Raw genomic sequence first — 144179 nt, 5'->3', positions numbered from 1 at the left:
ACATACCTCCCATCATGATCTTTGTCCTCATCATAAGAGTATCATCAGAAGGTCTCCCATTATCATCAGGGTTTTTACCCAACTAAATACTTATGCAAGAGATGACAAAAATGATGACATTATTCTACCTACACTAGCAACCATCAGAGAACTACTCAGTGTGTATATCTACTTGTGGCTATCATTCTCCACATCAATAACTATATTCCCTTCAATAAAGATAAAATGATAATTTGGAGTTTCCTGTCCTGGCTAAGCAGAAATGAATCTGACTAGTATCCATGAGGATTCAGGTTTGATCCCTGGCCTCGCTCAGTAGGTTAAGGATCCAGCATTGCCGTGAGCTGTGGTGTAGGTTGCAGACGTGGCTTGGATCTGGTGTTGCTGTGGCTGTGGTGTAGGCCAGCAGCTGCAGCTCCAATTCGACCCCTAGCCTAGCAACCTCCATATGCTGTGGGTGCGGCCCTAAAAAGACAAAAAAAAAAAAAAAAAAAAAAAAAAAAAAAAGACAATTCACACATACAAAACAAATAAGCTTGCTATCATTACCAATCACAACATCCACACTATCACTACCTTTAACACCCATTCTCTCAGTGCTGGACTAGGAACTTAGGTTCTTTTAGACCAAGAGCTTTCAAAACCCTAAGCAAGTACAATATACTTGATTCCTGAAAATAAATGTTATGAAACACTTTAAAATGAGTTTCTACCCCAGGAAAATTTGGTTAACAGGTAAATACTCTAGTCCACTGGCTTCAATCTAATTCTCTCACCTTCCAGAAAAAAGAAAAATCTGGAAAAGCATCTGGAAAAATGAAGCTGCTTCTTTGAATTGGCAGTTCAGTTTGTGGATTCATCACAGGGTTCAACAAAAAGAGGGCTCAATCTTTCTTTTGATTTGTAGTCTAATGCTTGCTCAGCCATTTTACCTGTGTTCATAAATTGCTGTCTTCAACAAATCACAAATGTATTCTCACTTTACTCTGAGCTGGAACAGCAGGCAACACCTTAAGTGTTCTGCTATCTCAACCTGGAGCCTGCTTGGAGATGACCAAATCTATAATGTAGTCATGACAGCCCCTGCATTTCTAATATTCTTTATAGCTGTGCTGTTATGATTGGAGGGTTTGCAAACTGTCTTATCCCACGAATACCTGGGGTACCTGCTGTAGCATTTTGCCAAATACATAATATAAACTTTTGACTACTTCCCCCTCATTCTTCCTCCTGCTTGTATCGTCAATGGTAGAGCTGGTTCTGGTACCTGATGAAGCATACATCCACATCTAGCCGGCAATCTGGCATATGCAAAAGCCTCTGTTGACCTAACAATTTCCCCCTTACTTTTAGCAGGTGTTTCCTCAAATCTTGGTGCTATTACTTTCACAACTACAATGTTTAAAACCACCAGCCATTATTTCAATACCAAACACCATTATTTGTTTGATCTGCCCCAATTACAGCCATATTACTGTAATTATCACTTCTGGGTCCTAGCAGCCAGAATCATCATATTGTCAACAGATTAAAATCTAAACACTACTTTCTTTGACCATGCGGAGGAGACCCAATTCTATACCAACACATATTTTGATTCTTTGGTCACCCTGAAGTCTGTATTCATAGCCTACCAGGGTTTGGAATAGTCTTACATATCATTACACACTATTTAGGACAAAAAGAGCCTTTCAGATACATGGGAATGGTATGAATCATGTCCATTTGCTTTTTAGGATTTATCTTATGGGTCTATCATATATTGACCATAGGGATAGACGTCAACCCATGAGCTTACTTTACATTAGCTGCCATAATTATCACTATTCCTATAGGAGTAAAGATATTCAGCTGATTAGTAACTCTTCACAGAGGTAGTAGAACGTGATCTCCCACTGCATTGTGAGCTTTAGGCTATAGTTTGCTTTTCACAACAGATGGTTTGACAGGACTCATCTTAGCCAGTTCATCCTGGGACATTGTCCCCCCATGGTACCTATGAGGTAGTACCACTCTTCCATTAGGTAATGTCAATGGGAGCAGTCTTCACTGTTATAGAAGGCTTCATTTGCTGATTTTTGCTATTCTCAGGTTTATGCTTAGCCAAACGTGAGTGAAATTTCTCAACTTTATTTGCAGTAGTAAATATGCCTTCCCCCCCCACAGCACTTTCTTGGCCTTTTAGGGATGTCATTACTTTATTCCAACAGCCCTGATGTGCACACAATGTGAAATCCTCCATCCACAGGCTCATTCACTCAGTAACAACAGCAATGCTAATTATCTTCATAATGTGAGAAGCATTTGTATCCAAACAAGGAGTTTCAGCAGTGGAAACTGCTATTACAAACCTAGAATGGTTACACAGATGCTCTCCACCCTATCCTAGTTTTGAAGAGCCTACCTACATACATTTAAAATAAAGAAGGAAGAGGGAGTTCCTCTGTGGCTCAGTGGGTTAAGAACCCAGCCTTGTCACTGCTGTGGTGCAGATTTGACCCCTGTTCCAGGAATTTCCCCATGCTTCAGAGGTGGCCAAAAAAATAAGGAAGGAAGGAATTGAATTCCTGTCAATGGTGTCAAGCCAATACCATAACCATTATGTCTTTCTCAATAAGTGTGATATACAGGTAAAAATCCTGTATATCACAAGGCATATCCATTTCAGGTAGGATCTCAAGAGGCAACATCATATATCATGGAGGAATTTTTACATTTTCATGATCACACACTAATAATCATTTTGGGAAGTTCTCGCATGGCCAAGGAACTTCCACATGCCAGGGGTGTGGGCAAAAGATAATTATTTTTGGATATATTCTCTGGTCTTCTATTTTGTTTCACTAACATTGAAAACTTAACTGATTTACACACATACATTAGATGCACAAGTAGAACAATTTGAACCATTTACCAGCAGCCACCATTCTCACCTTTTTATTTTTATTTTTTTAGTTGTCCTGTGGCATATGCAATTCCCGGGTAGGAATCAAATCTGAGCCACAGTTGCAACGTACACCATAGCTGTGGCAACACTGGATCCTTTAATCCCTGTACTGGGCAGGGGATCGAACCTATGGTATAGAGATGCCACCAATCCTGTTGCACTGCGGAGGGAATTCCCACAGTTCTAATCTTAATTGGCCCTAGTATCATTGAGAGTCCTGTACAAGATACATGAAATCAATAACCCTTCCCTAAACATAAAAACTACAAGTCATCAGTGATACTGAATCTATGAACACACAGGTTGTAAAGATTTAAATTTTGACTTCTCTGTAACCCCCACATCAGACCTAAAACCAGAAGAATTATGGCTAATGGAAGTCAACAATCGAATAGTATAGTCACCAAATATTAATTTTCTCTGAAAATGTTTTACACTCATAAACTGTTCCCTCTTTAGGCCTGAAAACAGCTGCTATACCAGGAGGCCTATACTAAAATACTCTTGATATCGACAAGACCAGGCCTATGTTGTGGACAATGATCAGTAGAAGTCATTTTCCTGTGTTCAAGATGGGACAGAGGTGGGAGTTCCCTTCATGGCTCAGCGGTTAACAAACTCAACTAGGATCCATGAGGATGTGGGTTTGATCCCTGGCCTTGCTCGGTGGGTTGGGGATCCGGCGTTGCCATGAGCTGTGGTGGAGGTCACAGATGTGGCTCAGATCTGGTGTTGCTGTGGTTGTGGTGTAGGCTGACAGCTGTAGCTCTGATTCAATCCCTAGCCTGGGAACTTCCATATACCATGGGTGTGCATCCCCCCCCCCCAAAAAAAAAGATGGGACAGAGGGAGACAGTGAGATGTGGGGTGAATCCAGGGCCTATGGTGAACATGCATTCTGAACTCCAGGGCGGGAAAGGGACCCTGGGGTCTCAGGCCGCCCACCATGCCCTCCTCAGTTGGGTCATGGGAACATTCCATGTAGAAAAAGGGTCATGTGTCTCATGTGAACTCCATGCTCTTGGGATCATACCCCATACTCTGAGAGTACCCCCTGCAGGGTCCTTCTGCCTCAGGACAGAGACCACCTGGCAGGCTGTTGACCTGTCAGCAAACACCACAGATTCCATTCAAATGGGGGCTCTGGAGGTGACAGGTCATGGAAGGAAGCAGACTGTGGTGCCAGGGCTGCCAGAGGGTGTGGAGAATGAGACTTTCATGGTTGTGGGACCTTTGGTTTTATGAGATGAAAAATTCTGTGAATAGTGTGAGGGCTCCGCAGCAAGGTGAATGTATCTGATGCCTCGGAAACATGAACTCAAAATGGTGATGATGGTAAAGGGTGTGTGATGTATTATAGTTCACTTAAAATAAATTATAAAACTGATGTCTTACTGAGATTCCAATTTGACTACCCTAACAAATGTGAGAGGCTGAAGCTCTGTCCCCACCAAGGAGGCCATCATGGTACTTTCACATGGCACATGGGGACAATTCTCAGGGGGCTAGTCTGTGCTACCTGAGCTCTGTCTAGGGGAACCCAGACAGTGGTGACCACATGGGTGAGGTATATGATATACCATGATGTTAATACGATGACACCAAGGGTTGTCAGTCAGCAGAACACGGAGCAGTGACCACTTAAATGTGCCTGTCCTCCTAGGAACATGACCAGATAAAAAGAAAGGAGACCACAGGTTAAACAGGGTAACACCCTCATTTCAGATGTTTGAAACTTCAGAGAAGACAAGACATACTGGAGGCCAAGGGCAGACATGGAGTCTCCCCTGCACAGAGCCTGACCCACACAATCCCCAGAGCCTGCACTGGGGGCTCGAGTCTACACTCACCAGGGTGACCCCATCTCTCTAGACCCTGCACCTGGGGTCACACCTAGGGCTGTGCTGGCCGGGCCCCCAATGTGGGAATAAGCCAGGTCCCTGGGACCTGCTAGGGCTGTAGAAAGAAGTGTAGGGTCCTCTAACACTTGTCCCAGAGAAGTCTGTCCTTACCTGTTTTCACTTTAGTTCTGGGTTATTTTATTTTTGCTTTTTAGGGCCGCACCCGAGGCATATGGAGCTTCCCAAGCTAGGGGTGCAAACAGAGCTGTAGCAGCAGGCTTACACCACAGCCACATCAGATCTCATGGCTCCTAGTCAGATTTGTTTCTTCTGCGTGCCACAGTGGGAACTCCTGGTTCTGGGTTATTTTAATTGTTTTTAACCTTTTATGCTAAAGTTGTACACACCACTTTTGGTTCTGGCAGGCTCAGCCTTTTCCTGGCTTGCTGAAGTGTTGTGAAAACTCATGGGAAGGCAGGGCTGAAAGAGGAGGTGCAGGTCTGGACTCTGCTGAGTAAGATCGGCAACTGCAAGGAGAACCCAGAGGCAAATTTTGCCACTGCTGATGGGCCTTACACCCAGACCCACCTGCCAGCAATCAGTTCACCAGGCAAACCTACTTCCCTCTTCATCCTGTGCATCCTGGTGAATTAGTTTATTTTTATTTATTTCTTTTAATGGCCACACCCACAGCATTTGGAAGTTATTGGGCCAGGGATTGAATATGAGCTGCAGCAGCACAACTCACTGTGCCAGGCCAGGGATTGAACCTGCACCTCTGAAGCAACCAGAGCCGCTGCGGATTTTTTTTTTAAGGGCTGCAGGTGCAGCATGTGGAAGTTCTCAGGCTAGGGGCCAAATCCAAGCTACAGCTGCTGGCCTACACAACAGTTTGTGACCACAGCTTGTGGGAACACCAGATCCTTAACCCACTGGGCGGGGCCAGAGATTGAACCCACATCCTCATAGTACTAAGTGGGGTTTGTTTCTGCTGAACCACAATGGGAACTCCCTGCAATCAGGTTCTTAACCCACTGCACCACAGCAAGAACTCCCTGGTGAATTGGTTTAATTATGAGGTAGCTCACCTGAAGAGCCTCCACCATCCCCAGGGGTAAGGACTAAGGCCCCTCCCACAGCCATGACCCCTGGGAGGGCAGAAAACCAACCTCAGATCAGAGGCTATGACTAGACAAGCATACCTCAGCTCCATACCTGACATCTAAGCATAGCATCTGGACAGAGGCTCAGAGCTTCCCAGGTCTAAGGCCAGTCTGCATCTCTACCCAGGACCCCATGTTCCTCCCACCCACCAAAGCTCTCAGGACTGAGGCTGGGTCTCTACCCAGGTCTCCACATCCTAGCATGGGTGGAATCTGGCTAGGTCTAAACATATGCAGTGTAGACAGGGCATGGAAAGGTCTAAATCTACCACATAGAACTCACTCAGATTTAAACTAATTTAGGGCTGCTCTCCTGGGAGGCACAGATCATACACATGGGGTCTCTCACCTCTGGACAGGGGCTCACCCTTGGCGAGAAGTAGGATGTTCATTTCTTGGAGAATAAATCGTCAACCTCCACAGTTCACCTACATTGGGAAACTGCACAAAATGTTTGTCATTAAACATTTCATCAGGCAAAGCAAAAATGTCACCAATTTCTCTGGTCACGTGATGGTCAGAACCCAGAATTAGCCCAGAGTTTGTCGTGCAGCCCAGCCTCCCACAAGGACAGATCAGAAGTGGCCCAATTCCACCGTCCCAGGTCCCCGCTAGAGCATCCATCCTGTTGACAACTAAAACGACTCATATGCGTACACTAGATGCACAAGTAGGACAACCTGAACCATTCATTAGCCACCATTATAACCTTATTTGTCATATCATCATTGCAAATTCTTTACATGATATATAAAGTTAATATTCTTTCCTTAAGCATAAAACCACGGGTCATCAACGATACTGGAGCCACAAATACACAGATTATGAAGATTTAAATTCTGACTCCTCTATAATCCCCACATCAGATCCAAAATCAGGAGAACTATGACTGAAGTCAACAACCAAGCAGTAGAGTCATCGAATATTAGTGTCCTTGGAAAATGTCTTTGCACTCATGAGCTGTTCCCCCTTTACTCCTAAAAACGGCTGCTATCTGAGGATGCCTAAATTAAGGGATCCTGATATCGACAGGCCCAGGCATATATTGTGGACAATGATGAGTAGAAAGTGCACCCACTACCCACTCAGGGTGATTACCTGCTCCTGGTAGATCCCACATCCCACCTCTGAGGGGACTGGCTCACAGAGCCTCCTTTTAGGAAGATTCACTGTGCAAACCTTCTCTTTGGTGGGATTTGTGTTACAAATCCTTCCTTTGATGGGAGCTCTCCTGGATCACACTCACCACCTGCTCGTCCATTCCCAGCTCAAACCCAGAAAGAAGACTTCCTTGGTCCTCAACCCCACAGCTCTTCCTGGGCACCCACTTCCCTTTCTCCCACGTCCCCCGCAGGGTCCCCAGGAGCTCCCACCAGCCTAGGGCAGGATGTCCACTCTGTCCTAGGAAAGCTTCTATGTTGTCAGGTGGAAGAAGAGGTACTCATGGGGCCTCCCTCAAGCGGCACAGTGGCCATCACCTACCCACCGACCTTGGCACGCTAGATCTTCTGGTTCTCACCTCATTCCAACAATACCCACAGGGGAATCATCCTAAGCAACTCTGTGCTAGCTGCAAAGAGAGAATGCTTGTTCATATACCCCTCCCGGTGCTCGGGGCTCATGTGGGCGGGCCCTTCCCAGGATATGGAGCTCACCTGAGCAGGTACCCTGACAGGGCTCAGCATACAGGAACCATGCACAGAGCTCCACCCCCAGCCCCGCTTATCAGAGCTGACACTGAGCACCTCAGAGCAGGACCTGAACTAACAGCAGCTTCTGGAGAGGTCTGTGCCCCTGGGCTTGACTCTGTGCAGCCTCCCTCCTCTGGGTTTTCTAGAGGCTTCCACTGTGCCCAGAGTATCTGGCCTCTGTCTCCACCCACCTCCCCTCCTATCCCTAATTCCAGGATTTCTCTCATGAGGAGAGGGTCTTTTTGATATTGTCTCCCAGTCATGGGCCAGTTAAAATGTTTAGAAAACAAGCTAGAGCTGCAGCCCCATGTCCGCCCTGACGCTAAGAACCCCCACTTGTTCCTTGGACTTGGCCCATGCAGCAAGGCCCATTTTCTGCAACCATGAACCCCTGATGGGTGAGGACTGCCTGACCTAGGCAGCCTGAGCCATTCAGCCAGCCCTTCCCAGGTGTGCTGGGTTGAGATCTGTATAAATAGCCCTTCTAGGCAACACAAGTACCTGCAGCTGTATCTGAGCTCATGCTTTCTACCTCATCAGCAGTCATGAAGCTGGGCTAGTTAAAGGTAATGAGGAATCACAGCCTTGCAGGTGGCCCAGTCTGAGTGGGCCTCTGCTGGACCTGACACAGGAGTTGCTAGGCCAACATTTGCTTAGAAAGAGATGTGTCACCCGTATCTGCCACTGGAAGTTCTCCCCTGGCAGAGGTGAGAAAGCAAGAAAAAGGCAGAGAGGGTTCAGAGAGGAGGAATAATTTAGGCAAAGTGAAGGCTTCCGGAAAAGCCCTTAGGCCAAAACCATCCTGCATGGCCTGCAGATGCCAATTCAGCAAGCATGCTGTCATGGGCATGGTGCCACACCCTTTCTTCCAGCTTTGAAAGTCTATGCACATATTCAGGTAGTTTACCTGGGAAGGGTGGATGAGGCTCAGGAGCAGCATTTACCAACATTTACCTAGAGACCCCTCCACACGGTCCATCAGCTTTCCAGTGAAGATGCTTCATATGCGGGGCTGCTGTCTGCATAGGAGAAAATTTCCCACCCCTGAGCAACTTCACAATTGTTCATCAGTGTAGTAAGTGTCCTAATTGGGTTTTTATCTGTGTAACTGATGGGTTCTTAATTAGTAGTGTGAACAGCTATATCAAAGGTCCTCAATTGGGGTTAAAATTCCCCATGTGTACAGGGGAAAGAAGCTGGGGAGGCTGTGTGCAGCCAGCACGCTTAGGGAAGGGCTTCAGACTTGACCAACATTCTAGTGTCCTGCCACTGCTTTTGGGATTTCTGGGGGCCCAGTGCTGACTCTGAGGTCTCTGTAATCTGGCCTTTATTGGCCTTTAGAGACACTCACGCTTCCAGGATCCTATAGAGCAGGGTCTGTGACTCTTCTGTGGCCTCTCTAAAAAATGACCACAAGCTGGGTGGTTTCAAACAAGAGGAATCCATCCTCCCCCAGTCCTAGAGACCAGACATCTGAGATCAAGGTGTTTCAGGGCTGAGGTCCCTCCAGAGGCTCCAGGGGAGGGTTCTTCCTGCCTCTTCCAGCTTCTGGGGGGGGGGAGGGGGTCCCAGGGTCTCCAGGCTTGTGCCTGCCTCCCTCCCATCTCTGCCTCATCTTCACATGGCTTCTCCTCTGTTTCTGTGTCTCCTCTTTTGACTCTTATCAGGACTCTGTCATTGAAATTAGGGCCACTCTAACCAAGATTACCTCATCTCAACCACATTTGGAAAGACAGTTTTCCCAGGTGTGGTCCTATTCCCATGTTCTGGGAAACACAGCTTTTGGGAAAAAAAAAAAAAAAAGCCACCATTCAACCCATTCTCTGTGTATAAAATAACTGTCATTTTAGGAGATGGCCAAGGTCCATATAGATGGGTGCAAACAGCAGCCATGTAACTGGGGGTCTGGGGAGAATGAGGACCCTGGAAGCACCTGGAAAGGATCGAGGCCTGGCTTCATCAGGAGGTGAGCTCTTCCACCACAGGCCATGACAAGAGCCCCTCCACCCTGTCCATGGAGAGGGACCTAGTGCCAAGTCCAGAAGTCGTTACTTTGCAAAGCTGGCTCCTCTGGGAGTTTATCATCAATAGCATCAGGCAACCAATAACGAATGACAGCGTTGGAGGAATCACTTTCTGGCAGGTGATGACTACAGCAGGAAGGTTTGAAGGAGAAGAGTTTGGGAGATTGCAAAGCTTCACTGTCAAGGAAACTTCTCCTTTAAGCCGAATAGAGCTTGGGGAGCTGAACTCCAGGGATTGTTTAAAGAGGCTGCCCTGAAGCACCATGTCCTGAATTTGGTCTCAGCACAGGCTGTGGCTTGAGAAAAGTGTGATGAAATTGTATTACTTTTTCTTACAGGTGGGGAGGGTTTTGTAAAGCACTTTAGCTTTTAGGGCAAAGGTCTATTATTGGAGCAAAGTGTTCCCCCACAATGGTCTGTCCCCTTCATGGGAGAGTCCAGGATGGGTGGGTGTCAGGGCCCAGCCTCTGTCCCCCTTGTTTATCCTCCCTGCTTCCCGGTGGAGGACTCCAGCCAGGAGGGGATGGGGTGGCCACCTGGGCACCATGCCCTTTGTCCTAGGATGCAGGCTGGCCAAGACCCTCACCACCCCACCACTTCCCTTGCCAATAAGAGACACTGTGTCTCAGCTGCAGGGGCCGGGCAGGCTGGGAGATTCAGAGCAGCTGTGAGCAGGAAAAGGATAATGGGTTCTGTTGGGAGCTGGGTGGCTCTGCTGCAGCAGGGTCACCAGGATTCTAGCACACAGTCTCCGGGTCCTGTCTGGAAACACTTGCCCTTCATTCTTCATTGGACTAACACTTAACTAGGCTTCTTGGAAGGCAAAGATACCAAAGCCTCTCAGCCCTCTGAGTTTGTCTCAGTTTCTCACACAGAATCAAAGGAAGAGCATGCCAAGCTGCTGAAAATAATGACTCTAGACATCACGAGCAGGGATTAACTCCCTTCAAGGAAGAACACTCCTAGGAAAACTGTTCTGGTAGCTTGGTTCAGAGGGCTTCTGGTTAGTCTTGGAAAGTTTTCCTGGTATTCAGATAAAACAGGCATTGTCTTTTTTTCTCTTTTCTTTTTAGGGCTGCACCCAAGGCATAAGGAGGTTCCCAAGCTAGGGGTCGAATTGGAGCTATAGCTATACCACAGCCACAGCAACGCGGGATCCAAGCCTGTCTGTGACCTACACACAGCTCATGGCAAAGCTGGATCCTTAACCCACTGAGAGAGGCCAGGGATCGAACCTGCATCTTATGGATACTAGTTTGTTTGTTAACCAATGAGCCATGATGGGAACTCCCCAGGCATAGCTTCTTTAGTGTAGAAGTGTTCCCTTTTCTCCACAGACTCTCTAGCATTTATTTTTGTAGGCTTTTTGATGATGTACATTCTGACTTGTGAAGTGATTTGCTGTTGAGGCTTGCATTTTTCCAAGAGCTTGTAATATTGAGCATCTTTTCATGTGTTTTTTGGCCATCTTTATGTCTTCTTTGAAAAAATGTCTGTTCAGATCTTCTGCCCATTCTTTTTTTTTTTTTTTTTTTTTGTCTTTTCTAGGGCCGTATCCTAGGCATATGGAGGTTCCCAGGCTAGGGGTCGAATCGGAGCTGTAGCCACTGGCCTATGCCAGAGCCACAGCAACGCGGGATCTGAGCCGCATCTGCAACCTACACCACAGCCCATGGCAACGCTGGATCCTTAACCCACTGAGTGAGGTCGGGGATTGAACCTGCAACCTCATGGTTCCTAGTGGGTCATTAACCACTGAGCCATGACAGGAACTTTTTTTTTTTGATGATCTTTATGAAATGTTTGTATATTTTGGAGATTAATCCTTTGTTGTTTGCTTCATTTGCAAAGATTTTCTCCCATGCTATGGTGTTGCCTTTTCTTTTTTTGTGGTTTCCTTTGTTGTTCAAGGAATTAGATCCCATTGGTTTACTTTTGTTTTTATTGCCATTGTTCTGAGTTGTATCAAACAAGATATTGCTGCATTTATATCAAAATGTGTTTTGCTTATCTTTTCTTCTTGGAGATTTATAGCACCTAGCCTTACTTTAAGGGTCTTTTATCTATTTTGAGTTTATTTTTGCGTATGCTATTAGAGAATGTTCTAATTTCATTCTGTTACATGTAGATTCCTGCTTACCCAGCACCACTTATTGAAGAGACTGTCTTTCCTCCACTGTATATTCTTACCTCCTTTGTAACAGACTAATTGACCATAGGTGCTTGGGTTTACTTCTGAGTTTTCTATCCTTGTCCACTGATCTATACGTCTTTTCTTCGGTGCCATTACCATACGTCTCAATCTGTGCCTTCATTCTTTTTCTGATATTTTGGATCATCTTTTTTTCAGGTAGATTGCCTATCTCTTCTTCATTTAGTTGTTTTTTGTGTTTTTATCTTGTTCTGAAAGCTAATTCTTTGCTATCTCACAGTATCTAACATTTCTATGTTTGTAGTCCGCTTGACTGCATGTATGTAGATGCAGCAGTTGGTGCCAGGTTCTGGAGTTCTCAGGGTTGGTGGTGGCTCACACTTATCCAGAGCATGTGATGGGGACACTACCTCTCCTGGAGCCTGGTGGCTGCTAGGAATGAGGTATGTGAGGTCTGTGGTTCATGGGACTGCTCTTGGAGTAGGTGGTTTGGCAGCAGCTCCCACAGCCCCACCCATTACCAGGCAGCTCTCAGGAATGTACCCACTAGCTGGCAATGTCAGCAGCTGCTTCTGTGGTCCTTCCCTTTGCTGGGTTGCTTGTAAGAGTGGGCTTTGTAGCCCCAAGGGTGGGGGCTGCTCCCATGGCCCCTTCCTTTGCCAGGAAGCTGGTGAGATCTCTCTCTGCAGCTGTGATGAGGGGGATGGCTTCTCCTCCCATTGCTAGACAGAAGCTGCTTCTGCTATGGTTCGTGGAGCTGGAGAAGTTGGTGTCCTGAAGCCTGAGAGTGTGCACAGGGAACACAGTTGTAGTGGTGGATCCTTCCTCTCCCCTCCAACACCACCAAACAATGGTGCCTGGCCTCCAAGCCATGCAGATTTCCTCAGCTTATACCCTCGAATGTGATCACCCTAGACTCTAGTTCCTCCAGGCTCTTTCTGTGCAGCCAACCCAAGTTTTTCCCCACTCAGCCAGACTCAGCTCTCTCTCTGAGTCTGGTATCCAAAGTCAGAGTTTATTTCCCAACCCCTGCCTGGTTGGGAAGTGTAGGGCAGTAGCACTGATCATTCGTGGAGGACTATTTCTGTTTTAATTGCTTCATACTGATTGCTGTGTTCTCCTCCAAGACTAAATTTCTTCCTCTATCCTGGCTGATCTCCTTGATGGAGAGAGGACCTCCCAGGATGCAGGAGCTTTTCTTCTTTTCTACCTCCCTCTTAGGGATGCAGGTCCCATCCCACTTCCTTTCTCATTTTCTGTCTCTTTTTCTTTTTCTTTTGTCCTACCCAGTTCTGTGAAGATTTTCTTGCTCTATCAGAATCCTGAGGTCTTTTGTCAGTGTTCAGCAATTTTTCTGTGCAAATTGCTCCACATGTAGATGTATTTTCAGTACATTTGTGGGAGTAGGTGATCCTCATGTCCTACTACTCTGCCATCTTTTCCTTTGTCCCTGGGTAACTCTTTTGGGAACAGGACTCAAAGAACTTGGCAAGTAGTCTCAGGGAGCTACCTTTTTAAAGGAAGGTCTCAATGGAGCTTATAGAAATATCAGTGGTATAAGCCTGTGAAATAAAAGTTTCTTTGCTTCAGGTCCTTCCTTGCAGTGGGGAAAAAAAAAAAAAAACCTCTCTGAAAAATCATTTCTTCTGACCTGTCTGAAACACATGCATTGAGTTAACGGCAGGAAAACCTTTCCATGCTCTCTGACAGGCTTTAGTCCCGTTTTGGGGCCTTTGCACACAAAGCTTCAAAGTGCTCCGAAACCCTACACTCTAGGCCAGTTATATTTGTGGTTCTCTCAAAGTGAGTGGTATCTTCTCAAAGCCCTAGGTCCAGGCTCCATTTGCCAAGTGTACCATCTGTACCAAACTTGGCTCATCTATCTTATCAAAACGCCTATATTTCAGCTGCAGGAAACCTACCTCTGTCCATGGTGTGAATGGACATCATTCAGCCTGGCCTTATAAGACAGACTTCATAACAGCCCAGTTATTTTGAAAAGAGTATGTCATCCACTTTGTGAATTAACACTGTGCCTGGTATTTCTTTCCTATTATAGAGACTATCAGATTCCACTAAATTCCTCTCTGGAGTCATGTGAACTCTGCCATCTGAATGGTATGCATGGCCTATGGCACTGAACACTGAATGTAAACCAGCACTGTGAAAGAGCCACAAGTGATACGCTAACAGGTTTCAGGCACAAGGCTCTAGGTGTAGCTTGCACTAGGCTGAACTTCCAGTACTGGAAAGAACACGATTAGAAAGCCTCGGTGCTGGCAGTTTGGTAAAGAGTCTCCCAGTTTCTTGGGGTAATTCTTCTTACCTGCGGGATATCATGCTAAGTGAAATAAATCAAAGAAAGACAAATACTGTATGTTATCTCTTATATGTGGAATATAAAATGAATTAATAATAAAGAAATAGGTTCACAGATATCAAGAATAAACTTGGTTACAAGGTTTAAAAGGCCTTGGCATGTAGTCTCAGGGTGATACTGTTTAGAAGAAGGCCTCAATGTCTGCAAATAATAAATGCTTGAGAGTGTGTGGAGAAAAATAACTTTCTCTAACTTTGGTTTGGAATGTATACTGGTGCAGCCCTTGGCAGATTTCTTTAGAAACAGAATAGAGTTACTATATGTTCCTGCAATCCCACTTCTGGGCACCAGTTCAGAGAAACCTATAATTTGAAAAGCTACATGTACGTCTATTATCATTGCAGCACTATTTATAATAACCGTGATATGGATATAGCCTAAATGCCCATTGACAGATGAATGGATATTCCATATATACAGTGGAATACTACTGAGCCATAAAAAGAATGAAATCATGTTATTTGCCACAACACGGATGGGCCTAGAGATTATCATACAAAGCAAAGTAAGTCAGAAGAGAAAAACAAATACCATATTATATCATGTATATGTGGAATAAAAAAATATTGATACAAATGAATTTATTTACAAAATGGACATAGACCCACAGACATAGACTACAAACTTATCATTCCCAAAGAGGGAAGGGGAGGAGGGATAAATTAGGAGGCTGGGATTAACAGATAGATACACACCACTATAAGTGAAAGAGATAACTAAAAAGGACCTACTGGATAGTGCGGGGAATGAATTGTCTAGTAGATACTCTAGTAATGTAATGTAGGCCTCTTTATACAGTTCAGTACATACATGACTCACTGAGGATAGCTTTTAGGTAAGGACACTGTGTTCATACCGCTTGTAAGAAATATCTATTTGTTTGATGTAAAATTAAGCTTATACCTTCACTTCTGAAGGCAAGGCAGTTGCATTTTTTTTCTGTTCAATGCTAGACTTTAGGCAGCTCTATGTAGCTTTTGAAACAGTGAAACAACAGGTCCTTTTTATAATTCACTACATGCCTATTTAAAAGAACTATCTTTCTCCTACTGTATAGCACAGGGAAATATATCCAATCACTTGTGATAGAACATGATGGAAGATAATATGAGAAATAGAATGTATAAATGTATGACTTTGCTGTACAGTGGAAATTGACACAACATTGTATATCAGCTATAATTTAAAAAATTAAAAATTCTTGATAAAATAAAATAATTGTCTTACACCAAAGAACCATTGTGCCTAAAAGTTCTTACATGTAGCTTGTAAGTGATGTCTATTTATTTCATTTAAATGCAAGCCTCTACAAAGAAATGGTAAGAAATAGATAATTTTCCCTTAAAGCTAGTATTTTCACAGTTTCAATGTAGCCTTAGAAAGAGTAGTGTTGGCATTCCCATTGCAGCTCAGCAGGTTAAGAACCCAACATAGTGTCTGTGAGGATGTGGGTTCAATCTCTGACCTCGCTCAGTGGGTTAAGGATCCAGCGTTGCTGCAAGCTGTGGCGTAGTTTGCAGATGTGGCTCGGATCCGGTGTGGCTGTAGCTGTGGCGTTGGCTGGCAGCTGCAGCTCTGATTCAACCCCTAGCCAGCAACATCCATATGCCGTAAGTGCACCCTAAAAAGAAAAAGAAGGAAAGAAAAATAAACTCAATGCAAACTTAACTGGAAGCAAGTCTTTTCATGCAGACTGACAAGAGGAAACATTTGTTCACTGTTTGAAAGTTGCGCTTTTGGTAGTTTCAAAGCAGTTTTAGAAGAACTAGTGCTACAGGCTCATACAATTCATTGCATGCATGATTCAGAGTATAAATCGCCATAAGAATACTGTGTTTAAATTTTCTTTCACGTAGGTTTTTGTAAACATCTATTTACATAATGTGGTATCCTGTGTTTATATGTGGATGGGAGAAAGTAGATTAACTTCCTCATTTGAATGCTTGGATTTTCCCAGATATATATCTAACATATGAACACTTAGAATATGGAGTTCCCGTTGTGGCGCAGTGGTTAACGAATCCGACTGGGAACCATGAGGTTGCGAGTTTGATCCCTGCCCTTGCTCAGTGGGTTAACGATCTGGTGGCATTGCCGTGAGCTGTGGTGTAGGTCGCAGAAGTGGTTGCTGTGGCTCTGGCATAGGCTGGTAGCTACAGCTCCGATTAGACTCCTAGCCTGGGAACCTCCATATGCAGCGGGGGAGTGGCCCAAGAAATGGCAAAAATATATATATTTGTCTTTTTAGGGCCGCACCCATGGCATATGGAAGTTCCCAAGCTAGGAGTTAAATTGTAGCTACAGCGGCTGGCCTACACCACAGCCACAGCAAGGCATGATCTGAGCTGTGTCTGTGACCTACAGCACAGTTCATGGCAACACCGTATCCTTAACCCACTGAGTGAGGCCACTGGAATAAACTCAGTCCTCATGGATACTGGTGGAGTTTGTTACCCCTGAGCCATGACAGGAACTCCTGAACACTTTTTAACCTGCAGAAGAAAAGGAAGATACAGGTTTTCCTGGCTAAAAAGCAGGCTTTCACAGCTTCAGTGTAGCCTTAGAAATACTAGGTCTGCATGTCTGAGATAAAAAGTCTTTACTTGCAGATGGAAAGGAATGTACATCCTTTCTTATTTTGAAAACTGTTTCTAAGGTTACTCTGAAGCAGCAAAAAACCTGGCTTTCAACAGGGAAATCATATACCTACTTCCCAGTGTATGTAGTCTTGTTCCCACTTTAGATTTATTGAGGTGTTTTTTATAAGCCAAATGAAAGGAAAAGAAATGGGAGTTCCCGTGGTGGCGCAGTGGTTAACGAATCCGACTAGGAACCATGAGGTTGCGGGTTCGGTCCCTGCCCTTGCTCAGTGGGTTGAGGATCCGGCGTTGCCGTGAGCTGTGGTGTATGTTGTAGATGCGGCTCAGATCCCGCGTTGCTGTGGCTCTGGCGTAGGCCGGCAGCTACAGCTCCGATTCGACCCCTAGCCTGGGAACCTCCATATGCCGCAGGAGCGACCCAAGAAATAGCAAAAAGGACAAAAAAAAAAAAAAAAAAGAAATGTTAGGCATAGTGTTCATTCACTTAAAGAAAGTTATATTTAATGAGGAATACACATAGCTAATTGTTTAACAGACTGTAGCATCAGTGTTTGTGAGTGTATGTTGAGCTGAGAAAAGCCTAGCATTTTATTTTATTTTGCTTTTTAGGGCCACACCTGCAGCATATGGCAGTTCCCAGGCTAGGGGTTGAATTGGAGCTGTAGCTGCCGGCCTACATCACAGCCACAGCAATGCGGGATCCCAGAGACGTCTGTGCCCTATACCACCCCTCACGGTAATGCTGGATCCTTCCACCAAGCAGGGCCAGGGATCAAACCCTCATCCTTATGGATACTAGTTGGTTTCTTTTCCACTGTGCCACAAGGGGAATTCCCAAGTCTAGCATTTTAGCAATGAATATATGTAAAGATCTTACCTTTTGCCTTTAAGTCGTTTTCTGATATTAGATATACATAGAACTTTATTACAAGCTATATGAAAGAATTTATAAGCCCAGCCCAACTATATTTCAGTGAAAAACTTATATGTGAGTCATGCGTCTTGGATTGTATAGCAGAGTTTTTCCAACACTAGAGTTATATAGATGCCTCTTACAGCTACATGAAGGAAATTTTGGCACATTCATCAATGAAAAAGTTATATACAGTGAGAAATGCATGTGGTGAATTATTTAACAGACCTATAACTTCAAAGTTTCCATGCATGCACTGTAGTTATGAAAAGAATAGTTTTCTAATAAGGAATACATATAAAAATCTTCTGTTTGCAGATGAAGCTATATTTTCAGATATGATAGATTGTCATTACAAGCCATATGAAAGAAATTTTAGGCACAGTGTTCTTTCAGTGAAAGGAAATTATATTCTGTGTCATGCATGTAGTAGACTTTATAATTTTGTAATAACCTGTAGCTCTAATGTTTATAAGGCTACTTTGACTCTGCATGAAGTCCAGTGTTCTAACAGCAAATAGATGTGAACACCTTTTGAGTCTGTGTAATAATGTACTAAATTTGATATATATTGATGTTTGTTACAAGCTATGTGAAAAAATTTTGGACAGTGTTCTTTCAGCTAATGGAGGTGTCCTGCAGCGAGTCTTATTTAACAAATTTGTAACACTTGTAGTAGGATTGCTTAGAAGCTACAGTATGTTCAGTGTTCTAATAGAAAATGGATGTGGAAGTCTTTCCCATTGTATATAAAGATTTGTCACACACACACACATACATGTATATAAAAATTATATATAGTGTTATATGCATACATATAGTGTATATATATGTGTATGTGTGTATATATATATGTTATATTATTACAAGCTAATGAAAGAAATTTTTGGTATTGTGTTTCCTCAGTAAAAGAAGTTATACCCATATTTGACCCATGTATTGAACTGTTTAATAGACCTATATCACTACTTAGTTTCTAAGGCTACGTAGAAGCTGTGCTAAGCCCTGCGTTCTAACAGTGTAGGAAATTGAAATCCTTTCCCTTTATCTGTAAAGGCTTGTTCGCATGTTAATATACATATTTGTCATGAAATTAATTTTTGGCAAAGTGTTTTTTCAGTGAAAGGAGGTTGTACACAGTGATCCATGTCAGTGAACAGTTTAACAGTTATAGAACACTTGTGTTTCTAAAGCCTTCTTTAAATTTTTTCTTTTTACGGCCACACCTGCAGCACATGAAGTTCTCAGGCTAGGGTCTAATCAGAGCTATTCCTGCCAGCCTACGCCAGAGCCACAGCAGAGCAGCATCCAAGCTGCATCTGCAACCTACACTACAGCTCACGGCAACACCATATCCTTAACCCACTGAATGAGGCCAGGGATGAACCCACAACCTCACGGTTCCTAGTCGGATTCGTTTCCACTGCACCACGATGGAAACTCCTCTAAAGCCTTTTAATTCAAAGAGGAACGTGAGAGTTTCTACTTCATTTAAATTAGCAAAGGGACAAAACCCCACAACTCCTGGGCTATGCTGTAAATTAAAACGGGATTTTACTAAAATAACATTCAAATCTATCATGTGCTATTTACAATAATAAATAATAGTCTTTCAAAATAGGTAAAGGAGTCTTGGGAATGAGGCATCAGGGAGATGGTGCCAGCTCACATCAAGTCCCTATGCTGCCTCTCTGCCACAGTGAATGTCGCATTGCCACTGGACACACATTTGCCCCTGATTTTGATGAGTGCCAATTCTTCTTGGCCTTGAGTTTTCTGTTGCCCAGATAGGACTTGGCCTCCAGCTAGCAGGACAAGAGGTAGGTATAGGAGAGAGTGGTACCTGTGAGTTACCAGGAGCCACAATTCAGGTGTCACTCACAGTGTCTGCCCAGCAGCTGGAATTCCAGTGATGGCCATGCAACAAGGTCTGGGGATGACCAAGAAGATGTGAACTTGGGTTCTCTAAATTGGCTGGTAGGGAGAGTCCACTCCACCTCTCCCTTCTGCTCAGCCTCACCTCCCATTCTCACTGAACCACTCCATGTCTCAGAATCAGACATCAAATTGCTCCTCAGGCTCTCTATCTGTAGCCACCCAGAGCAGCATGATCTCTGCCATTACTGTGCATTCCTGGGACCAGAGGGAAGGAGATGATGGAGGGGTGAGGAGAGAGGCAGGGCATTGGTCCTGGGTCTTTGCACACACGAGACTCCACCTTCCCTCCATTTGCATCAAGGTCCTACCTGTTCTCAGAAATGGAATAAATTTCCTGCAGGAAATTTTCCTTGGTGCCATTCCTCATCCCACCCACCAGTTGGATAGTTCTCCCACTCCTCTGTTATTAAACTCTCCCTGTAAATGTAAGGCACAGGGGATGGAGACCTGGAGTTTTCTGCCCAGGGGTACTTCTGATTTCTGTTCCCTTCCCCTCTTCCATAGGAGTGCCAAGCTCTTGCCTTATTCTTTTTCTGGTGGTTGATCTCATTCTCCTCTAAGGTAGACAGACACCTGAAAGTGTCCCCTAGTCGTTACTAGCACCCTATGCCCACCCTTTTCATGTGGCACTACCATCAGGCCTCACAAAGGGGCTGGGCTTGCCTAGAAAACGGATGTAAACCTTGGTCAGGTCGTGGCCCCCAAGAGCGTGGGACATGGAGGCCGAGGCTCAGGGATCTTGTAGCACAACCCTCAGTGACGACACTCAGAACCTGAGGCTTTAGGCTCCCTCTCTTCTTTGTTGCTGGACTTGTGGGTCCCCCATATCACTCTCACCCCATGGACACCACCTGAAGGAGAGGCTAAGTCCAGCTTTGTGGTCAGGCAGATCTACTGCTCTGCCAGCCTTGAAAACTGGGACCAGTGTGTATTCTGTGGAGCCTCCTTTCACTCATCTTTAAAATGGACATGATGTCCCAGCTCACAGGGGTGGTGGGGAGCCTCTCCTCAGAGGTTTCCTGAGTGCTGACCATTGAGGGCTCAGCTACAGGTCTCTCTCTTCCCAAACCTCAATTCTGATCCCCCTGGCCTAGCCCACAGTCCCCCTTACCTGGCCCAGATAATTCTCCCTCACCGGGCCCAGCATGACCTGATTAATGAAGATTGTGCTAAGGAAGGGGACAGACACCTGTGTCATCAGGGAGGGGGGTGGGATGAGCCTCTACTCCCAGATTTGCCTGGGTCCCTCTCTTGAAAACTCCTCACCCTCAGCTTCTGGCCTTGCCCCAGGTTTTCCTCAAGGAGCAGCCTAGGAGGAGCCTTAATAATCTCCTTTCAATTTCCCTCCCCCAACTCTCCAAGAATATAAGACTCCTGTGCAGACCTTCTGTAGCATCTTCTGGGCTTAATGGAGGTTCACCATCAAGGGGCGAACATGGAGGGCTGCTCCTGTCAGGGCCGAGGACAGGGTCATTGAGGCCATACTACCCCCACCAACCTCCCATTTTTGTCCAGTACCTGAGACCTCAGACCCTGACATCTGATCCATGTTAGCTGATACTCCATTCTCCAGCATGCTCTGATTCTAGACTAATCCCACCTCCAAAACTCACTCAGTGTGTGCTTTTGGCCCTGCAGCCTGCCCCTGCTCCCCATGAGCCTGTTTCTTCATCTGAAAAGTGTAGGAATCCCAGCTACCACAAGGGTCTCCTGAAGACTCCACCCTTCGCACTGTGATGCTGTCATCATTGTTCTTGTATCAGCCTGCAGCTGGATCGGGACAGAAAGAACCTCACATTCCTGTCTTCCCTTTTACCTCATCGCTACCCTGTGAGGCCCGCACCAGAGGCTTATTATCCCTCCGCTTTCCAGATGAGGAGGCAGAGGCCAAAGAGATGCAGTGAGGCTTAGGGGTCCACAGAGGACAGGCTGCACCTCCTGTTAGCCAGAGGCCCTGTTCCAGCTTCCCTCATCCACCCCAGTCCCACCTGGAATGAGATGTCCTGTCCACTTGACTCTCAAGTTTGTCCAGGCCCCTATCTGAGTGGAGCTGTGGATGGAGAGGGATGGGGTGGTTGGAAGTCTGGTTTTAGTTCCCTGCCTGCCCCAGATCCGCTGGAGCCTCTGCCACTCAGGCTGGACCCAAAGCCATGCTGATGCCTTCCCTGCCCCAGGATCAGCTTATAACATTCCCCTGGATAGCAGTTTCTTTTCATCTACTCAGTAACATAACCCCTGAGGTACCGCCTCTGACTGATGGGGTAGGAGGTGACAGAAACTTTGCTTGCTCCTTTACGTGAAGCTTCTAAAGTCCTTTCAGGAAAGGTCCACTAAGAATCCATAAGATGCTCAGACACTTCTCATCAGCCACCTGGGGCATGTGTCACAGTTAACTAGGCACCCAGGTGAGAATCCCGACTGTGACTGACTAGCAGCAACTGTGTGCGGGGCACAGTGGGGAGTCACAGACGGCATGTATATCTTGTCTCTATTCCAGCCATTTGTACCCAAGGCTGGGCAGTGCATCATACACCTGGCCCATGGGCTTCCCCTGCAGTACCCATCCTTGGGGCAAGAAGGATGCACTACCCTTGGAGGTGTGGTGAGTACAGAGGAGCTGCAGGAACCTGGGTTCCTGAGAACAGACTGGGTTGGTTTAGGGAAGAAAGTTGCCTCCTCCCACCCATCCATTCAACAGCCTAGAAAAAGCTAAGTGCCAGCAGGATGGACCAGCATGGAAGCCAAAGATCTGCTAATTTTGTTATCTCAGCATCCCCTCCTAGAATAGCCCAGCCATCACTTTACCTCATTACTAAGATCTCCTGCCCTTCAACCTGACTTTGGACAAAACTCTCCTTCTTCCTCTTAAGCCAGAAAATACTGGAATTTTTCAAAGAATCTTTAGGCAAGACATTAAAAAAAAAACCCAAAAAACAAAAAACAAAAAATACCCTGCCTAGTCCCCTTCCCTTCTCACTCCTTTCATCCCAGACCTCCAGCCTCCACTTAAATCTAATGAGAAGTTCTCTGTTCAGTCAGTTGTCTTTGCAAAATAGCTTTTTAGATTTTTGAGAGCTCTTCCTGAACAGAGAGGAAAGAAGGTGAGGAATAAAAAACATGTGAGACACATTAAAGTACAAATCTCTTTTATTTGAGAAACTTAAAAAAAAAATCAAACTGTCTAAATGAGGATTTTCATTGGGTTCCTCTGAGCACCGTTTTTTTTTTTTTTTCTTTTTGGGCTGTACCTGGGCATATGGAAGTTCCCAGGCTAGGGGTCAAATAAGAGCTATAGCAATGCTGGATCCGAGCTGTATCTTCGACTTATACCACAGCTCTCAGCAACACAGGACCCTTAACCCACTGAGCAAGGCCAGGGATTGAACCTGCAACCTCATAGTTACTAGTCGGATTCATTTCCACTGTGTCACAACGGGAACTCCTGAGCACCCATCATTCTGTGGAACACTGAGGATGGAGTACTCAGACTGGTTACCAGGGGCCTCAATATCTATTTCTATTGAGAAGCTCTGTTCTGACTGGTTTGAAATTCAACTAGTCATAGAGTTCTGTGGCTATAAAGGAATCACTGAAAATCTCTAATTTAGCTCACCCCATTATCTGATATTTAAAGAATCTGATTCCAAAAGCAGAAGGAATGGTGTCCTATTACCCAGGAAGTCTTATAGGCTCAGGCTTCAAGTCCAGTCCCTGTCCTTATACATTGCTGCCTCCCAGGAGGTCCCACCTTATATGACAGACATATTAGATATCCACCCTGGACCTCCTATGGTGGGAAGCACACCCACCTGGAAACCTTTTCCTTTGTTGCTTTCAGAATTGGAGGTGCTGTGCAATGCAGAGAAGATGGAATGCATGGAGGAGGAGTTCCCGGCTCAGCACCTCAGGGAAGGGAGGAGAACGAGGTGGGAGGTGGGAAGCTGCTGTCCTGTTTTCTCTGGCTCCATATCCCTCTTCTGTCTTCTTGTGTCCTAGTGAGACAGCTGCCCAGGGAGCGCAAGGAGGGCAGAGATGGGACCCAATGGGTAAGACAGGATGATTTTCATTTTTATTTATTTTTTATTACTTAATGAATTTTATTACATTTATAGGTGTACAACAATCATCAGGACTGGATGTTTCTAAAATTTTAAATTATTATTTTGCTTTTTAGTGCTGCACCTGCAGCATATGGAAGTTCCCAGGCGAGGGGTTAAATCTGAGCTGCAGCTGTCAGCCTATGCCACAGCCACAGTACTAAGCCACGTCTGTGATCTATACTGCAGCTCATGGCAATGCTGGATCATTAACCCACTGAGAAAGGCCAGGGATTGAACCCGCATCCTCATAGATACCAGTCGGGTTTGTTACTGCCAAGCCACAACAGGAACTCCCAGGATGATTTTTTTTTTTTAAATCTACAGGAAGGATGATTCTAGCTCAACCTCAAAATGAGCCAGTTAGCTCATTTTGCAAACCACTACTGGGACATGTGGGTCAAGGTTAGCATGCCCTTGGCAGGAAGAGCCTAGGAGCTGTGCAATGATTTAGACCACAAACTTTGATCCTGGAGCTGATGAAGGAGAGTTTCCTAAGTTTCTGGAGATGAAATATGCTGGGGGTGGCTTCCAGAGCAAACCCTGGCCACCTTGATTCAGTGCGTCCCACCCGGACCCTGTCCTGGACCATCTTTCTTGGATCACTGAGACAAGTGGTCATGACACAGGTGGCCACCTTGCTGAACTGGATGATGGTGGCAGGCACAGTGGGTGCCATGTATTCATGGTAAGGCTGGACCCTCTGGGATAGGCAGGAGCCCAGGCACTGACAGAACCACCTTCTTGAACAGCTCTGGGGGAAAAGGGAGTGTGTCACCTGGACCTTTGACACCCATTTTTGCATTCCAGGCAATGGTCATCAGTTAGAGCTGGATCCCAGGAATCCGTGAACATGGCCTGAAACTCACTGAGTCCCTGGGCTTTGTTCTCTGTCCACCCAGATGCAATCCTGATGAGGAAATGAGGGGGACATTTTCACCCAGTTTATCCTCACTAACTCCAAGCTCATGAAGGCTCATGAATTGCATTCAACTCAAGGTACATCTCCACTCATTCTGGTCACCCCTTGGGACCAACTCCCCATTCAAAGGTACATTCCCTTGTGGTAGCTACAACCGTAGGCTTTGTTTGTCTTGTAGTTGTGTAGACTTCAGGCCCCTAATAAGTGCAGAGGCTGCTGAGCCTCCTGGGCAGATGACTGGACGACCGATGGACCTGGCTGTCCTCCCCTAAACAATAAGACGGGCCCAGCTTCCCATCTGCCCCACATTATTTAATCTTCACAGTCACTCTGTGCAGCAAGTCATGTTATCTAACGTGGACAGTAAAGTCATGTGGTTTATGAAAGTTGCCTAGTCACAAGGTTGACAAGTGTTGCATCTCGGATATGCACATATTTCATAGAAGTTTGAATCAGGGAAAGGCAGATCTGAGGCAGCTGATGGCAGAGCGAGGAAGCCCTGGCCCAGCCCTCACTGCATACCTCAGAGTCAACTGGTCTGCCACCAACCTTGGAGGGAAAGCCCTGATGTCAGACTTTTCCTCACTTAGCCGGTTCTTCCTAAGTTTATCCTCACTAACTCCAAGCTTACATGCCACAGGCAGGAAGAGTCTGGGGCTGGAGTTGGCTCTGTTTCAGTTTGGGGAGCTGGAGGTGGAATTCCCACTAGACACATATATATATAGTCTTTTTCTCACATTATCATACTCCATCACAAGTGACCAGACATAGTTCCCAGTGCTATACAGCAGGATCTCATTGCTTATCCATTCCAAAGACAATAGTTTGCATCTATAAACCCTCAATTCCCAGTCTATCCCACTCCCTCCCCCTCCCCCTTTGCAACCACAGTCTGTTCTCCAAGTCCATGAGTTTCTTTTCTGTGGAAAAGTTTATTTGTATATTAGATTCCATATATGTGATATCATATGGTATTTGTCTTTCTCTTTCTGACTTACTTCTCAGTATGAGAGTCTCTAGTTCCATCCATATTGCTGCAAATGGCATTATTTTGTTCTTTTTGATGGCTGAGTAGTATTCCATTGTGTATACATACCACATCTTCTTAATCGATTCATCTGTCAATGGACATTTAGGTTGTTTCCATGTCTTGGCTACTGTGAATAGTGCTGCAATGAACATACGGGTGCATGTGTCTTTTTCAAGGAAAATTTTGTCTAGATATATGCCTAAAGAGTGGGATTGCTTAGTCATATGGTAGTTCTATGCATAGTTTTCTGAAGTACCTCCATACTGTTTTAAATAGCTATTGTACCAATTTACTTTCCCACCAACAGTGAAGGAGGATTCCCTTTTCTCCACACCCTCTCCAACATTTTTATTTGTAGTCTTATTAATGATGGCCATTCTGGCTGGTGTGAGATGGTACCTCATAGTAGTTTTGGTTTGCATTTCTCTAATAATCAGTGATGTTGAGCATTTTTTCATGTGCTTGTTGGCACATTTGGCTTTCGAGCAGCTGGAATGCTGCAGCTGAAGGTGGCTCTTTGGAGCCAAGGAGGCACGTGGCTGGTAAGAGAAGTATTTTTACAAGGAAGCCTATGAAGTTTACACTTCAAGACTCCTTTCTTGCATGAGTCTCTCCTAAATAGGTATTGATTTTCAAATTTAATACTGGATAAATAATCTTACATCTTCTGTTTAGAGGGTGCCTCCCCCCCACAATTGTTTAAATCCTACATCCAGCCAGCTAGCAGAGGAGCCCCAGGGAGTGCCTAGCCTAATGTAAAGGGCAGCAAGGTCTAACATTCAATTTTGCTTTGTTTTATTCATTGGTCAGGAATTTTGGTGTTTCTGGCTAGAGGACACTTGGGGTTGCAGTCACATGGTTGGATGAGCAAGAAATGAATATAGTTGAGTGGTCAGGGAGCCCTCTGGCTTCTTGCTCTCTCAGGGCTTTGTGTGGGGTCTGACCATGTCAGTGAACTTGGATTCCTCACAGCATGGTAGTCTCTGCAAAGTCAGACTGCCTACATGGCAGCTGAAGGAGTCAGGAGTGAGTGTTCCAGAGAGTGACGCAGAAGTGCATGGCACTTTTTCTAACATCTTTAAACTTGCCCTTTCAGCATGATAAATGCCTTTAGATCATACGGTTTGTTGCCCATTAAATACCAGTGTCAGTTTGGAGAATGGAAGGGCCACCTCAGGTCCACAGAGGGACAAGGCAGAAGACACCAGAAGTATACTGCAGAAGCCTGCAGCAATATAAAGAGGGCTTATAAGACTGACTTGGGGAAGGTGAAATCTTTCCCATAAGGCCCAACAGAGCACAGAACCACCTCTAGCTCAGGGAGACTGGGATAGGAGTCCTATGATTGGCTGAAGCCAATTGTGATTCTTTGCCCTTGCCGGGCTAGTAAGCATGGAGCAAAGAATGATCTTGACTTGGCCACTCTGTGTCAGCCATAAACTCTATGGGCAAAGCTTCCTGTCTTCCAGGCAGCCCTCAGAGCATGAGGTCCAGGAGGCCCTACACTGAAGACACTCAGTGGGTGACTCCTGACTCTTCACCAAATCTGACAAATTCTGTCAGATTCCATTGAGGCAGGGGCAGCTTCATGGGCATGTGACCCATGCAGGCATAAATGGCTCCAGGCTCAGGAAAGTCCATACTTGGATCAATGCTCTGCTGTTACCATCTCAAAATTCTTAATAGTTTTCCTTCCTTCCTTCCTTCCTTCCTCTTTCTTCCTTCCTCCCTTTCTTTCTTCTTTCTTTCTTTCTTTCTTTCTTTCTTTCTTTCTTTCTTTCTTTCTTTCTTTCTTTCTTTCTTTCTTTCCTTCTTTCCTTCTTTCTTTTAATAAGGGACCCTGCAATTTCATTTTGCTCTGGGCTCCACAGCTTATGCAAATGGTCCTGTTCAGGTAGGAGATATGGTTACAAGGGCAGAGCTGGACCAGAGCCAGGAGTGTGGAGCTGGGGAGGACAGAGACCTGACCTTTCCCACCTCCTCATTTTATGGGTGAGGGGTGAAGAAACAGAGGTCCTCAGGGGAAGAGACCTGAAGGAGTTTGGTTAGGGGCAAAGCAAGGCTCTTCCTTTCCACCCCAGATTCCTCATGCTGAAGCAGGTCCTCAGAATATCTTGGAGGCAGACTTGGGGTTCACTCCCCTCAGAGGCAGCCTGGAATATGGGGCAGCCCAGGGGTGGCATCAGATGAGCTGGAATCAGACTCCTAGCTTAGAGAGCTTGGCCCAGGCTTTCAGTTGTCCTGTGTCTTCATGGGGAAGATGGGAGTTTTCCTCCTTCCATATGCATGGCTGATATGAAGATTTCAGGGATCATGGAAGGGACCAATCACACCCTATAAACCATCATCTGTGTTAGTTCACTTTGCTCATTCCTCCCCCTGGGGACAAGCTACAGCATCTAGATCCTGAGTGGTGGCTGCACCCAGAACATACAGTGGGATTAGGGCTCTCAGGCTCCGGGCTTCCTGCACTAGAAGGTCTATTTGCTTGTTCATCCTTCCCATTGGTACCTCAAGTCCAACAACTGGGGCAGCTGCAATGAGCAGGCATCATGGTGCAGGGCTCTGGAGACTCCTTATCTATCTGGGCTCAGTGGGCAGCACATGGCACTGTCAGCAAAGGCTTGAATGAGCAAAGTGAATAATGCTTGGAAAGAGGGGAAAAAATTGCCTAAAGTGCCTTCAGGCTGTGATTCTATTTGGGTCTGTACTTACAATGCCAAGCAGAAGTTTCCTTGAAGCCCCTGTGTAGAGCAGGGAGTAGCTGGAGGGGGCAGAAACCAGAAACCTTTGTCCTGCACTGTGGGTGTTGTCTGATTCTCAGATATGTCATAGCCTTTGGAGCTCAGGAAAGCACCACCTTATTACTCCTGTCCTCTTTGCCCCTTGCAACAGGGCATTTCATCTCCAGACTTCCATGGTTTCTTCCCTCTAGGTGGTGGCTATGGGACAAGACAGAAAGAGGGGCTAGAGTATAGAGCAGCAATTCTCAAGCCAGAGTGTGCCTGGGAATCACCAGGGAGGGCTGCTAATGCCCAGATCTCTGGGCTCCACCCCAGAGTGATCTGGGACTAGTGGGCACACGCCTTTATGTTTAGGGATATGAAAATCTCCAGGGTGGAACGGAACAGGAATATTTAGAAACCACATTCAAATTATAATAACTCACGTTTGGAAGAGGAGGGAAACTCTACCTCATTGCAACACAGCTTGCAAAAGTAAAGCCTGACACAAAACATTGGTGAGGCTGAGAGGAGCTTTGAGGGAGGGAGAACACACTTCTGAGGCAGGGACGCGGGATCAAGGGTTTCAGCGAAGCTGGCAGGTCGAGGCTTCCGCGCGTCCTCTAGAGGCCAAGTGTCCAAAGTACAGCGCGAGCCTGGTCAAAGTGCCTCCAGCCCAGCGGGGAGGAATGATTTACACGGAAGAAAAAGCACTGGGCGCCCAAGGCAGTGGTCCAGCCACATGTACATCTGCCTCATCTTGCGACACCTCCAATCCACTAAGGTAGGAAATGAGGTAGTAACTTGCTGACTAAAGGTACTGCGTCTCTTCTGGTTTAAAAGAGACTTTTGCAAATATTAAGGTCTCTTCAGATTTAAGACTTCCTCATCAGAACTTCCCTCTAAAGGTGTCTCCCTTCCCAAGAGGTCAGATGCCATGGAGTGGTCTATGGCCTGAGGCTGTATGCCAGTCACCACTGAGTCCCTTATTGATGTGTGGTGGCTTCAGGAGTTCAGGACCTGCTTATGCCTTGTCCCAGAAACCCAGCGGTCCCTGTGCCCCACGCTTGCTTACTTTTACCTCGTGCTTGCTGGACCTGCCATCCTTGAGGCATGGTTTGCAGCTCACTTTCAAGCTCTGGCTTAAAAGTCCTGCCTGCATCCCTCTTCCTTAAACTTACTCTGTATTTTGAGGAGGAAGTTAGCACCTGGGTTATTGACTGTGACTTTGGGCAGCTCTGGATCCTGGAGCTGCCCCAGGCCTAGCCCTCAACACTGGCACACTGTACTTCTTGTGGGAGTCCCTAGACCCTCCTAAGATCCAGCTGGGAAGCAGACGGGCCTGGCTTGTTTGCTCTCCCCTATCCCCAACCATGGGAGTATTTTGCTCTTATGGGACACTGCTTTCTTCATATTCAGCCAGAGCAGGGAGGGCAGAAGAGAAGAACCTCTTGGCTCAGCTCCCTCCTCTGCTGGCTCTCTTCTCCTCATCCCTCCTAAACTGCAAGGGCTTTTCTTTGTCTCCTGGAGTGAAAACACCCAGATCACATTCTGCATCCTCTTTATACTGTAGTTTCTTAACAGTCTCCTCTCTCAGCTCCCCAAGCTTTTGCTAAGTAATGGGAAGATTCTGGAATCAGAAAAACTTTTTTCCCTCTCTCTCGCTCTCTGTGAAGTCAAGTTTTTGAGACTGCTGTCTTTCTAGGATTAAAAAAAAAAAAAAAAGAATTGTTTTGAAAGATGAGCAATAACACATTCAAAATACATTTCTTTTCCAGGTGTATGACTTCAGAAATGACAGCAGAGGAGTTCCTGTCATGTCGCAGCAGAAACGAATCTGACTAGGAACCATGAGGTTGTGGTTCGATCCCTGGCGTCACTCAGTGTGTTAAGGGTCCAGCATTGCCGTGAGCTGGAATGTAGGTCACAGATGCGGCTTGGATCTGGCGTTGCTGCAGCTGTGGCGTAGACCAGCAGCTACAGCGCAGGTTAGACCCCCTAGCCTGAGAACCTCCACATGCCATGGGTTCGACCTTAAAAAGACAAAAGACAAAAAAACAAACAAACAACAGCCACCAACCAAACAAACAAAAAAACCCATGGCAGCAGAAATTATTATTATTTTGCCTAATTTTAAGTATCCAGTGTTTGTGTTCTGATATAATTCTATATTAAAAGGAATCAAGACTCCATAAGAGAGTAACTGATTCTATGTCTAAGGAGTAGAAAAAGATTGGGATGGGCTTGAAGTATCCTGCTGCTGGCCTCAAACAATGAAAAGTTTCAGAGTCGTGGGATGCACTAATAGAACAAAGGACTTCTTGGCCAAACTGTAAAAATTGGCAACAATGCATCACAATTTGAATGTCAAAACTGAATAATAATTGTATTTTGTTAAGAACAACTTTAGCCTAAAAAGACACGAGACTATAAAATGATACCTGGAAAGGGAAAACTTTATGTAAACTATACAAAAGGATAGCTTTTTTTTTTTGGCTGCACCCATGGCATGCAGAAACTCCCAGGCCTGAGATCTAACTTGAGCCACCACAGTGACAATGCCTAGTCCCTAACCACTAGACTACCAGGGAACTCCAAAATTTTAGTATTTTATATAATCTCAGTAGTAAAGACAGTGTTGATAATATATGGATCTCTTCTTGAGGCTCAGTCTGTTTATAAAACTGTGTCCAACATGGGAGTTCCCTTCATAACTCAGTGGTTAACAAACTGGACTAGGATCCACGACGAGGATGCGGGTTTGATCCCTGGCCTCCCTTGGTGGATTAAGGATCTGGCATTGCTGTGAGCTGTGGTGTAGGTTGCATTCGGGGCTCAGATCTGGCGTTGCTGTGACTGTGGCATAGGCTGGCGGCTACATCTCCTATTAGAACCCCAGCCTGGGAACCTCCATATGCTGCTGGTGCAGCCCTTAAAAAGCAAACAAACAAACAAAAAACTGTGTCCAACATGTTCTCTCTGTTTGCAAGTGAGTACAGGCAGCATGGGCAAGTGGGGGTGACCAGGGAGAGTAGCAAGGACCTAGCAGCACTGATGGTCACAAAAAGTCTCAAAGAAAGAGCCCTGGGAGTGTGTTGCAAGGTAGTGGATTAAGCAAGACTCTAAAAGAAGAGAACTCTCTAGATCATATTCCTTGAATTCTAGGAGATAAAACCTTGAGTTGTCCTAGTTAATTAAAATGAGTCCCCATAAAGCAAGCATGTTCCCTCCTCTTGCTCATTCCCCTCCTTCTTCCTTCTCTGCCTTCTCTCCATTTCCTCCTCCTCCCTTTTCAGGTCGTTTTGCTGTATTCCTAAAAGGTATCACAATAAACCCCACCATAAGCCCACAAAGGTAAAAGAACAACTGTAAAGGTGATGATTATAAGATGAATCCCATGGTGTCAATATTCTGAAGTATGTTTCAATGTAAATGTAGTAATTGGTTTTGTAGTCATTGTGGATATTTTCTTTCAGTCTAAATTTTTTTTCTTTTGTTTTTCGTTTTTTCTTTTTAGGGCCGCACCTAAGGCATATGGAGGTTCCCAGGCTAGGGTTCTAATAGGAGCTGTAGCTGCTGGCCTATGCCACAGCCACAGCAACAGCAACACCAGATCCGAGCTGCATCTGCCACCTACACCACAGCTCATGGCAATGCCAGATCCTTAACCCACTGAGGGAGGCCAGGGATTGAACCTACAACCTCCTGGTTCCTAGTTGGATTGTTTCCGATGCACCACGACGGGAACGCCTAGATTTTTTCTTAAAGGGCCAGATAGTAAATATTTCAGGCTTTGCAGGCTATATAGTCTCTGCCACAGCTCCTCAACTCTGCAATTATAGTACAAAAGCAGCCACAGATACCCTCTGAATGAAGGACATGGCTGTGGGCTAATAAAACTTTAGTTATACAACAGTGAGTCAGGAGTTCCCATCATGGCTCAGCGGTTAACGAACCTGACTAGCACCCATGAGACACGGGTTCGTTGCCTGGCTTCGCTCAGTGGATTAAGAATCTGGTGTTGCCATGAACTATGGTCTAAGTCGAAGTTGCTGTGGCTCTGGTGTAGGCCGGCAGGTACAGCTCCGATTGGACCCCTAAACTGGGAACCTCCATGTGCCTTGCGTGCAGCCCTAGAAATATTAGAGTATTCGAAGCTTCAAATAATCAGTCATGATAATGCTCTAATTTTAGTTTAAATTGTTCAGAAAATTTATTGAACTACGTCTGTCATCAGTGTGCAAATGTTTATGAACAATTATTCTCTGAATGTCGTTTATTAAAATTGTGTGGAATTCCCTGGTGGCTCAGCAGGATAAGGATCTAGCATTGTCACTGCTGTGGCTCAGGTTCGATCCCTGACCGGGGAACTTCTACATGCCACAGGCACTGTCAAACAGAAAAATGGCTGTGTTTAATAAAGACTGCATTCTTTCCCATACAAGTGATGAGAAGTGCTCCTCTCTAATCATAAAAACCCTTCTGATATTAAAATAGTCTGGCCATGTAAAGGACAAAGCTGAATCTAAACTCCTTTATCTTTCAATTGGTAACAGAATGAAATCCCATTAACTCATGTGTGGCAGAGACTGACTGGCTACCAAGCAAATCCATTTCCTCTTCTCTCTGGGCACACACAGCCAGACATTTCCTGGCCTCCCTCAGAGTAAGTGTGCCATATGACAGAATTCTACCCAATGGAATATTGGCACAAATGAAGCTTGTCCATCACAGCCCTGGCCAATTAAAACCTCCAGTCTTTCCCAGTCCACAGGCTAAATATGGACCCCAAGGCTATAGGGGAAGGCAGAGTCAGGACCCTGGAAGAGGCCATTCACATAGTGGGAAATCTGTTTGGAGCTTTCTCTGAGTGAGGAATTAAATTCTATTGTATTGAGCCATTGAGATTTTTGACTTAACTATTATGGCAGAAAACATTGTAATTACAGTAATGGAGGATTGCAATGAAGGTTTATTAATATAATTTATTGTGAAATATCTTTGAAGGGGTAGGGTAGAGTAAAGCAAGAAGTAAGTGGAATTTTGACATCCAGCCATGCAGCCATTTAACAAATATTTATTGAGGATTGATGTGGCTAAGCCCTGAGGATACAGAGATGAAGAAGACACATCTCCTGCCTTCAAGGACCTCACCAGGAGGGAGCAGGTAATTGTTCTTAGGTGGGGAATCAGACATGGCTTGCTAGGCCCCACCAAACTCTAATCAGACTTACAGTCTAGAAGGCTCATCCCTCCCCAGCAATGAGCTGTCTTGGAGACCAGTTAAATTTGAACAGTCATTTGTCATGGGATGTTCCTTTACAATTTCCCTCTACTCTTTACCCCAAACCATTATCCACATTCCTAAGGAGTTTGCCTTCCCCAACCCTTGAATATTGACTGTGCTAAAAATAGAAACTACCCCTTGTCCTTTGTAACTAACTTCTCCCTAGGCAGTGGGGAGCCTGAGTTCTCTCTCAGTGCTCCTGGCCAGGCTGTTGGTCAATACAACTCACTTGAAGTTTTGGCACTCTGGCCTCCTGCCTCTTTGGTTTTTCCCTCTAGCAGTTGTGTTAACAGATAATTGTAGTATAGCACTTAGAGTCCTGGGATAGAAAAGTATCCATGAGGGTGGGTGGGATAGAGGAGGGAGATACCAGTTGAGGAAAAACAGGGAACAGCTTCTTTCAAAAGTTCAAGGGTGCCACAGCCTGAGATCACCTGGATCCATAGTTGAGGGGGTGGTTCTGGGGAGGGGAGGAGTATAGGAGGCAGGCCAGGGAAGCAGATATCCCTAAGGTGCCACATCCTGCAAGTGACATGAGGCAGGTATTGGGTCCAGGACTGAGCTCTACATAAAACCCTCAGGATTTAGCAGAAGTCTGCTCTCACAGTGCCCTTTCCAGGCACCACAAGAAAAGGCAGCACATCAGGACTTGAGTAAGCTTGTGGAGACCTCCCCTACAATAACAGTTGGCCTCAAGAGGGAGCTCCAATGCTTCCTAAAAAGATTCATTCTTTTCAGAATATCTACTGTCTATCAGGTATAACTCCAATTCCATTGCCTGGTGGGTGGTGGGGACCACAGACACATAAACAGATCATTTAAATTCCATGCATGTAATCAGTCCACCAAAAGACATACCTGTAGGATATTATAGGAACTCAGAGAAGGGGTTGGCTATTTTTTGTCTTTTTAGGTCCACACCCTAGGAATATGGAGGTTCCCAGGCTAGGGGTCCAATCAGAGCTGTAGCTGCTGGCCTACACCACAGCCACAACACTCGGGATCCAAGTTGCATCTGTGACTTACACCACAGCTCAAGGCAACACCAGATCCTTAACCCACTGAGCCAGGCCAGGGTCCAACTCTCGTCCTCATGGACACTAGTCGGGTTGCTTAGCCACTGAGCCACGATGGGAACTCCTAGTTTGGGACTTCTTGTCTTCATCTTCTGGAATCTGTACACCAAGTCTTTGTTCCCTCCTCACAATAAAACTTGCCGTACTTGGAGTTCCCACTGTGGCACAGTGGGTTAAGTATTTGACTGTAGTGGCTCAGGGCTTTTGTGAAGTGACTGTTAGACTCTTTTGCCAATTTTTAGAAATTTGACTCTTTATCTTCTTTTTATTGCATTGTAAGAACTCTGTACAAATTCTAGATACAAGTCCTTTGACAGATAAATGTATTGCTAATACATTTTTCCCAGTCTAGCTTTGCCCTTTTATTTTCATTTTCTTGATTACATCTTTGGAGAGTAAAAGTTTTAATTACGATGCAATGCAATTTATTAATTTTTTCTTAAAAATTTTTCTTTCTTTATGGTTTGTACTTTGTGCTTTTTGTGTCCTAAGAAATCTTTGTGGAGTCCCCATCATGGAGCAGAGGAAATGAATCTGACTAGGAACAATGAGGTTGCGGGTTCCATCCCTGGCCTTGCTCAGTGGGTTAAGGATCTGGCGTTGCTGTGAGCCGTGGTGTAGGTCGCAGATGTGGCTTTGATCCCAAGTTGCTGTGACTGTGGTGTAGGCCGGCAGCTACAGCTCCTATTGGACCCCTAGCCTGGGAACCTCCATATTCCAAGGGTGTGGCCCTAAAAAAGCCAAAGACAAAAAAAAAAAAAAAAAAGAAAGAAATCTTTGCTTACCCAAAGGTTTCAAATATTTTCTTATGTTTTCTTCTAATAGTTTTATAGTTTTACTTTTGATATTTGGGTCTATGATCCATTTTGAGTTGTTCTGTATATGGTGTGAAAAAAGGGACAGATTTAACATTTTTCCAGGTATATTGCAGTTGTTTTAGCTCCATTTGTCAAAAAATCTATCCTGTTCCTCATTCAATCATTTTGGAACCATTGTCAAAAATCAGTTCACTGGAGTTCCACTGTGGTGCAGCGTATTAAGGATCCAACTGCAGCAGCTTGGGTCACTGCGGAAGTGCAGTTCAATCCCTGGCCTGGCGCAGTTGGTTAAGGATCCGCATTGCCACAGCTGTGGCCCAGTTCACAGCTGTGGCCCAGATTCGATCCCTGGCCTGCGAACTTCCATATGCCATGAGTGTGGCCATAAAATGAAATTAAAAAAAAAAATCAGTTGATCAATTAAAGCTACAGTAATCAAGATAGTGTGGTAATAGGCAAGTAAAACAGTAGAATAGAATACAGTTAACTGATCTTTGACAAAGAAACAAAGGCAATTCAATGGAGAAATGGTAGTTTTTTCAACAAAGAGTGTTAGAACTATTGCACATTGGAGTTCCCGACGTGGCACAGCAGAAGTGAATCCGACTAGGAACCATTAGGTTTCGGGTTCGATCCCCTGGCCTTTCTCAGTGGGTTAAGGATCCAGCGTTGCCATGAGCTGTGGTGTAGGTCGCAGACGTGGCTTGGATCTGGCGTTGCTATGACTGTGGCTGTGGCCTGCAGCTACAGCTCTGATTAGACCCCTAGCCTGGGAACCTCCATAAGACACAGGTGCAGCCCTAAAAAGACAAAAGACAAAAGAAAAACAAAAACAAACAAAAAAAACTACTGCACATCCACTTGTAATAAAAAATTATTCAAATCACTGACCTTAAAGTTTTCATGAAACTAACTCAAAATGGATCATAGTCCTAAATATAAAATACAAAGCTTTAAAACTCTTTTTTTTTTTTTTTTTTTTGTCTTTTTGTCATTTCTTGGGCCGCTCCCGCGGCATATGGAGGTTCCCAGGCTAGGGGTCTAACCGGAGCTGTAGCTGCCAGCCTATGCCAGAGCCACAGCAACTCGGGATCCGAGCTGCCTCTGCGACCTACACCACAGCCCACGGCAATGCCGGATCCTTAACCCACTGAGCAAGGCCAGGGATCAAACCCGCAACCTCATGGTTCCTAGTCAGATTCGTTAACCACTGCACCACGACGGGAACTCCAAATGTATGGTTTTGAAACTGCCAGCATTAACAACCTGAAAGTGGCCACAACACAAACTGGGACTTGAACCCATGAGCCAGGACTCGAAGCCAGCCAAAACCCAGTTTGGGACCTGAACCCATAAGCCAGGGCTCAAACCCAGCCTAAACCCAGATTAGGACTTGAAGCCATGGTTTTAAATTAGAATCACTCACCCTATGTCTGAACTTACCGAGATTCAGGTTCTTTATGCCTCTGAGCAGAAGGAATCTAGCAAGAGACAAAGTGATAGGCAAGAAATAGATTTACTAGAATAGGACGCTTGTGAGAGTTGCAAGAGGGCAGGCACAGAAGCTCTGCCCCAAGAATCCAGGATCTGGTGGCTACAGTTTTATCATCCAAGGGGAGTAGGTGTCAGAAAAGACCGCCTCTTCCTCTTTCTTGGATTAGTAGCTTGTCCTTGTATCCAGTAAGGTGTGTATTCAAATCAACTTCTTCCCTTGGTCTGAATCTCAAGCAGGACTCATCCCATCCCCCACCCAATGACCTGATGCAATTCTCGCACTTCAACCAGTCAAGCAAGCCTACCTTGTTCTGATGGCTTTTTGAACAATTTATTAACTTAGAGTGATCTCCCAAAGTCCCCTAGATTTCCCTCTCTATTTATGATCCTTTATTGGGACTTCTATAACTACCTGTGCCTACTCCATCCCTATCAGTTTCACCTACATGAAGTTGTAGAACAGGGAAAACTAATTTACGATAGAAAAAAATAAGCAGTGTTTGTCTCTGGGAGCATGACATACCTGTTGGGAGAGGACACTGAAGGAACTTTCTGGGTTGATAGTAGTGTTCTATCCATATTTTGAGAGGGATCTGGGTTGTGCAGGTACAAGTACTTGTTAAAACTTATCAGTTGAAAAAAAAAAAAAGAATTATAGTTCCTTACCAACCTGGAAAAAGGAAACTAAAAACAAACAACAACAAAAACCTTATCAGTCGGTACATTTAAGATCTCTGCATTTTATTGTAAATAAATTGTACCCCAAATAAATAATAAAACAATAAGCAAATGTTGAACTCTACTTAATAATTTATATGTTTAAGTATTTTGAACTTGCCATCTGCCTCTACATGGATTAAATCATGAGCCACTGATGACCTGCAGCACCCCAAAAGCAGAGCTTAGGGTGGAAACCAGGAGTGAGGCACTCCATGCTCTGTGAAAACTGGAAGAACAGGTCTTCAGACAGATATTTTAAGGAGAAGATTTTATGTGCCCAATTCTTGCATCTCTTGTCTAGAAAAACACTAAATCCCTCACGGTGATGTCTGCTCCTCGTGACTAATAGTAGCTTTAATGAGCCAATAAGTCCTAAGAGAACTCAGGAAGGAAACAAAGAATACCTACCATCTAGCAGCCAGCAGACTGCAGCCATTCCTAACAGCAAACCCTGAGGAAGCTCAGGTGATGAAAACCCAGGATACTGCCCCCAGATGGCTGAGGTGAATATCAAAAGAATGATTTCAATGAGCCCAGACCTTTGCATTTTCCCACAGAAAAACACTACCTGCCCTTTGTTGCAAAAACTCCTATATATCCTAACTCCCCCTAGCCTCCTCAGAGTGGTTTTCTCAGGGTTACTAGAGATGCTGCCTCCTGGGCTTAAGTCCTTCCTAATTTTGCCCCAAATAAAACTTAACTCTCATCTTTTAGGTTGTGCATTTTTTTAAGTTGACAATATTCAGGAAGAATCATAGTAACGTCTGCAACTTAACTTTTTTTTTTTTTTCTGGGCCTGAATCCTTGGCATATGGAGTTTCCCAGGCTAGGGATCGAATTTGGAGCTGTAGCTGCCGGCCTGTACCACAGCGGCAGCAACACGGGATCCGAGCTGCATCTTCGACCTACACCAAAACTCACAGCAATGCTAGACCCTTAACCCACTGAGCGAAGCCAGGGATCAAACCAGAGTTCACATGGCTACTAGGCGGGTTCATTACCGCTGAGCCGCAATGGGAACTCCGCCTGCAACTTACTTTGAAACGCACCCATGTATGACTAGGTCACTTTGCTGTACAGCAGAAATTGGCACAACATTGTAAATCAACTATAGCTTAGTAAAATAAATAAAAATAAACTAAAATTTTTAAAAAAGAACTGCATCCAAAAATAATTCTGGTCACTGGCTAGAGTAGTGTATGGATTGCTGTATGATAAAACAACTAGAGTACAATGCTGTGGTGAAAATATAGGTAGGGGGTTACTTGAGTGCTCTCTGTAAAAAAAAAAAAATCATTTTTCTGTATGTTTGAAACATTTCATATCAAAATGGACAGAAACAAGTAAGTCGAAAGTCCTGAAATAGTCCTTCAAAGTTCAGTGTAGCTTTAAAAAAAGGACAGTTTTTCTTGTTCTGCAGTCACCTGCTTCTGCAGACCCCTGCTTCTGCAGACCCTCTAAAGGTGGGCACGCAGCTGTTCTGTCCTAGGGCTGCTGTTGCTGGAAAGCGGCTCCCTCCCTCCGGGAATTGAGCCTGGAACACCATTCCATCCACCCTGCTGTGAACTCAGGGTTCTGTGTTAGTGTGTGAATCTGGATCGCTTCTTCGCATGCTACACTCAGTGAGGCCAGAAAAAGCCAGGCAGCATATGTTGCCCCCTCTGCTGTGGCATTAGCCCACCCTGTCTGGCCCAGGGGGAGGCACCTCTGCCCCACTAGGCACTCCTGCCGCCTCCTCGAGGGACTTCCAAGTTAACCGGTTCATCATGACTTGGTTAATGGAAAACGTCTAGCTCTGTGCTCTCTGGCAGAATGAGATTTTAGAGAGCAGAGGTAGAACTGAGAAAGAACCGTTTGGGACAAGAGTTGCAGACTATGCTCCAACTAAGCAACAACGCAAGATTGTGCAAGATGGCAGAGAGATAGTGAGTGAGAAACGACAACCCTCAAATCCTCTCATTTTCAAAGGAATCTCAGACTGCAAGACACCAGTTTTTACTTGCCACATTGTAATAACGAAATAATTTTTAAATGATAATACTCAATGCTGGCAAGGAGGTGATGATGAAAGGGCAATTTGTACATTACCAGTAGGGGATTTTTATGGGAATAATGTAATATGTATAAAAGATCATCTATTTTTGAATCAGTAAGTTATATTGTAATGGTGAAAAATCAAGACATTTTCAAAGATTTTCATATAAAGAAGTTTCACAAATTATAATAGCAAAAATTGGGTGTTGCTAATTAAATTACAGTCCAACAATGTGATGCAAATATTATGCAGACATTTTTCATAATATACTATAAGGGGAGAAAAGTCAGGTTATAGAACTTTATATACAATGCAATTCTTGTTGTATGCTATCAGATTATGAGAGATAATTTGTTCTCTTTTCCATATTTCTGGTACTTCCTAAGTTTTCTGCAATACATGCACATTGTTTTTCTTTTCTTTTTTTTTGTCTTTTGTCTTTTTAGGGCCGCATCCGTGGCATATGGAGGCTCCCAGGCTAGGGGTCTAATCGGAGCTGTTGTTGCTGGACTATGTCACTGCCACAGCCACAGCAATGCCAGATCCAAGCCGCGCCTGTAACCTACACCACAGCTCACAGCAACACCAGATCATTAACCCGCTGAGTGAGGCCAGGGATTGAACCTGCAACCTCGTGGTTCCTAGTCGGATTCATTTCCACCGCGCAAGATGGGAACTCTGCACATTGTTTGTCAAATCAGAAAAAAAAATTTTTTTTAGCGTGCAAACCCCCAGCATATGGAAGGTCCTAGGCTAGGGGTCTAATTGGAACTACAGCAGCTGGCCTATGCCACAGCTACAGCAACATGAGAGCTAAGCCACACCTTCGAACTGTAGCAACGCTTGATCCTTAACCCACTGGGCCAGGCCAGGCCAGGGACTGAACCAGCATCCTCACGGACACTACGTGCTAAGGCACAATAAGAACTCCCAGAAAAATGTTTTTTAAAATGCAGCACAGTCTGGAACTGGGATAAGAAAGAGGATGGGGTATGTTGTAAAGAAACTGCATCTGTAAAGGTTGTTTAAAACTCTTAAAAATGAGTTTGCAAAAGCTTTTGCTTCATGTGAAGTCAGTACAGTTTGGGAGTGTCTTGATGGAAATATTTGTTAGTGAGTAGAAGGAAAAAAGATTACTGCTTAAGAGCAGAGCTCTGTCTGCATTGGGCTGGGCAAATGCATTACAAAATTCCCTAGACTGAAACTGTAATTGTAAGCAAGGGGTATGATCTGTACATGGTGATAAAGTTGCTGCTACTCCTGTGTTGCAACAAAGACAGCATTAGTTGCCAGTTCCCACCATCCCTAGGGGCAATGAAATGTCAGTGGAAGGGAGGGAAAAGGAGGGAGGAAGCTCCTATAGTTTTCACTGTGGTGTAACTTTTGCAAGCATTCTGTCATCTAATCCTTAGAACAGCCCTGTGAGATGTGCGTTACACTGTGGTAGCCAAGAAGTGACAAAAAGCCATGCCAAACTAGTTTAAGCAAAAAGAGGATGTTCAGTTCTCTAGAAAGGACAATTTGATGGCAGCCTTAGGCGATATGGTCATAAATCTCTGGCAGATTATATTCCCCCCAAATTGCTGCAACAATATCTCCCATCCTACAGACCTTTTGTACATTGTGATTATGATCCTCTTTTCATCAAGAATGGGGTCTGTGTTCTTTCTCCTTGACTTTGTTCCTTCTGCTCCTGCCTCTGACTGGGCCCCCCACCCAAGAGCTGACAGATGTGCTCCCAGCCCTTGAGGAGCCAGAGTCCTGGTTACGTCTCCACCCTGAGCAGTCAAATAAAAACTAAACTGGGTAATTTAGGAGCTCCCGTTATGGCTCAGCAGTTAATGAACCAGACTAGCATCCATGAAGACATGAGTTTGATCCCTGGCCTCGCTCAGTGGGTTAAGGATCTGGTGTTGCCATGAGCTGTGGTATAGGTCGAAGACCCGGCTCAGATCTGGCATTGCTGTGGCTGTGGTGTAGGCCAGTGGCTACAGCTCTGATTTGACCCCCAGCCTGGGAACCTCCATATGCTGTGGGTGTGGCCCTAAAAAGACAGAGGCCAGAAGTCCAGATTCAAATTATCTGCAGGGTTGGTTCCTACTAGAGACTAAGAGAAAGTTCCTTTCCTGGCTCTTTCAGAGCCTGCTGTTGCCAATGACCCTTGGCATTCCTTGGCTTGTAGCTGCATAACTCTCTGTCCCCATGTTCACGTTGCCTTTTTCTCTGTGTCTCTCCGCATCTCAAATTGCCCTCTCTTCTCTCCTATTAGGACACCAGTCATTGGATTAGGGCCCAACTTTAATCCTGGATGATCTTCTCCTTATCCTTAAGATCCTTATCCTAATTACAATTGCAAAGATCCTATTTCCAAATAGGGTCACAACCACAGGTCCGGTGTGCTGCAGGAGGGCATATCTCCTGGGGGAACACAATCCAACCCACATAAATAAATAAAGGAAGAAACATTCTAACCCTCTTTTCCCTAGGAGCTGCCAAGGGTGGAGGTGCTATTTTGCCAGCCCAGCACCACAGCCCCTTAAAGCCTGCCTCTCCTGGTAATTTCTCTTGGCTCTTTCTCTTTCTCTTGGCCTCAACTCCAAACACCTGTAATTTAATTTTACACACCTTTATTCACCTGGTTGTTTAAACCACCCCCTCACAACTTCCCAGCCCGACTCCTGTCAAGTCAGCCACCTCTGGGGCCTTCTCGTTCCCTGCCTTCCTTGCTCTGCTGGATACGTGACCTTCTGCTTAGCATCAGAAGCTGAGGCTTACAGAGGTGACATAACTTGCCCCAGGTCTATGTAACCTGGGCAGTGGCTGAGCCAAGGTCCCCTGACTTGCAATCCGGCCACTTTTCCGTGTCCCCCCAAGACATCCTGCTGGGACACTGATCTTCAGCAGCAGTTCCTAGGCTTTTGGATCTTGGAACTCCTTTGGTATAGAGACAACATTCTAGGACAACCCACGCTTCTTACGTGGTTGCCCTCCCCCCACAACTATTGAAGCACTGCCAAGGGGAGAGCAGCAGCCCATGTCCTAACGCCAAGGCTTGTCCAGACAGTGGAGAGGGAAGAACTGAGGATATGGATGTGAGGGAAGACCTCCAGGCTGCTAGAAGATTGCTGTTCCCTGTGCATTGTGCTAAGCACTTTACCCACTTTATCAGCCCATTTTCCAGGTGAAGGAAGTGTGGCTCTAAAAAGATAGGTGATCCAGCACCTGAGAGACTTAAGTGGGATTCACACGTCAGGTTGGAGGTGAGGTTCTACAGGAAGCTGTGGGTGCTTCACCAAGAAGGGGGTGAAGAATGGTGTCCTGCCCTGCTCCCCACTCCCTCATTTTCCCCCGGATGACACCTGAGAGCCCTCTCTAGGCTGTGTGTACACTCCTGCAGAGGCCATAGGAGAAGGCACAGCTCCCCACAGATTGCTGGGGATGTGTTCACAGACTATCAGACCTACATTACTTTCTGAGAAACTGGTACTACTGCTTTATAGTGAGTGGGGAGGGCCTCTCCCAAACCTGGCAGAGCCTCAGAATCTCCTTAGGTACTTTTTTTTTTTTTTTGCCTTTGTAGGGCCACATCGGCAGCACATGGAGGTTCCCAGGCCAGGGGTTGAACTGGAGCTGTAGCTGCCAGCCTACACCACAGGCACAGCAACACCTGACTCTTAACCCACTGATTGTGGTCAGAGATCAAACCTGTGTCCTCATGGATACTAGTTAGATTCATTTCCTCTGAGCCATGATGGGAACTCCCCTCCTTAGGTGCTTTTAAAAGTACAGCTTGTCTGGGCATCACACCAATTTTAAAGAGGGAACTTGCTTTCTGGAAGGAACTGCCAGCAGGTGGGGGATTTCATAGTATCTTATATGCTAGACTAGGAAGATGGGGGTCATCTCCACCATCTTATGGGCAGAGGGGCTGAACAGTGAGGGGTTGCCTGTGTCCACAAGAGGGAATGTGATGGAAGAGGATGAGCAGGGCCCTCCTGGCCAGAGCCCTGGGTTTGGATCCACTCACATCATTGAGACTTATTTTCTCGTTGGAATAATGGGCACAGTAACACCCATTACACAGTCAGGAGGTATAGCCCCACCTTAAGGCACTGTGGGATGAAATTCAGAACTGAAGCAAAGAGCGAGTGGGAGACTGGCCCCATGGGTTCTCCCAAATGATGGCCATTAATCAAGAGGTCACACCAGTGGTGGGCAGATGGGCCTTGGATCTACCTTTTCATTCCAGTGTTTCTCTCCCATGGGGATCTGCTGGAGAAGAAATACTGAGTAGTCATTGTATGATCATAGCGTAAGTGACTGCAGAGGGCCAGGCAGCATCAGCTTCATCAGAGCTTGCCCAGGCTCAGGCCTACTTTCTTGAGATTCTGGCCAGCAGCACCACAGTGACAGAGTGACTGAGCACATGTCTGCCAGGTCCTGGCTGCCTTTCACAAGCTAGCAACAGGCGAAATACTGGGAAGTTCATTTCTTACCCACACTCTCTCTCTAGTGTTACCAAAGGAATGATAATTTGCTCTTGGACTAGGTTCTTGACATGCATGACGCTTGACTAGGCCTCAGGCCAGGGGTCAAATCAGAGCTTTGGCTGCTGCCCACAGCTATAGCTACAGCAGATCCAAGACAGCCACAGCAGATCTGAGCGTGTGTCTGTGACCCACACTGCAGCTCATGGCAATGCCAGATCCTTAACCTATTGAGTGAGGCCAGGGCTTGTACCTGCATCCTCATGGATACCAGTCAGGTTCATAATCTGTTGAGCCACAGGAACTCCCTGGTTTTGAGTTTCTTTACCAGCTGAGTGACCTTGGGCAAGTTACTAATGCTGAAGCCTCACTGTTCTGGGGTGAGGTTGAACCAAGCTAAGACCAGGGAACAGGCTTTGCAGGGGAGAACTGAGAACTGCCTGGCCTAAGAGCTTCTCTTTAATTCCTTTCAGCCTAAGCACCCTGCAAAATGGGAAAATGACCACCTCCCTTGCAGGACTGTGGAAGTGACTGAGGGGAGTAAGTGGCAAAGACTGTCTGATAGCTGTCTCTTCTTTCTTACTATTTAACCACCTCCATCTTCCAGTCAAGCTCCAGCTTTTCTCTTCTGCAGCCTTAAACCCTTGCCCTTCCTAGGTCCTGAATGCCCTACTCCTTGCTGTGCCCTTGCTTCCCCCACTTGGTTGTGCCTGTGGGGGGACTCGGGGAATGCTCCCTGCAGATGCATATTTCACCCTCACTGGGGCTTCTACCCTTGCTCGTTTGCTCTGCAACCATGGACTGGCTAGACCTCAGACCAGTCTCAAACATATACTAACCCTGCCTTCCTCAGAGCATGAGGCCAGCAGTATTCCCAACAGAGTTGGCAAGACCTGTAGACTGATGTTTCAGCCTGCCTGATCGGTGTGGCTGGAGTTGGGGGAAGGAGGTGGGAAAGGCCACTTTTATGATCCTTTCCCCCTCATGAGAGGTGAGTACATGCCAGGACTGTCCCACCCTCCAGCAGAGTACAGAGGAGTGTGAGAAATGCAAGCTCAAACACTTCCCGGTGAAATCTTCAGAAAAAGTGAAGCGAGAATGGAATACAGTAAAATTCAAGAACCCAGGTTACCAAAGACTTAAAGTAACAAATGTACTTTTAATTGACCTATGATAAAAACTACTCGGCGAGGGTTAGTAGCCATTTCAGCCCCTAATCTGCTGGCGTTACATCCTGGGCTGTCTTGAGCAACTGGCTTAACTAGTTATTTATTAACTTCATCCACAGTATTAGAAAAACAAGGCATTATGTCAGGTGAACTGCAAAGGTGGCAGGCAAATCCAGTCCCTTATATTCCATATTTTTTCTTTAGTTCTTCTACTTTGTTGATATACGCTTTCATGGCATCTTCCTTGGAAGTCCCTATGAGGCATCAAGAAGATTATTTGTCAGAGAGGCAGCATGGCAGAAAGGCAGCAGAGTTTAAAGCCCCAGATTAATGTTCTGAGGCTCAGTTTCTCACCTGTGAAGGGGGCAGATCTACTACCTATACCTCACAGCCCTGGCCAGGATTTGACTTAAAGTCCTTGAGGAGCCTGGCCCACAGGGAATGTCCCAGAAAGCACTGAGCCCATAAGGTGTGTGCAGCTGTCCTGAGGCCTATCACTGGCCTGCTGGCCATCTGAGTCCCCCACTTCATGTCAGGCCTAACATGGGGAGCTGCAGTGACTACTGGTCCCATGATTAACTTCAATCTAGTAAGTATTTCTCTGTTGGGCTCTTATCTCTCAGAGCTGTTAAACTAAGGAAAAAACAGCCAGACACCCTCTTCTACCCAGAGAGAAGCTATGAGAAAAGCTCTAAGAACTGTGAGAACAAGCAGCTGGCTCTTGGAGGGGAATACAGAGGACACTGGCAACCCCCCACCTCCATAGATAGTGATGCCCAGTTTCCTGAATTCTACAGTGAAGGAGAGATACTGGGAATTAGAGTGTGTTCTGGAGCAACAGCAAGTACATGGGGCCTGAGAATGGTATGGAAATGCTGGATGAGAATGGCCAGACAGGCATTTCTGTTCCATTCATTTGCAAATCTTAGGAGTGTATTTATTGTTTTCTGGCCCCTTTTGAATTCAAGGGTTTCTCATTTTCGGGAAGACAGAGGGCTTATTCAGAAATGAGCTAGCTAGGACACAAAAGCTGGCAGGCACTTTAGTGCCAACTTTTAGGTCTTGCTGCTACAGGCAGCACGTGATTAAGTCGGAGCTGAGCTACTCCTTGGCTGCTGTTGCTTAGCATATAATAGCTCCATTCACCCAGCTAAGCAGACTTGCCATGCATTAGCTCACTCCTTTTTTTTCCTGTGCCTTTCTGGCTAGAAGGGAACTGGGGAGGGCTGCCTGGGCTACGGGGTCACTGCCTGGACCTATGGGGAAAGAGGAAGGTGTGGACAGGAAACCACCCCTTATTCTGAATGCATATAAAGCCCAAGCCAACTCTATCACCTCCCAGTCTTGTCAGTGGCCTAGTTCCCAGCCTCTACTCTCTCCAGATAATACCATGACTCAGAGATGGTGATTTTGGAAAAGGCATAAATGGTATTAGGAGAAAAAAAAATGAGGTGGCCCAGTTTTTTTCATTTGGGCCCAGGTCACACTAGGTTCCCCAGCATATGCCTCATCCACTGTGTCCTCTCTCTTCACCCCCTCCACCCCCTAATGGAGAGTATTTTATTGCTGGGCTTCCCAAATGAGGGAAAAAGATTAATTACCTTTCAGCCCATTCCAGGCATCCCACTTGGCCTTGCCTTTGAGGTCCAAAATTCCAGGCCGTTCTTAAACAAGGAAAGGAAAGATATTAGACTTGCTGCAAGTTTTAATGGACAACTTTATCAATTTTCTTGCCATGAAAACCATCTTTCATTACTTCTATTCCTTCTGGGCTCTGCTATGGAGTTAAATAGGTCTAGTATGTCAGGTACTGCCTTCAAAACCCACAAGTACAGAAACCCAAACTTAAAATATAGAGAAAAGAAAGAGGAGGGAAACTTCTCAATAACTCAAGAGTTTTGTCTTATAAATTAAATAACTCCATAATTTCTCCTTTTAAAAATATTGTACTTTTTTTTTTTGTTCTTCTTTTTCTCCACGGCATATGGAGGTTCCCAGGCTAGGGGTTGAATTGGAACTGTAGCTGCTGGCCTACACCACAGCCACAGCAACAAGGGATCTGAGCTGCTTCTTCGACCCACACCACAGCTCATGGCCACGCTGGCTCCTTCACCCCCCTGAGTGAAGCCAAGGATCAAACTCGAATCCTCATGGATACTAGTTGGATTAATTTCTGCTATGCCACAATGGGAACTCTTTTAAATTTTTTTTTTTTTTTTAAAAACAAGTACTAAATCCATTTACCTGGCTTAAAATTCAAACACCACAGGGGAAATACTATAAAGTTTCTTCTCACTCTTCCCAATTTCTTTCCCGCATGATTGTTATTGTTTTCTAGGTAACCTTTTCTGTGAACTATTTGTTCATATCCTTGCCTCTTTTTGTCACCAAATTGTCAGTGTATTTCTTGTTGATTTGTGAGAGTTGTTTTCCTGAGGACAAGCTTTCTTTAAGTAATACCATAGTTTTATATGTAGAGACCTGCTATCAGTTGCACTTGGGAAACACACCACTTCCCTGCAGACCTAGTTCACTGCTGTGCTGAGAAGAAAGCCAAGGGGAGTAACTGCAGTCCCCATAGCCTGGACCACTGTGTCTGGGAAACATCAAGTCTCCCCCCAGGTGCTTGCAGAGATGCTTCCCAGGGATATCTGAGCAAAACTGCACCTACAGAATCATCACTGGAATCCCAGAGAAGCACATTCCAACAGTCCTTTCATGCTGATGGAAAGCTTGTTCATTTGCACTGTGCAACTCAGGGGCCATGTGGCTTTATGACTGGGGACTGAACTTTTGATTTTATTTAAACTATTTTCAGTTTATATTTAGATAGCTGCATACTGTTTTAGACAGCACAGCCCTAGAGTGAGCTGATCAGGAAGAGACAGATTCTCAAGCCAGTTTAACCTATACTTATGTGACAGCAGGGAAGAGGCCAGTCTTGTGAAAATCATGTTTGTGAGCAAAGTGTCTCAGTCACTCTGCCCCCCCGCCACTTCATCTCTCCTGCCTCTTTGGGAAGATGCAGAGTTTTATAAACCCAGGGTAAAACTCACCTTCACAAGACCTTTCTCACCTAAGGCCCCACTGTGATCTTTGATTTGGCTCTGCTCAGGATCCTTAGCAGCCAGCCCACCTGCTCTATCTTCCACCCCAAGGGCAGAAGAATTAGGAGCTCTGCTCACTCTCCTGAACAGGGTGGGAGTGACCTCCTTCTATGCTACTATGGCCACCACCTCTGTGTCCTTGCATAGATTGCACTGTGCTGCTGTGTTGAAAATCACACAGGCAGCAGCAGTTTTAGGGACTTAGGGGCAGAATGAAGGCAGAAAAGACAGTTTTACAGACCATGGTGGTCCAAACCAAGGCCTCAAAAACCAGTACCAAGATTTTTTGATAGGAAACAAGTAGTCATCTGGAACCACTGTCAGCAAAAATGCTTCTGATGTGTCCCAGGAAGCCAGCTGCTTCTCTGTTTCCAGGTTTGGCATGGCTGCCTGGCACTCTGATTCTGATCCTGCCTGTCTGGGGTGGACGTGGTACGGTTCAACAAAACTGCCACTGAGCTGAGAACTTGGAGCAAGTTTCTTCCAAGCTGGGATTTTTGCTTCACCAGGTAGATGGGAATACCTGGTGATAACCAGTAAAGTCCTTCCCAAAGTACGATTTGAATTCTGCTATCTGAACTACCCAGAAACTAAGATCATTGCAGGATCTGTGAACCCCATCCAGGGTCTGTGGGAAACCCTTCCCAGCTAAAACCCCAGGGGCTGCCTGAAGAGTAGGGCCTTGGGTGGGTTTGAGAGTGAGGTTCCCACAGATTAAAGAGTTTCAGCACCAACCAAAGCTGCTGAACCTGCCTTGATGACTAGGGGCCCTACAACCTCATCTCAGCATACCTGTATTTATGTCACCCACGGTCGCTTGTTTGTAGTGGCTGTAGATGAACAGCATCTCATCATCTGCTGGTTTGGTCTTAAGGTTCTTAACTTCCTCAGCAGCTTTCTCAAACTCCGCCTAAATCAAGAGAGAGGTCAGGTCTGAATAGAGCTCGGTAATGGGGATAAAGGAGTTGGAAAGGCAGCATTCCTCCTGCAGCGCAGCTGAGGAAAAGCAGTCTTTCCTTATCTCAACAGGGCAGCTAGAGGTTCAGCAAAAACCAGGAGGGAAAGCACATCAGTTCACTCATTTGAAGGACAACTAAGTACTGGGCTCTCTCACTGTACCAGGTATCAGGTGCTGGAAACAAAGATGAAGTGGGCAGGCTAAGGACGTCTGCAGTGGGCATATGCTTCACAGAAAAAGCAGAGTGGCCAACTAGTTGCCTGGCCACCACCGGGCCAGACAGGGGGAATCTCACGATAGCCCTGACTTGAGGACTCCGTGTTTGAAACAGCTGAGAAAGGAAATGGGCTTGAGCGCGCGCGGTGTCTGAGGCCCGAGCCCGATGGCTCCCTCCCCTGGGCGCAGGGCATCCAGCGCCGACCTCTGTCCCAGTGCCCGGACTGGAGAGTGGGGAGAGAAGCCAGCGGTCGCCCACACTGCTAGCTCCCAGAAAAACATCCGCAGTTAAAGGAAAGCAAGGCCTCTAGGTCACCCTTTCTTAGGCCGCGACCCGCCCCTTGCCTATCGCTAGACACTCGTCCCCTAATTGCCCTGACCTCCAGGCTCTCAACCATAGCCTCCTAGCTTCCTTATTCCTGACATGTCCTTCCGCATGGGGCACTCGGTTCCCTTACTCTTCAATCCACGTAACCCATTAGATCCCATCTATTTAGGACCCTCGCCTCAGATCTCAGTTCCTACTTTACTGCGAAGTCCTTCTCTTGGGCAACTTTCCAGCAGTTGTGGGCTGAGTAGCGCCGTTGGGAGTCCAAAACTCTTTTAAGTTCCATTTTCAGGGCTTGGTCCAAAGAGTCAGGGCTGGGCAAGGAAGGGTCCATGAAGAAGGGCAGAGCGCGGAAGGGAAAAACCTTGAGAGGTTATATCTGCGGATGCTCCCTCTTAAGCCTCCCGCCCCGCGACAGCTTTGCAGCCAGGCGGGGCACGCGTTATACCTGAGACATGCCGGCAGGGCTGCAAGGATTCCAGGGAGCTCGCGGAGGCGGTGAGGAGCCGGAAGCAGGCAGCACAGGACTCCACCTGCAGCGCCTTTAGAAGCTCAGCCGCAGGCCTTCCCCACTGCGCTCGGGTGAGCGAGAGGTAGCCAATCAGGAGCCAGCTCTACGCTGGGGGCGTGCCCAGTCTCGGAGCGCAGCTAGCCTCGCCAGAACCCTTGGATGTTTTCTGGCGCACGCGCAGCAGGGAGGAGCCTAAGGGGACGCCGGGAGCAGGTGGGGACCGCGGAAGTAGGGCGCGTGGGGTAGTGAGGGCCAGCTGTATAGAGCGGGCTTTCGGTCTTTGGCCATTGTGGGGAGTGGTCGGCAAAGCAGAGAGCGGAAGCCGAATAGCTGAGGCTTTTAAATTTGTTTCATTAAGTCTTGTGCCCGTTGTGAAGAGGCCGGAAGTTGCACTGCTCGACTAGCAACCTCTCAGGATTGGGGTGGGCAACTGGGCCCCTCCTCTCTCTGGGGACCGGAGGAAACCCTCTGGGACCGTCCCTGGAGAATCGCGCGAGAAGTGGCAAGCTGGACTGGTACCCAGAAAGGTGAAGCCGAGGCCTCTTCCTCTTGAACTTTTGGCATGTTCTGTGACGTGCTGGTGGCCGTAATTTGCGGTCCCCTTTTGTTTGTGTGCAGTAATGCATTTGATGTATTAAAGTCAGGGCCACTATCTTACTTGACTTGGCCTAAAATAGGTGCTTAGCAAATATTTGTTAAGTAAATAAATATTTCCTTCATTTTCAAGTGCTTGTTGAACTTTTGTCTGGTAACATTCCTGTTCTAGACCTTGGGGATTCAGCAGTGAATAAAACAGATAAAATCCCCGTATTCCTAGACCTTACACTGGCGATAATGTTAATAAAATCAGTTAAATAGACGGGATAGAAAGTTGAAAGTTTGCAGTTTTACATGGTGCGGGGGTGTGGAGGATTAAGGGACAGTAACATTTGAGAAAGCCCTTCTAGGATAAGAGGGAGCATTCCAGGCAGAAAATTAGTGTAAAGGTGTGAGCAGAGAGTGAAGGTAAGATAGGAGATGAGAGTGGAGAGTTAATCATGTGGCAGGCTGGCTAGATGGTGCAGAACGTGGCCTTTGTAGGCCTTTGGCTATTTATTCTGAGTGAAATGGGAAGTTGGAGGCTTTTGAATAGAAGACGAGACTGAAGCGGGCAGCTTTGGAAATTTATGGAGATTGGTGTTCTCCATGAGAGAAAGAAGCAGCACAGGTGATGGGAAAGTTTGAGGGTAATGCCTAAGAGACTAAAGGGAGAACTTACTGGCAAGTTACAAAGGAGCTGGGTGAAAGGAAATTGATTTTCATTCTCTGGGGATCTTAAAAAAAAAAAAAATCATTCCTCTTCAATTCCCAATTTGTGACAAGAGGAGTGAGCTACAAGTCCCCCATGCCTCCCACCGTTAATTTACAGCAGTAGGTTTACACTAAGGAAAGGCCAGGTGGAAGCTTTCAGATGTTACTTTCCAATAACTTAATGGAGGCCAGGCTTTATAAAATGAGAAAAAGCAGAGATGCAATAGCAGGGAACACATCTAGAGTCTTTAGTCTATGAATAATTTTGAGAAAAAGTAAAAAACCCAAAATCTTGGAATTAACTTTGGTGAAATTACCTTTGAATTGGAAGAGATGTGGGTTTCTTCCAAAATGACAATTCAGAACTTTTTTTTGCTCTGAGGCCCAGATGAAGCTGGGATTCACTTTTGGTTGGTCATTTGGCGCTTACAGCTTCCTTGATGGAAATTCACATTATTGCCTGTGTGGGTTAGATTTGCAGTCAGATGTATCTTGCAGTAAGTATGTTTTAACAGGAGGTTATTGTATTTGACACATTTGAAAAGGTTAGGTACCTCTGATAATTTTCTTTATATTCCTCCAAAGTTGGTCGGTGTGATTATGTTTGGACTGAAGTTAGTTATTGCAGAAAGCAAGGTTAGTGTTTTAAATTAACTTGGCAGTCTGCAGTGTAAATGGAGTTGATTTGTTGGTTGCTTCTTTGGAATATACTCCGGTTTCCTTAAAAAAAAAATTTCCGCAGGTGATTTTTGTGCCTAGCATAGTCTACAGAAGTTGCTTAAAGTGACAGAAGTATGGGAGCTCCTGGCACAGCAGAAAATCCATGAGGATGCGGGTTTGATCCCTGACCCTGCTCAGTGGGTTGGGGATCTTGCATTGCCATGAGCTGTGGTTTAGGTCACAGACATGGCTTGGATCCGCATTGCTGTGGCTGTGGTGTAGGCTGGCAGCTGTAGCTGACCAACCAAAAGTGAATCCTGGCTTCATCTGGGTATCAGAGCAAGAAAAGTTCTGAGTTGTCATTTTGGAAGAAACCCACATCTCTTCTGATTCAACCCCTAGCCTGCGAACTTCCATATGCTATGGGTGTGGCCCTAAAAAGCAAAAGCAAAAAAAAAAAAAAAAAAAAAAAAAGTGACAGAAATATGGAATTAGTAAGGATAGGCAGTATGGATCCCAGGAAGCAGGGTGCTATGTAGTCTTGACAAAGAGGAGAAGGAAGAGTGTTTTTCATTTAGAGGGCCCACTCTAGGCCAAATTTCAAAATAACTGAAGGCATACTTTTTGTTTTTCTGCTTCCTTCACTCCTCAGTGACCCATTTTTGGTAACCCCCACTGCCTTATGCCCTGCATTACCACTTCTCCTGGAGGGAATTGGAATGCCACTCAGTTTTTAACATAAAAAGAAGGTAACAAGTCAGCAGCTGGAATTTACTTTTTAAAAGTAAATTTTAGAGTATATTTACAGTCAATAAATTAGATGCATTTTTTTTGTTGTTTTTTGTTTTTTTAGGGGCACATCTGAGGCATATGGAAGTTCCGAAGCTAAGGGTCAAATCAGAGCTACAGCTGTCAGCCTACACCACAGCTCATGGCAACGCCGGATCCTAAACCCACTGAGTGGGGCCAGAGATTGTATGGATTTTTATTTTGACAATACCGGAAAGAAAGTTGCTCTTCATATCCTTAGCTCTTTTTTATATCCTTATTAGCAACTACCACACTTTGTAATTATTTTTGTAACTTTATTTACAATTACTTTTATTTTAATTTACTGTTCTTCTGTCTGGGCCCCCTTCCCTCCATAAGCCAGGGAAGCTAGGGATCACTGTGTATCAGTCAGCTCTCTATCTCCAACTGCCTGGCACTTCTTAGGCACTTAACAGATGGTGGGTGGATGAACACAGGGCTTTTCTCTCTATGAAACATATTCTTTCTGATTAGCCATGAACCTCGAAACCAACCAGTTCTAATAAACCGTTTGTTAGAACTGTACGTGAAACTCTGGTGCAAGGAACATGTAATCTCTTTGTACCATTTCCAGCCTTGGAAACAGAACAGCTGCAATGTTAGGGGAAGATGGGGAACCTGATGAGCCACCTTGTCAGCCTAATTGATCCTCCCAGTTAGCAGAGAGGCCGTTGTCATTATTGCAGCTTGTGCTTACCTTCTTGGGTTGCCAGTTTTTCACTTGCTGGGACTCAGTGTAAAACCAGTGGGACAGATTAACAGGTGAAAGTGGTTCTTGCCCAGTGGGTGTGAGTAGTAGTTTAATATTAGGTTTCTTGTTGTAAACTAAACCTCTAATTTCTAAGAGTAACCTAATCATTAAAACATGAAAATCATTAAAAAGCTTTGCAGTAAAACCTTACCAGAGGGCAAGTAAGGGTTAGATTGTTCACAAATGATGTATCATACATTCATTTGCTATTTATTCTTCGGTTTCTTAGAATGTGACTCCTGAGGCATGGCTCCAGCAAAGCTGGGAGGAGACCAGAGTATTTTAAAGGAAAGGAGGTGTTACTGAACCCAACTGGGTCAGCAAAGCCACTCTGCTAACATCAGGTTGTAGAGCAAAGTACAATATTTACTGCAGGCCACCAAGCAAGTGATTGGAAGATAGACCTCCGATCCACTCCAGCTTGGTCTTTGAGTTAGGATTTTTTTAAAAGGAGAACAACAAAGAGACTGGGATTAATCATTGTCTTGTAACATTTATTAATGGTAGTTTCTAGTTTCAGAAGTCAGGACTTCTCTGGTTTAAGATACTCTGGCCAGATGGTCCATGCCTTGGGGTTTTGTTAGCTCATCTTGTCCTGGAGAAACAATCTGAGTTTCTAAGTTAATGGTGATGTCTATAATAGCAATTTTAGTACATTAAAGATGTTATCCACAACAGCCGTTGTAGTCATCTGATTCCGGTTGATAAGTGCTCAGCACAGGATTGAGGTCAGAGGGGCCAGAAAAGGAATTCAATTTTAGATAAAGAGATTAATCATACACTCAGTAAGGAAACCTGGTTGTAGGAGGGATTTGGTTTCCATTGCACTTGGGAAATGTTTCTGGGATTGGAATGGGGGAGAGCTGGGTAGAGTTAGGGGCCTTTGTTTTGTGAAGGCTGAAAGAAGTAAGAACTGAGCGGGTAGAGTAAGAATGTAGCATAGCTTTTCTTTCTTTCTTTTTCCTCTTCTGTCTCATATTTTTCTATGACTTAACTGGTGAGAAGAGGCCTGGCAGCTGTAGGTCTTAACCACCCCTTCTCCTTGGACATTCTTTTCTTTCTTTGGGTGTTTGTATTCAGAGAAATTGCAGTAAGTTGAGCGAGAGAAGAGTGAGTGAGTATGTGTGTCTTTGTGTGTTTGTGGGAGACACGTGTGTGTATGATTCTCAATTTTCCCCTGCTCTACTTTTGCCTAGCCAGCATGTTGGGAGGGGTGATTTGGGTTGAGTTGGGACTGGAGGGAGACCAGAGCTGGGGTGGGGTGGGGGTGGGGCTAGATGGGAGGGAGGGAAGTGTCCTGCATTGGCTGGGAAGAAGGAAGAAAGGAAGGGAGAACTTTCTTTAGAGTTACTTGGTCATACACTGGTCAGGTGCTACCTGTATTCTGTTTAGAAATACTTAAGATTATGGGCAGGAAAAAGAAGCGCCTTATGAAGCTATCTTTTTTTTCAGGTATTCAGTTTTGTTTTTTTTTTTTTAAATTGAAGTATAGTTGATTTACAATGTTCTGTTAATTTCTGCTGTACTGATTGTTTATATATACATGTATAATGTATATATGTATTCTTTCTTATATTCTTTTCCATTATGGTTTATCACAGGATAATGAATATAGTTTCCTCTGCTGTACAGTAGGACCCTGCTGTTTATCCGTTCTATATAGAATAGTTTGCATCTGCTAACCCCAAACTCCCACTCCATCCCTCCTCTATCCCCTTCCCCTTTGGCAACCACAAGTCTGTTCTCAGTGTGAGTCTGTTTGTTTTTTAGATAAGTTCGTTTGTGTTGTATTTTAGATTCCGCATATAAGTGGTGTCATGTGGTATTTGTCTTTCCCTGTCAGACTTATTTCCCTTAATCTAATTATTTCTGGGTCCATCCATTTTGTTGCAAATGGCTTTATCTCATTCATTTTTATGGCTCAGCCACCAAATATTCCATTGCATATATGTACCACATCTTTATGAAGATATCTAGAGCTCAGTACTGTAGTTCTCATTCAGCTTTGTTAGAAGTATAAACTCTCTTCTAAATCTACATTGTCTTCCACAGCTTTGCCTATTTCCCTAACTCCTAATTGTATATGGCAAGCACTTGGTAAATGCTTTGGAAGTGGGTTTCAAAGAGATTAATTTTCTAGTGAGCTCTTCTGTTGTCTGTCACTACAAAAAATTAGAAATATTAAAATCTGATGACAAATGATTTGGCTAAGATAAAATATAAAAAAATTTTGAGATGATACCATTTAAAAAGATACTTTTTATCTTGAGATAATTGTAGATTTCTGTGCTGTTAGTTGTTAAATAACACGGAGATCCTCTTTTACCCATTTTATCCCAGTGATGGCATCTTGCACAAACAGTACATTGACATGTTTAAGATACAGAACATCTCCATCATCAAGGATCCCTTACACTATCCTGTGATAGCTACAGCCATTTCCCTCCTCTACCTACCTCTCCTTCTTAGCTCCATATAACCAGGTAGTTGTTCTCTATTTCTATAATTTTGTCATTTTAAGAATGCTAAATGAGTGAAATCATGTGGTTTATGACCTTTTGGAATTGGCTTTTTTATTCAGCATAGTTCTCTGGTGATTCATCCAGATTGTTGTGTGTGTACCAGTGGTTCCTTTTTATTGCCGAGAAGTAGTCCATCACATGGATGAACTAGTTTGTATAACTATTCACCTATTGAAGGACATCTGTACTCTTTCCATTTTTTGATTGTTACCAATAGAGCTGCTGCTGGTCACTTACGTACATATTTTTCTGTGAACATGTTTCCATTTTTCTGGAATAAATGCTTGGCTGTTCCATGTTTGATTTTGTAAGAAATTGTCGTTGTGACTATACCGTCTTACATTTCTACCAACAGGAAATGAAAGATCCAGTTTCTTCACATCCTTGACAGCATTTGGTGTTACCACTATTTTTCATTTTAGACATCTGATAGATGTGTAGTGGTATCTCATTTTGGTTTAAATTTGCATTTCCTAATGACTGATGATGTCAAACATCTTTTCCTATGTTTATTTGTGCCATCTGTATGTTTCTATATGAAATTTCTATCTTTTGCACATTTTTTAAGAGGATTTTTTTAATGTTGAATTTTGAGAGTTCTTAATATATTCTAGGTACTTGTCTGTTGTTGGTTTTGTGGTTCGCAAATATCTCCCATTTTTAGTTGTTTTTCATCATCTTAATTGTTTTTCACAGAGCATAAATTTTTGATTTTGGTGAAATCCAATTGATCAATTTTTTTCTTTTATGCATTACACTTTTGGTGTCAAGTCAAATCTTTGCCTAACTCTAGATCCTAAAGAATTTCTTCTACTTTTTTTGGTGAAAATTGTGTAGTTTTGCATTTTAAAATAAACATAATCAATTTTGAGTTAATTTTTGTTTAAGGTGTAAAATTTAGGTTGAGGTTCTCCCCCCTCCACCCCAATCCCTTGGATGTCTAATTGCTCCAGCACCATTTGTTGAAAATATATCTTTTTTTTTTTTATTGAACTGCTTTTGCATCTTTGTTAGTAATCTTTGGGGAATATTTATGTGATTGTTTTCTGGATTCTCTTTGCTGTTGACCTGTGCATCTGTTTTTCCACCAATACCACACAGCCCTGATTATTACAGCTGTAAAATAAGTATTTTCTTTTGTCTTTTGAGGGCTGCACTCTTGGCATATGGAGGTTCCCAAGCTAGGGGTCCAATTGGAGTTGCAGCTGCCAGCCTACACCACAGCCACAGCAGTGCAGGATCCGAGCTGCGTCTGTGACCTATACCACAGCTCACGGCAATGCCAGATCCTTAGTCCACTGAGTGAAATCAGGGATCGAACCCACAACCTCATGGTTCCTAGTCGGATTTGTTTCTGCTGTGCCATGATGGGAACTCCTGTATAATAACTCTTGAATGAAATTGGGTAAACTGATTCTTCCTACTTTGTTCTTTTTTCTTTTCTTTTCTTTCTTTTTTTTTTTTTTTTGTTTGTTTTTTTTTTTTTTTAGGGCCGAAACTGTGGCATATGGAAGTTCCCAGGCTAGGGGTTGAATCAGAACTACAGCTGCTGGCCTATGCCACAGCAGCTCAGGATCCCAGCTGCATCTGTGACTAACACCACAGCTCACAGCAACCCTGGATCCTTAACCCACTGAGTAAGGCCATGGATCAAACCCATATCCTCGTGGACACTAGTCAGGTTTGCTACCACTGAGCCTTCCAACTTTGTTCTTCTTTTTCAAAAGTGTGAGTTCCTTTTCCATTCCATATACATTTTAGAATAATCTTGTCTGTCCACAAAAAATCTTGCCTATCAATTTGGGGGAGAATTGATATTTTTATTATATTAAGTTTTCCAATCTATGAACCCAGCGTGTTTCTCAATTTATTTTGATCTTTGAATTCTTCAATTAGCGGTTTGTAGTTTTTAGCATACAAGTCCTGTGCATGTTTTGGTAGATTTATACTTAAACATTTAATTATGTTTGATTGATAATGGTATTGTATTTTAATTGTGTCTGTGTATTCATTACTAATATGTAGAAGTACAATTGATTTTTGTATATCTTTCTTGTATCCTGTGACTTTGCTGAATTCACTTATTCTACGTTTTGTTTTGTTTCGTTTTTGTAGGTTCCTGTTCCTTGGGGTTTTCTATGTAGATGATCATGTCATTTGTAAATAGGGACAGTCTTATTTCTGATCTATGTGCCTTTTGTTTCCTTTTCTTACTTTATTGCACTAACTAGAACTTCTAGCACAATGTTAGATAAGAGTGATGAGAGTGGATATCTTTGCCATATTCCTTGATTTTAAGGGGAAGGCATTCAGTCTTTTAAGTGTAATGTCATATAGCATTTAATTAGGGCTATTTTCAGTGAGACTCCAAGCAGCAGGTATAGGCTAACCTGTAGTACTTACCTCAGCCATGCCCCCAGGGTCTTGAACAAATCCTGGAAACCACCCAAGGGCCTTAGAACATCAGGGGCTTTCTCTTTAAGATTCTCTGTTGACCTTCCCACTTGGTCTGAGACATCAATCCAGGTGTAGCAGCTTGTAATAGCCTTGGCACAGACTCCACCGTGGACCTATGGAGGAAATCTGGAGTCTTGTCATCCACAATGACCCTGGCCAGCAAGTTGACCATTGACCTGCAGGGTAAGGTAGTGTTACCACTTTAGCTAAAGTTGGGACAGATTTCATACCACCTTTCCTAACTGGATCACTCATTGTGGGGAAACTTCCCATAGGGTACACTTAAGATAGTTAACTTTCTCAGAAGCTTTCCTGAGTAGCGAGTGCAGTTTTGGAGAGATTACCACCTTTGATCTAGTCATTGGTCATCTGAGAGCTTGCTCATCTTGTTTTCTGAAATACCTGCAGGTCAAGGTGCAAATATCTGTTTTGGGGAGGAAGGCAAGTAAATACTTGCTCACATACACACACACACACTCACAGGCCAGGCGTTGCATGTGGTAGCTTTGGAAAGAAATTTCTCCCTTCATTCCTTCCTTCCTCTTTTTTCTTTCCTTTTTTTAAAATTAAATTTTTTATTTTTATTTTTGGCTACCCCTGTGGCATATAAAAGTTCCCTGGCCAGGGATTTAACCACACGGTTAGGAGGGCACAGGTCGTCAGGGTCTTCCAATGTGACCTGTTTTTCACTTGGGTTCACATTATTGCATTTAGACCTTGGTTTGGAGGGGCTGCCTGAGGGCAGGCTGTCCAGTCTGTCTTGTTTGTCTAGGCTATCAGCTGAGAGTCCTCTGTGACATGGCATGCTGAGCCGTGGGTGTGGGGAGGAGAGGTCTAGAAGTGTTGACAGGTGTTTTGTAAGAGAGGCACAGGAGCTAGTAGATGTTTCTGATAGATTTGATGGTAATGGTGATTACATTGCAGTCAGAGCCATCTGTTGGGGTGGAAAATTCAGGAGTCAGTTAAAATTTAATGTGTTTATACTGACTTGGAACCTTAAGAGTATTTTGATTCTTGAGAGCTCTGGGGCAGTTCTGAAAGATAAAAAGATTGTTGGAGTTCCTGTCTCGGCGCAGCGGAAATGAATCCAACTAGTATCCATGGGGACTCAGTTCGATCCCTGGCTTTGCTCAGTGGGTTAAGGATCTGGTGTTGCTCTGAGCTGTGGTGTGGGTCACAGACACAGCTCGGAATCTGGTGTTGCTGTGGTTGTGGTGTAGGCTGGCAGCTGTAGCTCCAATTCGACTCCTAGCCTGGGAACTTCCATATGCTGCAGGTGCGGCCCTAAAAATAAAAAAAATAAAAAAAAGATGAAAGATTGTTAATAAATGATCCTTCCCACCCCTGTCTCCTGGGAAGAAGTTGTTCTTTCCCTAGATGGTGCCTCCCTCCACCTCCACAAAAATCTGTGTGTCCTATTCCAGTAGCTATATAACTTCACCTTTTTATTTTATTGTTTTTTTGGTCTTTTTGTTTTTTTAGGGCCTCACCCACGGCATGTGGAGGTCCATGGGCTAGGGGTCCAATTGGAGCTGCAGACGCCAGCCTACCCCACAGCAACGCTGGATCAAAGCCATGTCTGTGACCTACACCACAGCTCAAGGCAACACCAGATCCTTAACCTGCTGAGCAAGGCCAGGGATTGAACCTCTGTCCTCATGGATGCTAGTCAGGTTCGCTAACCACTGAGCCACAGTGGGAACTCTCTATAACTTCATGTTTTTACTAATCGATTCCTATTCCCTGAAGAGAGTTTTTATAAAACTTAAGTCCCATTATGTCCCCCTCTCTGACCTGCTGTGTATTCCAGTGATACAGTCTAGGACGTTGTCAGTCCAACAAGAGAATCTACGTGGCTGAACGAGAATACCTTAAGCTCCCTTTTGGCCACCTTGCCATATGGAGTATGTACCAATCAGGCTCGCTGAGGGTTTCTGTAGGAGAAAGAAAGAAGTGTTATGCACGGGAACGGTCTGGATGGAATTCTAGGATTTCACATTGGTCTGTATAACTGTCCCTCTCCCTGCTTCCTCTCTGTCCTGGTTATTACCCAGGAAAAAGCAGAGAGAGGATGATCCCTTTCTGAGGTTACCATGTTCAGGGAACAGACTGCCATTCTTAGTTGTGTGTTATAGGAGGAGATGAGGGAGGTAAAGTAAGAGTTCTTTTTGAGTTGATTTTTTAGGAGGCCCTTTCAGTTCTTAACAATATTAGATGGCTGTGGATGATAGGGAGGTGGCAGGTCTGCTGTGTTGGGAAGGAAGAAATTTTCCTCTACTCTTCTTGATTCTTCTAGATGGTCTAGGAATTAACCTGAGACAGATGAACAGGAGAAAACTGAAAGTCTAACGTGTGTACATGGGTGAGATCCAGAAAGACTGAGTAACTTGCCAAAATGTCTGAAACCCTCACCTTAAATATATCTCCAGCTAAAGACAAAAGAGGATATTGGGGGTTGTGGTTTAGGACTTTAGAGGAAGGAAGACAATTCATATGGAGGTGGATAAGCAAATGTTTGGCAAATAAACATTTGCTGGGCTGGGCAGAGACAGTGGAATACCGAGTGGACTCTGATCTTCAGACCCTGGTCCTCCATCACATTGCACCCATGTCTTTTGCATTTATCTCCGGTGATAGCTCTATTCCTGGAACAGGGCCACTATCTAAATTTTTTTAATCAATTAGGAGGAAGGTCAAAGTTTCTTCTTGAATCTTGGGCCTTAATTGTTTTCAGCTGGAAATAATCCACATGCACGTCAGAGACATTTTGGGGTGGCAAGTTTTGCCCTGCTACAATAAATACCTTGTTCCTTAGCATTTGTGATAAAAGATGTTCTATTGCCAGATTGCACATAGTATGGAAAAACCAAGCACACGGCACAGATTTATTTCAGGGGTCACAGTGGTATGACTGGGGTCAGCTGGTTGGAAAGTTAAACACTAACCTGAAAAAATGTCATCAGGGCTGTGGAATCCTGGGAGGAGATCGAGGGTCATATGCAGTCAGTTCGCTGGAAACAGGAGGGGACAATGTGATGTGGCTTCCCTCACAGCAGGACCTACGGGTCAGCTTCTGACCAGAGTCATAAGTCAGCCTGTTATGGTGGCTCTGAATTAGAAGCTGTGTCCTTTGCTGTGCATGATAATGGATGGTCAGGCAGCAATGGTGGCAACCCGGGCAGTGCAGGCTCCATCATCCGTTGGGTCCAGGTGGGCTCGTTGGAGAACAGGTCCTTTTGTAGGCATCCAGATGAGTCACTCAGGTGCCTCAGTCAACAGCTGTGAATTGTTTCTGCCATTCACAACCCTAAGAGAAGTGTCTTTAATTTGCTCCTTTGTGGTTTTCCAAGAGGCAGATCAAACAGCTAGACCTTTGACAACAGCTAAGAGTAAGTATTTTTAAGACTCATCTATGGGAATATTATAGCTAGAGCTGTGGGAACAGCCTTGACTCCTTCCACTGATCGGAGTGACTGTGTCCATTTTCACTTCTTCACAGCTGGAGCTGAGGCTGAACAGCCACGGTAGGCCAGTGGATACTGCTAGGTTGGAGCTTAGCCAAACCATTTGTGAACTAGGTCCAGGCATTTAGCGGAACCTTGGTGAATAGAGGATCCTGTCGAGTCAGTGGCTTTGCTCTTGGAGTGGAGAGGAAAGTTTTCCCCAGAGGGAAAGCTGCCACTTTTCTACATCAAGCTGACATGCTTATAGGACCTGACTTGCTAAGTTGTTAAATATATCATTTCCATTTGACAAGTGAACCTGTTTGATTCTTCCCACCTTATTAGTCATCAAGTGGAGTTGACTCACACCTAAATGGGAATATTAGGTTAAAGAATCAGAAGCTGTGTCAGGGAGGTGAGGAGTCCAAGACCAAAAGGGGCACCTCTGGGTGGAAGCTGTCTGCCTTTGCTAAAGGCTCCAGTTGGCAAAATCATTGGCTACAGAGAATGATATCTCCAAGGCTTATTAGGGTTGTGGGCCCCCAAAGTAGAGACATGCTGAAGCTTGCTGCCACTTTTGATGCAGCCAATTGGTTTAGGTACACTTAAGATGCTGTCTCGTTAACTTAAAAGAGCAAGTAAAATGTCCAAGTGAAGACTGAGTCAATGAGGGTTCAATTGGAGAAGCAGCAGAACCAGTAGGGACAAGATGCAGAACACACACACACTCCTCACGTGTACACACACCCTCACGTACACACACCACACATGGAATTGGTTTACTCCATGGCTGGCTAAGCTGGTGGAAAATCCAGAGGACGGGAGTTTCCATTGTGGCTCAGCAGTAATGAACCCCACTAGTATCCATGACGATGTGGGTTTGTCCTTGCAGGCCTTGCTCAGTGGGTTAAGGATCCGGCGTTGCCCTGAACTGTGGTGTAGGTCTCGGACATGGCTTTGATCTAATGTTGCTGTGGCTGTGGTGCGTAGGCCTGCAGTTGCAGCTCCCATTCGATCCCTAGCCTGGGAAGTTTCACATGCTGCACATGTGGCCTTAAAGAGCCTAAATAAATAAATAAAAATAAAAAGCCCCTCAGAGTCCAGCAGTAAGGAAGGGCCCACGAGGGGCAGGCTGGACTGCATAGACATCAGCTGTGGCTCGCGGTCCCAGGCAGCAGTCAGGAGAGAGGGTCCAGGGGAAGGTGGAGGAAGTGCAGACCCCACTGTGGTTTGGAGTCTCTGGGCTCAGGGATGCCTCACTCCTCCTAATGGGCTCCTAACTAGTCAAGTCAGTCTCACCCTTTTGATTAGTTTAAGACCAGCTGATTATGGATTTTAATTACATCTACAAAATGGTCACTGCCCCCTTCTTCCTCTCTCAGGAGAAAAAATTCCCTTGTGGCCCAGAGTAACCAGAAGCATGCCAGAAATGGCATTCTGGGACTCATCCCTCAGCTCGGCTATGCGAACATGTCACAGAGCCATCTCAGGCACACACTGTCTCCAGTATCCAAAGAGTTCATCAAGGGCTCAGCTTCCTTTTTGGTGACTGGAGGCTAGGGGAAGAAGCTGTTGTACCTTGATGGCCAGAGCTGTGGTAACAGTATAGTCAGGATTATTGAGACTCAGGTTTCTGACTTGCCAACCAACAGAATATCTTTTATATATTGAAAACTGAACATCAGTGGGTAGGGCAGTTGTATGCTGTCCTAACCCACCTACTGATGACAAATGGCAGGGGGATTTCTCCCATTAGCGTTTCTCTACCTGTAGCCCTTCCTGAGGGGGAGAATCCCCCCTAGCACTATGGACAGAGAAGTGTGAGGATATGTACACATCATTGGTACAATCAGATATAGAAACAATACTTTATAGAAACAATACTTTGAATTGGCCTGAAGGACCCCGTCTACTATGTCATGTTAGTTTCCCTTTCCCACTATGAATGCCATCCAAACCCCGCTGACTAGAATCTCAGTACCTCCTCCTGCACAGGCTGCCAGGTAGAACAGTGACTTGGGTGCCTGAATACATAGAACCATAAAAGTTTGAGTCCCTCCTTTCCCTCAAGTTCCCCAGTATACATGAGGCTTTCGGTCTCACTTGGGGACAGAGAGACCTCAGAGCAACCCAGTCAACCTCCTAAAAGCAGATGTCAGGCTAGAGGGCAAGGGGAGGGGTCAGGGGTCAGAGGAGGGAGGAGCTCTGTGTCAGTAAGCAAGGCACACATATTTTTAGTTTCAAATGGCCCAGTGGCACTTCCTAACTCAATGAACTTGAGTCTCCCAAAAGCTCTAGAACCTCATTGCTGACGTAATTTGTTTCATCTTTGGGGATTCTATTGAATAGCTCCAGCCACACTTCCTCTTATGTGGGGCCACAGGGCTTGTGCCTTATCACCTTGATAGCATTCCTTTTTCCTCCTACCCTGAGGAGAGTGAGCAACAACCCAAGAACCCTGTGGCAGTTTGTTGTAATCCTCCCTTTGGTTGCTTATCCTCTGAAAGTTAATTAACCTTTACTCCCCCACACCCACCACTTGGACAAGAACATTTGCTGCTGGATCCCAGGAAATCTTATATGCCCTAAATACATGAGACATTTGTCTTTTCTGTTCCAGAAAGCCATGTTTCCGCTAGCAGCCCATCCTTGTCACCAACTGTCAAGAACTGTAAAGAGTCTTGAGATTTTATCCTACTTGGAATATGACAAGTCAACTTGTCACAGTTTGCTGGAAACTGGTAGAAGGCATGAGACTCCTGGGTTAGAGACAAAGGATTGTATTACAGCACAGCCAACAGCATGAGTTCCCTGTTTTATGTCATTTCCTTTTGCCCCATAAATCCACAGCTGTAGAATCTTGTGTTTAGGTAATCCAGTTATTATAAAGGGCTGCAAACAAATCTGCCCTCTACTCTGGAGGGAGATAGTATCTGTCTTTCTAGGCTGTTTGCTATGTACACATCTTAAAGAGATATTTGAGAGCTAGAACAAGTTAGCGCCACTGCTCACAGGATGTACAGAAGCTTGAGAGAGCCATGAAGAGTTGTCTCCCACACATGCTGTTCAAGGATTAACACTCTCACTGCTGATTGTGTATCAAGAAAAGTAGAATTTACATTCAGTGTATCTTATTTAAAACAAGAAGGAAATGAGTTCCCGTCATGGCTCAGTAGTTAACGAACCTGACTAGTATCCATGAAGACGTGGGTTTGATCCCTGGCTTCCCTCAGTGGGTTAAGGATCTGGCGTTGCCATGAACTGTCGTGTAGGTCGCAGATGCGGCCTGGATCTGGCGTTGCTGTGGCTGTGATGCAGGCCAGCAGCTGCAGCTCCAATTTGACTCCTAGCATGGGAACCTCCATAGGCCCTGGGTGTGGCCTAAAAAAAAATAAAAAATAAAACAAGAAGGAAAGTGTGGGAGATACTCTTTCCAGTCAAGTCTCAAACTCTTTGAAAAACTCAACTGTCCAGAATACTTAGTTCTCTGAGAGTGTTGCCTGCCTTGAGCAGAGAAAACAAATTATGATTTTGTGTACTTGCCCCACATTGAAGATCACAAAAGTGGGTCTGTGGTGTTGATTTGTCAGTGGGTGGAGTTCTCAGGGTGAACAGCTATTAAGGGTTTATTTATTAGAATTGTCTGTGACTCTTCCTCAAGAGAGGCCATCTGCTAATGTTATTTTGCAATGAAGCAGTTACAGCATGCCAGAAGCATTTGTTTAGTCTTCTAATTTAGCTAATATTTATTTTGCACTCCCTGTGCTATCTTAAACACCTGAGGTATGAGACTTTATTTTTTTAATCTATCTAAAAAATGGTTGAGGAGTTCCCACTGTGGCACCACAGGATCGGTGGCATCTTGGGGTCACTGGTATGCAGGTTCGATCCCCACCTGGCACAGTGGGTTCAGAATCCAGTGTTGCCACAGCTGCAGCTTAGGTTGCAGCTATGGCTCGGATCTGGCCAGGGAACTCCATATGCACAGGGTGGCCAAAAAAGAAAAAAAAAGGGTTGAAGTCGAAGACTATAAAATCTTTCATAAGTTAATACATTGAAAATATCTTCCTCAAAAGTTTTATGTCAGTGAAAGATGAATAAACTGATTTTTCTAAAATAGTAGTACTTTGATTTGAATTATATAACTAAACATTTAGAAGAAAAAGTCCAAGAGGTTTTCAAATGTTTATTTGATCCTCACATGGTCCTACTCTATAAATATATACTTAGGTTCATATTCTAAAAATATGCTTTTGAAAAAATTAACAGCAAATTCCTGTTAACTTTTTTTTCTTTCTTTTCTTTTCTTTCCTTTCTTTCTTTCTTTTTTTGGTCTTTTTAGAGTCACATCCGCAGCATATGGAATTTCCCAGGCTAAGGGTTGAATCAGAGCTCCAGCTCTTGGCCTACACCACAGCCACAGCAACTTGGGATCCAAGCCTAGTCTGTGACATATACCACAGTTCACGGCAACGCCAGATCCTTAACCCACTAAGCAAGGCCAGGGATCGAACCCTCATCCTCATGGATACTAGTTGGATTCGTTTCTGCTGAGCCATGACGGGCACTCCCTTTTTTTTTTTTTTTTTTTTTTTAAATTGTGCTTTTGAAGTAGGCCAGCATATATTAAAGTGGAATTAACATTTAGGCATAGTCATAAATGAGACTCGATTATAATTTGTCATTCTTATGAACTTTTGAAATTTTCTATAAAGTTATTAATTTGCCAAGGTTATGCTCTCTTTCAAAGGTGAACAGTTCTCATTCACCTACTTAGCTATATGCTTGGTGCTCAGTATTTTTAAGAAGAGTAGTAAAAAGAATGTAGGTTCCCCCCCGCCTCTGGCACCACAACTTTGGGGGGATAAAATGACATAGTTGGATGATATTTAGTAGTACACATGTTTTTTTACTCCAGAATCATTAAGTGAGAATCATTTGCATATTGAGTAATTTTCATTTTAGCAGAATCCTTTTTCCCATTTTTATACCTGATTATGCCATATAAAAGAAGACTAAATGGTATTTCTTATCTTCTTTTTATTGATTTGTTTCAAAAAGAAAGTTAATGGACTCTTTGCCCTGTAACCTTAGTTCCTAAATCTAGAGGAAAATTAAGCATTTAATGTGAGTAATATACATACATATTTTTTTGTATGTGGTTAGAACATTAGTTTTTTGAAAGTGTTACCTTTTTTTCTAGTGGGTAAGATAAGGTTTAAAGCAAACTTAAATATATGACAGTCTTGATTTTACAGTACTTAAATTTATGGAGTAGATATGACTACAAAATATTTTAGGTTTTCAAAATGATACACCTTGGGAATCTGTTAAACTTCAACTCAGATATACCCCTTCTCTGAAACCTGCCTGTTGCAGAAAGGAAGGTCATTCGGTGCATTCTTTTGCCTGGTGTAGACTCTTCTCCATGCTAGCTGCTCGAGTATTGAGTGCTTTTCTACACTTAAAACTTCTAACTCTTAAGCCCATTTTGGATTCTCTTCCATTCTCTTACAAAAAGGTCAAAAGAGCATGCTTTCTTCAAATACTGGAAGGCAAATATACTTTTTTTTAGGGGGGTGCGGGTGGTAGGGAGGGTAATATAGTCAATCCTCATTCATAGATTGTGTATTTGTAAATTTGCCTACTCACTGAAACTTGTAATTCTAAAGGCAGTACTCAGAGACTTTCTTGGTCATTCCCCAGTGTACTCAGAATGGTGAATCAACAAAGTTCATGTTCCTAGTTGAGGTCAGAATCTGACCCTGAATTTCCCCAGGAGCAGTGGTTCAGTACTCATGAAGTCAATGTTTGAGACCACTTTACAAATACCCACTGCAAGTAACCAGAATCAGCTATAGTTACTTTGTACATAGGCATGATTTGTGCTTATAATAATGCTGGACTGAGCTTTTTGTTCATCTGAGGAGCCCCTGCACCCCCAGCTGGTGGACAGCTCTTCAACTCAGAACTTTGCCACAGAGAGAGGTGCCAGCTGGAGAATGAGAGCCATTGGGCTGTTAGGGAACCTGGCTTGCAGTTTGTCTTGCCTTTCCCTGACCAATGCGTGCTGAATTTCCATCTTCCCTATTCACACTGCTGGAGCCTGGGCCATAAAAAGCAGTCCCAACCTAATGTGTAAGGCTGGTCCTCTGGGATGGGAGGGTACTGAGCTGCATCCATTCTTGGCTCTGATTATGCAGTGTGTTACCTATCAGGGATCTGGGAGCTGCCTGTGAGGGGTTCCTACATGGATTTTGTGTTTGCATTAGGGTTTTTTTTGGTCCCCCCCCCTTCCAAAGCATATGGAGGTTCCCAGGCTGCGTGGAGCTGTAGCTGCTGGCCTACGCCACAACCACAACAATGCAGGATCCGAGCTGCATCTGTGACCTACACCACAGCTCAGGGCAACCCCGGATCCTTAACCTGCTGAGCAAGGCCAGGGGTGGAACCTACATCCTCATGGATGCTAATCAGATTCATTAACCGTGGAGCCACGACTGGAACTCCATTTGTTGCTTTGTTTTTAAGTGTTTTGCTTTGCTTTGGGTATGGAGTTTTCTTCATTACCCTAAACCATCTGGGTAAGGTACCAGCCAGAACAGGTTTTTTTATGCAGGGAAGTTTGAAGTCCTTCCTAAGCCTTAGGCACTGTTACTTTTCAAATCTCTACCCTACATCTTAAGAAATGTACCAATATCCTATATTTAATCTAACACATAGTTATAAATAGAGTTGAATTGCTGTTGAAATATTATGTGTTGTAAGTAGCTACCTAAATGTTAATTTTGATTTTTAAAAATTTTCATGTTTTGGCCATTTCATTTTCTGGTTTTTCTTCATGTCTCACACACTTTTGTGGGCCCTGGAAAAGCTCATAGAACCTGGGTCTATGGCTGTAGTGCAGGACTGCTGTGTCAGGAGGAATTCGGGTGTTCCTCAGCCCTGCAGTTATTCACACATTGATGGAGGCTCTGATGTGTCTCATGACACACATGTTGCTGGATTTACAAAAATAAACCATAAATAAACGACTGCAGTACAGCATGGCCAGGTGCTATGGATGGAGAAGGGCCTTTGGCTGAGTTGGGGCAGAGGAGGAGCTGACTGTGACGCTGTCCTGGAGCAGATGGTCCCAGGCCAGATTTTAGAGGATGCCTTCAAGGTAAGGCGAGGAAATGAGGGACCCAGGGGGTTTGGAGAAAATCTAGGGGTGGAGAGGTGTGGCAGAGGCTTGGAAACAGCCTTGTATATCTGGGAAACTATGGGCTTTTGCTGTTGCTGGGTGATATGTAGGTTGTGGTGGTGACAAATACCATCTGAGGGGCAGGGAGGGGTTGAGTAGGGAAGCCACATTACACAGGTGTAGACTCGTCCTGGGCACATGACTTCCTTCTAGTATCTCTGACTGCTGAATACTTTTGGGATCTATTTGGTGTCCCTCTATACATGTCAGTAGTATAATAAGCCTTCAACCCTCTCTGTCCTTTATAGTGTTTGGTGAGTACTGTATTGTTTGCTTTTGTTCAGTTAGCTCTTTTTTCTTAAAGGAAATAGAAGTACCTTATTTTTAAAAACTAAACTACCTTAATGTATACCACAAGCATTAGAATAGTGCACATTTCAAAACACATAATCATTATTAAAACATCAAGCCACCCAAGTATCCATTGACAGAGGAATAGATAAGGAAGATATGGTACACATATGCAGTGGAATATTACTTAGCCATTAAAAAGAATGAAATAATGCCATTTGGAGCAATATGGGTGGACCTAGAGATTATCATACAAGTGAAGTATGTCAGAGAATGTAAAATATCAAATGATATCTCTTATATGTGGAGTCTTAAAAACTGATACAAATGAACTTATTTACAAAACAGAAACAGACTCCCAGACTTCAAAAACAAATTTACAGTAACCAAAAGGGAACAGTGGTGGTGGGGGAGATAAATTAGGAGTTTGGGATTAACATAATCACACTTTTATATATAGATAATCAACATGGTCCTACTGTCTAGCACAGGGACTCAATATTCTGTAATAACCTATATGGGGAAAAAGATCTGAAAAAGAATGGATATATGTGTGTGTATAACCGAATCACTTTGCTGTACACCTGAAACTGATACATTGTAAATCAACTATACTTGAAAATAAAATAAAAATTAAATTTAAAAAATCAAGCAGTATTAAAAATATATAAAGCAAATAACAGTCTCTTGGATTTTTACCATTCAGAGATATAACTTCTGGCAACATTTTTTTTTTTTTTTAATTTTCCCACTGTACAGCAAGGGGGTCAGGTTATCCTTACATGTATACATTGCAATTACAGTTTTTCCCCCACTCTTTCTTCTGTTGCAACATGAGTATCTAGACATAGTTCTCAATTCAACCTAGAATAGATTTACAAGGAGATCCTGGCAACATTTTGATAAATGTTGCACTGGACATGTTTCTATGCTTATGATGCATATGGAGCATCTGTGGTTTTCTAACTTGTTTTTTCATTCACTACTATGTCATAGCCATCTTTTGTTTTTATTGAAAAACATTTTTTTTTTGTCTTTTTATAGGGCTGCACCTGCGGCATATGGAGGTTCCCAGGCTAGAAGTCTAATTGGAGCTGTTGCTGCTGGCCTCTGCCAGAGCCACAGCAATGCCAGATCCGAGCCGCTTCTGTGGCCTACACCACAGCTTATGGCAACGCCAGATCCTTAACCCACTGAGCAAGGCCAGGGATCAAACCCACAACTCATGGTTTCTAGTTGGATTCATTTCTGCTGTGCCACAATGGGATCTCCTAGCCATCTTTTAAAGTTAGTATCTCTAGATTTATTTCACTGTTTAAGGCAGCAGGTGATTTTATTTTATGGTGTGACATAATTTACTTAACTAGGTCTTTATTGATAAACATTTAAGTGGATTCTAATTTTTATAAACTATTAGAAGCATGTGAATAGAAAAAACTTCCTTGAACATACATCTTTTGAACTTATCTTCTCTTAAAATAATTTCACTATGAAAAATTTAAATTTTTGTATGATGAAGTCCCTCATATACCCAGCTTCAGCAGTCACCAGTGTTCTACCATTTTAAAATTTTTAAATTAAAAACTTTTTGTGTGTTTCTATTTTTTAAGGGTCACACCCATGGCACATGGAAGTTCCCAGACTAGGGGTTGAATTGGTGCTGTAGTTGCTGGCCTGTACCACAGCCACAGCTATGTGGGATCCAAGCCACATCTGCAATGTATACCACAGCTCATGGCCATGCTGGATCCTGAGCGAGACTAGGGATTGAACCTCATGGATGCTAGTCAGATTCGTTACCACCGAGCCACAATGGGAACTCCTCTACCATTTTTTTAATCTACACATCCATAATTGTTTTTCCTCTGTCAGAATATTTGAAAGCAAGTGCCAGTCATAATATCATTACACCTATATACCTCAGTCTTTTAAGTTTAATACTCCACTACACAAAACATAATATTAAATAAATAGCATTAATTTCTAACATTATATAATATGCAAATCAGGGTCCATGCAAGGTCTAAACATTGGTTGATATATCTGTTTTAAGACTCTTTTAGTTTATAGCCTTCTTCCCCTTCTGTATATCTCATGCTAACTATTTGTTGAAGAAACCAATTCATTAGAATTTTCTACAGTCCGAACTTGGCTGAAAGTCTCCTTGTGGTGTCATTTAGCTTGTTCTTCCAGACACTATCATAGCCCATAAATGGTGAGTTAGATCCAGATGCTTGACTCATTTGTTAAGTTTGATTACTAAGTTCAATTGTTTTCAGCCCCTGGAGTATCTATTCTAAAAGTTTCCCATCAATCTTTTTACCTAGTGATTTTGGCACCCCTTTATAAACATTGCCTACCTTCATGTTTTCAAAATGGTGGCTTTTAGCAGCTTTTTACTTTGAGATAAATATAGATTCACATGCAGTTGTAAGAAATAATATAGAGTGATCCCTTTATGCCCTTCATCCAGTTTTCCCCAAGGGTAACATCTGGCTTCACTGTAGTCCAATAGTTCATTCAGGGAATTGAGGTTGATACAATGTATGGACTGTATTGAGATTTCAGTAGTTTTACCTCTTTTTATGTGTGTATGTGTGCACATGCATGTGTATTTAGTTCCGTGCAATTTTATCATGTATAGATAAATGTGGATAATACCACAGTCAAAAGTCAGAAAATTTCCGTCACAGGGATTTCTCATGCTACCCTTTTATTTTATTTTATTTTTTTGTCTTTTTGCCTTTTCTTGAAATGTTCCCGTGGCATATGGAGGTTCCCAGGCTAGGGGTCTAATCAGAGATGTAGCCACCGGCCTATGCCAGAGCCACAGCAGCGCAGGATCCAAGCCGAGTCTACAACCTACACCACAGTTCACGGCAATGCTGGATCCTTAACCCACTGAGCAAGGCCAAGGAGCGAACCTGCAACCTCACGGTTCATAGTCGGATTTGTTAACCACTGAGCCAGGACAGGAACTCCTCATGCTACTCTTTTATAGCTACAGCCACCTCCTTCCCTCCCTGCTAACCCCAGCAAAACTAATATGTTCTCCATTTCTATAATTTTGTCATTGTAAGAATGATATATTAATGGAACTTCACAGTATGTAACTTCTGAGATTGGCTTTTTTCTTTCAGTTTAATTCTCTTGAGATCCATCAAAATTATTATATGTATTAATAGTTTATTCCTTTTTATTTCATTATATGACTATACCAAGTTGGTTTATGGATATAACAAGTTGGTTTAACCATTCACATGTTGAAGGACATTTGAGTTGTTCATAGTTTGGGGGTATTATGCATGAGTATGCCATGAGCATTCACATATAGGTTTTTGTGTGAAAATAAGTTTTCGTTTCTCTGACATAAATGCCCAAGAGTGCATTTGCTGGGTCATATGATAAACACATGTTTAGTTTGTTTTTGTTTTTTGGCCATGCCTGTGACATGAGGAAATTCCTGGGCCAGGGATCAAACCCGTGCCACAGCAGTGACCTGAGCCATTGCAGTGGCAATGCCAGTCCTTAACCCTTTGTACCACCAGGGACCTCCTGCACATGTTTAGTTTTGTAAGAAACTTCCATAGTCTTTTCCAGAGTGACTGTATCATTTTGCATTCCTACCATCAATGAATGAGACATCTAGCTTCTCTTCAGGCTCACCAGTATTTGGTGTTATCACTGTTTTATTTTAGCCATCCTGATAGGCATGCAAATCATGATTTTTAAATTCTATCCTTCTTTCTGTGCTTTTTAGTTGTAATTTTTGTATAAAGGAAAACTTTCTTCATCAGCTATTTGGTAACCTTGAAATACAGTCTGTGTAAGAGTTTGGTTATTTTTCCCATTTCAACTCCCCCACCCCCACCTTGGTAAGCCAGTTTTGAGAAAAACAAGTGCCCTGTTTTCAGGGTGAGTAATTGGCTTTTTAAAAAGTGTCATTATAAACTCATAGCTTTTAAAATATTTGATGTGATTGTCTTCTCTGGATAAATTAGTAGAAGAGAAATTGCCACGTCAAAGTGTAAGCAAATTTGAAATTTTTGATGTCGATTACCTCACTCCCCTCCAGAAAGGCTGTATCATTTTATGTTTGTAGCAATAGTATATAATATATTTATTTTTCTAGATCCTTGCCAACACTGGTGTGGCCAGTTTTTAATTTTTAAAAACTTTACTAGTCTGATGGCAAATTGATATCTCTTTCTGTTTTTAGTTCTTTAGTTACTACTAAAGTTGGTCATCTTTTCACGTTATTGACATCTTAAAAATTTAGCCAATTAACTATTAATTACTTTTACCCATGTTTCTATTAGGATATTGGTCTTTTCTTCCATTTTTTATTTTATCTGTCAGCCTTTTTCTTGATGGTTGCTACCTTTTATTTGCTCAGAAGGGTCTTTCCTACCTTAAGATTATAAAAAATGTGTATACATTTTCGTGCCTCCCTGTGATTTTACAGTTACATTTAAATATTTGTTCCACATGCAGTATATTTTGTATAAGGAATGAAGAATCCAACATTACTGTTTTTCAGATGTCTGACCAGTTTTCCCAATGCCATTAATTAAATAAACTTTGTTTTCCCCCCAGATGTGAAATACTACTTTTACACTAAATGCTCCAATATTAGAGTTCCCATCGTGGCACAGCGGAATCCAACTAGGAACCATGAAGTTGCGGGTTCCAAACCTGGCCTCGCTCAATGGGTTGAGGATCCAGTGTTGCTGTGAGCTGTGGTGTAGGTTGCAGACGTGGCTCGGATCCCAAGATGCTGTGGCTGTGGTGTAGGCAGGCAGCTGTAGCTCTGATTCAACCCCTAGCCCTAAAAAGAAAAAAAAAAGCTCCAATATTGAGTCTGTTTCTGAGTTTTCTGTTGTGTTCTACGGATTTGTCAGTCCTCAGTGTCACAGCTTAAATTTCTTTAGCTTGATTGTCCTTTAACATTTTTGTTATTGGATTTTGTAAATACATGAAAATCATCCCAGCTTATGCATGTACTATTCTTATATGTCTGGCTATTGTTTTTGTAGCGTGTTTTAATAATTGGTACTACTGCTTTCTTTTCTTTTTCTTTTTTTTAATGATTTTAATTTTTTTCCATTATAGCTGGTTTACAGTGTCTCTTTTTTCTTCTTTTATGACTTTGCTAAGCTTACAAGCCTTTTCTTCCAAGTAGATTTTAGAAATATTTGTGACAAATCCAGATCACCCTATTCTGATTGAGATTTTTCGTTTTATGTTCTGATTGAGGTTTTATTTAATCTGTAGAACAATTTCGGGAAAATTGACTTCTTTAGAACTTTAAGCCTTCATAGTTAAGAACATGGTCTACCATTTCATTTATTCAAATCTTTCTTCACGTCCTTCAATATTTTTTATTAATTTATCCCTAAATTATTGCTTTTGGTTTCTCTGTCCTTTCATTTGAGTCTTTTAAGCTTCGTCAGTTTCACAAAACAGAAACAGCCTCACAGACATACACATCAGACTTGTGCTTGCCAAAGGGGAGGAGAGGGAGTGGGATAAACTAGGAGTTTGAGGTTCCATTTATAACAGATAAGCAATGAGGTCCTACTGGGAACTATATCCAGTCTCTTGGGATAGATCATGATGGAAGATAATAAAGGAAAGGGAATGTATGTATATGTAAGGCTGGGTCATTTTGCTGTGCAGCAGAAATTGGCACAACATTGTAAATCAACTATAGTTAAAAAAAAAGCTTGATCAATTTTGTTTTTTTAAAGTAGGTCAAGCCTCCTGGGAAGATGTCACGCTTATAATCTGTAATATTGGCTTTTCAAGCTGTCTCTTCAGTATGTCTGCCTCCCTAAACTAACACGCTGCATTTCCCATAGTCCTTGAGGCAAATTAAGTAATGGTTTCATTTTGATAGTAGCTATTATGATTTAGTTACCAAGTATAAATGACAACAAATTTCTGATAAAGATGAAAGTACATTGTTGGCCAAAATTAGATATTAATGCAAATTTGCAGTGTCAAATTGAACACTTCGACTATTAAAGTATAATATTTGGGCAGCTTTTTATTAAGTGAAAAAACACACCTACAATTATAAAAGTTTCGTAAGGCATACATGTGCCAGCCTGCTGGAACCTCCTTGGTTAAACCATTTATATGATTTACTTCACTGCACCTGGGAATGCAGTATCTTTGTCTACTGTTTGCACAAGCTATCTTTATGGCCAAACCTATTTAATCCTAAGTAGACTGTTGATAAAAGTAGCTACTGTTTATTGCAATCCAACTGTCTGTTGGGGCTAAGGGGTAAAGTGGATAATTAGATTAGATCTGTCCAGCCTTAAACTCTTTGGGAACTTGGATTGCATTCTAGGCCTTCCCAGCATGTGTGGGTGATGTGTGTGATGTGTTTTATAGGGCTTCTGTGTTGTTTTGCGGACTAGGTGACAGGAGGAAGAAGCTGGTCATAATTTTCAAAAACATTTTAACACTGCTTCTAAAATATGGAATCTTTTCTAATATCCCTTTCTCAAGACAGTCTTTATTAAGTACGTCAAGTATATTTTAAATTGTAAATTTGTAGATGTCTGTTGAACTGCCATTATTTGGTCCATTCTAGGATCAGAATTTGGGGGGAGCACTGTAAAACCAGATTTAGTAATAAATAGTAGAGCACCTAATATTAGAATTATTGGATTTAATGTAAGATCATTAGTCACAAATTATAAAGTGAATCCTTATTTTAAAGGGAAAATACTATTTTCAGTTTCTTAAAAACCACTTGTTTCATTATAAACAGGATGCTAACTTTAATTAGAGATTATTTTATGCATTAAAACAGCTTGAACCTTTGCTTTTCACACATAATATGCTACATGTTCTGTTGAACAGTGAAATATTTGTATAAGCATTCTATGATTCAGAGAGACTTCTAGGCCAAATTAGTGTGGCTTGTTCATATATATTATGAAATATTCCAGACACACTAAAAGGGATAAAGATTAATCATTGTATACGATCTCTACTTAACATCCTGCTTAAGATATAAAATGCCACCAATATAATTGAAGCACCTATGTACTTCTAATTGTAGACCTTTTTCTTTGCCTCAGAGAGAGCAGCTGATCCCCTTTTAAACATAATAAAAGCTATGTTTTTGAATTTGTATAAACTGTAGTGTGCTTTCATGCTCCTGCGTCTTGCGTTTTTTCCATTCACCATACTGTTTCTGAGATTCATTTATGGTGATATGCATACTTCAAGTCCATTCATTTTTACTGTTTGAGCTATTTCATTGTATGAGAATGCCATAATTATCTGTTTAACTGTGAATGGACATTTAGTTTCCAGTTTCGGCAAGTAACAAATAACGTTACTATTAATGTTATTTTACAGTTCTTGTGCACATATGTGAGAGATTCCCTAGGGTACCTGCTTATGAATGAAATTGCTGCATCAAAAGGTATGTGAATCTTCAGCTTTACTAAATATTGCCACATTGTCTCCAAAAGTAGCACCCATTTGAATTGCCCACCTTAACTGATTAATTCTCATTGTTCTACACCCTTGTCATCACTAGATATTGTCAGACATTTTAGTTGGTTGGTTTAATGGCTAATATATCTCATTGTTATTTTGAATTTGTCTGATTAGTGGTGAGGTTGGATATCCTTTCTTTCTTGCTTGCTTTCTTTTTTGGCCTCACCTGCAGTATATACAAGTTCCCAGGCCACGGATCTAATCCAAGCTGCAGCTGTGACCTATGCCACAGCTGTAGCAATGATGTATCTCAATGATGGGCCAGGGATTGAACCTTTGCTGCCACAGAGACAACACCAGATCCATAACCTGCTGCGTCATAGCAGGAACTCCTGACATCTGATGTTTATTGTATTACAGGTGTTTAGTACTTGTATATTATGGCTGAAAGTTGTATGCAAAGTTGAAAACATGAAGTAGTTACTACTAGTTTAAAATATACCATAATTGTATTCTTAAAACATTGGCAACTTTGCAGATTTTTTGGAGGAAATAATTTAGGGTGATTTTTCCCATAGAATGAGAGAGAGCATAGAATTTGGAATCAAATTAGTTCTTGAATCCTGGCTCCATTGTTTATCAGTTGTATGACCTTTGGCAATTAGTGCAATCTCTCTGAGTCTCTCCATTCTTAAAATGAGTATAATAGGGAGTTCCCATCGTGGCTCAGCGGTTAATGAACCCAACTAACATCTATGAGGATGCGGGTTCGATCCCTGGACTCGCTCAGTGGGTTGAGGACCCTGTGTTGCCGTGAGCTATGGTGTAGGTCGCAGACATGGTTCAGATCCCACGTTGCTGTGGCTCTGGCGTAGGCCAGCAGCTATAGCTATGATTGGATCCCTAGCCTGGGAACCTCCATATGCCGTGGATGCGGCCCTAAAAAGAAAGACAAAGTGAATATAATACCTCATAGTTTGGTGATAGAATTAAATCCGATAAGATTAACACCTGGTACATAGGACTAATACATAGTTTTAGAGTGAAATAAAACATTCAAATTAAACAATAGTATGAAAGATGGATGGTACCATGGCATGTGATTAAATCAGTCCTGAAATCTGGCAGCATTTGTGAGATTAAAACATGACCTGATAGTTGATGCTAATGTAAATGTACTTCATCTCAGGGCCAGACGAGGGGATCACTGGTGTAGCAGTCATGGGTATGCCGTATGCTACTATCTCTGTTGAGTGCAACCCCACTTCTCCCCTGGCATGCACGCACGCATGCACACCCTGTGTCAGTTGTGTTCATCTTCTGTATCCTGTCAATTTTCTGCCAGTCACAACATCAGTGACTATGTTAAAGGTGTCCAGGATCACAGTGGGTAGGTGGGAGTGACGTTGGGCCCCTTGTGGTTGCCCCGGGATCTGGGGACTCTGTCAGTAACTGTGCAGTGTGGGAGAGATGGGCTGGCTGCCTGAGAGCTGATGGCAGAAATTCAGGCTTGTAGATAATTATAAGCTGATGTTATTTAGACTGTTCTTGTGTCCCGTATCACAGGAATTTCTTCACATGGCTTCTGAAGAAGTGACCATTACAGTTCGTCTCATTCGTTCATTTGAACATCGCAATTTCAGACCTGTAGTATATCATGGAGTTCATTTGGACCAAACCGTAAAGGAATTTATAGTATTTCTTAAGCAAGGTATGAAATGTCTCAGTCACTTTGTTTTATTAGTATTTCAAGAAAGTTGACTATTAGATTGATAGTAATCTTTTTTTTTTTGTCTTGTTGCTATTTCTTGGGCCGCTCCCGCGGCATATGGAGGTGCCCAGACTAGGGGTCGAATCGGAGCTGTAGCCACCGGCCTCCGCCAGAGCCACAGCAACGCGGGATCCGAGCCGCGTCTGCAACCTACACCACAGCTCACAGCAACGCTGGATCGTTAACCCACTGAGCAAGGGCAGGGACGGAACCCGCAACCTCATGGTTCCTAGTCAGATTCGGTAACCACTGTGCCACGACGGGAACTCCCGAGATTGATAGTAATCTTTTACAAACACTTTGAAAGATTTTTAATCTGTGTCCTAAGCCAGGTGCGAAGCTAGCTCCTGCTCTGGGCTTGGCACCAGCGCAGTAACTCCCCAAGGCTCATTTAGCAACGTGTGTGCCCTGGTCAGGGCCTGTCACCATCATGTTTGGCTTTGCACTTTTTTTTTTTTTTTTTTTGTCTTTTGTTGTTGTTGTTATTGTTGTTGTTGTTGTTGTTGTTACTATTTCTTGGGCCGCTCCCCGCGGCATATGGAGGTTCCCAGGCTAGGGGTTGAATTGGAGCTGTAGCCACCGGCCTACGCCAGAGCCACAGCAACTCGGGATCCGAGCTGCGTCTGCAACCTACACCACAGCTCACGGCAACGCCAGATCGTTAACCCACTGAGCAAGGGCAGGGACCGAACCCGCAACCTCATGGTTCCTAGTCGGATTCGTTAACCACTGCGCCACGACGGGAACTCCTTTTCTTTTTTTTTAAATAAAAAAAAATTTAAGGTCTAGGTTTGCTCATAACAAATTGGCTTATGTATTTGGAGACTGCTTAATAAGGGAGTGTATTAAAAAAAAAAAAAATAAGGGAGTGTACTGTTACCCGAGTGTACTGTTACCCAGCTGAGCACGCAGAGGGCCTGGTGGGGAGCGTGGCAGGAAGGTGGCAGGCCTCTGTCTGTATAGCCAGGAAATCATGAGAGCTGCTGGTTGTTGTGGGCACAGAGTGATGATGCCTCACTGGTGCTAGAGTATCATTTCAAACTTAAAATACAACAGGCATGAACCTCAGCTTCATTTTGATAGGTCCTTGGTGGGTTCCTAAACTTTGTTTATTAAAGTGTTCCAATCATCAGCATTTGATGAAACATCTAGAATAAGCTTTTATTGTTTTAATTGAAGTGTAATTTATATGTGGTATAATGTACAGATCTTAGTGTACAGTTCCATGAGTATTAACAGATGTATCCAAGTTTTGACTTTATATCCAACTTCATTTTTTCTTACATTGATATAATTTCAGACCAGGGAGTTCCCGTCGTGGCTCAGTGGTTAACGAATCTGACTAGGAACCATGAGGTTGTGGATTCGATCCCTGGCCTTGCTCAGTGGATTAAGGATCTGGCATTGCCGTGAGCTGTGGTGTGGGACACAGTTGCGGCTCGGATCCTGCGTTGCTGTGGCTCTGGCGTAGGCTGGTGGCTACAGCTCCGATTAGACCCCTGGCCTGGGAACCTCCATATGCTGCGGGAGCGGCCCAAGAAATGGCAAAAAGACAAAAATAAATAAATAAATAATTTCACACCAAAAAAATTGCAAAAGTTCCTGCGTGCTCTTCATACAGATTCTCCAAATGTCAGCATTTTGTTACATTAGTTTTTCTTTCTTCTCCTCCTCCCCCCTTTCTTCCTGCCCACCCTCCACCATTTTTTCTTTCTGAACCATTTAGAAGTATTTGCTGGTATGATTCCCTTTAACCTCTAAATATTTCAGTAGGTATTTTCTAAAAACAAGGACTTCATTTATATAACTATAGTACAGTGATGAAAATCAGGAATTTAAAGTTGAAACAATGCTATTATCTAATTTACAGACCTTATTGAGATTTTACTTATCCCAATAAGGTCCTTTGTAATATATAAAAAAACAAACAAACCCAAGGTCATGTGTTAGTTCAGTTCCTTTAATCTGAATTAATTTCTTTATGCTGAAATCTGTTAATATATTTCATCATATTGGCAGTTTTGAGTAGTTCAGTCCTGTTATTATGTAGAATGCCTCCCTCAGTTACGGCTTTCCAGTGTTTTCTCACAGTTAGATTTTGGCAGAGAAATCATAGAAGTGATGCTGACTTTCCAGTGCATCACATCAGGAGGCACGTGCTGTCGACCTGGCCCCATTACTGGCAGTGGTGACTTGAAGAGGTTGGTTAAGGTGATGTCTGCCAGGCTTCTCCACTGTAAATATTTTTTCTTTTTCTTTCTTTTTTTTTTTTTTTTTTTTTTTTAGGGTTACACTCGTGGCATATGGAGGTTCCCAGGCTAGGGGTCTAATTGGAGCTACAGCTGCTGGCCTACACCACAGCTCACGGCAATGCCGGATCCTTAACCCACTGAGTGAGGCCAGGGATTGAACCCACAATCTCATGGTTCCTAGTCGGATTCGTTTCTGCTGCGCCCCGATGGGAACTCTTCCACTGTAAATTTTGATTGTGATTGAAAAGTAACTTGCAGGGGAATAGTCTGAGACTATGAATGTCCTGTTACTTCTTAAATTTCATCTACTAGTTGAGTGTTCTTTGATGATTCTTGCCTAAATCAGGTGTTTTAATAATGATTGGTAAATGGTGATTTTTCTTATTCCACCATTCCTTTTATATATATTAGTTGTTTTTCTACGGTTAAGGAAGAGCTTTCTACCCTTCCCCTCAATCTGTACCCCTGCCCCATTTTTTAAATCTTTTGTTTATGTCACTGTGGACTTGTGGATTCTTATTTGATTCAATAAGAATTATAATTCTTTAGTATCATTATTTTATTTTGATATTCCAGTAATCCCCACCTGGGCTGGTGGTAGCCCCTTCAGTCCGGCTCCCTGTCCTTTTAACACTTGTAGCCAGACTAATCAGAGAAAAATTAAAAAAAAAAAAAAAGAGAAGACACAAGTTATCAGTATCGGGGTGAGAGTTGTTAATCACTACAGATTCTTTATAGATATTAAAAGAATAATAAAGGAATATTTTGAACAATTTTATGCCATAAATGTGTTATCCTAGGAATGTGTACAGTTCCTTGAAAGACCCACCCAGGCTACCAAAGTTTACTAAGAACAAACAACCTGAATAATTATGTATTTTAAAATGAACAGTAGTTAAAATATACTTCCACAAAAAAAACTCTGTTCCCAGATGGCGTAACTGGTAAATTCTACCATTCATTTAAAGAAGAAAAAAAATCCCAATTCTACAGAAACTCTCCCAGAAAATGAAAGGGGAGGAAATGTTTATCAACCCATTCTCTGAGGCAATCCTTATCCTGATACAAAAACTAGAAAAGTAATTAGAAGAAAAAAAAAGCTATCAAACAATAATTTTCATGCATGGAGATGTAAAGATTCTTTTTTTCTGTTTTGTTTTGTTTTTTGGTCTTTTTGTCTTTTCTTGAGCTGCTTCTGCGGCATATGGAGGTTCCCAGGCTAGGGGTCTAATTGGAACTGTAGCCACCAGCCTATGCCAGAGCCACAGCAACGCGGGATCCGAGCTGCATCTGCGACCTACACCACAGTTCACGGCAATGTGGGATCTTAACCCACTGAGCAAGACCAGGGATCGAACCTGCAATCTCATGGTTCCTAGTCGGATTCGTTAATCTCTGCGCCACGATGGGAACTCCAGTTGTAAAGATTCTTAACCAAATATTGCAAATCGAATCCAACAATATTTAAAATGGAATAATACATCAAGCCCATGTAGGATTTATCCTAGGGATGCAAGAATGGTTTACCATTCACAAATCAGTGTAATTCATAATATTAATAGATTAAGGAAGGAAAACCGTATGGTTATTTTATTAGATGAAAATTAAACCCAACATCCATTTCTTCCCTCCTCTCTGTCCTTTCCTTCCTTCCTTTCTTTCCTTTGTCACACCCATGGCGTATGGAAGTTCCTGGGCTGGGAATCGAATATGAGCCAACTGTGGCCTACACCACAGCTGTGGCAATGCTGGATCTTTAACCCATGGTTCCCACAGTGGGAACTCCCCCCAAATCCATTTCTATTAGACACTCTCAGTAAAGTAGGAATAGAAGGGCACTTCCTTTATATGATAAAGGATATTTATGAAAAAGTGTGATAAATTGCATCTGTGTTGGAAAGGAAGAAGAAAAATTATCATTACAGATGATGTGATTATCTATGTATAAAATTCTGTGGAGTCTATTCCACCACTGCTAGAGCTAATAAGATGCGTTTGGCAAGACTGCAGGATACAAGATCTATGTACAAAAAATATTTGTGTTTACTAGCAATATATAGTTGGAAATGGAAAAAGTAATAGCATCAAAAATATGAAATACTAGAATATATTTGCTAGAGTTGTAAGACTTTTACACTGAAAACTCTAAAACATCACTGAGAGAAATATTAAAAGAACTAAATAAATGGAGAGATATATTGTGTTCATGGATCAGAAAACTCAATGTTAAGTTGTTGTGTCTTCTCAAAATAATGTATAGATCCCAATCCAATCAAAAATCTCAGCAAGCTTTCTTTTTCTCTTCAGATAATGTCAAATTTATTTTAAAGTTTAGAAATGTTATTCTAACCTATTCAAAAATTATAAGGAAAGTAAAAAAGACCTGTAGTCAAGATAATTCACAAAAAGAAAAAAAGTTGGAGAAATTACACTGACTTTATGACTTACTGTTATAAAATTATATCAGACAAGACAGTGAATGTGGTATGGATAGATGACGTATGTACCAATGAAAATAGTCCAGAAATAGCCCTACACATATATGTCTAATTGGTTTTTGACCAAGGCACTTTGAGGGGTACAAGGTAATCCTTCCAAAAAAATATCCTGGAATAATTGGACATCCATATGCAAATGGCCTCAACTCTTACCTCCTACCATATGCAAAAATAATTTGAAATTGTTCAAGACAAATTTAAAAGCTGAAGCTATAAAACTTCTTAAGGCACGGGAGAAAATCTTAGAAACTGATTTTGGTAAAAGTACAGTACAATGAACACAAATTGTAAAGGAAAAAAAAGTTGGGCTTCATGGAAATTAAAAACTTCTGCTTTTTAAAATACACTGTTAAAAAAATGAAAAGGCAAACCACAGACTTGGAGAAAATGTTTGTAAAACATATATCCAACAAGGGATTTATATCTAGAATAATAGTAACTAAAAAAGAAACCAAAGTCTTGCTACTCAGTAGTGTGTTTTGAGCAGCTGCCATGTGCTGGCACTGTCCTAGGTTTTGGGAAGAAAAGCCGTTGTGTCTTATTTTTTTTTTTTTTCCTTTTTACATGGCTGCACCTGCTGCACATGGAAGTTCCCAGGCTAGGGGTCGAATCAGTCACAGTAACGGGGGATCCAAGCCGAATCTGCAGCCTATGCCTTCCTTAGCTTGCAGCAACACCGGATCCTTAACTCACTGAGTGAAGCCAGGGATTGAATCGCATCCTCATGGAGACTGTGTCAGGCTCTTAACCCTCTGAGCCAGAATGGGAACTCCTGTTGTGTCTTAATCTTAAGGAGTTTATGAATTAGTAGGGAAGAGAGACCTAAATAAGTAAAGAGATAAAACTATAATTGTAAAAAATGTAAAGAGATAAGTAAAGAGATAAAAGTAAAGAAGTAAAGAAATAAGTAAAAAAATGTAAAGAAATAAGTAAAGAGATAAAACTATAATTGTAAAAAATGTCATGAAGGGAGGAATATGAGAGGAAACCCCTCTTTTCTCAGGGCTGTCAGGGAAGGCTTCTTTGTGGGGGTGAAATGAGCTGAGATCAAAAAAGAGAAGGAGGAGAGGTCCTTCTGTTTGTCTCTGTCATTTTCTCCTCTCAGAAATCCTGACTGAACTAAGACAGTGATTTGTTTTTTTCATCCCTAGACATTTCTAAATGATAATTTTGTGGAGCCATCTGTTCTGTACCTTATGCCTTCAGAGTGTTTTGTTGTCTAGTTCAGGAAATAAAAATGCCAATAAATTAAACAGATTTAATTCTCCTTTCTTATGTTTAATCAATACTTCATTGGCTCGTAATTCTAAAGTGGGTAAGAAACGAAAAAGGATAAAATGAAGGTCTGTGCGCTGGTAATCTAAGGCAGAAGTTTCACATTGGGGCCTGGCAGGCATATCTGGAATCCAGACAGGTTTCCTTTTGTCCACAGTACTTTAGAGGCAAAAAACCCTCACCTAAACCCCCAGACTTTTAGCATTTCCATTTAAATCTTTAGGCGACCAATTAGACCATTATACTGTCTGCAGCCAGTATAATGAGTCTCTTGCTCATACCTCACTGCCCACTCCTGTTTGCCTGATCTCTCAGTCTCTGTCATCTATTTGGCCTTCTGTGATTTTGTTTGTCTAAGAATCATCTCAGCAGGTTTTTGTTTTGTGTTTTAATATGCCTGGGACTGGCCTTCTGTGAGTCTGAGCTACTGGTGTGGGACTGGGTGATCCTGCTATGTGGTAGCTGAGGCGATAGTCCTGGCTTTGTTTCAGGATTCATGGGTGCATGTATTCTCAAGAATGGGGACTAGCAGTTCCCCTTGTGGCTCAGCCGGTTAAGGACCTGATGTAGTCGCTGTGAGGATGCAGGTTGGATCCCTGGCCTCGCTCAGTGGGTTAAGGATCCAGCGTTGCCACAAGCTTGGTGTAGGTCACCAATGAGATGCGGCTCGGATCCAGTGTTGTCCTGGCTGTGGCGTAGTCCTCAGCTACAGCTCCAATTCGACCTCTAGTCCAGGAACTTCCACATGCTGCCGGTGTGGTCTTAAAAAGAAAAAAAAAAAGAAAAAGAAAAAAAAAAGGGGGAGGTGGGGACTTGTCTCAGTAACTTTTTATTTATCATGTCCTTGGACTACTTGATAGTATATAGTTTAAATGCTTGTAACATAAATGAGTAAAATTATATTTTAATTTTGAGATGTATATAACTTTTAAAAGGCAAATGTACTTAAACACTTATTCTAACTCAGATGCTTGTGGGTTTTTTTTTTGTTTTCTTTAATAGATAACATATTCCTGTGGTTTTAAGATCAAAATATAGAAAGGAATACAGTGAACAGTCTTCTTCTCACTTCTTTTTTTTTTTTTTTTTTTTTGTCTTTTTGCCATTTCTTGGGCCGCTTCCGCGGCATATGGAGGTTCCCAGGCTAGGGGTCTAATCGGAGCTGCAGCTGCCAGCCTACGCCAGGGCCACAGCAACGCAGGATCCGAGCTGCGTCTGCAAACTACACCACAGCTCACGGCAACGCTGGAACCTTGACCCACTGAGCAAGGCCAGGGATCGAACCTGCAACCTCATGGTTCCTAGTAGGATTCGTTAACCACTTCGCCACGACGGGAACTCCCTTCTTCTCACTTCTGTTCTCTGTCTGACCATTGCACCATGCTCCATCTCATGAAAGTATAAGCCAATGCAAACATACATTCTTATTTTTTCCTCTTTTTACTCAAAAGGTAGCTTACTAAAAATAATGTTTTTATGCTTTCTTTACTCTTAACATATCTTGAGGATCTTATATTAGTAGAGAGCCTCCTCCTCCTCTTTTGCTATTTTACAGTTGAAAAATATGTTTAATTGTTTGGGCATATTTTAATTTATTTTAGCAAGTGCCCCCTTTGAAGGACATTTGGATTTTTCCATGCATTTTCTGTTGCAAACAATGCTGCATTTAGTACTTTTGTATGTATATTATTTCATATACATACACACAGGAGTGTGCAAAGTATATCTCTCTGATAAATTGTCCAAGTGAAATTGCTATTTCAAAGGGTATATGCATACGTAGTTTTGATTTTATTACTTAATTGGCCTTTGTAGGGGGTGTGGTTTAATTAATAATTAATTAAAACTAATACTAGTGTTTGGAACACTTTTTTTTTTCTTCTTATGGCCGCACCTCTGGCATATGGAAGTTCCCAGGCCTGGAGTCAAATGGGAGCTGTAGCTGAGGCCCACACTGCCATGGCAACACTGGGATCCAAGCCTCGCCTGCAAACTACACTGCAACTTGGATCAACGCAGAATCCTTAACCCACTGAGCGAGACCAGCGATGGAACCCACATTCTCACGGAGACTGTCTGGGTTCTTAACCCTCTGAGTCACAATGGCAACTCCAGGAACACTTTTTTTAAAAAAAATTAATTAATTAATTAATTAATTGTCTTTCTGCCTTTTTATGGAGGTTCCCAGGCTAGAGGTCGAATCAAAGCTGTAGCTGCTGGCCTACACCAGAGCCACAGCAACGCGGTATCTGAGCTGTGTCTGTGACCTACACCACAGCTCACGGCAATGCAGGATCCTTAACCCACTGAGCAAGGCCAGGGATCGAACCCGCAACCTCATGGTTCCTAGTTGGATTCGTTAACCACTGAACCACGACAGGAATTCCTGTTTTATTTATTAAAAATTTTTTTTATCATAGTTAATTTACAGTGTTCTGTCAATTTCTGATGTACAGCAAAGTGACTCAGTTACATATACATACACACACACACACACACATATATATACATTCTTTTCCCATATTATCTTCTATCATTTTCTGTCCCAAGTGATTACAGTTTCCTGTGTTGTACAGCAGTGCCTGATTGCTTATCCATTCTAAATATAATAGTTTGCATCTACTAACCCCAAACTCCCTGTCCATCCCACTCCTTCCCCCTTCCCCTTGGCAACCACAAATCTGTTCTCTATGTCCATGAGTCTGTTTCTGTTCTATAGATAGGCTTATTTGTGCCATATTTTAGATTCCACAAATAAGTGATATCATATGGTGTTTGTCTTCAGGAACACTGTTTTAAAGAGAATTTTGCTCTAATTTGTTTTCTTTGCCGAGTTAGTTATATGGCATGTTATCTGAATTTTGGCAAAAGTAATAAGATTGTTTTAGATCATTGGTTTACACTATTGACCAAAGACCCTCAAGGGGTTCTCAGATTCATATGCTAAATAAGCATCAACTATATAACAATGTCTCACACATGTATACTGTGTATTTTAAATGTATGTAGATGATAGTGTGTAATAAATGCCAATTCACTTAATATTATAACTATTTGAATATTTTATAATAAAATTAATCTTTCTCTTACAGATATCCCTTTGAAGACCAGCCTGCCACCACCATTCAGAAATTATGAATATGGTACCTAATTTTTCTTATTCTTTTTTTTTTTTGCTTTTTAGGGCCACACCCACAGCATATGGAAATTTCCAGGCTAGCAGTTGAAATCAAAGCTACAGCTACCGGCCTACACCACCACCATAGCAACGCAGGATCTCTGACCCACTGAGTGAGGCCAGGGATCGAACCCAAGTCCTCAGGGATACTAGTTGGATTCGTTTCTGCTGCACCACAACAGGAACTCCTCTTATTCTTTTAAGACATATATTAATATAAGTTTTTTTTTCTTTTATGGCTGCACCCGTGGCATATGGAAGTTCCTTGGGCTAGAGGTCGAATTAGAACTGTAGCTGCCAGCCTATACCACAGCCACAGCAATGCTAGATCCAAACCACATTTGTGACCTACACTGCAGCTTGTGGCAATGCCAGATCCTTGGATCTTTAAGCCACCAATCGAGGCCAGAGATTGAACCTGCATCCTCATAAATACCAGTCAGATTCTTAACCCGATGAGCCACAATGGGAACTCCTATATAATTTCACATTAGATTTATGTATGTATGTATGTGTGTATGTATGTATGTATGTATGTCTTTTTAGGGCTGCACCCATGGCATATGGAAGTTCCCAGGCTAGGGGTCAAATCAGAGCTACAGCTGCGGGCCTACACCACAGCCACAGCAATGCCAGATCTGAGCCACATCTGTGAACTACACATAGTTCACACCACGCTGGATCCTTAACCCACATGGATCGAACCCACATCCTCGTAGATACTAGTTAGATTCATTACTGCAGAGCCACAGTGGGAATTCCCACACTAGTTTTATTTTGATATGAATTTAAATTTGGTTTTCAAAAATGATTTTACTGGAGTTCCCGTTGTGGCTCAGTGGTTAATGAATCCTACTAGGAACCATGAGGTTGTGGGTTTGATCCCTGGCCTTGCTCAGTGGGTTAAGGATCCAGCGTTGCCGTGAGCTGTGGTGTAGCTTGCAGATGTGGCTCGGATCCCGCGTTGCTGTGTCTGGTGTAGGCTGGTGGCAATAGCTCCGATTCGACCCCTAGCCTGGGAACCTCCATATGCTGTAGGAGCAGCCCAAGAAATGGCAAAAAGACAAAACAAACAAACAAACAAAAAAATGAGTTTACTATCTGTAAATAAAAATAAGGAAGTTTATTTGAAAATATAGGAATTCCAGTATATCATTAAATTATAATTGTGTGGGGAAATGACCTATTTGTGAGGAATAACATGTTTGCCAAGCTGTCTAAAATGAATTTCTTCATCAGGTAGGCATAAAAGGAGAAATTGATCATTAAATCAATTAGTAATTAAAAGAAATTAAAAGAATTAAACTAGGAATTAAGAGAAGAGATTTAACATTTTAAATGACAGTAATGAGCATGTTATATAATAATTTTATATGTTGCAATTGTTGATTTTAAAATGCAGTAATAAGGCAGGAAGCTGGGTTTCATTATTCATTATAAAGATGGTATAGTTATTAACCTTCAACATAATGACACTCAGCAAAATTTGAATTTGAGACTTCATTTGAGAATTCCAATGCATCTAATAAATATTTCTGTTAATTGGTGCAGATATTTTAAAGCATAAATTTTTTATTATCTTAGATCATTTTTGGAGTGGCTTTTAATTCTGCTGCCATTTGGTAGAGCAACTTATGACCTAAAATACTTTGAAATCACAATCGTCGCTGTATATATACATTTTAATATCCAGAGACTAATTGTGAGGTCACAAGGGGTATTCAAGCCAAAGTTAAAAAGGCACTGATGGAAGGAACTTTGATTTATTGGACTTAAAGAATTTGCATATGAAATATTGAGTAAGAGGAATAAAAAGCATGATTAAGTAGTATTAAACTTCTCAATTCTGGCTTTCATGACTTTCAAAGTATCATGCCTTGAAATATAACCTTGAACTTGAATCAACTTACAGATTAGCATAGCTACGTATAGTTTCCCCTTTTGCCTGGTATGGGTGTGTGTTCAAACTTGTGTTCCACTTAAGTTACTTTGAAAGATAAGTTTTAGATCATGAAATCTTTAGAATATCTGATAGCTAATCATCAGGATGGTAGATAATGTATTCCTGTCTATTTCTCCTTTATGTCTGTTAATATTTGTTTTAAGTATTTGGGTACTCCTATATTGGGTGCATATATATTAATGAGTATAATATCTTCTTGCATTGATCCTTTTATCCATTTATATAGTGTCCTTCTTTCTGTACGGCGTTTGTTTTTTTCTTTTTGTCCACACCCAGGGTATGTGGAAGTTCCTGGGCCAGGAATCACCTATGCCACAGATGTGGTAATGCTGGATTTTTAACTCACTGCACGTCAGGCCAGGGATTGAACCCTTGCTGCCACAGAGACAACACCAGATCCTTATGCCATTGTGCCACAGTCGGAACTTATTATGGCCTTCGTTGTAAAGTCTATTTTGTCTGATATGAGTATTGCTACTCCTACTTTCTTGTCATTTTTGTTTGCATGAAATTTTTTTCCCATCTCCTCACTTTCAATCTATGTGTGTCCTTCGCCCTAAAGTAGGTCTCTTGTAGGCAGCATATTGTAGGCTCTTGTTTTATTATCCATTCTGTTACTCTGTGTCTTTCGATTGGAGCATTTAGTACATTGACATTTAAGGTAATTATCAATAGATGTGTATTTATTGCCACTTTAAGCCTTGTGTTCTAGCTGATTTTGTACGTCTTCTTTTTCTTTTTCCATGGTGGTAATGTACCTTTCACATTATTCCAGCTAATTAACACCATTTTGCCTTAGTATTTCTATACTACTCTGGTGAAGTAGCAAGAAAAATGAATGTTTATCTATGAAGAAATTAGAGAACCACCATGGTTTTGATAGACTTCAGGTGACTCTCTATGCATTTGTCTCTTTAACAATCTGCCAATTTGTGTTTGATACGGAGGGCTGAAATGTTACTTTTTCACCTGTCCTTTTCTTGCTACATGTTCAGTGGGACTGAACACATTGAGTGTTGGGGAGTGGAAGGGACACAGAGTCAGCTTTCTTTCTGTATTTTGTGGGTTTTTTTTTTTTTTTTTTTTTTGCTTTTTAGGGCTGCACTTGCAGCATATGGAGGTTCCCAGGCTAGGGGTTAATCGAGCTGTAGCTGCTGGCCTACACCACAGCCACAGTAATGCTGGATCCTAGCCACATCTGCTACCTGCCCCACAGCTCACAGAAACACCGGATTCTTTATCCCCTGAGTGAGACCAGATTGAACCTGTGACCTCATGGTTACTAGTCAGATTTGTTTCCGCTGCACCACACGGGAACTCCAGAGTCAGATTTCATTTTTGTTAGTTATCATCTCTATGCCATTGGATAAAAGGTCCAGCTCTCTGCCAGGCCAGCAGAAGTAAGATTTCTCTCTCAGAGCCTTGCCTCCCAATTAATTGGCATCTACATCTATTATTGATTTACCCTGACCAGACATTGTGTTCCTAAAGAAGAGGGGATGTTGTCTTATTCTTAAATCCATATTGTCTAGGTATTTATTGTACATGTGTGCAGTAAATGTTGGCTGTTGTGCAGTGAGGGGCTGCTAATCCTGTTTGTTTCATAAGTCATGTGAGATTAGATTAAGCAATGTACATGTGACCAAATTAAATACTCCGTGAACATAAAATCTGGTTTTTACTTTTATAAGGTTACTTTTCTCAAGGAATTTACATTAAGGATACAAGACCCACAGAAGCTGTTTCTGTTAATAGTAAAGATTTTTTTTAAGTGTACAAAATGATTTAATAAAGAGGGGATATTAATATACTACCTTTTGCTAGCTTGTCATTTCTCCTTTTTTACCTTCTTCCCAAGTCTAGCCGATTTCTGTTAGAAAAATCTGGTGAACATCTCTATTCAAAGTATTTCTTTTTCTGCTAAAAAGTTGCCATTGTGGCTCACTGGTTAAGGACCCGATGACTCCATGAGAATGCAGGTTTGATCCCTGGCCTCGCTCAGTGGATTATGCATCCAGTGCTGCTGGAGGCCAGGGGTGGAACCCGAATCCTCATAGATACTAGTTGGGTTCATTTCTGATGAGCCATAATGGGAACTCCTGTTTTTTTTCTTTTCCTTTTCTTTCTTTCTTTTTTCTTTTTTTTTAAAATAGATCCTTTCATTTCATTTCACTGTTGGAATTCCTTGTTGAATCAAACAGCATGATTGATAGAAATAATTTTAGTTTAAGGTTAAGTGTTTATTCAATATAATAATGCATGTAATCATAATATGTTAATTGAATAGTTAAATAAAACTGAGTGTAAAATTGGAAACGTTCTGAATTTAAACCTGTTGAATGCTATGCCTGTTATATAATTAAGAGCTGATTATTGCAGAGTTAGAAACACCCAATGTAGAGAAACTACTTATTGGAAAAGCGCAGTGTAGCCTGACTTAAAGATAAACAAATTAGGAGTTCCTGCTGTGATACAACAGGATGCAGTGCTTCTGCAGTGCCAGGACACAGGTTCGATCCCCAGCCCAGCATAGTGGGTTAAAGGATCTGGCATTGCCACAGTGCAATGTAGGTTGCAACTATGGCTCTGATCTGATTCTAGGCCCTGGAACTCCGTATGCCAGGGGCAGACAAGAAAAGAAAAGGAAAGAGAAAAGTAAACAAATTAAGTCATGAGGGATTGAATAAAGCAAATTAGATGGTATATATCTGTTTAGAATTTGAAAACCAGGAGGTAAAATATTGGTAGTCTTTGGGTATTTGCAGCCTTGCTCGTATTACCAGTTATCCTTGATAGTGCTTGAATGCAGAGAGTGGTAACAACTTCTTGGTGTGATCATTTGACCTCCTATCACTGAATTTATTCTGAGAGATTAGTAGATTTTTTGGAACTGATTTTCTTAATATCTATCTTAAGACAAACTTTTTTTTTTCACATTATTTGCTAACCCGAGCATTTATTGAGGCCAACGAACAGAATGATGTAGTTTACCTGTCTTCTTTCTTTTTTTTCCCCTTTGGCCACTGTACTGCATATGTAAGTTCCCAGGGATTGAACCTGAGCCACAGCAGTGACAACACTAGATCTTTAACCCACTGAGCCACCAGGGAACTCCCACCTGTCTTCTTTCTAAGAGAAAATGTGCTGAGTTGACTTCAGGTTATGGTACAAACATAATTGTGTGTGTTAAAAGTCCAAGGCTTTAATTTTTTTTTCATTTTGTTCTGACCTATTTACTTATTTATTTTGAATATGCAGGAATTTTTTCTTTATATATTTATTTATTTATGATTTTTATGTTTTCTCTTATAGTTGGTTTTCAGTTTTCTGTCAATTTTCTACTGTAAGGCAAAGTGACCTAGTCATACATACATATATACATTCTTCTTCTCATATTATCCTCCATCATGCTCCATCACAAATGACTAGATATAGTTCCCAGTGCTACCCAACAGGATTTCATTGCTTATCCATTCCAAAGGCAGTAGTAGTTTACATCTATTAACCCCAGATTCCCAGTCCATCCCACTTCTTCCCCCTCCCTCTTGACAACTAGATGTCTGTTCTCTAAGTCCATGAGTTTCTTTTCTGTGGGAAGGATTATTGGTGCCATTGTTAGATTCGAGATATAAGTGAAATCATATGGTATTTGTCTTTCTCTTTCTGACTTCACTTAGTATGAGTCTCTCATTCCATCCATGTTGCTGCAGATGGCATTGTTTTGTTCTTTTTTATGGCTGAGTAGTATTCCATTGTCTTAATCCATTCATCTGTTGATGGACATTTAGGTTGTTTCTACTTCTTGGCTATTGTAAATAGTGCTGCAGTGAACATATGGTGCATGTGTCTTTTTCAAGGAAAGTTTTGTCTGGATATATGCCCAAGAGTGGGGTTGCTGGGTCATATGGTAGTTCTATATTTAGTTTTCTTTTTCTTTCTTTTTTTTTGGGGGGGCCGCACCCATGGCATATGGAAGGTCCCAGGCTAGGGGTCGAAATAGAGCTGCAGCCACTGGCCTATGCCACATCTACACTGGATCCGAGACACATCTGGGACCTACACTGCAGCTCATGGCAGTGTGGATCCTTAACCCATGTAGCAAGGCCGGGGATCGAACCCATGTCCTCATGATGCTAGTTGGGTTCATTAACTGCTGAGCCACAATGGAACTCCCTATATTTAGTTTTCTGAGGTACCTCCATACTGTTTTCCATAGTGGTTGTACCAATTTACATTCCCACCAACAGTGTAGGAGGGTTCCCTTTTCTCCACACCTCTCCAGCATTTGTTATTTGTATAAAGTCCAAGGCTTTTAAATATCTTTTTACAGTGATCTTTAATTTTAATGGTATGCAAATTAAATTTTACTGTGTACTAGTTTTTAAGAGAACCTGATCATAAGGCAAGGACTTCATAGCTGCTACCTCCCCCCATCTCACTTTAATAGTTTGAAATGAAGTTTTAGAATACTTTTAGTAAAAAGACAACTTTTTTTTTCTTTCAGATAAACTAAAGATTGTTCATCAAGCACATAAATCAAAGGTACGTTTCATATATACAGTATCTGGCACATAGCAAGTAATCAGTTTCTGTTGACTTAGTGAATAAATGATCACATGTACTTCTAAACTATTTTCCATTATAATAGCATTTTTTATTTTGTGGGTACCCTTTTTACAGTCCTACTTTTCCATTAATGGAAAAATAAACTTCCAAGTCATATCCAGGTTAGTAGTAGATCCTTTCAAAAAAGTGTTAATTTTTAAAAAGCAGACATGTTATATATCAAGCAAATGTATAACATAAAATAATTATAAAACTTTGTAAATTGACTACATATAAAGGTAGTCACATATTATCTGGCAGTCAGATTTCTTTGATTTTCTTAATTCTGTATGAAAAGAAGAGAGCCAAAAGCAAATGAAAATAATATTTTTTTCTGATTTGACTCCTGTGTGTGTAAGAGAAGGCCCAGGACTGTGGCTCTCGGGAACAAGTCTACTGGTTCGACAGAGGGCAGTCCTTATGTTGTCTTGCCTGCCCCAAGTAATGTGTTTATAGTATGTTTACATTTCTATTTTCTTACTGTTTTGGAGTAATGTTTTTATGAAGCCACAACCAAAGGTTTTTTGTTTCATTTTTTGGTTTTTGTCTTTTTTTTTTTTTTTTTTCCCTTTAGGGCCATGCCTACAGCATATGGAAGTTCCTAGGCCTAGGGGTCAAATCGGAGCTGCAGCTGCCAGCCTACACCACAGCCACAGCAAAGTGAGATCTGAGCCATGTTTGCAACCTACACCACAGCTCATGGCAATGCCGGATCCTTAACACTGAGTGAGGCCAGGGATGTCACCTGCGTCCTCATGGACACTATTCACGTTCGTTACTGCTGAGCCATAATGGGAACTCCCACAAACAAAGGTTTGCTTCTCATACAGATAGATTAGAGTGAACTTTTTTTCTTGAATCTAAGTGACCTTATATAGACTCATTAAAGCAGTAGTCTTTTCTATATACAGACTACTCAAGGACAAGGAATGTATCTTATCTTCATATCCCCCATGGCTAGCACAATACCTCATTCATAAGAGTGTTTCCATAACAATTTTTAAAGAAATATTTCTTTATGAATTCATTTAATTTCATTCTCTTCTCTAGTCATAGAGGCCCTCCATAAACCCAATCAGCTTTCAAATAAATATACCAAAAGATCATAAAAAAGATAGCATGAGGGTTTGTCTGTTGACTATGAGCTAATACTTTTTTTTTCCTGTAGCTCAAAACAATACACATCTACTTTCTTATAGTCTGAAGTCAGAAATTTGGAATCAGTTTCCCTGTGCTAAAACAAAGCCGGTTCTTTTCAGTAACTTTCTTTTTTTTTTTTTTTAAATACCAAGGATTTTATATATACAAATTTGATAATATCCATTGTCAAACACTTTAAAATTTAGTTTTAGTTCTTAGGGTGCAGGAGGGGGGTGTGGTGTGGTATTTGTACTTTGTGTATACACTAGAATTGTATCTAGCTGCAGACTTCATCCATCTTCTCTTCTCCAAACCAGTAGTGTTTACATTGTCCCTAAAATGTAGAGCATAGGAAGCTTGGTCTTAATGTAGAAGGGAAATATATAAAATGAAGTTGAAATGAAAAACTATGCACTTTGAAAAGGTTGTCCTTCTCTATTCAGTGTTGCATTTTTACATCTTTGGCCTTGTTCATATGCTAATGTTTCCTAGAAGGAATAATAAGTAAATTATTCCTTTATCCTAATGAACCCAGTTCATAATATTCAAGTAATCAGTATTATGACATTTTTAAAAATTAGGAAATTTTCCTGTTATAGTTGGAAATATCTTAGAACTGTGTCTTATATTTAAAACATATGTTCCAGCTTGGCATATTAGCATTGTAAAATTAGAGCCTGTTTTTCTACTGAACAATGTATTTACTTAAAGGAGGATTTCCAAAACAAATTAAATCACAACAATTAAATCACAGAATGTTTGAACTTTCTTCTAAACCACAACAATTCTAGTTAAATATAGACTGCATACCCCTGGGATGGTTCTTCCAGTTTCCTCTTTAACTTTTTTTTTTTTTTTGTCTTTTTGCTATTTCTTTGGGCTGCTCCCACGGCATATGGAGGTTCCCAGGCTAGGGGTCGAATCAGAGCTGTAGCCGCCAGCCTATGCCAGAGCCACAGCAACGCGGGATCCGAGCCGCGTCTGCAAACTACACCACAGCTCACGGCAACACCGGATCGTTAACCCACTGAGCAAGGGCAGGGACTGAACCCGCAACCTCATGGTTCCTAGTCGGATTCGTTAACCACTGCGCCACAACGGGAACTCCCTCTTTAACTTGTATAAGGAAAGGGATCAATATATTTTTACAGATATAGTTTGAAGACTATATCTGTAAAAATATATTGATTTTACCCATATGTCCTCATCTGTGCCTTTTCCAGCTACCAGACATTTTTCTCATTTCCCTGTATGCATTCTACTCATTTTCAGGGCCTGCAAGTTTTCCAACCCAGATACAATATTAGTCTCCTTCTTTAGTCAAAGGAGAGACCTCCAAATAAGTCCTGTGTCTTAATAAACTTGTTCATACGAGTTCCCGTCATGGCACAGCGGAAACAACTCCAACTAGGACCATGAGGTTTCAGGTTCAATCCCTGGCCTTGCTCAGTGTGTTAAGGATCCTGTGTTGCTTTGAGCTGTGGTGTAGGTTGCAGGTGTGGTTCGGATCCTGTGTTGCTGGCTGTGGTGTAGGCCAGCAGCTGTAGCTCCAATTGGACCCCGAGTGGGAACCTCCATATGCCGCAAGTGTGGCCCTAAAAAGCAAAAAACAAACAAACAAAAAAACTTGTTCATAAAAGACACTTTGCCCATTTCCCCAATCTTCTAGGTTTAAAGACTTTCTCAATGACAGTTACCAGGTATCCACAGAAATTTTTTGCCATCACCACAATAAAAAGGTGACTAGATACCTTCCTACCAGAGCCTCCTGTTTGGACAATGAGCTCAGTATTTATTGAATGAATCAATAGTATGTACAGTGCAAATAATTACCATGATATGATTTATGTTTATCAAGAGAATGTATTTGTGTATGTGTGTGTATATTATCAATGTAATCAGTAGGCTACTTGTAAAGTCAAAATAATTCCTATCAAAAAGATTTGAAATAAAACCCCTAATTTCTGTTTGTATTTTGTGAGTTCAGCAACCAGATAGCTGTCCTTATTGAAAGATTATGAAAGGAAGAAATCACACTCTGGAATAAACTTTTAAGAAATGTGCAAGATCTTTAAGAAGAAAACATTAAAATGCCAGTGAGGGTATTCAGTTGTCCTGACTCATTAAACTAAATTCCTCTTAAGATCTATGCATTTTCTTTATGAAGGTGTCAGTTCTCTTGTGTTTAATTTACAAATTTAATGCTACCCCAATAAAATTATAATAACAGTTGTGTGTATATATGTATTTGTAATCATATACATGCTGCAGAAACTGGTTATAAAAGTAACATGCAAAAAATAAGTACCAAGAATAGTCAGGAAAAAGAGAAATCAGAGTGACTTGGAGTTCCTTCATGGCTCAGTGGAAACGAATCTGACTAGTATCCATGAGGATGCATGTTTGATTTCTGGCCTTGCTTAGTGGGTTAAGAATACAGCGTTGCTGTGAGGTGTGGTGTAGGTTCCAGATGCGGCTCAGATCTGGTGGTATTGTGGCTGTGCTGTAGGCCAGTGGCTGTAGCTCCAATTTGACCCTTAGCCTGGGAACTTTCATGTGCCACAGGTGCAACTCTAAAAAGACAAAAAAAAAAAAAAAAAAAAAAAAGAAAGAAAAGAAATGAGAGTGACTAACTCATATATTAAGATATAAAACTTAGTAATTAAAATAGTGTGGTTCTGTAACATGAACCATTACTTCAGTGTCACAGAATTAGAAGTCCAGAAATAGACCTAGTTTTGTATAGGAATTTAGTATATAGTAAATATTATATTTCAAATTTATGGAGAATTAATAAATGTTTTTGTAACAACTGGAGAGACAACTAGAAACAGTTAAATTGAATCCATATCTTTTTCTTTATGCCAGAACAAATACCCATTGGATTAATGACTTAAGGGTGAAAATGAAACCCATAGATGAGGAAAGAGATGAAATAAATTAACACGAGTGGATAATTTGTTCAAGCTGGGTGATGGGTACATGGAGAGTTCATTGTACTGTTCTGCATACATTGTATGTTTGAAATTTTCTGTGATTAAAAGTTTAAAAGATGAAGTTAATTAAAATATTTGATGTAGGAATTCCTGTGTGGTGCTGTGGGTTAAGGATCCAACTGCAGCAGCTCGGGTTGCTGTGAAGGCACAGGTTCAATCCCCAGCCCAGGACAGTGGGTTAAAGATCTGGTATTGCTGCAGCTGTGGTGTAGGTAGAAACTACAGCTCAGACTTGATCCCTGGCCTGGGAACTTCCATATATTGTGGGTGTGGCCCAAAAAAGAAAGAAAAAAAATTTTTTTTTTGATGTAAACATGAAACTTAAAAAATAATCTTAGTCTAAGTAGGCTGGAAAAGTAAAAGATTGATGCATTTATTTAATTCAGAAGGTTACCACCTTAAAAAAAAAAAAAAAAAACCACGATAAGAAAAATGGGAAGTCCCCATTGCGGCTTAGCGGTAATGAGCCCAACTAGTAACTATGAGGATGTGGGTTCTATCCCTGGCCTTGCTCAGTGGGTTAAAGGATCCGGCACTGGCATGAACTGTTGTATAGGTTGCAGATGTGGCTCAGATCTGGTGTTGCTGTGGCTGTGGCATAGGCTGGCAGCTGTAGCTTCGATTAGACCCTAGCCAGGGAACTTCCATATGCTGCAGGTATGACCCTAAAAAAGCGCGCGCGCGCGCGCACACACACACACACACACACACACACAAGAAAAGAAAAATGAGCAATGAAGGATAACTGGGAGAAAATGCTCTAACTTATAGAAAAGGCCTAATTTTCTTAGAATATGATGATATTCTACAATTCCATTTAAAAAATTATCCTACAAGTCCATTAAAAAATAGAAAATACAACTTTACTCAAATAAATAAATACAAATTAAGACTCTATTCATCTATATCTGCTAGACTGGCAGAGATGGAAAGATTTTGATAACGCTGTGTCAGAGAGGGTATGGGAAACAGTGATGGGTTGCGTTGGTATAAATGGATACTGCTGCTTTGGAGAGTCATTTGGCAGTATCTGGCAAAATAAAAATTGCATTTACTCTCTGACCCAACAGTTTGACTTCTAGGAATTTATCTTGCAGATAAAACTTTTACATATGTAAAATGATACATATACAAGGATATTTGTTGCAGGATGTTTATGGTAGGAAGAGATATGGAAGCAGCCTAAATATTCATCTATATGGGGAGAGAAAGAGTGAGAGAGGGAGAAAGAATCCCTTCACTGGAACGTGCTACAACCTTAATAAATTGTGAGGCAGGTCTTAAACTGATTTTGAGTGATTTTAAAATATATTTTAAGAGAAAAATGTAAGGTGTTGCAACACAGCATATACTATGTAATGATTTGTGTGAAAAAGTTTACATATAATCCCTGCCTGCATGTACACATACAGAGACGACCTCTGGGAGAATACACGAAATTAATATAAGTTCTCAGCAGAACTAGAGAGCTGATGGATGGAGTTGAGAGGAGACTGACTGACTTCTCACTCTGTCCATGTGTACTTAGAGAATTTTTTTGTGTGTGTCTTTTTAGGGCTGCAGCTGCAGCATATGAAAGTTCCCAGGCTTGGGGTTGAATCGGAGCTGTAGCTGCTGGCCTACACCACAGCCACAGCAACATCAGATGTGAGCCATATCTTTGACCTACACCTCAGCTCATGGCAACACCAGGTCCTTAACCCACTGAGCGAGGCCAGGTATCAAACCCATATCCTCATGGATACTAGTTGGGTTTGTTATCGCTGAGCCACAATGGGAACTCCTACCTAGGGAATTTTACATTGTGAGTATTACCTATTCTAAAACGATTTTTTTTTTTTTTTTTTTTTTTTTTTTTTTTTGCCACCTCTGTGGCATATGGAAGTTCCTGGGCCAGGTGTGGAATTCAAACCAGAGCTGCAGCCTACGCCACTGTGTCAAGCTGGGGATCAAACCAATGACTCCACAGAGACAGCCGGATCATTAGCCCTCTGTGCCACAGAGGGAACTCCTAAAATGATTTTTTTTTTTTAGTAAATTTTTTTTTTCCTTTTTAATCTGTGTGCTTTGGAGTTCTAGCCCCTGCACTCTCTAGTGAGTGAAGTTGTGGACCATGGAGCTGCCTTCTGTTGAGCCTCCCTCTCAGCCATATTCCAGAAAGAGAATCTGTTGCTAAAAGGACTTGTTCTGGTTGATGGGTGGGACTGGGTGCCCAACTAGTCCTCATTGCTAGGTGCTGCTCAGGGGAAGATAGCAGCCCTTTTGTATTTATGATATTTAATTGTGTTTGTGAAGAGCATTGACAAGCAAACTCATCTACCCCTACCCCAAATCCCATGAGAAATGTCAGTTAACATGACATGGGACCAAGTGTGTGTTAGCTAAGGCAATGCTTTTAGGTATGCCATCCTCAAGCTGTCCAGGCAAACTTGCTTCTCTCAGAAGTCAGACAGTTCAGAGCTGGAACCTCGGTACCCTGGCTGACTAGCCATGTACTCTAGGCCTGTATCTTAGCCTCTCTAATTCTTCCTGGATTATTATGAGGATGAGATGATGATGATGTGATGATAACAGAACAATGACAGCTAAGGTAGTGCTCCCTCTGTGACTGATACTGTGCCGAGGGTTTTATATGCTTCATCTCTTTTCACCCTCACCACAGGGCAATAAGATGCAAATCCCCCCCCCCTTTAAATAAATGAGCACACTGAATCTAAAAGAGGTTATGTAGTTTGTTGAGACTACACAGCTGGATATTGTTGGAACCTAAATTTTAACCCAGCTCCAGCTCCAAAGCTCCACGCTACAGCACTGTCTTCTCAGTGTGTGTACATTTAGTAGGTACTCACTGTGTATCTGTTCACTTCTCTCCCTACAGGGATGGGCAGAATGTGACTGAGAGCATTGCTGTGACCCTAAGTCACAATTCAGTGTCCTTGAGGAATCTTACCAAATATGAAACACATATAAGTACTAGTAAAACGCAGATTTTCTTTTTTTCTAGACAAACGAACTTGTGTTAAGTTTGGAAGATGATGACAAACTCCTTTTAAAAGAAGACAGCACCCTGAAAGCAGCTGGAATCGGTAAGAAAGAGTGCATGTGCCATGTATAGCTGGAGGGGCACTGGCTTTTTCAGCTGGTATGGTGATGCCTGGCTGATTATATTTGGATAAACTTACAGCAAAGTAAATGATACCCTTGGTGCTCTTTACACTACCTGATAATTATTCAGAGGAGGATGAGAATGATGTACATTCACATCCGTTGACTGAGGGCAGCAGATATCTGCTTTCCAAATGTTCAGAATGCAAATAGTTCTTTCCAGAAGTTATGCTCAGAATTCTGCTGAGGATATTATTTTAAGTGATTGACAGGTTATTACTCATTTAATAACCTACTCACTCTTATCAGCATCATTTGAGCTGATAGTTTGAGAGAAGTGGGCCTGGTAGAACTAATGTGGAATAATGAAGTGAGATGTTTGTATAATATGCAGCATGGTTTCTGAGTCATACAGGTCACTCCGGGCCAACCAAGTCATGGGATTTCAAATAGGAGCCTAGTGTGTGCAATTGAAAACCTGCCTGATTTAGCCTTTCAACTTGGAATATGCTTCTAGTTTTATTTTGAGAAATGCTATGTGACATGTTTTGTGACCATTAGATGTCACTCTAATTCTACTTTTATGTACACTTACAGACTATGTGGAGGCAGGATGAAGATTTTGAGACATCTGAGCAGCTGAAGGCATTATGCCTCAGATATACCTTTGTGGTCAGTGACTCTAAATAGCACAAAATCACACCTACTTCCTAATTTTTCATGTGCACTGGTTAAGGAGAACTCTAAGGTTCATAAGGTCCATGTTAGGAAGCCTTACATTTTTTTGGACAGACGTTTTATTGAGTTATTATAGTCACATGTGTCAGGAATTCATTTTTAAATGATAATGTGGCTAAAGTGAGTTTCTGACATACCTTCCAACTTAATAGGATTTTAAATAACCTTGTTATGTAATCTTAGACTTGTTTTCTGTGTTTAAGTCTATACTATTGGTTAGATTTAGTGTCTTTCCATATTGTGAATTCATAAGACCGATTGCTGTTATTTGAAAAAACAATTTATTTCTTCAATTACTATCATATTATTATAGCAGTTGGCACTTAACAACTGTTTGTTAATCAGAGAACTATACTGAGTATAATAGAATGGTCTTGATATAGGAATTAACAGCTCCATAGAAAAGACTGGGAAATCAGAATTCCCATCATAGTGCAGGGGAAACGAATCTGACTAGTATCCATAAGGATTCAGGTTCGATCCCTGGCCTCGCTCAGTGGGTTAAGGATCCAATGTTGCTGCGAGCTGTGGTGTAGGTCGCAGACGCAGCTTGGACCTGGCGTTGCTGTGGCTGTGGCTGTGGCTTAGGCTGGCAGCTGTAGCTCCTATTCGACTCCTAGCTTTGAAATTTCTATATGCCTTGGGTGCGGCCCTAAACAAAACAAAACAAAAACATGAAAAAAATGGGGAAATAAAAAAAAACAGCTGAAAAAAAATATTTCACAGTATGATAAAAGTTTAATATCTCATATAAGTGGGGAAAAGAATGGATTATCCAGAAAAATAATGTTTGGCCTTTTGCCAAAACATTCAGGAAAATAAAATTCAGTTCTTTTTCTTTTTCTTATATTAAATTGGTTGACCTCAAGTGGAAGCTCCAGGGCCAGATTTCAAACCAGAGCTGAAACAGTGACAGGCCTGCATAGTTATGCTGTAGGCCACAAAGGAATTCCAAAATTTAAATTCTTATTTCAGTCTCTATTTCAAAATAAATTCTGAATGAATTAAATGTGAAAAAAAAGTTGTTTAGGAGTTCCCACTGTGATGCAGGTAGTTAAGGACCTGACTACAGCAGTTCAGGTCGCTGAAGAGGCACAGGTTCAATCCCCAGCCCAGCACCATGGGTTAAGGATCTGGTGTTGCTGCAGCTGTGATGTGGGTCGCAGCTGTGGCTCAGATGTGATCCCTGGCCCAGGAACTTTCGTACGCTGTGGGTGCGGCTGAAAAAGAAAAAAAAAATTAAGTAAAATGTAGCTCAATAGTTTTCTAATCTTGGGAGAAGAGCTTTCCAAGCATGACCTTGAAGGCAGAAGCCATAAAGCAGGTAGAAATGATAGATTTGACCACATAAACAGGAGATATATATAATAGGTTAAGGGTCTGGTGTTGTCCCTGCTGTGACTGGGGTCACTGCTGTGGTATGGGTTCAGTCCCTGGCTTTGGAACTTCCCCATGCTGCAGGGGGGAATAAACTATAAAAAAATTAAAAAGTTATTAGCTTGACTTTATGAAAAGTTCTTATAACTAGTATAAAAAATAAATTCTGCTGATAGAGGAAATAGCTAACATGAAAAATAGTTCAGCTTTATTAGTAATGAAGGAAATGTACCTGAAAATAGATACTGTTTGGCGTAGTGTGCTACTTTGGTAGTTAAGAATTAGAGGCTGGAGTCAGAGTGCTTGGGTTCACTACGTGACTGCCACTCACCATCCCGGTGATCTTTGGCGATCATTTCAGACGAGCAGATGTAAAGAGCAGGGGCAGTAGCTGAGGGAGCGTTAGGAAGTGGATGTTCTCTCCTGCCACTTTGGGGAAGAGGTGTAACCTTTAACTTTCTGTGGGACAATTTGACCAATAAGTCTTTCTCGAAGTTAATTTTCTGTTGAATCTATTACCAAACCAGTAGGGATGTGCTTCCTCAACGATGTGACTCCCCTGAGGTTGTGTTAACGCCTTCAGAAGGGTGGTGGTGTTATCTCTCATCTTCCCTGTTTGCAAATTGTTGATGTAGAGCTTCATTTATTGAATGGAAATAGACTATATTGTGTGCTACTATTACTATTTTTAAATGTCCATATTACATGGGTGCATCTGTATATAGAGAAAAGATGATATGCTAAAACTAGAAATGGTTTCACTAGATAGTGACATTGCCAGCAATTGATTTCCCCCCCCTTCTCTGTATTATCTAATTGTTCTTGTAACTTCAGGTTTTTTCTACAATTTATATGCATTGCTTGTAAATTAAGGACCTGATTTTAAGGAATAAACTCCTAAATTCGGAGAAAATTGGTTTAAATGAAGGCTGTGCATTTGGCTTGCTTTGTGGCCACCTGGAAGCCATTTAGTCTCTGAACTACTTTTATATATCAAACCTATTTCAGAGGGTTGTCATAGCAGTGAGTAAAAGAATGTATATCAAAACATCTGCAGCAGTGCATGTAAAGGCCCTCAAAAATACTTAGTTTATTTGGAAACTGTTTTGAAGAAGGCAGTTGGCACATGTTTTGAATTTGTTAAAACATCCAGTTGTTGGTTTAATTGTCATTAATTTTAGACTTATGTAACAAACCACATATAAAGGTATACATCAAATCCCTCTTTTTGTCATTGTTTTAAGGCCACAGATCTTTGATTAGAATCAGATCCTTTTTGTGGGTTCTCCACTGGCTTTAGGGTGGTACTTGAAACTGCTCTCCTGCCTTGGCCAGTGTGCAGCCCTGGTCCAGGGTGACTCTGGTTCCTATGGGGAGTGATCCCCGCTCCTGCATGTTCCCTTTTGTTGCCCAGAGCAGTTTTGCTGTACCCTGGAGAAGAGGCCACAGTTATTATACACAGGAAGGAGTTGATGGTCCTTGGAGAGCAACACAAAATTCTAAGTGGGAGCAGAGAATTATAAAAGTGATACCTTGTAAAAGTATGCGATTTTTCTAGGGAATTTTCCCTCTCTTGGTGCCATGCCCAGTTAGGTTTTTAAGAGGTTTAAGAGAAAAATTCTAAGTCATCACTCTCTCCCTTTCTTACCACTTGATCTTGCTGTAGAGCTGTCACTTTTGCTATCACAGCCAGTTGCCATGGGAATAATGCCAATGTAACAAATGTATCATTATGACTTTTCTGTAAAAATCATGAAAGGAAAAGAGAGACTATGAGGAGAGGAAATTAGAGGAACAAACTTGTTTGAAGATGTCTTTTCTCACGGAGAAATTCTTTGGCCTTTTATCTGCACTGCAGATCCCAATTGTGTATTCTACATCTGACATCAGGGGAAGTTTTTGCTTGTGGATTTAGTTCTAAAATACATAAGTAAAAAGATTTGCTTTGTGGAAGCAAGAAAAAGGCTTTACCTACAATTTTTATTTATAATTTAAAGATTTTTATCTTGTTATTAACAATTATAGTTTAATGGGCTAATTTCCCTAAGTAATAAATTTGCATGTTAAATATTTGGGGGGGTGATATTTTATCTCTTTCATTTTGCTACATTTTACTCCTGTTATCTTTTGAATCTTTTCTGGTTGAGGAAGGAAACTGGAGCAGGATAACTCTTCTAAAGCCAATTATGTTTTATTGGAAATATTTTAAAACAAGATACAGTGGGCCAAGCCCTAAGTGCTTATCTGTGGGAAAAGTTCGCATCAAGCCAGATCCCGTAATAATTCCCAACTCTCTTGTGATTTGTTTTCATTTTGTGTGTCACTCCTGTTTGCAGTCTTGGTGCCTAATACCTCTCGGTTATCTTGGGTGGATGGTTCATAGTGTAGGTTCCTTGGCTCCCACTCCTTTATCAGGATCATGTTTGATTGTGTTTCCTGAAGGTTGGGTCCCTTTCCTGTTCTCTTTTGGGTACAGATATCTTGGGGGCATACATGCTTTCCTCCTTTGCTGAGCATGTTAAGATGGACTGTTCACATTAACATCCTAACAGCGATGGTTCACATTGAACATCCTTGCTAAAGTAGGTGGAGGGCTCAGGGAATTTGTCCCCCAGAGCCAGGGGGTCAGAAGAAACCTCCCAGACATGACTCTTCCCTTTTTGCCCTCCCCTCATGGTTGTAGAAACCCCAGCGTCCAGTCTATCAAAGGTTAAATTCATTTTACTCTTTGTTGTCTTTAGGATAGTTTGAAATCTTCTCTGCCAGCTTGGGAACAGATCCTCAAGCAAATATGAAATAAAAGGCACGGCAGTTGTAAACTATTTGTTGGATTGTTGACCTCCTCTGGTGAAAAGTTAGAAATATAACTAAGCTGTGAGCATGGTTTTGAATGATTTGTAATTTAGGATTTTGTGAAACTTGCAAGAATAGGATATAATCCTGGAGCAGGAGAGAGGGTGAAACTTTGTCCTTTTAGTCTTGGATTGTGGCAGAAATCACACCATGTCCCTCCTGTACATTTTTTTTTTTTTTTTTGCCAATAATCTGTAATTGTTATCACATTACAGTCTGCCCTGTAATGTGTTAATTCTGTGTCCTATAGCCAGGACACTTGTCTCAGTCTCTTTCCTTAGTTTCCTCAGTTGCTGTGCCTCACACGACTTTGGTCCCAACTAGTAGAAAGCTAGGGATTTAGAAACTATATAGTAAACCTTCGTTGATATGTGAGTTTATTGCAATAAGTTAGTTGAGGAGCTTAAGTACATCACTCTTAATTTTTCTTGAGATTTTACATTTAAAATAGGTTTTTCTTATATTTTAAACATTTAGAGTCATTAACCCATATTTTCCTGTTCAAGGGGTATGTCCCTGTGCTGTATAATGGAAACAGTATAAAATTCTTAATTATTAATTTCGTGTCCAACAGTTTTGAGTGTCCTGGCTTGTGTTCATTTCATTAAACTTCAAAGTCAGTATTAAAATGATCCACAAATGTATTTGGAGGGTTCTTGATTTCATTTGATAGTAAGACAAAGGGATTGAGCTGGCAGTGTATTTATTGGATTTGAGAACGCACCTTCATTTCAGATTCACATGCCAAGGCGCTATGCACCTGAGTGCACTGCCGCCTGCAGCACATTTAATTTAGAATCAGGTGCCCTGGGGGACGGGCACATGGCAGACTTCCTGAGGGTTCTTCCGGAGCCATTTTAAATAGAATTGGGGAAACAGGAATTTAAGGGATAATTGTGGAGAAGGTGATTATATAGAGGTCTTGAAAATCTTTTTGTAATTTGTTTTCACTTTAATTGGCAAGCATATTTGTGCTTTAAGTACATGAAATCATTCAAATATTTTTGACAGTTTTATAGATTTTTTTAAAAAGTTACATTCTATTTCTGTTTGAGAATCACATCACTAAAGTTTAAAATCGATCTTATGTCTTACTTTTGACTCTTCAGAATAACTCTTAACTTGTGTATTGTTCTGTAGTTTGTTGAAGGTGAAAAATTTTATCAACCCGGAGCATTTGAGTTTAACCCATTTGTCAGTCTAGTTTTCCTGAAAAAAATCATCTGAAAATAAAATGTTTACCTTAGATGATCTCATTTTGAGCCTATATTATATGTATTACATAAATAATGGATTGATCTATAAGTTAATTAGACCCAAGAGAACTTGTAGTGTTAAAACAAAAATACCTTGTCAGTTCTTTCTTTATATCTGTTTATTCTGAACCTGTTATTGGTGTACTGATGATCCGTACACTGTATTAGTTCCTCAGAAGGGGTGCAGATAAATGTTAACTGCAGTAAGTGAAAATTGTAATTACAGTTCGTGTGTATTGAGCAAAGTGCTGTGTGGGCAAAGCACTGTGTAAAGTTCTGTATGTAAATAGCACATCGTGGATGCAACCTTGCATTGTGATTATTAAGAACAGGGTGCTTTTGCTCATTCTCCATTAGGAGGATGATATTAGAACCACTTGCAAATTATGTAGGTCTACCTTTGGGCTTGCTTCCTTTCAAAAAAGGAAACCCCAAGAGCTTTTTATATAAAGGACAGATCTCAAAATATCTTCTCATTGAATATGGAATTTTTTGAAGCCCCCCTTTCAACATTTTACTGATTCTAAGTGTAGAGCCTCTTAGCCATTCTTTTAAATAATATTTTCTTATAAAATTTAACCGTACATTAACTTACTGTTTGCCCAGGGTGCCTTTGTTTATAGCCCCTCTCACTGATTCCTAATTTCTTTCTGCTCTGTCTGTCCCCCCCGCTCCCCCCAATCCAGGCTCATTGTGACAAGAGTTGTAACCTGATTTTTATTAAGATTAATCTTCATTTAATCTTAAAGATGTAAGATTTAGGGCTGGAATGAGAATCTGAAATTATGGGTGATTTTTATTTTTTTCTTTCAACATTTCTATATTTTCTGTAAAGATCATAGGTAATTTAGGTTTGAGAAGCATTAAGTTTGCTATTCTTAAAACCAGCAAAAAAATTTTTAATGAAATGTTGTGCTAAGCTCTTCAGTTTCATTCTTCTGTGATAAATTCTAATGATGAGATGAGAGCTGTAAACTAGAAGACCTGGTGGTAATCCTTGGCATCCTTCCTTATTATCCTGTTTATTTGGCTTGAAGAGTTTTACTTGTCTGTTTTTAGAGGATATGTTAATTGAGTGATCAGTATTCATTACAAATAATCTTGTCTGTTTTCTTGTCAAGATTTCTGAAGGCCCTTTCTCTCTTTCTGTAAAAGCTAAGCAGACTATATTAACTTCTGGTTTAATTTAAAAAATGAATGTGGAACTTGTTGGCATAACACCTTAAAGAATCGCATGTTTAATAATTGGAAGGCTTTCCATCAGATTTGTCTCCAGTCTGAATTAATAATGTTGCTGACTTATTGTTTTAGAAGACAGAGTCCTTGACCTGCTAGGTTGAAAGAATTGTGACTGCTCTGAACCTTTGTGGGTCCTTTAGCTGTGCTGTATCCCCTGTGAATAATTAGAGGTATTTGAAGGTATTGCGGTAGAAGCCAATTTGTGTCTTTCACTTTGCATATTGTTGAAGCCTCATGAATTAATCATAAGCAGACAAAAAATTAACTTCTTCAGACACATATTTTGATGGGTCATGAGGGAGAATGTAAAGTGATCTGTAAAATATTCTACTGATCCTCTAAGTATTAAATTATTATACCTACAGGCTAATTTCAGAGAAAAAAAGAAGAGTTTTTTCTTTTCCTCCAGTAACTGAGTAGCAAATTTGAAAAAAAAAATAAAGGCTTATTATTTCTAGGACTGTTAAGAGAAGTATAAATGAGCAGTTTTATAGTTTCCTAAAAACCAGATTCTTGTGTTAATTCTTGTTTTTAATTTTTTTGGGTTATATTTCTTTTTACTTTTAAGCTAGTTGAATTCTAGAGTCTTATAACTACAACTTCGTGTTGATTTTGTGAAATGTGAAACCAAACAAATAACTCATTTTTTTTTAACTTTAGGCGCCTAAAGCACTAAAACAAAGTAATATGGATTTCCATACTTATTTAAAATCTAGTTTTCATTAAATCTTTTTTCCATTTTCTTTTCTCTATTTTTTTCAGCCAATGAAACTGAAATTGCATTCTTCTGTGAAGAAGACTATAAGAACTACAAGGCTAATCCCATTTCATCCTGGTGAAAACCTCATGGGGCTTCCTTTTTGCATACTTGTATTAAGCTCTTTATTCCACTAGTGAGTTTTTGAAATTGACAGATAAACTGAAAAAAAATTAATCCCAGGCTCTGCCATTTGATGTAAAATCTGTAAAAATAAAATGCTTTTATTTTTTTTAAGTGAAAGAAGTAGTTATTCAAAAATCACCATAGAATGTTGGTTCTTTAGTTATATAATGTTTCTCTAAAATTAGAGGTCATTTGGTGACTTGCATTTTGGATGCTTTAAAAAGATTTTAAGACTAAGGTCATTCTGTTTATTTAGTGTTTTCTTCCGTAGATTCTAAATTAGAGCCTCTGTTACTATCTTTGGCTGGCAGGGATTCTTAGTCTCTTACGACTATGAATGGCATCTTTTCACTCACCATGGTACATACCACCACACATAAAATTGAATTGGGTATATTTTAGGGAGGTTTTCTGATATAAGAGGATTTCTTTTTTCTTTTCATATTACAGCCCACACAGATAACATTGCTGACATGTGTTTTTTTTCTGAGCTATGTTTCCTGACTTCAGGAACAGTCTACCATAGACTCAAACTCATTTATTTGGAGAGAGAAGGTAACAGGATGTTTGTACTTCTGAAAGAAAATTGTTCATTGAGAACAAGTCTTCGTCCTGGATGATAAATTCTTTCAAAATAATATATGACTTTAATGGCTGACTAGTAGCACCTGAAGAACAGTGGATTGAATGGGGCCTCTCAGCCAACATGCACTTTATCAGAACTCTGAGAGAGGTTAGTTGGCCCTAGAATTACTCAGTGAATCCTTAAAATTGCTAGTAGGGCAAATTGGTTTCATTGTGGCTACCTTAAGAAAACCTATTCTTAAAAATTCAATCTTGAAAGTCTGGTTAACATAACCAGAGGATGGTGTTACTTTGTTGAATGACTTAATACAGACTTATCTAAAACAAATTTTAGGAGCTCCCATCGTGACGCATCGGAAACGAATCTGACTAGGAACCATGAGGTTGTGTGTTCAATCCCTGGCCTCGCTCAGTGGGTTAAGGATCTGGCATTGCCGTGAGCTGTGGTGTAGGTTACGGATGCGGCTCGGATCCTGCGTTGCTGTGGCTGTGGTGTAGGCTGGCAGCTATAGCTCTGATTCAACCCCTGGCCTGGGAACCTCCATGTGCTACAGGTGCAGCCCTAAAAAGCAAAAAAAACCACAAATTTTATTTACATCATCCATTACTTCTTTCATTCAACAAATGCTGAATGAACATATGACCTAGGCTTCTGGGGAGTTAATAAAGAATAAAAGAAGACACCATTTTTACTTTGGTAAGTGAGGAAACATTTACAAGCAAGTAAATTTAATGTAATAGTGATGAAAACTGCTATGGAAGCATTGATTACAGGATAATTAATTCTGTGTGGATTAATTTTGATTTTAAAAGAAGTACCAGAGTTCCCTTGTGTCTCAGAGCATTAAGGATCTGGCATTGTCACCCTGTGGCACAGGTTGCTGCTGTGGCATGGGCGTGATTCCTGGCCCAGGAACTTCTGCATGCCATGGGTGCAGCCAAAAAAAAAAAAAAAAAAAAAAAGTACCAATTGAGCTTTGCTTTAAAAGATTAAACAGGAATTTTTGCTTAGAAGAAAATAGGGAAAAGGCTTTTGGGAAGGAGGAACAGCATATGTAAAGGCAAAGCACAGTGAAAGAGCTTAGAGTTTTAACAAATAATGCAAAAATATGTATATATGTTTAATTTTTTGTTTTGGTATATATTGGGAAGTTACACACAGGCTTTTTTTCACTCGTAAACACTGATGTAAATAAAAATCAAAAATTAAAATATATTACAATCAAAAAGGGCTTTTACCAGAGTAAAAAACTAGTTCAAAACATAGAAGACTTACCAATGTACATAATTCACAATATTTATAAAGAAGAAAGTATGCTATCTCAGTAGATGCCAGAAAAGCATTTGACGATGTGCAGCTTCATGCATGAATAAAACCAGAATAGAACAGAATGCCCTTCACCTGATGAAAGTTACCCACAGAAAACCTACTAATGGAGAATTGCTTAAGCAAACCTATTAGATGAATAGGACAGGGAGGACCACTATTACAAGTACTGTGCAGAACTGCTCTGCTTCTTGTAGCCAATTAGAAAAATAATGAGGAATTCCGGTCATGGCAGAGCAGAAAGGAATCTGACTAGGAACCATGAAGTATCAGGTTCGATCCCTGGCCTTGCTCAGTGGGTTAAGGATCCAGTGTTGTGGTAAGCTGTGGTATAAGTCAAAGACGTGGCTGGGATCTGGTGTTGCTATGGCCTGTGGCGTAGGCTGGCAGCTCTACCTCCAATTAGACCCCTAGCCTGGGAACCTCCATATGCCATGGGTGTGGCCCTTAAAAAAAAAGAAAAATAATGAGAACTACAGTCACGGGAAAGGTGGAGACAAAACATTCATTTGCAGGCAATATGATTGCAAGAGAATCAATTGACAAGTTATGAGAATTAATCAGAGCCTTAAAAAGTGCTTGATAATGAACTTGAAATGTACACAAAAGCTATAAAAATGTTAACTGTAGAACATAAAAAAAAAAAAAAAAAAAAAAAAAAAAAAAAAAAAAAAAAAAAAAAAAAAAAAAAACATAAAATACCTTAAAAAAGAGTGAGATACTACATGTTCATAGATGGATGTGTTAGTTTAGTAAAGGTGTAGATTTATACCTAATCTGTAACTTAGTGCAGCCTCAGTCAGAATCCCACAGTATTCATATTGGGATTTGACCAACTGATTTTAAGATTCATTGGAAATGCAAATGTGTAAGAAGAGCCAAGATCTATTTGGAAAAACAAAAAGGAGGAGGGATTGCCTATCAAATGTCAAAAAATTATTTTATTTTAAAGCTATTAAAACAGCTTGGTTATAATAAAGAAACAGATCAAAAAATCAATGGAGTAGATTAGCCTATAGAAACTGATGTATATGGAAATTTAGTATGTAATAAAGGTAGTATTTGTAATCAGTGGAAAAAAGATGGATATTTAGCACTTGCCTATGCATTAAAAAATTAAGGATCCTACTTCCTACCATTCACGAAAATGTCAGATGAATTAAATAAATGTGAAAAACAAGATGATGAATTTATTAGAAAAAAAGAATTCTTTTTATGACCTTAGGGTAGAGAAGGCCTTCTTAAAGCACAAGATAAAAATGTCATAATTTGCTGAATTTGATGTATCTATATGAAAAAATTGACCCCCTCACCCCCCAAAAAAACTTAGAGGTTGAAACGAACAAGTAAAGACTGGGAGAAACTACTTGCACTTGTAGAGAAAGGATTCATTTCCAGAAAATATGAAGAACTCAATAAGAAAAGGACCAACCTGCAACAGAAAAATGGACACATTTTGTAAAGAAGAAATTTGTAAGGAGTTCCTGTCCTCAGTGGTAATGTACCCAACTAGGATCCATTAGGATGCTGATTCCATCCTTGGCCATGCTCAGTGACTTAAGGATCTGGTGTTGCCATGAACTATGGTGTAGGTTGCAGACTCAGCTCAGATTTGGTGTTGCTATTGCTGTGGTGTAGGCCAGCAGCTACAGCTCTGATTCAACACCTAGCCTGGGAACTTCCATATGACACAGGTGCAGCCCCCCCCCCAAAAAAAAGGAAGAAGAAATTTGTTAAAATGGAAACATATATGGCTTATAAAAATGAGAAAAGATGCACATCCTATTATTCAAGGAAATTCAAACAACAGAGTATCATTTTCATTCATCAAGTTGGCAAAAAGTAAAGACTTTGGTAACAAGTATTGGCAGTGATGTGTGCCTCCACTGTCAATGGGAGTATAAATTCATATACAGTCACAGGACTTAGTAAGCAGGGCCTGGCATGAGGTAAGTGCTCATCAAATGTCATATGATACTCATGAGCAGTACAGCAGCATTAACTTCATCTTTTTTTTTTGGCTGCATCCATGGCATATAGAAGTTTCCAGGCCAGGGATCAAATCCGAGCTGCAGCTGTGACCTATGCCACAGCTGTGGCAACATCGGATCCTTAACGTGCTGTGCCACAGTGAGGACTCCAGCATCAACTTCATCTTAGAGCCAAAAACCTTCTCAGATATTAAGCCACTTGCCTAAGACTTAAATCTCATAAGTCAAAGAGCAGGTTTCTTCTGGCTCCAGATACCACATCCTTTACTTACTGAGAACAAGTGTCGTCACTTGGAGAAACAGTGTTGTCAACCACAGGCCAAGAGGTGATGATTGGCATCCCTTCTGTGTGCATCTTTGCCATTCTCAGTTGAAGAGAACCTAACTTTCTCTTCTTGTCGTTAGGGGCATCCAGGCCCTAGCCCCACTTTATAACCACACCTAGTTTTATGTGAGTCCGAGGAGCTTTTTGCCCCAGTGAAGTTGTTTTGTGTCCCTTGTCTTTCTGCCTGTTCCAGACACATGCAAGAGAAGTGATGATATCCCTGCCTATGTGGGACACCCAGAGAGGTGGCTCGGCCTGTGTCCCTTGGGAAAACTGTCGCTCATGACGGGGAAGCTTTCCTACTTCCTGCACGCAGGACAGGGGGGTGAAAAAATGTGAGGTTGCTGAACCACATCTTTAGAGCATGGGGAAGTCCAAGAATGACAGTGTCCGAGGATCCAGATTCTGGTTATCTTTCTTCACTGTGTAGACATGCATGTAGGTTGGGGAAGGGGCTCTGATTAGTGGTTATGAGCAGTTTTCCTTCATTTTACTCTTAAAATGCTCTTGTGGTTAATCAGGTTGCAAGGGTAACTGAGGTAAGTGGAATCGTTCCTTGGTTTGAGGTGAATATTTTGAATTCCACTGTCATGATGGTGGTCTTGGGTCTCTGTGGGCCTGGAAAGGGCCCATCTTGCCTGAAGCTCATGGCCACTCTCGAGCTTCCATTGCACACTTTCAGGATTTATAAGAAGTGAGGATGTGGTGGAGGAGAGCACAGCTTTTCGTCATTTCTCTTCATAAGAGGAGATATATTTATTCAATGAATCAGACCTGAGGCCGGTCCCCCATCACCAAATGTGCATTTTGAGTTATAATACTAACATTGACTTTGGATAATGGCCTTTGGAGACTCATTTTTGGTACTTTGTTAGTCAGTGAGAGGATCATATGTAATGATTTAAAAGAAGCATACAGGATATGTGTCATGCTGCTGTACAATGTGGGTTTTATGAGAGCAGTGAGCCTACTTTCATCTGTGCTTCTAGCTCTTCACATGAGTGTTCAGTACATAATGTCATTCATAGGCCCTGAGACCTAAGATGGAGAAAATCCATTTCAGGTCTCAGATGATGTCATATGACTTTTTTTCTTTTTCTTTTTTTTTTCTTTTTTTTTCTTTTTAGGGCTACACCTGCAGCATATGGAAGTTCCTAGTCTGGGGATTGAAACAGAGCTACAGATGCCAGCCTAACACCACAGCCACAGAAACGTGGGATCTGAGCCGCTTCTGTGACCTACATCTCAGCTCACAGCAATGCTGGATCCTTAACCCACTGAGTGAGGCTGGGGATCAAACCTGCATCCTCATGGATCCTAGTTGGGTTGTTAGCTGCTAAGCCATGAAGGGAACTCCTCATATGACTTTTAAAACATTAAAAAAAAAATTTTTTTTTTCAGCTGATCCTGAGGCATGTGGAAGTTCCCAGGCTGGGGATTGAACCCATGCCACAGCAGCGACCCAGGCTGCCTCAGTGAAAACGCCAGATCCTTAACCCCCTGTGTCACAAGAGAACTTCCATACAACTCTTGAAATAAGCAGAGGCAAACCATATGGGGAATGCAGAACGTTTGGGGAATGTTGCTTTAGAAATTCATACCTTTGGTTTTAGCCTCATTCCTCTTATGGCCAATACGCAGGAAAAATGCCACCCACAATAATGATATTCTTTTGGTCTGCGAGTGAGCAGAGTACTCTGAAGATTCTGATTGTGTGTGCTTCTTCCTTGCCTTTCTCACTTGGAGGGATATGGGAGCCAGAAAGATCAAGGATTGTCATCTTCGGTCATTTCACTGTTAAATCCTGTTTAGTAAAAAACAAGAATCCCATTTAATTTCCTGATCCTTGCCCCTTTCCTCCTCCCCAGAACCCCCAGCTGTGTGCCTTATGCCATTGGACTCTATTACCTGCCTCCCCACCCCCTTGTTGCAGGACCCTGTGCCAGTCCCCCTTGTTCCTTGCATACTCAGCTCCTGGCTCTTGCCAATAATACTATTCCTGTCGTAATTTGATATAGACAAACCTCCCAGTACCATGAGGCCTCTCAGGTCATTGGCCAGCTCAGCTGCCACATACTTATCACCTATTATCTTAGCCACTCCCATAGTAACACTTTAGCCATAGTCATCATCAGTAACCACATCCTAGTCCACAGCTTCAGCTCAATCTCATGCCTCTCATTCTCCAACCACTGCCTCCTGTCTTTCCATTTTTCTCCCTCTGGTGCCCCCCTCCTGCAGTTCTTCAACCTCACAAGACCACTGACTATAGGTCATCTTTTCACTGCTTGTCCCTCTAACCTAATTGAGATTCTCTGGTTCTTGCTCATCATTCCTTTGTACAGACCTGTTCCTTACCAATGCCCAGCCCCCAGGTTTCTTTCTTTCTTTTTCTTTCTTTTCTTTCTTTCTTTCTTTCTTTCTTTCTTTCTTTCTTTCTTTCTTTCTTTCTTTCTTTCTTTCTTTCTTTCTTTCTTTCTTTCTCTTTCTTTCTTCCTTCCTTCCTTCCTTCCTTCCTTCCTTCCTTCCTTCCTTCCTTCCTTCCTTGGGCTGCACCTGAGGCACATAGTTCCCAGGTTCAGAGTCGAATCATAACTGCAGCTGCTGGCCTACGCCACAGCCACAGCGAAGTGAGATCTGAGCCGTGTCTGTGGCCTGCACCACAGCTTATAACAATGCCAGATCCCCAACCCACTGATCAAGCCATATTAGTGGACACTAGTAGGGTTCTTAACCTGCTGATCCATGAAGAGCCCCCACTCTGCCTTCTCTACACCTCTGGAATAGTTGCATGCCTGGTTCAAAACATGTTGACTGACAAAGCTTTAATTTGTGACTGCTAAGCTGAAATAAATTCCTAATGCTGCCCTGAAGTTCTTACACTTCCCTAGTTCCGTTATTCTCCTGGGACCTTAGTTCTAATACCTCTCTTTCTGAGCTGCCACGCTTGCTTCCTACTTCCCTGATAAAATAGAAGCCATCTGAAGATAGCTTGCTTCTGTTCCACCACTGTGTCCCCCTCTGACGGTAGTGAACTGGTAGTGATCCTTTCTGAGTCTGTCCTCTACTTGCGCGTCCATTCCTGCCTCTCGAGCATGCGAGGGCCCCACAGCAGCCCTTGGCCTCTCTCTCTCCTATATCATCACATCTCCCCTCTCCACCAGATCATCCCCACCAGCATATAAATGTGCTGTAACATCTCCCATCTTGACCCTCCCACAACAGTTGTCATAGTTTACATTTAGCAAAGCTCCTTAACAGTTACCCACACTCTCTTTTTTCCCACTTTCTTCTCATTTCCTTCCTTCCTTCCTCCCTTTCTTTCTTTCTTTCTTTCTTTCTTTCTTTCTTTCTTTCTTTCTTTCTTTCTTTTCTTTCTTTCTTTCTTTCTTTCTTTGTCTTTTTAGGGCTGCACCTGTGGCATATGGAAGTCCCAGGCTAGGGGTCAAATCAGTGCTGTAGCCTCCAGCCTATGCCACAGCTGTACCAACACGAGATCCGAGCCGCATCTGTGACCTATACCACAGTTCACAGCAATACCAGATCCTTAATCCACTGAGCAAGGGCAGGGATCAAACCCGTATCCTCATGGATGCTAGTCGAGTTTGTTTCCACTGAGCCATGACAGGAACTCCCTCTTCTCATTTTCACTTGAACTCTTTCTTTCTTTATTTTTTTTGTCTTTTTTGCCATTTCTTGGGCTGCTCCCATGGCATATGGATGTTCCCAGGCTAGGGGTCGAATTAGAACTGTAGCCGCCAGCCTACGCCAGAGCCACAGCAACACGGGATCCGAGCTGCATCTGCGACCCACACCACAGCTCACGGCAATGCCAGATCCTTAACCCACTGAGCAAGGCCAGGGATTGAACCTGCAACCTCATGGTTCCTAGTTGGATTCGTTAACCACTGAGCCACGATGGGAACTCCATCACTTGAACTCTTTCCATTTGAGCTTCCATCCCCATCACTCTACTGAAATGAGTCTGGTCAGAATCACCAATGGTTTCCCTGTTACCAGAGGAATATGAATATGATTCTCTGTTTTCAACTTACTTATCCTATCAGAAGCTTTTGACACAGATTCAGTTGGCACCCTGCTTTCTTCCTAACACTTTATGTGGCTTCCTTGTGTTCCCCTTGGCCACTCATCTGATTTCTTTTGCTGGTTCTCATCTTCTTAACCTTACTACTCCCTCAGTGACCTCATGCATCTCACAACTTTAAATCACAACTAGATGCTGTGGAACCCCAATTTTCTACAACAGCCCAGATCTCTCCCATGATTCCCACACGTGTACATCTAACTGGCTACTTTCCAGTAAAGGGGTTAATAGGTCTTTTTGAGCTAACTCCCCAAACCTGGTTCCTCTTCAGTCTTCCCTCGCAAAGGAAATAACTCTTGTTGTCCACATGTTCAGGCCAAAAACTTTGGAGTCATCTCTCTAACACCCCACATCCAGTTCATCAGCCAGTCCTATTTGTTCTACCTTCAAGGTATATCTAGTGTCCAGCCTCATATCACCTTTTTCACTACTACCAGCTGTCTGAGGCACCAGCATCCCTCATCTGGATTATTGCAATAGCCTTCTAACTGGGCTTCCTGTTCCCCCTTCTACCCCACTACAACTCTCTACCCAGCAGTTACCATGATTCTTCTGGAACATAAGTCAGATCCTCTCATGCTTAAAACCTTCACTCAGAGAAAAAGCTGGTTTCCTTCTGAGCCTTACAAGCCCTTACGTGATGGCCCCTGACACATCTGTGGCTTCATCTAGCATCTCCCCTCACTGCAACAGCCACCTTGGCCCTGGTTCTCTTCCTGGTACATGCCAAACATACTCGCACCTCAGGACCTTCGCACTTGCTCTTCCCACTGCTTGCAATGGCTTTCCTCCCAGTTATTTTTGTAGGCTGTCCTCTCATTTTTGTCAGGTGTCTATTCAAATGCCATTAAAGAAGACTTTCCTGCTCGCCTTGTGTAAAATAGCAAATGCCTGTCCCCTGAGGCAGTCTCTGTCCCTCTAATGCTACTCTTAAAAATCTTTTTTTTATATGTCTCCTACTAGGATGTCATATCTATATATCTATATCTATCTATCTATCTATCTGCACTAGCACTTAATAGACCAGCATAAATAGTTCTTGAACAAAGGAATGACTTTGAGATTGTATTTGAATTGTAAAGCTAAACTTTACAGATTCTTGAAGCTCAGCTCACAGCAAAATAGACCCAAAGTAGATTGGATAAGTTCTAGAAGCTTTTTTATTTGAAGAACAGGCATCTAGGTTTGTACAGTAATGTAGACTAGGCCATGTCAGCAGGCTGAAATGCATATGTGTTTCAAATGGAATTGAGGAAATGAGGTTAAAAAATCTTGTTAAGTTAGGAGTTTCTGTTGTGGCTCAGTGGTTAATGAACCCAGCTAGCATCCATGGGGACGTGGCTTTGATCGCCGGCCTTGATCAGTGGGTTAGGGATCTGACATTGCTGTAAGCTGTGGTGTAGGTCACAGATGCAGCTCAGATCTGGCGTTGCTGTGGCTGTGGCGTAGACCAGCGACTACATCTCCTATTGGACCCCTAACCTGGGAACCTCCATATGCCATGGGTGCAGCCCTAAAAAGACAAAAAAGACAAAGAAAAAATCTTGTTAAGTTAGTGTTTATTGATGTAAACCTGGTTGCTGCCATGCCTGTATAGTCACACAGCTGACAGCTCTATTTGCTGTGCAATCCCTTTGTGTGCCTGGGAGCCATCCTGAACCTCATGTGAGGGCTTTTTTACCATCTGGAAAAAAAAATACTGTTAGGTATTTGCAATAGGCAAGATAAGTGTCCTAGATTTTCATCTATTTCTGTTTGAACTGTCCCTGGAAAGCTGAGTAGAAAACTGCACAGTGAATTCTACAACTGTAGAAATTACAGCAGGATTTTTTTTTCCCCATTTGCCTTAAAGCAAAGTTGCTTGTTTTAAAAGTGACCTAGAAGTAAACTTGTGGTGACATTTAAAATTATACAAATTGAAAAAGGCAAATGGTGCGCTTTTGCAAGTATTGGAATTATTTATGTTTCAGTGTTTGTTCTAGGCAAGCGTGAGGAAGAAGAAAGAGCATTGGCTCTGAAGTCAAACAGCCCCAGGATGGCAGGATACACACATTGTCTCCAGCATGGAGGTGTGACCTTAGGCAAGCAGCTCAGCTTCTCCAGCTCTCAGTCTCTTCTCCTGTTAAATGGGGGGTAATAACACTGACTGCAGAGGATTGTTCTCAGCTTGGGTGAGATAGCCTAGCTGGGTGCCTGGCACACACATACTGTATTTGGGGACAGCTTCGTGTTCCTATTTTCACAAAGAGGACCATTCATCCCATTACACAGAGGGATAATTTAGACAGAGAACGAGGTTATCCCACATCAGCCATTGGGCAGTAGAGCTAGACCTTCATAAGTCAGGTATTTGCTACTGTTTGCCAATTCTCTCTCCTTGACCTGTTGACTCCAACAGTGCAGCCAAGCAATGTTCTTGAGACCCAAGGAAGAACTCTTTTCTCTTTTTCCAAGAGATCTTCCCATCCCAACCCATTGCCTGAGGGGCTTGGCCCTTGGCTCCAACTAACCCTTAGCACATGATATCTGTCAAATATTTCTTGTACATGTCTCCTTTCTTTTGGTTGGGATTGTTCCCGATTAGGACTGAGTTAATTAACAACAAGAGAACAATTTAAATCCCCCTTTTAAAAGAATAAGGCCATCCCTGTCTCTATTCTCTGGCTATAACTTGCTTAGAACGGGGATGAGGGTGGAGGTGGTAGAATGAATAAATTCCATAGAGGTGGATACACAGAGGTTCTTCAAACAAATATCATTTTTGGGAAGAACAATCTTGGAAAAGTAGGTTTTTCCATTTGAATTTTCTAGAAGCCTGTCCAGGCTTCTTTATTGGTGCTGATTAATGCCTGGCCATTAATCTAAAGATCTTACGGAGTGGCTCTTCCTCTAATATAACACCTTTCCTGCCGTTTTAGCCAATACCCATTACACAGACCATAGGTCCAGGCAGCAGGTTTAGGTGGAGGGAAATTTTCTTTGGGCTTGGCGTGGTCTGCCCACTGTCTGCCACCAGGTGTCAGCAGAGGCTGAGGGGCCTCTGGGCCGCCAGGTCAGCGGGCTGGGCCGTTTGTCCATGACTGTCCTTAGTGGGTAGGTTTACCCACCTGTCGAATCGGCCTTGCATTCCTTCAGCTGAAAGTCAAAGCCTTCAGCCAGTTAATGCTATGCTGTACTTGTATTTAAAGTGATCATGTGGTTTCTGAAATTTTGATTTGTTTCAAAAATCAATGCCGTATTAGTTCAAAGCCAATACCAACATTTAGTCAATTATAGCTCTACAATCTTCCTTATTTCTACAATGAATACCAATAATATGTTAATATGTTAATGCTTCAGAAAATGCCCCTACTTATGTTAGTTGAGGATTATTTTTTAGAGCTAAGGATTGAAAGGTGGTAAGCAAGTTTTAATAGATCCTTTGTTAAAAGCTTCCAAGTATCCTGTTCTTTGGCTGAGGTGGAATGTTAAAACCAATCCCTTCCAAACCAGCGACGTCTGCCTGGTGAAATCTTGGAAGCTTTCTTTTTGCGAGCATTAAACCAGTGCCCATGGCTTTGGGAGCACAGGGACTCCCACCTGCAGGACAAGGAATTACTTTGCACAATGAGTTGGGGTCTCTCTTGCCTTCTGCAGGCTGGATGTTCTCACACATGATTAGGGAACATCATTAACACTGAATAGTTTATGAAAACCCATGTTTGTTTATGAATTATTTAAAAAAATTTAGGAGTTCCCTTTGTGGCTCAGTGGGTTAAGACCCTGACTAGTATCCATCAGGATGTGGGTTTGATCCCCGGCCTCACTCAGTGGGTTAAGGAACTGGCATCACCATGAGCTATGGTGTAGGTTGCAGACGCAGGTCAGATCCCATGTTGCTGTGGCTGTGGAGTAAGTCTACAGTTGCACCTCTGATTTGACTCCTAGCCTGGGAACTTCCATATTCCACACAGGTATGGCCCTAGAAAAATAAATAAATAAACAGTTTAAAATATCACTTTAAGTTAGTGAACAGAATTAAAAAACAGTCTGGCATGGGGCAGATTTGCCTCCATGGTTTTTTTTCATGGTTTAGCTCCAATCTGGCCATTTGAAGAAAACTTTTGGGGCAGAGGGTTGAGCTGGTGTTAGGAGTGGTGCCTGAGGTTAGGTCTAGGTACCAGGGTCCCTTTAAGGCTTTGAGGACTGCATTGATGTCCAATTTCGGTTCCCACTGCTGTCAATGCCACTCAGCTCTTTAGTGCGTGTTTCACAGCTGGTAGATGCTTCCAGACTAAGATACTGATGAGAGCTTGGTCCAGTGTAAAAGGAAACACAGAGGCTAGAGAGGAAGGGGGCATCCTAAGAAGGCCTGTTTGAGGTAGGAACTATTCCAGCTCTCCCAGCTGTTCTTTTCATACTGGGCTGAGTGGGACCCCCTTGACTGAGTGAGCAATCAGTGGTCTTAGGTCTCCCATATTTGATGGAAATGTGTTGGGACCTGTTGTGCAAAGGCCTGGTGACTGGCTTTCTTCAGGGTCTCTAGCTCAAGGAAACAGAATTGTATAGAGATAGAAATTTGCGTGTGGCTCTCTACATTCTCCCCTCCTCTCATTCCAAGCTAGTTCGGCTCTTTGATATCCTAACCCAGTGGTGCTTGAAGGGTTGCAAGCAGAAGCAGCTTGAAGATAGTTTTTTTTTTTTTGGTCTTTTTAGGGCCACACCTATGGCATATGGAAGTTCCCAGGCTAGGGGTTGAATCAGAGCTACAGATGCCAGCCTACACACAGACATAGAAAGTCCAGATCCAAGCCACATCTGCGACCTATACCACAGTTCACAGCAACGCCAGATCCTTAACCCAGTGAGCGAGGCCAGGGATCGAACCCACATCTTCATGGATCCTAGTCAGGTTAGCTACCGCTGAGCCACAATCAGTACTCACCTGAGGATGAATTCTTTAAATCTTTCCTGAAAGCCTTAGCTGTTCAGGTAGATTTTAGAAGGGAGGGTGGGGGAGACTTGGGGGCTGGAGTGATTCCCCAAGGCAGGAAGGAATGGAGGCCTGTGGGTTCTACCACAAGCAGGGGTGTGCCTTCTTGAGGGGTCTGACCTCAGAGGCAAAGAGCACACCATCTCCTCTTAAGACCCCAGGGCTCTACTCCTTAGGGGGGCAGCCTCTCAGAACCACGCGGATTGAGAAAACTCTGGGAAAGCTGGTGTGACCCAGACCAAGAGTCTCTGGAATGCTTTGCCCCAGGACCTTTGCATAACCCTCAAGTAAAGGATGAGGAAGCTCAGTAATGACTGGGGTTGAATTTCAAGCCATATGGAGACTTGGAATCAGACTTCAGAAAGTAAAAGAATATGAAATTTCTTTTATACACGTGTTTGTTATACACACTATACCAAGTTGGCTCAATCTAATATTTAAAGAAGGGCAATGTAGCCTCTTGGTTACCAACCAAAAGGATAATTTAATAAAAGTGGAAAACAGAATGAAACTCTCCTCCCAGATTATCAAATGAACCCTCCTCACTTTTTTGGAGAATTGAAAAATACATTAATTTTTACAAAGTTAAAAAAATGTCCAATACTACTAAAAGCCTTATACTGTAGTTTCCTGACCTAACTCCTCTCCCTAGTCTCAGGCCCCAAAAGCAACTATTTTATTTTTTTATTAGTTTTTAAAAAAATTATTAATAATTTTAATTTTTTTCCATTATAGCTGGTTTACAGTGTTCTGTCAATTTTCTACTGTACAGCAGGGTGACCCAGTCTCATATACAAATATATATCCTTTTTTCTCACATTATCATGCTCCATCATAGGTGACTAGATATAGTTCCCAGTGCTATACAGCAGGATCTCATTGCTTATCCATTCCAAAAGCAATAGTTTGCATCTATTAACCCAAATTCCCAGTCCATCCCACTCCCTCCCCTCCCCCTTGGCAACCACAAGTCTCTTCTCATGTCCATGATTTTCTTTTCTCTAAAAGCATCTATTTTAAACTCTTGTATCAGTTCCTTCTCCTATCTATCTTCGTATTTCATCTGATATGCTTCTCTTCCTTTCCTTGGTTTATCCATTTCAGGAAGACTCTATTGACTTCCTCTTATAGAAAATAATTGACTCACCTATTATCAGTAGGTAAAGATTTAGCTCTTGCACTCTACTTTCACCTTTCTGTGCCCTATTCTCACACTGAATATTTTTTATTGCTGTATAGATGATTTGGAGTGTTAGTTTCAGATGTACAACAAAGGGATTCAGTTAAGTGTGTGTGTGTATTCTTTTTCCAATTCTTTTCCATTTTAGGTCATTACAAGATCTTGAATATAGTTCCCTGTGCTGTAACCCTGTGGGATGGGTTCCCCCTTGGCTCTCCTGTAAAAATGTTACAGTAGACTTACCAGTGCCATCACCTGGATCTCCCTCTTCCTTGTTTTCCGGTCTTCTTGACTTCCTGAATCCTTTATCATTTTCTTGTCTCATTCACTTGTTGAACTAGAGGACAGCTTATAGTACTTTCCTAAAAATGGGTGCATAGAAGGTCCATGTTTTAACATGTTTGAAAATATCCTTGTTTTTCTCTCAGACACTGTTGGTAGGTATTAAAGTCTGGGCTGAAACTCTGATGCTCAGAATTTTGAAGGCACTGTCCCGCCGCTTTTTAGCTACAGAGAGCTGTTGAGAGGACAGGTGCCCCTCTTAAGTCTTTATGTAAGGCTTATGTACATAAGGTACATTTTGTGTGTGTGTGTGTGCTTTTTAGGGTTGCACCCGTGGCATATGGAGGTTCCCAGACTAGGGATCAAATTGGAGCTACAGCTGCCGGCCTGCACCACAGCCACAGCAACACCAGATCTGAGCCGTGTCTGTGAGCTACACCACAACTCATGGCAACACTGGATCCTTAACCCACTGAGCGATGCCAGGGATCGAACTTACAACCTCATGGCTCCTATTCGGATTTGCTTCTGCTGCACCACGACAGCAATTCCTATGTACATTTCTTTATGTAAACTATTTTTTCTCTCTAAAAGCTTTTAGAATACCCCCTTTTTCCCAGGTGTGCTGGAATCTCACAGCCTTGTGCTTTAGTGAGGGTGTATTTTAAGTTTCTGGGAGGAACATTTGGTGGACCATTTTAATCTGGAAATTTGTCTTTCAGTTTGGGGAAATTTTCTTGTATAGGCTGATGATTTCTTTTTCCTCTATTTTCTCTGCTCCCTTTGGCATTCCTGTTAACTAGAAATTGAACTTCCTAGATTTTCTTCTAAGGCCTTATCTATTGCCTTCTGGTTTTACTTTCTGGAACGTTTACTGAGTTTTATCTTTTCTATTGACTTTTAAATATTTTTGCTATCATATGTTCAATTATCAGTTATTTGTTTCCTTTCTACAGTATACTTATTTTTTGGAGTATCTTCCATTTTCTCGCTCTAAAAATGTTAGTTGTAATTTTATTTAAATGTTTTGTTCTGCTCCTTGCATTGTTTGCTTCCTCTGAGTTCCTTTTCCCAGTTTGCTTGAGTTTCTTTCGTACATGGTAGAGGTATTCCTCAAATGTTTGTTCATTTGTATTTAAGCTTGAGGTGCTCAACAGCTTCTTACAAGTGCTCTATGCATGGATGGGACCTGCTCCCTGGTGTTACAGGTCCCAGAGTCCAGGAAATAAGTCTCTAGTTTCCTGTCTGGGAACAGCTTAAGGCTCCCAGGATTCAGAAGAGTGAATAAGCCAGCTTCTTATTACTTTCTATAAGCATATTACCTGGAGAGTCTCTACTCTGGCAGTTTTTACTTCTTTGTCTACTTTGCATTTTCAAAAATGGGATGAACTATCTTAATTTCTTTGTCTTCGTGGGCATGTTATTCCTTTACTCTAATTTTAGTGGAGTTTTTAGAAGAGATGTTATAGCTAATATGATCAGTCTATCATATTTATTTTTGTCTTTTTTTTTTCTTTTTCCAGGACTGCACCCATGGCATATGGAATTTCCCAGGCTAGGATAGAATCAGAGCTGCAGCTGCCAGCCTACACCACAGCCACAGCAACACAGGATCTGAGCTGCATCTGCGACCAACACCACAGCTCATGGCAATGCCAGATCCTTAACCCACTGAGTGGGGCCAGGGATGGATTCTGCATCCTCATGGATACTAGTCAGGTTCGGTTACCACTGAGCCACAACGGGAACTCCTTATCTATCATGTTTAATTGGACAGATGCTTGCCTGCTTCCTTCCTCATTTCCTTTTTAAAAATTGAAGTGTAATTTACATACAGTATAATGCAAAGATCTTAAATCTTTGAGTTGTGACAAATGTGTAACCTCCATCCCTTTCTGTATCTTTGCAGAATGTGCCCACTCCCTCAAAAGTTTCCCTCATGCCCTTTTTTAGTGCTCTCCTACCTTTTCACCATCAAAAGCGGCTTTTCTGATTTCTGTGACAATAGATGAGTTTGGGATCCTCATTTTTGTATGTTCAAGGAAAAATATATATATTGTACAAATTATTCTCCCAATTTATCTAAGTAAAGAACAACCCTATGACTACAAGAAATCGGAATTTAAGTGAAAGCAATTCTGTCTTATTTAAAAAAAAAGAAAAGCACGGATTTTGTTCAAATCTAACCTTCTTTAGGAATGGAGAGAGGTTTCTTGTTAACCCAGAAAGGCTTTTGAGGAAATAAGTTTCCTTCTGGAGCACTAGAACCTCATATCACATATTTATTTAAAAACTCAAGTAATTAAAAATGATCCCTAATATCTTTAAACAAACATCATGTCTTCTTGGTTCTTCTGAACAAAACCTGAGATTTCCTTTATTTTTCAAATGTATATATGACTTCTTATAAAAAAATATGTGATCAGGAGTTCCCTTTTGGCATAGTGGGTTAAGGATCCAGCCTGTCACTGCAGTGACCTGGTTCACTGCTGTGGCACAGTTTGATCCCTGGCCCAGGAACTTCATGCCATGGGCATGGTCAAAATAAATATTTATGATCAGCCATCCTGTCATATATCTCCTGAAGTGTGTGCATTTGTGGGCCCTCATGGCAATGACAGTGGGTCTTGGGTGATACCATGTATGCAGGGGGGACCTGTGATATTGATGTGTTAAGGACAGGAGTGTGCTTATTTCCTGGCTTCTGTCTGGTGGTTGCTCCCTTCATGTAGACCTTCCATAACTGACAAAAGGCATATTTAAAAATGCTAAGTCTTGGAAGTTCCCCTCATGGCTCAGTGGTAATGAACCTGACTAGTATCCATGAGGATGCCGGTTTGATCCCTGGCTTCGCTCAGTGGGTTAAGGATCTGGCATTACCCTGAGCTACGTTGTTGGTTGCAGACGCAGCTTGGATCCCGTGTTGCTGTGGCTGTGGTGTAGGCCAGCATCTGTAGCTCTGATTTGACCCCTAGCCTGGGAACTCCCATATGCTGCACATGTGGCCCTAAAAAGCAAAAAAAAAAAGAAAGAAAAAAAAAAGAAAAAAGCAAAAAAAGCTAAGTCTGAAAAATCTGAGTATCTTTACCACAACAAGGATCAGCAATCTCTGTAGGACAATCTAGGCCATTGGAAGAGAGACCTGGTCAGGTCCAATAACAGCTAGAATTTAGTGAGTGCAGACTAGATATATGCACCTGATTACCCTGCTAGTGAGTGATGGAGCTGAGGTTTAGAGCCTGCTCACAACCAGCTATCACGCCATCTTTGACAGAGAGCAGGAGGTACTCTAAACATAAAAGGGAGGTTCATTAGACTCACCAGTTCTAGAAAAAAAATTTCCTAATTGTACCTGGAGTGAATGATATCCTTCGTTGCTTTTCTGATACCTCCTTAAGATGAGTCAGCTCAGAATTCCCGGAATTAACACCTCACAAGATTATTCTCCCCTTCTCTTTCTACTGCCACTGTCCTGGTTTGGAGCCCTCATCATTTCTCATCTTGACCAGCGAGACACTCTCCTGTCTGGTGTCCTTCCCTGCAGACTCTTCGACCATCAAGTCCATCCATCATGCGTGTTATGAGAGTAATTGTTTAAAAATGCAAGTCTGACTCTGTCCATCTCTGTTAAAACCACCTGCTGATGGGTCTCCATTTCCTTCAGGATAAAATACACACTCTTGGCATGGTGCTGGGGACTTCTTGGTTTAACCATAAGGCATGCCTCCAACCTTTTCTCCTGCTCTGTGGGTTGGTACCCTTTTCCCTCTCCCACAGCCCTCCTCTATCCCTATTACCTGTTTTCTCTGGACACACCATATGCTGCGACAAACCTTAGGCTTCTCACACTGTCCTCCAGAGTCCTCCACCCCTGCTCCACCAGACAGGTGTTCTTCTTGGGAGATACTACCAAGGATAACTTCATCTCTGAGTCTCTTTCTTTTTTGGGGGAGAGGGGCTGCTTTTTAGGGCCATGGCCATGGCATATGGAAGTTCCTAGGTGTGGGGTGGAACTGGAGCTACAGCTGCCAGGTTATGCCACATCTGAGAACTACACCACAGCTCACGGCAATGCCGGATCCCTGACCCACTGAGCAAGGATACTAGTCGGATTCATTTCCACTGCGCCACATGGGAACTCCTCTGAGACTGTTTCTGAGCCACTTCTCCCACCCCTTCCCAGCCAGTAGCCTCAATGATAGTTTCCTTTGGGTCCTCACCAAGTTCTGGCCAGTCTTTTATAGAACTTATGCCATGGCCTTTTTAATGTGTTGCTCATTCCTGCAAAAATGGGGCTCTCCCAAGTTTGGGATTCAGGTCTTATTCACTGTTGGAACTCCCCTGCCTGGCACATATCAGGACTTAATAAATGTATAGTTCTACTTATTTACGTATGGATGAATGGATTTGCTTTCCCTACTGCATCACATACTTTTCTGAAAGTAACTTGGCTTCTGGAACTTATATTAAGAAATTCAGATACCAGCAATAATACCTAGATAACTAAGCCTGTGCCAGAATTGCCTGATGAAATTATCTGTGCCCCACAGCTAGGACCACAATTTCTACTTCTTTGGTACATTCTATCCATGCCCTGACACAGTGTTGGTTATGCACTACCTGGTTAAAATGTGCCTGTTGATTTGAGTTTGTGAGGTGTTGGGGTGGAGACAAAAGAGAGAAAATGTGGTCCCTGCTATTGAGGCTCTGACACATAAAAAAGGAGAGAGGACATATCCTGAGGGGGAAAAGCCCCATTAAACCAATTACTGAGACTTTCCTACAAAGTCCTCAAAGATGCTCGCACATATCCTCAAAGAAGCCATTCTGAGTTGTATGACCCCAATGAAGATCTTCCTTCACCATATGATTTGTTGCAGTAAAAGGAAGGAAGGAATTTCGAAGTAAAGTCATTTTGTACTGAGACTGTGGCACTCCATCATGTTAAATAAAATGTCAGTTGATAGTTTTGTGTCATTCTTTTCAAATGATTTTATGCACAGTAGATGGTTTTATTTTATATATATGTATATGCGCATATTGACTTTGAATGCTGATTTTTAAAAATTTAGTAAGACTGCAAACAAATGTGTATATCTTATATAAAGAAACCTATAAAGGAAATTATAAGAATACTGATGTTTAGCGAGGACCGTGGTGGGTGTTTTAGATAATAATGCCCTTATCTGATCTTTTCCATAGTCCCGAGACAGTGATATTAAGTTCTCTACTTACAGATGAAAAAACTGAAGCTCATTGATTTGCTGAAAGTCCCTATAGATAGTTAAATCTAAATTCATTCATGTAAAATTCTGGGTTAAACCCTTTAGACTGTTGTCAACCATAAGATTCTCTTGGCAAATACCCATAGTATATTTATTTCTTTTTATTTTTTTATCCATGTATATGTTTTTTATTTTAAAAAATTTTATACAATTTTTACAGGTAAGTTCCATTTACATTTCTCACAAAATATTGGCTATATTCCTCATGTTATACAGCATATACTTTCCATGTACATGTTTTTAAGTTTTAAACAGGAAAAATATTTTGGCCATTTGGTTGCAAACAAACAAACAAACAAACACATAGTATACAAAATGAATGTGGGCTGATGTACATCGGTATTTCTGTATGGTAAGAGCCTGAGTAAACCTAGAGCAGTATTTTCTGGGCAGAGGTAATTTGACAATATAAACCTCAATCAATCTTATGCAAGCCTAATGACCCATTGAGGCCTCTTTGGGGATTCTGTGTGATACAGTGACACAGTAGTTAAAAGCAGAGGCTGTGGGGTCCATACAATGCTGGGAAATTTACTTTGAGTCCCATTTTCCTCACCTGTAAATCTAGACTAATAATACCTACTGCATGGGGTATCATCAGTATTAAAGGTCAGCCTGTCTGCCCACTGCAGAGCATGGGACGTGTCCACGGTGTGGCTCATGAACGTGTGGCTCGTGAACACAGAACCTATTCATGGTAGATAGCTCTCGCCATTGGCTGGATAGGCACACTCCTTCAGGTTGGTTAGCAAGGTGGAGTCTTCTGGTTATGAAGATGGAGAGGACAGGGGAAACTGAGGCTGGGTTCTGGGTAATTACTGAAGCCTTCTAGGAACTCCAGGAGGGAGAAAAGATGTCCCTTAGAGAGAGGAGTGAGCACAATGTCTGAAACCAGTTTTATATGATGGGTGAGAAGAAAGGCCAGATTCTACCAAGAAGCCAATTCTGGACATCTTAGTTGTGCTTCTGAATGTCTGTGGTTATTTCACTGGGCAAACAGGGTTTGCATTCTGGACTTTCTGGAAAGCCTCATTTTCCAAACTTCAGTCCTATTGTTCAAGCCCAATTTCTGATTTTTATATTTGATAATATGGCACCTGGAAGTGGAAAATTCCCCCAGTATCAGTCTTTATACACTGTAAAGTAGACAGGGGACACAGCAAAGAGAAAGAGGAACAGGTGGAAGGGGTATAGGAAGGACAGAGGGAGGAGAAAGGACCAGGGCAGACCCTGGGCTGGACACCCAGGAATGTTGGGAGAGGAGGTTTCTGCACTGAGTCCAGTGAACACATTCTGTAAACCAATGAACGGGAGGGCAGGGTGAGGCCCCCAGACACTGCTGAATGCAAGTTGCCCTCCGCTTGCCCCTGCTGCCCCTTGGTGCCTCCAGGGCATCTAGCCTGAAGCCTTGAGGGAGGCAGTCACCAGCATCTCTCTGGAACCCTGGGGCTCCCATCAAGGGCCCTGTAGAGAGACTTCTTGGGTTGGGAGAGGGGCCAATTAGGGCCTCACTCAACTGAGAATACTCCGTTAATTATTCCAGATGCTCACCTAAGATGGCCAGGTTTCCTAGCTTCTCCTGTACTCATCCACAAAGAGAGAACCTTGGAGGTGGACCCTCTCTGAAGAACTTGGAAGGGCAAGAATGGGGTCAGCTACCTCAGCCTTGAGGTTTTCGAAGAGTGGAGTGAGAGCATTTCGTGATCCTGGGCTTCATGCTTTTACCTTATTCTCCATTTCATCACACCCCTCAGTGCTCTGAAATTTGGATTACTTTTTAATCTCCCCTTCCCATTTTTGCTGTTTTGGTGTTGAACTGATTATGCAGAACCCGTGTGTTGATATCTCTGTGGCACCTTTCCTCCAGGAATGGAACTCTGCTTTCTAAACATTACCCTCAATCCTTTTATGGAGGGAGGCTGTACAGGGTGCTCACCCCATCCATCAGGGTCTGTTGAGACTGACACTTTACAGGCACTTGTAACCTGGGCCACACAGAACAGCAGATTCAGAGATGCCAAGATCCAAAAGTCTCTTGCTACCCCTCTAGCCATCCGTCTCAGGTGACAGTGGTGGTTAAAAGAATAAATACATGAAAATCAAGCCCGCTCTGCCTGCAAAAGAGAGAAGGCAAGTTGGCTGTAGGCTGTCACCTGGCATCACTTGCTAGGAAGTGCTGAGTCACCTCAAGACGAAGGATGGAGAAGAGGCTTTAGTGACAGTCCTGCTGGCTGTGTCTTGTTCAACAAAACTTCAATATGAGGTGAAAACAGATTCTCAGCATGAGAGCCAACCCATCAGTGTAAGATATTTCACTCACAACTCAGGGATGCTTGTGATAAATAGATCAACACAGGAATCCCTGGTTTCATTTTTTACTTATATATGCTCTGAGGGACACTTCTCACTTTCCCAACCTTTTACATCTACTTTTTTTTTTTTTTTTTAAGGCTGTACCCATGGCATATGGAAGTTCCTGGGCTAGGGGTTGAATCAGAGCTACAACTGCTGGCCTACACCGCAGCCACAGCAACGCCAGATCCCTGACCCACCAAGTAAGGCCAGGGATTGAAACTGCATCCTCAAGGATAATGGATTCATTTCATTTCCACTGAGCCACAACAGGAAATTCCAACCCTTTATATCTTAATGGCCTTTTCAGAATTTTCCAGAGCATATACAGCCTATTCCTGGTGCATCTGGGGATGATTTCTAGTTGTGGCACAGTGAAAAATTTCCTCTTGTTTTACTTCCTCTCCTGGTCTTCTGGTTGAGTGGAGAGGCGGCCTCACTCTGGTGATGGGATAGTCTTAAGCTTTCCCACCTTATTCCCTCCTGTCTGTTTTATATTTTCAAAGATACCAGGGCCCCTCCACTAAGCATTTTTAACAGGTAAATATCCAGCTAGACTTTAGTAACCCTATTTTGCTTTTAAGATTTTATTTGTTTTAACTTTATGGCAGGTAACACTGGATTTCCATTTACTTTAGAAGAAATTATTTAGCAAACATTCACTTAGTGCTTCCTCTATGGAAGGCCTGTTTCAAACACTTTACAAAGAGGCAATCCTGTGATTCTCATAACCTGATTATAAACCTCTCTGATAAGAAGTATAATCACCCTCATTTTATAGATGGGGAAACTGAGGCATGAGGGGGGTTAAATTAGCTAATTAGTGGTGAAAGCAGAGCTGAAACCAGGGCAGTTTGGCTCCAAACTTTGTGTTCTTAACATCTGTGCTCTGCTGCCTCTCGAGAAGGAACACTTTAAAAATTAATGCATTCAAGGGGAAAAGGTGAGTTGATTTGCAGAAAACATAGATATGAAGAAAATCAGGTTCACATGCTACTTGGAAATAGCAGAAAATGTGAGAGTGAACTGAAAGGAGTGTAGCTGGTGGCGGCCCTGGCCTGCAGAACGAGGAAGTGCCTGGCTGATTAAGCACTGGACCTCAGACACAGGAACAGCACACTCCAACCAAAGGCTCCCTGGAGCTTTAGGCAGAACTTCTTATAGGCTGATTGTTTACTAGAGACGTCCTGCTGCAGTAGGTGATGTATTTGTGGTAGTAAGTACACACATCCACAGACTCACATGCACCCATGTACACATAACATGCCCACGTACACTGCTGCTTTCATTGCTGTTAGGTACCAGGAATGGAGCTGCACAGCTTTATTAGCACCATTCTTTATTTTCTTTTTCAAAAAAATTATAATTGATTTACAATATTGTATTAGTTTCAAGTAGACAGCAAAGTGATTCTGTTTTATATATATATATATATATATATATATATATGTAATGGAATATATATATATATATACACATTATTTTTCAGATTCTTTCCATTAGAGTTTATTACAAGATATTGAATATGTCCTATACAGCAGGTCCTTATTGATCAGCTATTTTATATATAGTAGAGTGTATATCTACTAATCCCATACTACTAATTTATTCCTCCAACCCTTCCCCTTTGGTAACTGTAGATTGTTTTCTATGTCTGTGGGTCTTTTTCTGCTTTGTAAATAAGTTCACTTGTATCATATTTTTAGAGTCTACATGTAAGCGATATCATTTGATTTTTGTCTTTGTCTGACTTCACTTAGTACGATAATCTCTAGGTCCATCATTACTGCAAATGGCATTACTTCATTCTTTCTTTTTGGGGGGGCAGTCTATAAACTATTTTTATTTTTTCATTCTTTTTTATGGCCAAATAATATTCCAGTATGCATATCTCTCTCTCTCTCTCTCTCTCTCTCTCTCACACACACACACACACACACACACACACTCCACATATTCTTTATCCATTAATCTCCTTATTTTCTTTAATGCGCATTATCCCTTTAAATTTTCATAGCAGTCTCTGTGGTGGTTTTCATCCCCACTCTTGGATGAAGAAGCTGAGCTGGGATAAGCTGTGGAACTTGTCCAAGTCACTCTGCCAACAGGAGTGACCTGGGCTGGGAGACCAAGCCAGGCTGCTCCTGAAACCCAGTAAGGTCTTTTTTTTTTTTTTTAATTTTACTGGAGTATAGTTGACTTAAAAATGTTGTCTTAGTTTCAAGTGAACAGGAAAGTGAATCAGTTATGCATATACACATATGTATTCTTTCTCAGATTCTTTTCCCATAAAGTCCATATTATGTTTCTAAGTTTCACTGGAGCAATAAGTGGTTTACTGTCATTGCTTAATAATAAATAGGCCGTCATCTGAATAGTACGATTTATTCATGCATTCCCTTGTCAATGGAATTTGGGTCGTTTCTACTTTGGGGCAGTTATGAACAATACAGCTATGAACGTTCTTTTAAAAAAATCTTAATTGTTGGAGTTCCCGTCATGGCTCAGTGGTTAACCAATCCGACTAGGAACCATGAGGTTGCAGGTTCGATCCCTGGCCTTGCTCAGTAGGTTAAGGATCTGGTGTTGCCGTGAGCTGTGGTGTAGGTTGCAGACATGGCTCGGATCCTGTGTTGCTGTGGCTCTGGTGTAGGCTGGTGGCTACAGCTCTGATTCGACCCCTAGCCTGGGAACCTCCATATGTCGCGGGAGCGGCCCAAGAAATGGCAAAAAGACAAAAAAAAAAAAAAAAAAAAAAAAAGGCAACCCCCCCACAACTTAATTGTTAAAGATAACACTATACACACATATGTGTATATATAGCATAAAAAATTTGAAAAGTTCATGAATTGAAAAGTGAACACCTTTAAATATCCCATGCCAGGAAGACTTGACTCTGACTTTAAGGCCCACACAGTGCCCTCCCTCCTCTGGCCTGACTTTTGTGCTAATCACTTTTCTTTGTTATAGTGTCACCACTCCTAAACACTGCAATTTAGCTTTGCCTGTTTTTTTCTTTTCTTTTTAAAAATGTCTTTTTTAGATCTCCTTTAATCCGTAGGCCCCCATTTCATCTCCCCTCCTTCCTCTGCATTTTGAAATATTAGGCTGTTGCTTTCACCTGTGCATTTCTCTGGCATGCTTTTATTATCTCAGGAATGTTATTCTGCTCCTTATTTTTTCTTTGAATAGCTGCATGGGATTTGACTTCAGTCTTTTTCTGTAACTTATGTGTACATAATATTAGATTTCCCACACTTATAGACAGAAGTTATAATTTAAGAATTGTTTTACGTTTACAACTTTGAGTATCCTCTTCCATAGTTTTTGTTAAATATTAAAGAACTGTGGCACCTTACTTCCTGAGATCTCCTGATTACTTTTGTCAGAATCCTCTTTTTTTCCCCCTTTTCTCTATTTTCCTGACCTGATCCCTTTGGATTTTATTCCTGCAGTTCCTCCTCAGTTGAGATTTGTCCTCAGTGGGAGCCAGCACGGGTCAGCACTGAGTGTTTGTCAGGCCCTGTCTCCCCTGGTCCCTTGAGACTCCGCCCCTTGTGCTCACTGCTGTGGGAGCAGGCAGACCATCCCACCTCTGTTACCTTTCTCCAGTCGGCCTGCTGGTTTTACTGTTACTCATTTGAAGTACTTAGGTCTGTCACATGCTCTGTTGCTTCCTCTGACACAGCTGCTGTGATGTGCAGGTCTTTACCCAGTGAGTATTTAGGGTTTGTGCATTGTGGCATTTAGTTTGTAGTAGTGATTACCCTGGGGTTTTCAATTTTGTATCTTCAGGGGCTATTCGGAGAGATTAAGCAGTTATACCAGCAATGTTGTTGCCTTCGCAGAATCCCCATGAATATTTTTATAGCATTTTTTTTGTTGTACACCTATTAGAATTTTCTGAGTGTACTCGGGAGGAAATTACAGGTTCTTAGGGAAAATATTTGATATTATAAGATAATTGTAAATTGTTTTCTAAATCTGTTTCAATTTATGCTGTCATTGTCAGAAAACAGAATCCCAGCTGATCTACATGCTTGCCAATATTTGGTATTATCGGACTTAATTTTCCATGTCTACTAGATGGAAATGGTTTGCTCTTTGTTGTTTTCATTTGCATTTTCCTGAATCCTAATGAGGTCAGACATCTTTTCACATGTTTATCCTCACCCCATATAACCTTTCTTTTTCTTTTATTTTGGTCTTTTTTTTTTTTCTTCTTCTTTTTAGGGCTGCACCTGCAGCATATGGACGTTCCCCAGACTTGGGGTTGAATCAGAGCTGCAGTTGCAGGCCTACACCACAGCCACAGTGATGCCAGATCCGAGCCATGTTAGCTCACAGCAATACCAGATCCTTAACCTGCTGAGAGAGGCGAGGGACTGAAATTGAGTTTTCATGAATGCTAGTCAGGTTCATTAACTGCTGAGCCATGACGGGAACTTCGACCAGCTGTTTTTATTTCACATTATTTATGGTGCCTTTTAATAAACAAGAGTTCTTGGGTTTTTTTATTGAGGTAAAATTCATATAACATAAAATTCACCATTTTAACATGTACGGTACAATGATTTTAGACATTTTGCTCTAGTTGAATATATCATTATTTTCTATTATGTTTAGTGCCTTTTGTGTCTTGTTAAAGACTTTTTTTCTACCCCTTTGTCAAAAAAATGTTTTGTACTTTATCCTATGTTAATGTTTCACCTCTGAAACTTGAGTCTATATCTGGAATTGTTTTTAGTAATCATCTGAGATAGGATTTGATTTTTCACCATATATGTAACTAATTATCTCAGCACTATTTATTGACTAGAACCTCCTTTTTTCCAGTAATCTGCAGTGCCACTTCTGTCATACCATATTTCATTGACTCTAAGAAGCTATCTATGGAAGACGTAACATTATTTTGGTGTAGATAAAAAAGAAAAATTACTATGAATTAAAAGATGACATAATGCTTTCTTATCAGTTAATGTGTTTATCCTTTTCTTTCTCTCTCTCTCTCTCTTTTTTTTTTTTTTTGTACTGCCCCATGGCATATGGAGTTCCCAGGCCAGCAATCAGATCTTAGCCACAGTTGTGACCTACACAGCAGCCAAAGCAGTGCAGGATCCTTTAACCCCCCTGTGCGGGACCAGGGATTGAACTGGCTTTCTAGCAAAGTAGAGATGCCACTGATGCTCCGCCAATCCCATTGTGTCACAGAGAGAACTCTTATTTTATCCTTTTTTGAAAAGCATTTTCATCATCTGTCACTCTCATGAATCCACACAAGGCAAATATATGTGAATTAAATTGGTTTTGGTGTTCCTAAAATTTATTCACATTTACTTCTGAATTACTTTTTAAAAATTGTGATATTTGGAGTTTCCACTGTGGCACAGCAGAAATGAATCTGAGTAGGAACCAGGAGGTTTCGGGTTTGATCCCTGGCCTCACTCAGTAGGTTAAGGATCTGGCATTTCCATGAGCTGTGGTGTAGGTCACAGACTTGGCTGGGATCTGGTTGCTGTTGCTGTGGCATAGGCCAGCAGCTGTAGCTCTGATTCGTCCCCTAGCTTGGGAACTTACATATGCCATGGGTGCAACCCTAAAAAGACAAAAGACCAAAAAAAAAATTGTGATATAACTTATATACCATAAAATTTACCTCTTAAAGGGTAAAATCCAGTGAACTTTCAGCATATCACAAGGTTGTGTGACCATCACTAACATCCAATTCTAGAATATTTTCACCACCCTGAAAAGAAACCTTGTTACCTATTAGCAGTCATTTCCCATTCCCACTCCCTTCAGCCCATGACAAACAGGAATCTGCTTTCTGTCTATGGACTTGCCATTCTGGACAGATAGTATAAAAGGAATCATATGATGCATGGCATTTCGTGTCCGGCTTCTTTTATTCGGTGTAATGTTTTTAAGGTTCATTAGTGTTGTAGCATGTATCGGTACTTCATTCTTTTTTATGACTGAATAATATTCCATTTTATGGATATACCACATTTTTGTTTTTTAGTCCATTGGTTGGACATTTTGAGTGATTTCCACTTTTCTGCCATTATAATGTTGCTACGAGCATTTGCATACAAATTTTTCTATAAACATGTGTTTTCAGTTCTGTTGGGTGTATACCAGGAGTGGAATTCCTGGGTCCATATGGCAACTCTGTTGAACTTTTTGAGGTACTGCCAAAATGTTTTCTAAATGGGTTGCACCATTTTACTTTCCAGCAAAGTATAAGGGTTCCAATTTCTTCACATCTTTGCCAACATATGTTGTTCATTTGAGTATAGCCAGGCTGGTAGATGTCAAACGGTATCTCATCTTAATTTTGATTTGCTTTTCCCTAATAATTATAATGATGTTGAGCATCTTTTCATGTGCTTCTTCCTCTTTGCATATGTCCTTTGGATAAACGTCTATTTAGATCCTTTGCCTACTTAAAATAAATGAGTTATTTGTCTTTTTACTGTTGAGCTGTAAGAGTTCTTCATACAGTCTGGATTCAAGTTCCACATCAGATAAACTATTTGTAAATATTATCTCCCATACTATGGGTTGTCTTTTCACTTCTTGGTGATGTCCTTTGAAATACAGAAGTTTTTAATTCCAATTCATCTTTTGTCTTGTGTTGCTTGTGCTTTACATGCCATAGCTAAGAAAGCATTGCCTAATCCATGGCCATGAAGATTCACATCTATGTTTTGTTCTAAGAGTTTTATACTTTTATCTTGTATATTTGTGTCTTTGATCCATTTGAGTTAATTTTTATATGTAGTGTAAGGTAGAGGTCTAACTTCTTTCTTTTGCATGTGACTATCCAGTTGTCCTAGCACCATTTGTTGAACAGACAATTCTTTCACCAATCAGCTGGTACCCTTGTTTAAAACCAATTGACCATAGGTGTTGGGTTTATTACTGGTCTCTAAATTCTATTTTGTTGATCTTCTTGTCTATCTTTATGACAGTCTTATTTATTGTAGCTTTATTTTAGTTTTGAAATTGGGGAGTGTGAGCCCCCCAATTTTATTCTTTTCAAAATTGTTTTGACTGTTCTGTGCCCTTTGCATTTTCATATAAATTTTAGGATCTCTTTCTTGATTTCTGCCAAAAACAAAAGAAAGCCAGATGGAACTTTGATAGCAATTGCATTCAATCTGTAGATCAATTTGGGGAATATTGTCATTAAGTTTTCCAGTCCATGAGGATGGGGTATCTTTCCGCTTATTTAGGTCTTCTTTAATTTCTTTCAATAATGTTTTATATTTTTCAGTGTACTTAAGTGTACTCACACCTTTCTGCTAAATTTATTCTTAAGTATTTTAGTCTTTTTGGTGGTATAACTAATTTTTTTCTTTATTTCATCTTTGTATTATTCATTGCTAGGACATCAAAGCACAACTGATTTTACATACTGATCTTATATCCTATAACCTTGCTGTATTAATTTATTAGCTCTAATATTTTTAGTGGATGCCTTAGGATTTCCTATATTCAAGGTCATGCCATCTGTAAACAGAGATAGTTTTACTTAGTTTCCAGTCTTTTATTTTTCTTCTTGTCTAATTGCCCTGAGGAGAACTCCAGTACAGTATTGGTGAGAGTGGACATCCTTGTTTTCTTCTTGATCTTAGGAGAAAATAAAATAGTCTTTCACCATTAATTATGTTAGTTTTGGGTTTTTCATAGATGCCCTTTATCAGGTTGAGGAAGTTCTCTTCTATTCCTAATTTGTTGTGGGTTTTTATCATGAAAGGATGTTCAGTTGTAGTATGCTTTGAAAAAAAATCTTGTAAGGTAATTATTTGATTTTTGACTTTTAATCTATTAATACGGTCTATTACACTGTTTATCTACTTGGTAATATATAACTTAATTTTCTAGTATTTTATTTAGGATTTTTTGGTGTCTATATTCATAAAAGGTATTGCTCTTTAGTTTTTTCTTTTCTTTTTCTTCTTTTTAGGGCTGTACCTGTGGCATTTGGAAGTTCCCAGGCTAATGGTTGAATCAGAGCTGCAGCTGCTGGCCTACACCACAGTCACAGTAATGCCAGATCTGAGCCACATCTGTGACCTATACCACTGCTCATGACAATGCCAGATTCTTAACCCCCTAAGCGAGGCCAGGGATCAAACTTGCATCCTCATAGAAAATAGTTGGGTTCTTCACCCACTGAGACACAACGGGAATTCTGAGTTTTCTTTTCTAGTGATATCTTTGTCTGGTTTTGGTATCATGGTGATACTGGCTGCACAGAATGAGTTGGGAAATATATTAGTTTTCTAGAGCTGCTGTAACAAAGTATTAACAACTGGATGGCTTAAACAATAGAAATTTGTTGTCTAATAATTCTGGAAGTAGAAGTCCAAAATAAAGGTGGCAGCAGGGTTGGTTGCCCCTGAAGGCTGTGAGGAAATATCTATTCCAGGCCTTTTTCTTGGCTTGTAGTCACCATCTTATCCCAATGTCTCTTCACAGTATCTTCCTTCTATGTGTATATGTGTCCAAATTTCCCCCCTTTTAAAGGCACAGTAATATGTTACACACAAATATAATATGTGATACACACATTAGAGCCCATCCTAATGACCTCACTTTAACTTGCTACCTCTGTAAAAACCCTACCTCCTAATAAGGTCACATTCTGAGGCCCTGGAGCTTTTCGGGGGGGAATTGGGTGGGGGTATGAGTTCAAGGAAGTGGTCCTCAATTTTTTAATACCTAGGAAGAACTTATGAAATATTGCTGTTAATTCTTCTTTAAACATCAGATAGAATCAGGGGATGAGGGGATACACTGAGGGTTTGGGATGGAAATGCTGTAAAATTTGGTTGTGATGATTGTTGTACACCTATAAATGTAATAAAATTCATTAAGTAATTAAAAACAAAACAAAAAAACCCACATTAGATAGAAGCCTCTGGGTCTGGGTCTTTTCTGTTGAAAGTTTGTTTTGATTACAAATTTGGTGTTTTTACCTACAGGTCTGTTCATATGTTTTATTTCTTCTCTATGTGATCAGTACTTTGTGACTTTCTAGGAATTTGTCTTAAAAGGCTGGCTATCTAAGAGTTTGGCTTAGTAGTTTCTCATAGTATTATATGTAATTTTTTTTTATTTCTGTAGTAATGTCCCCACTTTCATTTCTGACTTTAGTAATTTAAGGCTTTTGTTTTTCTTGATCAGTCTATGTTTGTCAATTTTGTTGATCTTCTGAAAGAACCAAATTTTAGTTTTGTTGATTCTCTCTTACATTTTTCTAATCTCTATTTCATTTTTTTCCTTTTTTTTTTTTTTGTCTTTTTGCCTTTTCTAGGGCCACTCCCTCGGCATATGGAGGTTCCCAGGTTAGGGGTCTAATTGGAGCTCTAGCCGCTGGCCTATGCAACAGCCACAGCAATGTGGGATCTGAGCCGCGTCTGTGACCTACACCACAGTTCACAGCAATGCTGGATCCTTAACCCACTGAGCAAGGCCAGGGATCAAACCGGAAACCTCCTGGTTCCTAGTCAGATTCGTTCACCACTGAGCCACTACAGGAACTCCTATTTCCATTCTAGTCTTTATTATTTCCTTCCATCTGCTTTTTGGGAGGTTTTGTTTGCTCTTTCTTTTCTATTTATTCAGGTTATTGATTTGAGATTTTTCTTCTTTTTATTTTTTTTATTTTTATTTTTGGCTTTTTGGCTTTTTGTCTTTTCTAGGGCCGCACCTTTGGCATATGGAGGTTCCCAGGCTAGGGGTTCAATTGGACCTGTAGCCACTGGCCTACACCAGAGCCACAGCAATGCCAGATCCAAGCCAAGTCTGTGACCTGCACCACAGATCGCGGCAACACCAGATCCTTAACCCACTGATCGAGGCCAGGGATCGAACCCGAAACCTCGTGGTTCCTAGTCAGATTCGTTAACCACTGAGCCACGACGGGAACTCTTCTTTTTATTATTTATTATTTATTTATTTATTTGGGCTGTGCCCGCAGCATGTCAAAATTCCTGGACCAGGGATAGAACCCATGCCATAGAAGTTACAATGATCCAGTTACAATGCTGGATCCTTGACCCACTGAGCCACAAGGGAACTTCTTTTTAAATATAAATATTTACAGCTCTAATTTTCCTCTAAGCACTGCTTTAGTGATCTCCTATAAGGTTTGATATGTTATATTTCTGTTTTCATTCATCTCAAAATATTTTCCCTTGTTATTGCTTATTTGACTTGTTGATATGTTGATTAACTTCCAGATATTGGTGAATTAGAAGACATACTTTGTATGATTTTAGTCTTTTAAAATTCATTGGAACTGGTTTTATAGCCTAATGTATAGTCTGTGGGAGAGAACGGTTCATGTGTACTTGAGAAGAAAGTGTACCTACACTAGTGTTGTTGGATGGAGTGTTCTGTAGATGCGTGTTAAGTCTAAATGGTTTATATGTTCAAATATTGGCTTTTCTTTTTGCTCTTTTGTGAAGTTTTCTACTCATTATTGAAAATAGGCTATTGAAATCTCCAACTATTATTATTATTATTATTATTACTATTATTTGCTTTTTAGGGCAATGGCATATGGAGGTTCCCAGGCCAGGGGCTGAATCAAAGCTGTAGCCACTGACATTTGCTATAGCCACAGCCACATCAGATCCGAGCCGAGTCTGTGACCTACACCACAGCTGATGGCAATGCCGGATCCTTACTCACTGAGCAAGGCTAGGGATTGAACCTGCATCCTCATGGATGCTAGTCAAATTCTATCCCACTGAGTCACGATGGGAACTCTTCCAACTTTATTTTTGAATTAACTATTTCTCTCTTCAATTCTGGCAGCTTTTACATCATTTATTTTTGGGGTCAGTTTTTAGGTACATATAAGCTTGTAACTGTTAATAACTGTTATATATTATTGATTATATTGACTTTGTTTGTTTGTTGTTTGTTTTTTGTTTTTTGTTTTTAGGGCTGCACCTTTGGCACATGGAGGGTCCCAGGCTAGGGGTTGAATTGGAGCTGTAGCCGCTGGCCCACACCCCAGCCACAGCAACACCAGATCCAAGCTACATCTGCGACCTACACCACAGC

General features: G+C 41.9%; 2 protein-coding genes and 1 long non-coding RNA gene across 6 annotated transcripts; 1 reads left to right on the top strand and 2 right to left on the bottom strand.

Annotated features, from left to right (window-relative positions):
* LOC110257053 lies at positions 5150 to 7541 on the bottom strand. The gene is made up of 3 exons (XR_002339223.1): positions 7471 to 7541; positions 6301 to 6392; positions 5150 to 5315 (listed from the first exon to the last, which is right to left on the bottom strand). It is a non-coding gene; the product is annotated as an uncharacterized LOC110257053 (long non-coding RNA).
* DBI (diazepam binding inhibitor, acyl-CoA binding protein) lies at positions 45480 to 50615 on the bottom strand. Its single transcript, NM_214119.1, is given in 4 exon segments — positions 45480 to 45761; positions 47109 to 47171; positions 49407 to 49524; positions 50565 to 50615. Coding segments are annotated over 4 exon segments (264 nt in total). The 5' UTR covers positions 50574 to 50615; the 3' UTR covers positions 45480 to 45687.
* C15H2orf76 (chromosome 15 C2orf76 homolog) lies at positions 50746 to 110801 on the top strand. Of its 4 annotated transcripts, XR_001301352.2 has the most exons (8): positions 50746 to 50840; positions 77478 to 77544; positions 79128 to 79272; positions 88450 to 88500; positions 95003 to 95040; positions 102244 to 102325; positions 102942 to 103016; positions 110570 to 110801. XR_001301352.2 is itself a non-coding variant. In XM_005671633.3 (7 exons), exons 2-7 carry the CDS (start codon positions 77524 to 77526, stop codon positions 110644 to 110646), a joined length of 414 nt encoding a protein of 137 aa, XP_005671690.1. In that variant the 5' UTR covers positions 50746 to 50840; positions 77478 to 77523; the 3' UTR covers positions 110647 to 110801. The 4 variants fall into 4 exon arrangements, 3 of the variants coding, with proteins under 3 accessions (XP_005671690.1, XP_003133333.2, XP_020930488.1); XM_005671633.3 differs by lacking the exon at positions 102942 to 103016; XM_003133285.4 differs by lacking the exons at positions 50746 to 50840; positions 102942 to 103016 and adding an exon at positions 50847 to 51154.

This window comes from Sus scrofa, chromosome 15 (assembly GCF_000003025.6).
Source record: "Sus scrofa isolate TJ Tabasco breed Duroc chromosome 15, Sscrofa11.1, whole genome shotgun sequence".
Lineage (NCBI taxonomy): Eukaryota > Metazoa > Chordata > Mammalia > Artiodactyla > Suidae > Sus > Sus scrofa.
The sequence above is the reverse complement of the archived record's forward strand: the minus strand, read 5'-3'. Positions and strand labels throughout refer to the sequence as shown.

Excerpts from the sequence above, each read along its gene's own strand:
- C15H2orf76 (XM_005671633.3), top strand. The coding sequence starts at position 77,524 with ATGAAATTGCTGCATCAAAAG. Across the intron at positions 88,501-95,002 it reads ATTCAGAAATTATGAATATG|ATAAACTAAAGATTGTTCAT; the intron begins GTACCTAATTTT and ends TTTTTCTTTCAG. Across the intron at positions 95,041-102,243 it reads ATCAAGCACATAAATCAAAG|ACAAACGAACTTGTGTTAAG; the intron begins GTACGTTTCATA and ends CTTTTTTTCTAG.